The following is a 143,703-nucleotide window of genomic DNA, read 5'->3' on the forward strand; positions in this document are numbered from 1 at the left end:
CCCCTTGGAAGTCAGTACCTTATTGTGCCTAAATGATTCAGCACCAACGCAAATGAAAGGACGAGAATGCCCCTTGAACAAACGGAGAGTTAACGTGAAAGCTAGTTGTGGACGATTTTAGGTAACGTTTTCGTATTTAAGAAATTAAATCAAGCAAAAAATTAATTATGAGACTTTTACAAGTAAATTGCAAAAGTCAAGGAACCTCAACTAGTATAATCACTATATTTTTTTAAATTGCAAAAGTCAAGGAACCTCAACTAGTATAATCACTATATATATATATATATATATATTTTTTTTTTTTTTGGGGAAAAAGGTTAAATAAGCTTAAACTTTACTCAAAAGTACAATTAGACCCATGTACTTTAAAAAGTGCAATTAAATACTCGAACTTGTCATTTTGATGCATCTAAACCCAATAGTCGATTATCCACCTGAAATAATCGATCATTAGGGTTCCAGCAACAATTTCAATGATAATTTCGATGGATAAAAAATTCCAACGACCGCTCGAATTGAAAAAAAAAATAATAATAATACAATTTCACACTGATAACTACATGGATATAGTATTCATCATTGTATGCAAAAATATTGACCATTAAATCTCACATATATTTGGGTAAATCTAATCGTTCAACAATGTTGACACCTGCATCCAGAGGCCCTGGAGATAGCATGTAATGGTTGATCCAAAAGAAGATATATACATGTGAAAGAACAAAATTTTCAGAGATGCAAGTGCAATGTGGAGACAAAAAGTACCAGAGCGAGTGCAGGTAAGTCATTGTAAGCTTCCACTCCAGCTATGGTTACGGTTTATCCTTTAGAGAGAGGGCATCAAATCGCCCACATAATTGCAGCAGAGGATCTAGACGATTATCAGTCAATGGTCGTATATCCCATACCTTGATAGTTCCAGTACAAGCGGAAGCCTCCTTTATGGTGTCAAAGGTTGCAAGAATATAGACTAGGCCATCAATCTCATACACCGATGGAGGAGAGCCCTGATTATTCTGAGGCATCAGCCAATCATTTGAAAGCTTCATTAGCAGAGATATTGCCTTTTTACGGACATCTATGCTACTGATTCTTGCCATAGATTTCCAAAAGTTTTCATGGATACTAACCTGTAGCAAACAGAGGTGTAAATGCCTGGAAAAATAACATTTTTAGTTCCTAAGCTACTAACAATCTGTAAATCCAATTCATCAATTATGTGGTTTTACAAATGTCATCCTTAATTTTTGGTCCCCATGTCACGACAGTCGACAGTTATGTTTTAAACTTCACACACGTTTTAGTACCGCGTGTCAGCCCTACTTTCATTTTTTACATGAACCAGAACACATTCACCTTTTAAGACGAAACTACCAACTATTTGGCATGGGGAAAAAATAGCCACTCAATTAAGGATGACATTTGCAACACATCACTTGAGAGACTAGATTTACAAACCACTACTATCTTAGGAGTTAGGAACCAAATTTGCATTTTACCTTATTTCATTCTTTCACCTTTTTCTTATCTGACAACCATTCACATACCCAGAACACTAACACTAGGGATTGGCAATCCTGTCTCCGACAATCTATACATCATTTTATAAGAGAATTGCCAGTTTCTAATCAACTATCACATTTCCAAGTAAATTTTAAAAAATAAAATAAAAAATGAAGCTTACCTGCCATACAGCCTTTTTGAACAGTTGCGGTTCTAAATGGAATCTGATATCAAATATGTCAACATCTACCAATGAAGCTGCCATGGCTTTTGCAAGGTTTTTGTCTTCACAAGCATCATAGAAACACTGCCGACTCTTTGCATCATTAACAACTTGTCTCCAAATAGAGTTGCGGTTTCTAAGAGTTGATCCATTGCCAAATATCCATAGGGCATACCTTGCTCTAGTCAGAGCAACATTCACTCTTTGACTGCTAGTAAGAAAGCCAATAGATCCACTCCCATTAGATCGCACAGTTGAGATAATAATTATATCCTTCTCCCCACCTTGAAAGCCATCTACAGAGCGAACATCCACAGAAAAGTTGTTATCTCCATCTGTGCTATATGTCATACCAAGGTTCTCTTTAATCGCATCAACCTGGGCAGCATACGGTGATATGATACCAACAGTGAGCTTTTGTCTCAACATGGCACATTCTGAATCAAGAAAAAGAAAGGAAATTAAAATTTAAAAAAATTCAAACAGGAACTTCAAAAGTAGTCATTATTTGTCAATAAGGCATTCATATCTACAACAGGTGTACCTTGGAAGAGGTTTGCAACTACCTCACAAACCACTGCTACCTCAATCATGTTTCTATACTTATGCCCATTTATGACTTCCTCATTTCCAAATCGTACATCAATAAAAGAGTAAGTGCCGTACATGTCACCTTGAAGGAAATGCTTCTGATATATTTCACGTTTCACATTTGGAGCATCCAAAATCTGATTTTGGTAGAATACCTTGTTTGGAAATAAGCTTATTGATGGGTGCATTCTATACTGGAGACTGAGAAGGTGCTTCTTGCAACCTAGTGATGCCAGCCTTTGGAACAAGCTTCTTCCAAAACCTATCTCTTTACAAGTCTGACCACCAAAAAAAAAAAGTTATAGAAATAAAAACGAGTTGTGAATTAAATTAACAATGAAAAAACCATTTAATCTAGGATATGCAAACCTCGCTTTTGACCAAGGCAGGCAGTTGCTGGTCATCCCCAAAAAGCATGGCATGACAGAGACCAGGAATTTGCAATGGAATAGTTGATTCACATTCTTTGAGCTGAGCAGCTTCATCAATCACCAACAACTCCACTTCTGTACTGTGTAATTTGATGGAAGAGGAGAAAGTGCAGAAAAGCAAGCATGAATTTTCTAAGATTTTTTCTCTTATTGAAAATTCACCTACATTGTTAAAGAAGCTCCTAGGAAGGGATTTGAGAATCTGCAGACACTCATCTTTGACCAATTCCAGCTCAGTAAATCCACTGGCATTTTGTTGCTCACCCCTTCTTTTAACCAGGACTTCTCTTAAGTTACCACCGGCAGCAGTAAAGCTATTTAGTAAACTATGAAGATTTCCCAGTGACTTTAAAGCTTTTATCATGTCTTTTGCCACTCCCATGGATAGGAGTGAAGTTGGTAAGTGACTTAAAATGTTCACAATACAAAACTTCATAGCCTCTGCTTTACAGTTGAATTGCTTTATCAAAAACTCCTCAAAATTAAATCTGAATATACTTCTAGGAAGGTTCCAGTCCTTCGAAACAGACTTTTTTTTCTGTACACCCTGTCTGGCAATTCTACTCTCCTTTTTGCTTAATTTCAAAGCTTTGGCAATCATTTCCTGCCATATTCTCTTGCTCTCATCATTTTTGAAGCCTTTATCCTTTGCGCCATCATAACCATAAGGAACGAAATTGTCTTCATAACTGTATTCTCCATGATCAAATTCAGTAGCAACATCTTCCTCTTGACCATTCATTAAGTACAACTGATATTGCTGTTCAGAGTCTTGAATTAAACACACCAGTGAATCCAATAAATGAGTCCAGCCAGATCTAGGAGCAAAGCAACTTTTTAGAACTGTAACACGATGATCAAGAAATACATGAATAAGTTCACTTTCATCGTTGAATTTCATCCGTTTTCTGTTCCCAAACAAAACTACATCCCCTAGGCCATAGCCGTAAGAATGAGGGTCAAGTGATTCCATCACCAGTCTCAAAAGCCGCAAAGCAACTTCTACTATTGATACGTTAGTTGGACCACAAGTAATTGTTCTACATTTCTGGCTTAAAAGTGCAAATAACAACGCACATATTGTCTTTGTTTTTCCTGTTCCAGGGGGACCCCAAATTAGTTTGGCTGTACTCTCATGGCGGCAATACTTCATTGCAAAACATTTCTCTATTGCCTCTTGCTGGGATTCATTAAGATCCATAGAGCGAGTGGATGCAAGTGCATGACCTTTAGAAGCATAATATGTCCCATTTTTCAAGCACTGACTACATCTTTCTTTACTCTGTCAGATGTATATGAAACAGAAAAAAGCAGAACATCTTTAAGTTGGTTTGTTTGTTGGTCAAGTAAATGAAAATGAAAGTGACACTTCTTCTAATGAACAAATAAGAATATACTGTTAAAATATAAATCAAAATTAAAAACAAGGAATGGTCATCTCACAGCTGAAGCAGAGCAAATGGCTGACAGTCAATTGGGAAAGAATTAGGACAAATCTAAATGCTTTAGCAAGCACACATCTAAGACTGTAATTTAAGAAACCAGGTCACTTACAGTAGAATCAGGTTGCAGCACTTTCTCAATGATTTTCAAGTTCCTCCCTTTTGGCACCAAGTTCAATACAGTCCAAATGCGAATATTTGTCAATATGTTCATAAGGAAAACTGCAAATAGAGTGTTGTTTTCCCTGATTATCTTATTGCCTTGTTCAAGCAATATAGGTTTTGATGATAGAATCCGAAGCTTAATATAGTCTTTTTTATTTGTCACCTTCTCAATTAGGGCAGTGCAGTAGGGCACCGTGGGCCTGTTGAGATCATCAACACATTTTGGTCTTACATCTGTAATGGCAATGAGATCTCCCATCTCAGGTTCACGTGACACAACATCATTCTCAATCTCTTTTGTTTCAATCTCAATAGTGTATTTTGTTTCCCTACACAGCTCATCATACTCAATCTCTTCCTTTTCAGCCTCAATAGACATTATACTATATGTAGATGCATTTGACACTGTATCTATGCTAGAAGACAAATCAGCATGTGTTTCCGCGATAAGGGGGAGAACAAATGCTCTCATATAAGAAGGTACGGACTGAAATTCAAGAGGTATGTGCTGCACCTGTAAGAATTAAAATAATAAATAAGTTTTGCAAATACTCAAGAGAAGAAGACTTGTAAATGTTCGAAACAACTAAATTATTACTAATTTGAAGTTATCAAGAAGTAGCATTTATCACCTCATATAAAAGACCTGAAGATGATTCAAGTTTCTAATACAAGTAATATATCACTTAATAACCAACATCACATAGAACATTTTATTTTGTCTTCATAATGCATTATGCATCCACGAGCGTGGAGAAATAGGCAAGAGAACTGTAAACCAAAAGCATCAAATTGGTAATACCTAATGAGAAGTGATTAAGCAACACCCTACTATAAAAAGTGGTGCATTACTTGCAAAAATGGTGAGAATGGCCTAAAGCCCTAAAGTAACTTCATGTCAACCTAGAGCAGCTTTAAGATTTAAACAATAAAAGAAAATGAGTAATAGCAACAATGCTAGAAATTAGATAACAAGTGCAAAATGAAACACAAGATAATAAAAAGTAGAAGAAGAAATTAGCCAAACATTAAAACTAAAATTTCAGGGTTCTTGTAATCTAAGAATTGGCAATGAATGAAACAATTACAAGTATCATGTTGCTTTTTTATGACAAATCAATATCAAATGGGCAACAATAAAGCGGAAGAGTAGAATGACCGAAAATAAACAATTCCGAGGGAAAATCGGATACGCAAACCTTGTCCTTGTAAAGGTCCTTGTTAAGAACATCCTCAAAAGACCAAGAAAATACAGCATCAACTAGGTTTTTATGGTGAATAATGGCTTCACCCTCATCGTCCACCTCCATTTCGGTCATTTCCTGAAAATTATTGAAAAACACACACACACAGAGTGCAGTAGTATTAGTGTCTGCAACTTGCAAGATCAATAGTCCAATAATAGATTGAGAGAAAGCAAGAGTATACCCCAAGTGCTGTTATGGCGTTGTTCACTACAATAAGTTTCTTCTTTGCTAATTGCGATCCCTCGGAGCAAAGGTTTCAGTGATGAGCAAACGAAAAAGGGAAATTTTCAGAATGAGAAGGGAAAATGCAATGGTAAGACCTCTGGTAATACGTTTGCTCCGCATTACGTGTGATTACTTTTAATAAAATTCTCTCTTTATTTAATACTTTGGCTATGTCAATGATTGTGTGGTCTAATAGTATAAACAGATATTACATTGTAATAAAATTAATAGTATTAAAAAAATAATATTATTTTATTATAAAAATGAGTTAATTTCAGAATGGTTCTATTGACATTTAACAATTTTTATCTTTTGATTTTCAATTGAACCATAAATGGTTCCTTGAACTTATGAGAGGAGGTTCTCGAAAATATATTGCTGGATTAATGGGATCAGAATTAATAAGGGCAGAATCAAGAATATACATATGATTTAATTACGAGTAGAATTTGAGTAGAATGTTATGCTTGATTTTAGAAATGTATTTATGGTAGAATACTCCATTTATTATGTTTGTATTATTTATTTATTTTTGAAGTTTTTTAATCCGTACTAATTTCAAAAGTTGACTTTGATTTGTTCCGTATGTCATCGTGTCGACACTAGTACGGTGTGTGCACTTTTATGCTATATCATGTGTATTTTGGTATGATTTGATGATAGTATGGTATGTGCAGTTTTATGCTCTATCGTGTACACTTTGTTATGTTTCGGACTAATGCACACTATTACCTGTATGTGCACTTGTGTTATACATATATAGATTGTCTACAGTTGTGTGCATCACGTGGCCATTTAGGGGTCGTTTGGTTCACAGAATGTCAGATTACCTTAGGGAATGTTAGATTGCTGCGAATGTTAGATTCCTGTGTTTGGTTAAAATTGGGATATGTAATATAATCGTGTTTGGTTTAGGGTTATCTTTTATTCACACACTATAATATCCTTAACATATTTTCATATGTTTTAATAAATTTAAAAATTAAAATAAATAAATAAGATAACAATATCATATATAATTACATGATTTTAAAATATTAACTAAAATATTGAACTCCGAAACAAAATTATTTTATATGCTAACCTAACATAATAAAAATAAAAAATATATAATTACAAAAATAATTTTATATATATATATATATATATATATATATATATATATATATATATATATATATATATAGAGAGAGAGAGAGAGAGAGAGAGGGATGCACTCAAGTGCGAATAAGTGCCCAAGAAGGAATATGTGAACGAATCAGCGTGCGACACGTGTCCAGATCTAATAGCTTTAAAAAAATGCGGTGGCATTTTCGTAAATAATTGAACATCGAAGTGCAAGTAAAATCACTTACAAGTGCACCTACTTTCACCTATAAGTGCATGTAATTTTGCCTTGTTAGCATTCACTTCCCGCAATCATTCATGCACCTGGGTGTGCTTATAACTATAAGTGCAACTATTTATAACTATAGATGCAACTAATTATAACTATAGATGCACCTACTTTCACCTATAAGTGCATATAATTTTGCCTTGTTAACATTCATTGATCTGAGTTCAGCGGGTAGTAATACTCCTGAAAACCACCCGCAAACATTCATGCACCTAAGTGCAACTACTTATAACTATGTGTGCAACTACTTAGAACTATAGGTGCAACTACTTATAACTATATGTGCACTTAGTATTGATGCTCGGTGTAAAATTTTACTTGCACCTATAATCAATGTTGCAAAAATCGCGCCTAGGTGCCGATTAATCGGCGCCTAGGCGCTAGGCGGCATTGCGCCGCCGCGAAGAAGGCCTAAATCGGCCATCTCCGCGGCCGGCCGCCTAACCGGCCGGTTCGGCGATTTTTTTTTTTTTTTTTTTTTAATGTCGGAAAAGTTTCGGAAGGCATAACTTTTGACTCGGTTGTCTGATTTGGACAATTTTTTTTTTCAAATTGCATATTTGGTCCACTAATTTCTCAAAAAAAATGCTTCTTTAGCTCTTAATTTTAGTTTTTTATGTATTTAGATAGTTTAAACAATCTTTTGAACAATTTTACAACCACTTTTGTAAATAGTTTCTATGAAATACCTATGAAAACCTTATGTTTTAGTACTAAATTAAAAAAAAAAAAAAAAAAAAAAAATCGGCGCCTAGGCACCCTAGGCGCTAGGCGCCCCCTTGGCGCCTAGGGGGCGCCTAACGTTTTTTGCAACATTGCCTATAATACATTTTACATGCACTTGTAATACATTTTACTTGCACTTCGATGTTCAATTATTTACGAAAATACCACCGCGCTTTTTAAAAAAATCAGTGTTTCTCATCCATTAAATCTGGACACGTGGACGAACAGAATTCATTCCTATTTCGCGCCTGGCCGAAGCATTCGCACCTGAGTGCGATTATATATATGTGTGTGTGTGTGTGTAATAAACTAACATAACCAAGGTTATCTTACATAACCTTAGAAATTGAAGGGAATCGCATTCCCTTCAAAATCCTATGTGGAGGGAATGTGACATTCCTGGGGAATGTTAGATTACTTGTCATAATGTGAACCAAACATAGGAATGTGAGTTTTGGAATGTCACATTCTCTTGGTTATGTTATATAACCTGAACCAAACGCCCCCTTAGTGCATTCTACATGGGATGATGTTCAGGGCTCACACTGCCATGCTCGCTTTGCCCGATCAGAGAAGCATCAACTATGAAGCTCCGTCACGACGTGTAGATGATTCCGAACAACGGCAGGCCGGCACGGGCGGCGGAAATCAGACGATGTGTACATGCAGAAATCAGGATCTTGAAATTTAAAAAATTAAATGATGAGAAAAAAGCTACTCAATTTGCTGTAGATCGAAGCCACTCTTCGGAGGGTACATACCATGCTGCTAAAAAAGATGACGATTTGCCTCCTATTGAGGCAATCATCGGACCACTAGAGGCCAAACTAAAGCTTACAAGAATGGAGCTGAGGTATCAATTTATCACCTTGCTTCCACACAATCCAAATTATGTGTTAGGCTTAGGCACAACACTTAAGCATTTGTTTTTCACTGGAGTTAATTCCGGCAATGGTCCTACGACTATATTGATTTTCTAAAATTAGTCTTTGACTTTTAATTTAGAAACTTTACGGACTTTCAATTTCTTTTTAATTGAGGTCCTTTCGTCAAATTACGGCAAATTGGACTTTAAATGAAAGGGTAAAATAGTCATTTAATCTACCTAATGTATATTTCTTCATATTTCTGCCTTGTATGTACGACTTCGAACATCAGATTCACTTAATTGCTTAATCTCTAAATCCATTCGAAGAATCAAATTTCATTTGAGATTAAGCAATTAAGTGAATCTAATGTCCGAAGTCGCGTATACAAAGAAAAAATATGAAAAATTATACATTAAGCAGATGAAATGACTACTTTACCCTTTCATTTGAACTTCACTTTACTGTAATTTAACGAAAAGACCTCAATTGGATAGAAATTAAAAATCAAGAGACATAAAGTGTCCAAATTAAAAGTTAGGAACTAATTAATTTTTAAAAATCAATATAGTCGGAGGATCATTACTAGAATTAGTGCCATGGGAAAAATTCCCTTGACTTTGCATTTTGGATGCTCTTTGGTTCTATGAACATTGGCTTTTGGTTCTTGCAGCAATAAAAAAAAAAAAAAAAAAAAAAAAAAAAAAAAAAAAAACCTTGAAAGATGAGTGTGTAATATGACATGATAATAATTTTGTCAGCATTTATGTTTTCCATTCATTGGATGGCCAATCCACAATAAGGTATCATCATCTTTTCACCAGGACTATATGGTCTAATGGTACTCGGGTTGGACTTCTATTTGGAAGATTGTGAGTTTGAGCCTCAGTAGAGGTGTTATTGGTTCTTTGTGTTTCAGTAGGTTGAGAAAGTATATGAACAGATACTACATTGTAATAGAGCTAGTAGCATTCAAAAAAAAAATAAAAATTGATACTACATTGTAATAGAGCCAGTAGCATTCAAAAAAAATAAAAATTGTTTGTTAAATAATTGGAATGATACATAGTTGAGTGGTCTCCATGGGGTACATATAGTGCTAGGATGCATGTAGAAACAAATGCGGTCTAACACGGGAAAAAATGTTGGTGATAATGAACCAAAAATTGATTTAATATCGTAAAATAATATTTATATATACACACACGAAGTATATAAAATATTAATATATTATTCGATATATTATATCCGAAATATATATATATATATATATATATATATATATATATATATATATATATATATATACACACACACAAAAATATATATATAAATCAGACCACCATGGTTATATGCATGAGTATCTACGGAAAAGATAAATGCATATCAACCAAATGGAATTTATAATACACAGATTATAATTCCAACCAAACTATAACATAAAAGGAGGATTTTTGCTTAGAAGCATAATCCAAAACCGAAAGAAGGAAAGATTGGCTCGTGTTTGGGTAAGGGTTTTTAGCGTGAGTCAAGAGACCACTCTTTCCTTAAAACCTTATTTGTCACCTCCTAAAATTGCTAGGAGCGCCGTGGCCTAGGTTTCCCAGGATAAAACGCGCTACGGTTCGACGTTTGAGTACCCAAACGAACGGACCCGGCGAACTAGAGCAAAGCTATGAACACAGTTTAGGCAAAGAAAGGAGTAGAAACAGAGTTTTGAGGCGAGAAACCACTTTCTGTGTTGTGTGTTCTTGTCACTTCGTGCTTAGAAAATCTGCTCCCTCTACCCCTTCTTATATAGGGATGTAGTACTAAATAGCATTAAACAAGGCCATTAAACCTTGGCTTTGTAACATCTTGAACAGCCAGCCATAACCCAGGATTTAAATTCAAAATTACATCTGAATTAAATGGAAATTAATTCTGTAACAGAGAAACTTAATCCCACATCAGTCCGTTGGCCTTCAGCCCCAGGCCGAATAATTCTGTAAAACTTAATCCCACATCAGTCCGTAATTCTGTAAAATTTAATCCCAAGGCCAGCCAATTTCCGGACGACTCGGGCTTGAATCAAGCGTTTTCGAAGTCATCTCTAATTGGAATTTGATTTGCACACCCCCCCCCGCCCGCGCGCGCGCGAGAGCCTCTATGCTATAAAAAGGGGGGTCAAATCCTCTTTCCAAACCAATGTGGGACAAAAGCTCACTTTTTCCCTTCATTTTTCCAACTCAATGGGTCTACTTTGAGAATCAATATCTCATTCGCCCATTATCCGTTTTGAGCGTAGAATATATCAATCTCTTCGTCTCACTACGAAGAACCCGAATCCACTTTGACCCGACCCAAATCGAAAGTGGACCCCACCGATAATTGTACCACAAAATAGCCACTTAAAATGCTATTTTAATGCTATTTTTTCAACAAAAAATTGGCCAAAACATAAGGATGCATATATATTCTACCTACTATTACTAAGAATTTGTATCCTAATAGTATTTACACAGGTTGCAGAAAATGTTGAGAGCAGAGTCATAATGATTGTCTATTAAGAACAATTGTGATATGAGAAAATTAGAGCATCAACATCAAAATCAGAAATCTCTAAGGCTCATGTTACGATTTGACCAAGAGAATTAATTTTCATTTTTGAATTAATAAAAAATATTTTATTTTGTGACTTATGTTTTTAAATTTCAAAATGTTTATTTTCTCCTGACAGTGTATGTAATGATGGGAAAAGAAACGATTGAGCGGGAACGAGAGGAAATATATGGACTGCATTATCTGTTATACATCTTACAGCTGGAACTATAAGAACATGGGGATATATATATTAAGGATATCTGTGTCTGACATCTTTTGTATATGATTAGTTCTAGTTACATTCCTGTTACGTAGCATTGTTAGACTGGTTGTTACAATAACCTGCTATCATTCAAGTTCATAATCTATTAATATATACACGAGGGAGATGACAATGCAGGGAAGGAGACAGTTGAAACAGATTTAATACAAAGGAAAAAGACTCTACTACCCTTCTTTATTTTTGTCCTCCAACATGTAAAGCACCTTATCTCCATGTTTTAGAATTATTTTTTTTATTGTATTTTTTTATATTCTATTGCATAAGTTTAAAGTAAGTTTTGTGTATTATAATTAATGATGGATTTCTTGCAATATAAATGACTATGGATATTGTTTTTTAGTTTATTATTTGTTACGTTGTTTATAAGGGGTAGATGTTTATAAGGGGTAGTATTTAACAGAATTTTGAATATTTTAAATTTTTTATTTGTACATCGCACGGATACCATACTAATTTGAGTAACACTTATTATTAAAAGTGATAAATTATTTGAGGGATAAGGATACTTAGATAGTACAGGTATGAAGTAACACATTCCCGCGCGGAATATTTCGATTTACGAGGCATAATCCATTTTGTTCACGACACGAATTGTTGAATAATAAATTCGATTCAAAATTTTGTCCATTTGAGCCTTGGCCATATCCGTTCAATCGTTATATCCTACACCACGGTGCATATAACACTGTGCATCGCGCGCCTCCCAAAACGACGTCGTTTTGGGATAGTGTTGGGAGGCGCGGTAGGAAGTTGCTGAGATTATGTGTATTTGTTCACAACGTTATGTGTATTTGTTCACAACGTTATGTGTATTGGTTCATACAGTTATGTGTATTTTTTATACAATTATGTACATTCTTTTTATACAATTATGTACATCCGAATCAGAAAATTTGTGTGTATTATGTTAAGAGTTGATGTGTATTATGTTAAAAGTTTATGTTTATTATGTATTATGTTAGATTATGTGTATTATCTTTTAAAAAGAGTATGTATATTTTGTTATATAATTATGTACATTCATGTATAACATTATGTGTATTTTAGTATAACATTATGTACATTCTTGAACAGCGGGTTTTTTTTTTAAAGAAAAAACTACTGCCATTCACTGGGGCGGGAAATTTCAAAAAAAAAATAATAATTCAAACGACGTCGTTTTGCATCTGGGCGCATAGTGCAACGCGCGCCGTGGTGTAGGATATAAATTGTTGGTCTTTGTTCCTGATTTTACAATACTAAAAATTTATTGTTCTTACAAAAAAAAAAAACTTTTTATAAATAAGATGACAATGAGTAATGACTTGCAAAAATAGCATATTATATATATATATATATATATATATATATATATATATATATATGATAATATACACAATACTTTTTCGATATACTTTTTAAAAAAAATATTTGTCGGGTTTATATTATATTTAAAAATGACAATGTGATCTTTATTTTATAAAAAAATTATGTGAATTATAATGTCGCTGATAGCAACGAGAGTAAGTGTTTAAAATTATATTACAAAATACAAGATTATGAAGTAAGAATGTATTAATAAGGCGAGTACAAGTGGATCATAAACAAGCTAGGCATGTTCTATTGGATGCAATATAAGAATCTAATACAATGAGTAACAATGAAGGAGTCCAATTGGCTAGACATAGGGGAACTATTTATACTCGATCTCAGCTAGTGTCATGATAATCTACAACAAGCGGGCCTGATATAGGCTTGATATAGTGAAATAGCATGTCCCCATTGGCGGGTATAAGCTACGCAACACTCTCTTTTGTCAGTGATTCAGTGAGTCAATCTTAACTCCCAAATACTCTATCAATTGCAATGTCATCTACTCCATCTCTACCCCAATGGCCCTGTTTATTTGGATTTAATGCTCGTGTTATTTGGTTAACTAAGATGCTTTGATCTATGTACACATCAGTTCATCTTTTGTAAAGCTATATACTACACAAGTTGTAACATTCTTTATGTATCTTCTAACAAAACATAAGATACAACTTTACAACACATGTAATCTCGTAATTCATTCCATTGTACAATTTTATTTAATGAGGACCTTTGAATCAAATAATGAATATGCAACCTAACCACTGCTTGCGTGATGTGTATTGAGTCAAAATGTGAAGAGTGAAGACACCTAAGAGGGTAGGCGAAGTACTTAGTATCTTCAGCATTGTCTACATCATAAATTCTTAGTCCTTTTCCTATACGGCATGACACCATAGACCATAGTCCTACCAAACACTTCAACAACAAATACAAATTTGGATCTCAACTACTGACCGGACCCACATGCTCTTCACTCAACCAGATCACACGACCGTTGCAAGCTAAGCTTAAAAGATTCTCCATTCCAGAGTGGATCAAGATTCCCACCTGCATATTCGCATTCCAGGAATGTCCATTTTTTGAACTCGTCAATTCAATTTAATACCAAATTTAATCCAACCGTTTTCAAGAAATTTTTTAAAAAATAAAGACAATTTTACAAACCCAAAGCTGAGATGTACAAGTTAATACCATTTGTTGCCCCTCCTGTGAATATAATGATATTACTATTTTTGGTTATGAACTTTAAAATCAACAAATTTTGGTCTAGTAAGTATCGATTTTTTTTGGTAACTTTTGTTATCTATTTGATTTTATGTCAAATGGCCGTTTGAGAGACGGTTAAAAACATAGTTTCATTATCTCGAACTTAAGTCATTCCAAATTTAAAAATACAATAAAAAAATATTTTAAGATGTTAAAACTATTGCAACTATTTGGAATGACTTGGTTTGTTTTTCTTCAAATTTGGAATGCTTTAGGAGATATGATAATGAAATTACGTTTTTGACCTTGTCAATGACCATTTGGCGAGAAAGAAGAAAAAAAGAAGAAGAAATTATTGGATAATTAGAAGTAACAAAATTTTAATATAGTTGATCAATTTTAAAGTTAAAAGTGACAAAATCACTATACTCTGAGAACTAAAAACAGTATTAACTCTGAGATGTGCCCAATAATTGTAAGTTTCCTAATGTGTTTGTGCATGGTGTCCGCAACTGACAAATTCATACGTTCTATCTATAGAATTTGAACTCACACATTACAATTAATACAGTTGTTAATGATATGAATTTCATCAATTCATACCGTATTTTGAATTGGTCAACCGGTCAATCAAGTGAGATATGTTTGGATACAAAGGATACATGTTACTGAACCAAAATACGGAGGAAACAAATGTTTAATACGAAGTACGGAGTGATATAAATTTTATTGATTACGTAAAAGCAAGGGTGGCAGGTACCTGACAGCATTATTATATGTTTTTTTTTTTTTTTTTCAAAAACCCCATGAAAGAATCGATAACGGCTCTATTCTCATGTTGGCTGGCCCGCCTATCAGTCAAAATTTTGAAATTCATTCAATCTCACTCTCTCTCTCATTCCATTTTAAAAATCAGTGGTTTTCTTGAACTCTGGACCCCCTTTTCTTCATCTTTTTCTCCAAAAGCTTTCTTCTCAAATTCTCTCATCCATTAGAGGCTTTCAAGTTTCAACATCCCTTCATCACTTGTCTCTACTGCAAATTTCCCATTTCTCCCTTCTTGGAAGAAAAATGGGTACTTGTTTTAGCAAGAAGAGCGGTTCTACTTGTGTTTCTGCTCCTCCAGTTACTCCGTCTTCGAACCCCAAGCAAGAAACCAAATCCCCAAATCCTCCTCCTCCCCTGGTGAAGAAATCTGAAGAGGGGACTGTGAAGAAGGAGATTTTCATCATTAAACACCGGAAAAGCCACGAGGTGGAGCGGCGGTCTGAAGAAGAAAAGGGTGAATCCAAGAAGGCCGCCGCCGAGGTTCTTGAACCGGTAAGGAGCGGTGGGTCGAATGGCGGGGTGGGTAAGGAGGATGGGATAGTGGTCTCAGCTCCGGTGAGGACTTCGAGCTGTACGAAAGAAGAGGTTGACGCTATATTGATCCAATGTGGGAGACTTAGCCGGAGCTCTTCTACCGGAAAGGCTGCATTTTCCGGCTCTTCTGATAATAATACTGGGAATCTCCAGAGGACTAAGAAATACTCTGGGTCTAAGAGGAGTTACGATTTTGACAATGAAAATGGAGGAGAAAACCCCGAAGAGAATGGTGGGGATGGAGAAACAGAGAGAGTCCACCGGCACAGACAACGGGAGCGTCAGCCGAGGGGTAGCGCTAGCCCTTCGTCGTCCCACAGCCGAAGAAGGACGCCCAGTAGGGAAAGAGAGCAGGCAACGCAACAGCAGAGATCTGGAAGCAGAGAAAGAGGTAGCAGTAATGGTGGGAGAAGGGTGAGCAGATCTCCTGGGAGAAGATCTGAATCACCCATAACAGTTGCTTCTGGGAACGGCAATGGGAGGCCAGGGAAGATGGTTTCTGTGCCCGCCACTGTTTCATCTCTGGCAATGGATAAGAGCATTGATGCTGGTGGGGAGCCCATTTCAGCTGCCGCCGTCAAGAGGATTCAGGTGAAGAGAAATGTGGGTGGTGGTGGTGGTGATGGTTCAAGAACCGCCGCTTCTCCCCGTGCCCGCTCCCCTGCCAGAACTTCTGCAAAGGAGAACCAGCCCGTAACCCTTAGCCGCAGCAATTCCAGGAAAGCCGAACACTCTCCTTACAGAAGAAACCCTCTTAGTGAGATTGACACCAATGTTGTCATTGAACCAGTAACAAAGCCTGCCAAAAACACCACACTCTCTCAGGTATTACTTCTTGAATTCGAAATGCTTACTCTCATAGTTTTGCTTAGCTTTGTATGAGATCACACTCCATTGTGATCCTAGTCAGCAAATGAGATAAACCAGTCTAAGTTGTCTGTAGTTGACCAGTTCAAACCAAGAAGGCTAATAGGCCGCCCTCTCTGGGATTTGGAACATTGGGTTTTTACCAAATCGACAGTCTGACCAATTTAGTTGGAGTTGTCCCAAATTGACCATTTCGCTGTTTAGTAAATGCATCCTTAATATAGTTTCTTGATGATTCAGGTGCAGAAGATGAATGGTGATAATATAAGCAATGGCAAAGTGCAAGGAGGAACTGGTAACAAGCAGCTGATAATGGAGGAGGCTAAAGCAGTCCAAGCACTTGGTGGGAATGTTGCAGTGAATGTTGTTGTTCCAGGATCTGAAAGCCTTAAACCACAGGGAGTAACAAGAAGCAGGTCGTCTAGGTTGTCTCGTGACTTAGACCTTAACCCTGAAGCTCTATTAAACTCAAATTCGACCCAAAACTATACAGCATTATTGCTTGAAGACATCCAAAACTTCCACCAAAAGAACACCCCTAACGCCCCAGCTTTTAGCCTCCCAGCTTGTGTCACCAAGGCCTGCTCGATTCTTGAGGCCGTGGCTGACCTCAACTCCAGCACTAGCTCCAATCTCACCGAGGACAGAAGAAGAAACTTCACGTCGGAGCAGTTTGTCAAGAACGATAATACAGTAAACCCTCCTGGAAAGAAGAGGTTAGGGGTGAAAGATCCATTCATGGAGTCTGAGGTAGCTGTGGGTGATGATTTAATGGAGCCTAGCATTCACAAGTATGTCACCACGAGAAGGGGGAATGTTGAAGGGGGTGACACCGAAGATCAAGAATCCTCAGGAAGCAACAGCTTTGTGAGCGGTCAGCCTCATTGGCTTTCGCCTTCCTCCTGGGAACCAAATTCTAGCGACACAACTTCAAGGTCTTATTACAGCAGGGATGATAACCTGAGCCCATTAGGCTTTCAGAGGAATGTTGTTTCTGAGCCAAGCCACGAAATGGCTGCAAAAAAGAGGGATCTTAAGAATCAGCAAACTGGAATAGGAGGGCATGGCAGAGTTGGACCCAGAGGCCTCCATGTATCACCTATGGCAGCCACAAGTTGAACATCTGTTAGAGTTTTAGCTGTGCTTTGGTTTGAGAATATATTTGTGTTTGTGCTTTGCAAACTTGCAACTCGGGTTGCTCTTTCAAGGGATTGGTTAGGTAGATCGAACCGGTTATTGTTCTTTGTATAACTGGAAATCAATGAACATGTCAGTTTCAATCATGTTTTCTTTTTTAATCTTATATGAATCAATAAATTAGTACAGCAGGCACTTGGTACAGAATAATGGCCTTCATTGAATTTCAGAGAGGACTAGTCTGTATACACTTTTTACAATCTTAAGCTCCTTCCCAAAATTCTAACTACACTGTAAAAAGTAAAAACTTGACAGATATATATATATTCTTGACTTTTGCAATAGCACCCAAAGTGCCATTTCTTTTTACAGCATATAGAAATATGTACACAGATTAGATTGTTCAAACGTCTGTAGAAGAATCTATCCAACTAACGAGATTTCACGCTTCATCGCTTTTATAGTTAACCATGTAAATTGCTGCCACAGTTACCAGTGCACCGACCAATTGAACAGGTGTGAAGGTCTCACCGAGATATATGAACCTGATATTACATGTAGTTGATGAATGTAGCAGAGTCAAGGAGTAATCAAAAAGGTTATTGTTCATTTCTAATTATGTATTATTAGAGCTCATAATTATTTACAACTTTTCAATTAGTAGAGTGCATTTGATAGATTTATTGTTCTGTCTAGATAATCTTACCCAAATATTGAAGCAAACATGGGAGTCAAAAAGGTTAGAGAGCTGAGCTTTGTAAGGCTGCCTGCAATAATGCATTTAGACAGTCGTCAAAGATGACGTAAAATCTGGATGGTTAAATCATAAATGGTATGGCTTTTGTAATTTGAAGCTAAACTGACCTCTTGTGGCATTATAGAAGTACACACCATAGCTTAAGGCACTTCCAAAAACCGAGGTATATAGCAGTGCCAAAACATCACTTGAAGTAAGCTCCTTCAAACTCCCGTTAAGGGCAGGATCATGATTAAGTATGGAGAAAGCCACCAGAGGGAGGCCACCGATAACCATATGCTGCAATCAAGATTGCATTAACCAAACATTTCAAAATTTACCAAACTTCGAATGTTCAAGTTGAGCTATAACTAAGAGAAAAAGGAAGTGATAGACCTAGGACATGGATAGAGCTTGGAAACCACATTTTTTATGATGAAGAGCTAAGTTATAAAAGACTCACCCATCCAGTAGCCATGATTGGATCCGAGTACTTGGAAACCCAACGGACCATAACTGTGCCAACTGCCATGCTTTGTGCCGCGAGAAGCATCCACCACTCCCCACTTCCCCAAAGTGAAAAGCTTCTTTCATCAAATGTTAGGGCAGGCAACTGTATAAAAGAAATCGATGCCCCAAAAAAAAAAAAAATCAATGACTAGTATATGCTAAGTTACTTTAGCAGGTATTCAAGAATATAGCACCACATCATGAACCGCAACAAACCTCAAGAAGCAAAAGACCTATCACCCCAAGTACAAGCCCCGCAGCTCCAACGAATCCAATAGACTCACCAAATAACAGAGCAGCAAGTATAGCCACTGTCAGAGGCTGCGAATCAATAATTACCTGAAACAATCAAATTCCTAAATGGCGTCAAGTCTAGTTTAGCTAAAGAGACACCAAAGCAAATGCTTTACTATTCAAATAAGAGCACGGAACATAGCGAGCTTAACTTATAGGCACCGCAAGTCATGTATAGAGTATGTTAAAGTGATTATGTCTATTATCTCCAGTTCAAGAATGTAGATGTGTCTCACAATTCACAAAGAACTTATGCAGTAGAACTAGATTAGAAGCTCTGTTAACTTTGTTGCAACAATTGGAACATAAGAAACAATGCCTTTGCCAAACATAACTTGTTCCTAATTCTCTAGATTAGTTCAACATACACTGCCTAAACCAGCTGATGTCTTCTCCAACCCCTCAGCAAGAAAACCCTGTCCACCATTGTAGAAAAAAAAAAAAAAAAAGAGGAAGGGTTAATCATACTCTCAAATGATCAACACGCACTAACTTGAAAGCACAAGAATGAAAACCTGAAAGCAAGCAGCATCAATTAGGGCAAAAAGTGTGATGGAAAGCCAAGCATTGAAGCCGGAAGGGAAATTCCGGCCCCGGGAAGCAGCAAAGCCGACCAAGAGCATACCAGCAGGGATCAACCGGAATGAAGACACGAAAAAAGGCCCAGTCTTGGGCAAAACTTCCTTCATTGCCACCATAGCCGTGCCCCAGAAGAAGAAAGGAGATACTAGCAAAGCCCACTCCCATATTTCCCCCAACAAATCTTGACTTTTGAGCTCCGAGTTCTCGGAAACTCCATCTGAAGGCGTGACGAGGCATTCCACGTCCAGGCCAGTACCCACACACTCCACTTCTGAGTCTGAGGATTGGGATTTCTCTTCCAAATTGGAACCCGTCGTCTTGGCCTTGATATAACACCGGAGCTTCTTGCTGCCATATGAAGAAAGACTTCGTCTTTGAATAAGAAGACGGTTATAGCGCAAAGGGCTAGCCAAAGAAGTAGCTTTTCCGCCATTAATGGCAGCAGTGAGAGAACAGCAACAAGCTGAAGGAGAAGAAAATGATATCAATGCCATTCTCCAACTACTTTCTGTTCTCTGATTGTTAGTTCTTAGGTTCTTCCATTGATTTTAGCCTCTGAAAGTACAGAAGAAAACTACTGTTGTAATAATTTGTAAAAGAGAAAAGAAAAAAAAAATCTCGAAGGAGTGGTCAGATTAATGTCCACCATGATAGTTGATACCCATCAACAAGGCCGGGTAATATGAAAACAGGAAATATAGCCCATTTTAGAGCGGGCTTCAGCCCATTAAAGTAAGTATGGGCCTGATAAGTAGTTTATCCCTGCCTTGTACATCTTCAATTATACTGTGGACCATGGTCCAAAACGGCAAACACTATAGTGTACCTAAATTGACCAATCATTATTGTGTGGACCATGGTCCATACAAGTTGTGTAGATCATATTTTGTCTACTTTAAAATAATGTACATTCAATACAAAAATAATGTACATTCAGTACAAAAATAATGTACATTTAGTATATTAAAAATGCACTTTTTGTTATGTTCTACATAACATTGTGTGTACCATGGTCCACACAATAATTTGCCTAAATTGACATTGTCTTACGTATTATTTTTATTATATTATCAAATGAAACTGCAATTGAATTGAAATAAAACTGTAGTCATGTTGAAATGAAACTGCAATGTATACAAAATGAAACTGAATAACAATTTCACATATTTGAGTGTATATTGTCCAGCAAAACTGTAGTTATATCAAAATGATATTGTAGTTGTGTTGAAATGAAACTGCAGTGCATATTTGATGCCTGAACCGCGGTCCACGGTATAATTTGCTCATCTCAATTGTTATACCATGGATCAGAATTCATATTGCATTGTAAACCTTGATACAAAAATTTTGTACCTTCAATACTGCAGATGTAAAATGTGTCAACTATAAAATTTGAATGTTATTTTTGGACCAGTGTCTACAATGTAAGGTAGACCTTGATCCATGGTATAATTTGCGGTGTAGCTAAGTCAAATGTTACAATTTTTTAAATTATTACAGATCAATCTTATAATGAATTGAATTGATTAGAGTGTTTTACTATATAATTATTCAGTCAAATATAATTGTCTCCCAAGTCCCAACAATCTATTCAACTCTGGTATACTTAAGCTTGCGCTGAACTGTTCAGCTTACTTGTCGAAATATTCTACCCCTTCAGAAAGCTTCAATATATATATATATATATATATATATATATATATATATATAATATCCACCAATCCACCATATTGGTTTAAAATACAATTACTGGACTTTTTCAACACAGAATTACATACTGGGGGCGACAAAATCAATTTATTCAAATATTAAATTAAATATATATAAAATAACAATAGAATTAAAGAACAAGGAAATTTATTATACATAGCATACTAACAAATAGAAGCTAGTGGTACATTCTATAAATATACAATACAGTCATACAGATGATTTGTGTATATCAATATGTCATCATCTATCATTATTATCCCAAGAAAAAAAAAAAAAAACAATATAATCTCCTCCAAGCTATGTGATCTATGAAGCAAGCCTTCAAAAAAATGCATAATAATATGAAAAAAATAAATATGAAAAGTGATGGTGGCTCAGGTGGTGACGTGAAAAATATGATCAGAGAGAGTTTAGAGTCTAAACCGAAACTTGCAACTGCTATCCCTAACCCGGATAACGTTATCCTGTCTCAAGCTATCCACATTCACCCTGCACTTCACCAAGAACTTCCATTTCATGAGTTTCAACTTCCCCACCTTGAGCTTCACCGGAACCTTCACCCTCAGGTTCAACGGGATGGTTCCGGTCTGCTGCTGCGCCTGCAGGGACTGCATCAGCCCGGAGGCGTTGTCGGTTTGGCCGGATAAATCGACGCTGAGCACGGTGGTGTTGCGGTGGCCCTGGTAGAATTTGGGCAGCGACCCTTCACAGAGCTTAGTTCCGGCGTAGAAAACGCTGAGATTGCTGCCGCCCTCGTAGTATATCCCGATCTTCTTGTTCGGGTTCCTGGCCGTGATGTTAACGTTAAACGTCGCGGAGAGGCTGTTGGCGTTGTCGAGGTTGAGCTGAGTGATTCTCAGGCTGTCGACCGAGTATTTCGGGATCTTCGGCCGGAAAACAAGGTACAAGATCCCCGCCGACGCGGCTATGGCGACGATCAGGAAGAAGAGAAAGCAGCACGTACAACACACGCATCTCCCGCAGCAGCTTCTCTTCTTTGGAGGCTTTGAAGGTGAGTATGGGATTGTCCTCCGTAACGGCGCCGGAAATGGCGTCGGCTGCTCCGGATCGCCCTTCTCCGACCGGAAAGAGCCTCTGGGCACCAACGGAGCTGTGGGTCGCGGCGACCTCTCCGGATCCGCGTCCGGGACCGGATGAATTCTCTGCTGATCTGCCATGGTCAGGGGAGGTGGATTTGAATGATAGAAATTGCTAGCTAGATAGGTTGCATGTACTATATATATAGATATATACAATGGAGATGGGAGAGAGAGAAAGCTCAGGACTTTTGATTGTATATATAGATTTCTTTTGTCCTTTTTAAATATAAATAATAAATAAATACATAGTCATAATGTATATACCTGAGTGGGATTATTATTCATTATTGAAGCTTCCATATTTTGACTTTTAGGAAGAGAGGTTGAGGTGTCCCTCTCCCACAAGTTTATGCTTTAGATAGCTTTCACATTTCATCATTTAATGTGTCTAAGCCAAATATTTCATAGTTACAATTTCCCAAACTTGGTCAATAACTATTTTTTTTTTTAAAACACAAGAAACATTGCATATATCAATAATAAGAACCATCAAGAGAAATTACATTCGAAAAAAAGTTCCGAGAGGAAGTTAATCACTCAGTATAATAAGTATTAAATAAAGAAAGGTACAATGATATTTTTACAAATAAATATCATTCTATTTAAGAAATTATTATCATTTCATCCCCTTTTATTAAAGATAGTAGGTGCATACCTTTTAATTATCCTTGTAAAAGTTCTTACAAATTTTATTGTCTAAAAGATTAAAATACACTTTGCTAGACATATTTTTGAGTGGTTTTTTTAAGGGGAAAAAAATGTAGTTTTACTCTTTCAATTATGCAACTTTAATCATTTTAATTCATGCTTTTTAGCCGCTGTGAATCTTCATTAGAAAAATTATATTCTAAATTTTTAATGTAATTTTGTTCTAAAATATAAATCAAATTGTAACAAAGGTTCACGATTTTGTTGTTGAAAATACAAAAATTACAACTTAGTATTAATGCTAGGAGTGTAATTTGTAACGGTTGAAACATTAAATTACAACAATTAAAACTACATAATTGAAAGATTAAAAATATAATTCTTTTTATCGTGTGGCATATATAATTTTTTTTTTAAAGAAAAGGATCAAATAGACCCTTGAACTTTATTCGAAAAGTCAATTAGACTCTTAAACTTTTAAAAGTTGTCTTTAAACCCATAAACATGTTATTTTAGAGCATTAAAGCTCAAAAACCGTTTGGTGACCTATAATTGCATGTCACTGCTCACTAGGGTTCCAACGACCCTTCGACCAATTTCTGGCGAAATTTTGAGGTCAAACACTGGCGACCGTAACAGTCGTTGGTCGCATTTGGAGAAGGCAATCCAGTTGGTTTGCCGTCTCTGGCGAATGGAGAAGGCAACCAACTCGGTCGCCTTCTTCAAACGCAACTGGCGATCGTTTGACGGTCGCTTGTGCTTGACCTCGAAATTTCGTCAGAAATTGGTCGGAGGCTCGCCGGAGTTATCGAAGTGCCACCGAAGGATCGCTTGAACTCTGGTGACCTACAATTACAAGTCACCAAACGATTTTTGAGCTTTAATGTTCCAAATATAACATGTTTATGGGTTTAATTGATACTTTTGAAAGTTTAAAGGCCTAATTAACTTTTTGAATAAAGTTCAAAGACATATTTGACCTTTTTTTAAATGAAAAAGAAATAATCATTACCAACAAATTATATCGTGAACTCCGGTCCAATACATAAAATTTGACTTCATAATGAACATAATTCATGTTCATAATACACAAACATATAAACACGATATAATGAATATGAATTTTGTGCATTATAAATATGAATTCTGTGTATTATTTCAAGTGTTTATGTGTCCTCATTTATATAATACACAGAATTCATGTTCATTATATCCTATTTATGTGTATGTGTATTATAAACATGAATCATGTGTTTTGGACCAGGATTTATAATATACTGTGGACCCTGATCCACGATATAACAATCGATCATTACCATGCTATTATGGCTGCTAATATACAATTAAACATAAACTATTATTTTCCAGATGGACATATATGTTTTCCGTGCGCGTGGTTTTTAGTTATTAGGAGTGACAAAAACACGGTGAAGAGATCAAATTATTCTAAACTTTGGTACGTTTTTCAAAACGGAAAATGTGGTCGTCTAATTAGATAATGTGACATCAACGGCATTATAAAAACGAGTGAAAGCATTGAATTGAATATTTGAATTGGTTTGTCCCAACCGGCATCATAGGCTACACATCTACACGGCACTATACAAATGTTTTGAAGATTTCGTTTAAGTCTATGATTTGCATATATATTTGTCTTTTCCTTTAATTTAGAAGCTTCCACGATTAGCATGCTCAGCTCCCTCCCACCCCAAGTTAGTACCTAGTTTGCTAAACTGCCCGATTATATTGTTCATACGCCTTTTGCCTAAATCTTCAATGCAAAGAAAATTCTCACATTTGACTTCAGACATCATCTTTTGTATTTTCCTACTCTTTAATTGTGTTCCTTGTTTTACCAAAAGTGTTAAAAACACAAAGGATGTAATTACATCAAATATAAAGAAAATAATGGTTAAATGGGCTCAAAAACCGATTGGTGACCTATAATAATAGGTCACTAGGGTTTCGACGATACTCTGGTTGGCTCATGCACTATTCCGACAACAAACTAAAGCGATCGGTGACGGGCGAACGGTCACTGGTCGCTTTCTCATCGGAGAAGGCGACCAACTAGGTCAGGTGATCATCTAAGTCGCTTTCTCCAATGAGCGCCGGTGTTGGTCGGAGCATCGTTGGAGTATCGTCAAAACTCTAGTGACCTATTATTATGGGTAACTAACTTATTCTTTAGCTTAATGCACCAAAATAATATGTTGATGGATTTAATTGTACTTTTTAAAAATTTAGGGACCTAATTGACTTTTTGAGTAAAGTTCATAGGCTTATTTAACCATTTTCCCTCAAATATAAAATACTATCAAAATATATTTGATATTGTAAAGGATTTCCAACTCTAATCTTTTACAAGTTGCATCCAATAAATGTTGAGTGTAGCTCTCTAACAACGCTGACTGCTTGCTTTTTTGTGCCTCTTACATCTAAATTTTTCTTTTAATGTCAAAGATGTTGCGGAACTTGCACAATTCTGCAATGTCTTTCTCTCTCTAGCCATGTCAACTCATTCTTCTTTTTGGAGATGCCTTTAAGCAAACCCATTAATATTGGGTCTTTAAGAAGTGTTTTTGCAATGTAGAATTTTCAACATTGAAAACTATTAAAAATATTAATTAAAATAATGTTTAAAAATCAAAGTGGTCACCAACTCTGACATGCCGGCTATGTAACAAGGGGTCTATGGAAAGATCGGAATGAGGAAGTGTTTCAAAATAAGTGGAGGAAGCCGCAAGAAGTGGTTCGGAGGGCTACTAACCTTGCACACGACTCTAGGTTTTTCCTTAATTAGACGCGTGAATAGCTTTACTAAAAAGTGAGGTGGGTAAGCTGGACTCCGCCCGAGGGGGGTTGGGTCAAGCTTAACACCGATGGGGCTTGGAAGGGCGCAACAGGCTTGGCTAGTGTGGGATGACTAGTCAAAGACCACTAAGGCAAATGGTGATGGGGTTCACGATTAACATTGGGATTACAAATAGCTTCAGCGTTGAACTATGGGGCCTAAAGGAGGGCCTTCGGCTGGTTAGAAATAGAGGTTGCAAGAAAGTGGTGATTGAACTGGACTCTAAGACTTGATGGCTAATCTGGATTAGCTAGGATCCTCTTATCAGGGAGTGTAGGAAAATTGTGGAGGGGATGGATATGGTGTGGCTATCCTATGTCTGGAGGAAGGGTAATAATGTGCTGATAAGCTAGCCAACATTGGGCAGTCTAATGTTTGGGGGACGACCACCTTGAAGATCCTCCGAATTGTATTATTGGTCTCTTACGAGCAGATGCTTGAAGCGCGTTGACCTAGAGAATTTCTTAATTGAAACCTTGGCCTCCTCCATTGTACTTTAAAAATAAATAAATAAATTGAAGCTCCCATGCAACTTTTTTTTTTTTCCTTTTATTGAAAATCAAGACTTAACACAAAAAAACAAAAAAACAAAACAAAACAAAACAAAAAAAAAAAAACAAAAAACAAAAATCAGAATACCTCCCCATATCTGTTAAAACCCCTCAAAAACAAGCAAAATCTTCCATTGAAGATGCTCTAAGACATTATTATCAAATCTAGAATAGTATGAGAATTCTAATAATTATATTCGAGTGAGATTTTATCTTTTGAATTATATTACATGTATTCATTTTCAATAATAATAATAATACCATTAATTTTATCCCATCAGGCTAGATATTAATGCAAAAATAGATATATTTATTTGTTTTTACGAGGGAGGCTTTGGCAATATAATGACGCCTTGGATGTAGTTTCTTGGCGATTTCTTGTGAGTTACCAAACATTATTGACTTTTAAAGGCAGAAATCGGCTGAGGATTAGGTGCCTAAACCCCTACCTGTTCTCAGCTATACAACCACCTCACCACATATTCATACTTTCATACTATTTATAAACTCAGCAGACAAATAAGACCAAAGGAAATTCAGACCCCCCGGAGTTCACTTCACACATTACAACTGCTCCTAGGCCTTCGATCATAAGAAATCAAGCTCGCAATTAGTACCACTGCACTATAACAATTTTGCACCCTACTATGAATTTTGATAGCCACTATATATCAATTTTATTTGCTTACTTTTGTTATCCTACTATTGAAATATAAATACGAAACATATATTATCATTTACGCCTCTACTTTTATACAATGGAATAAAAATAAATTAAAAAAGAAAAAAAATGAAAAAAAAAAATTGTTGTCCATGCATTAAATATGACATTTTAATATATATACACATATATGTATGTGTATATATATGTATTATATATTTTATTATTTTTTATATATTTATTTATTGTTATTTTAATTTAAAGAAAAATTATACTTTTCTTCCCTAAGTTATATGGTAATTGTAGAATTCGTCCCTAAGTATCAATCATACTCACTTTTCGTCCCTAAGTTATCGTTGACGTTGCACTTTTCGTCTCTTTATTAATAAAACATTAGGGATAAAATTTACAATTTTAGTATAACTCAAGAGCGAAAAGTGAAGTGAGCATGGCCAACATTCAGAAACAAATTCTACAATTATCATATAACTTAGAGACAAAAAGTGTAATTTTCTTTAATTTTTTAAGTAACTATTTATTTATTTATTTATTTTGATTCATATTCATATTTACTATCAAAGTGACTCCTTATATTTAAGCCCATTACAATTATCAAGTATTTGATTCTCATTATCATTCCAATTTCTTCTAATGTTTGAACCAAATACACCCTTAGATTATGTGCCTACATTTAACAAATTATTAACTTAAAAATAAATTGAAAAGACACATAATATATATATATATATATATATATATATATATATATATATATATATATATATATAGACACATAATATGTTACCTTCATAGACATAATATGTTATTTGTATATTTTTAGACAATGCAAGATGAATCTCGGTCCAAGATATAATAACAATTGCATGCACTTCTCATGGCAAAACTATTAATGAAAATAACATAAAGTAGAATTATTTGACACAGGAAACATGATAAACAACGAGCCTAACTCATGTTAAAACTCAAAGATGTGTGTTCAAACAAGCGATCAAGTTCGACTAAATTCGTAACTGTCTCAATCTTTTTTTGCCGTTTTTCTTTTTATTGTCTGAATATTCGGGAGCTAAGACCATTCCAATGCTCCCTTTCGCCATGCATAAACTAAACCACGAATTAAGATAAGCACGAAAATGAAAGCTTCTATAAATACAGATACACCCAATCACCCATTAGAATTGACTGGTTAAGATCCCATAGCTGTGATGAGAGAAGGGTGGAAGAAGGGGAATGTGGCCTGGCTACTGGCTAGCTATATACAACCTGAAACACTTAATAAATCATCCGATGCAACGTACCACAACAATATGGGAAATATTGTGACAACTCCATACATGCAGCTGAATCATCTCAGTGACTTTGAACTCCACTCACCTCATCAGCATACTATGAATCTAACTGGCCTTGCCACGTCCAAAATTAATCATCAAGAGCAACTTACGAGGGACCTACACCCAGAACTGACGATCATCAAGAGATGAATGAGATTGGCAGAGCAAAAGTTTAAATGACATTCTACTTGTGAGATTTACAAGTGAGCAGGAAATGTACGTGTTGCAGAACTAACCACTCAGAAAGTGATCTAAGAAGAAAATCTAAACGAGAATAAGTGTAAGAGTTGTGCTGATCGAGTCGACATGAATAAAGATATATTGTAGACAATGGAAAATATTCCAAGAAATTCAAAAACAAATTAAAATGTAGACAACTCCCCAACTCCAAAATCACACATAGACATGCAGCAAAAATTACCTTTGTTAACCACGTGCAAAAACTCCAAGAAGAGAACCCATGACACCGCGGCGCTTCTTCTAGATCATTTAAAGGATGAGAAAAAAAAATTTAGATAAACATACACGAGAATCTAATTTATAAGATGATAATACAAGTAACATATGCACCTTCTCATCTTTAAATAAGTCTTCTGCCCTAGCTTCCATTTGTTTTCTCCTTCTCTCTTCTTTTATAGATTCAACCACTTCCTCATTGTCATAGTCAGATTCTCTGCAGTCAAGAAAATCAGTAGTATTGACCATTATGCAACATATGCTAATCATCAAATGACAAGGTTTACATACTTGTATGGGTCCTTTGAAAATGGAATGAGGCTGTTAAAGCTATTCCCAGACGGAATTGTTGTCTGCAAAATTACATAATAAGCAGTGATAGTGTTAGTACCAAAGAAGACAAAATTCCAAATAGGTCAGAATGGAGATCACCAAAAAATCTGAGAAAGTCTTCATATAATTGATAGAAAGTCTCAGTTATCATTTTTGCAAAGTGGACGATAAAAATAAGCTGGACTTGAGTATTATTTTAACTTTTAAGTTGTACCATCCCAACTTAAACAACCTCTGCCTTTACATTATTCATATTGCCTACACTCTTTATATAATTGATAGAAAGTCTTAATAATCATTTTTGCAAGTGAACGAAAAAAAATAAGCTGGACTTGAGTATTGGTTTAAAGCTACAATGAAGTAGTATTAGCAGCAGCAGTAAACTATTTAAGATGAATTCTCATAGGATGTGCCTATTAATAAAATAAAGTTTACCTTTCTGAAGCGTTTAAAATTTGCACCTCCATTTGTTGAGGAATTCACCGAAGCAGGTAGGTTAAATTCTCTTATAATCAACTCTTGGCTGAATATAATATCTGAATTCCCACTTTTTAAGTTGTCAATTTCACTTCTTTTTGACATTTCAATATCAGTTTTGACTCCAACCATCATGCTGCAGCCCCCTTCTGGCTTAATAACAGAAGAATTTTTGCCTAGAATTTCTTTGTCATCAACATGCTTGGTTGATTTTGATGTGGCGAAATTTATATCCCTCCTATGATCATCTTCCATCGACTTAACAAATAGCATAGAACTTTCATTTTTGTTCTTATTTTCAGTAGATTCAATGACATCCATGACTGTTGTTTCCTTGTCGTCTTGATCTGCAGATTCTAATAAACACACAGGAGCAGTATCATGACCTGACTCGGCACCACTTTCTGTTTCTGCATCAGAATCTGCCACCACAGTCTCGTCCGTGGAGCATGAAGATGTGACAAGCACTGTGAAAAGACAAGTATATTTGGGTAAATACGTCAACAACAAGAAATAAGAAGTTTTTTACTTCTTTCTTGGAAGCAAGATTCACTTGTCAAAAGAAATCACCAGTCAAAGAAAAAGTTGTGAAGTGGATGGATGCCAAGAGGCCATTCCAGGATGGGAGGGAGAAATTTAAAATTATAAGCTCTAATGTCCAATACACTAGCATTAACATAGCAAATTGTATTTTCAAACAATGGAAACAATTTAAATGCCTCAATAAACTATCTTTGACAACCTAAATGAAACAACATTTATCATTGCTTTCTGAATTACCCACAATTTTGCAGATAAAACATGGCCTGCAAACATTAAAATAAAGCATAGACAAACCCGACATCTAAATGCAAAGATAACATAAGTAATCTAGAAGTAAGATTATTGAATTGCAGAAATAGGAAAAAGATAAATATCTAGACTTTGGCTCAGTAACTAAATAATTGTATCAAGTTCATCAGGCAACACTGCCATCCAAAATGATTTAATCTACAAGAACCTTTATACTTCCAGTTAACCAGTTAAAGAAACATGGAAGCAATGGGACAAAATTACTAAATTCGGTAACATTGTGGAACTAGCATTAGCCAAAGCAAGCAAACTCATTTTACCCTCACCTGGTGGAGATACAACCAAAGAAGGATCTAGATGTCCAGTTACAGCAGCAGCAACTAAATCCATCTCATTTACCCTAGGCAAAGAAGGGCCATGAAAGCAATGGGAGCTTGTTGATCCTGCTGGGATCACATATACCATTTTGTCATTTTCTTCCTCCTCTGTGCCCTGCATGGTGAATGGAAAAATAAGTATGTTATGTAAAACAACAATGGATTAACAGGGCAATCATTTCATAATTTCTTTCAGTAAGTAACAAATAATCATGAGAAGGATATAATGGATTAATTAATACCACGGCTTACTCTGCATGCAAAGCTCAATTAAACCAGACACCAGAAACTCGGGATTTCTAATTTCAGATTCATTTCTCCCCAACTTGTTTGTTCTCTATTCGCCAGCTGATTTACTCCACCTCGAACTATTTCTAGTTTTCTACTAAAGACTTCAACACATAATTTTTCCTTCCTACAGTTGTCTCATTCTACCTAAAGAGACATACTTAGAAGCAGTTCCTCTTCTTTGTCTTGCAGTTTGCTTAAACAGTCATAGCTCATAAAGATAGCCTTACTTCTCATTTTTTGTTCTTATTCAAATGCAAGCAAAAGGGCAACCCATCATAGTTAGAATCCTAGGAGACATAATAGAGGAATGAATGGGCAGATAAGGAAGCATGTACCTGGCTATTGGGACAGTAATCTTCCACAGAAGAAACTTTTGCACCACTCACTTCCAATAATGACGGCAATCCGTCTTTCAGTTTATACTGTAATGAGAAAAGCATACAAAGAATCATCAGTAACAAAGCAGCTAACACTTTCAGATCAAACCATGCTGCACAACATTCAGCATATGATAATAATCATTTACTAGTACTAGTACCCACAGAATAGAACAGGTCATACTGAAAATGAATTATTCATTATGAGTTTTCAAGAAAGCAATAATTGCTAAAAATGTTTGTAACCATATAGCACGCACTCTTATGCAAACAAACTAACGGTTAGAAATGACCTATAGTTTTACACTGATCCAATAGATATAGAAGAAATGTGAATACTGAAATATAGTCAAGAGATATTTATACAAATGAATGAAAAAATTACCTTGTCAACTAAATCCAGTATAAAAGTGTATGTTTTCAAACAAATTCCTCGAGCTTCTGGGACTGCAACTTTGACTGAGATTCCTTCAAGCTTTAAGGTTGGAGCATGACTGTGACATTGGCAAATTAGCCTTAATACCAGAGATAAAAAAAAAATTTGATACTTCTGCAAGGGACTATAAGTTCAAATACTTACGAATCACAGCTTGGAATGTCGGTGCAAATATTTTTTCCTGCAATTAGCTGAAATTCATAGCCTACCAATTAGCAATAGAGGTGTCTAGTGTAAGTAAATTAATACTCCCTCATCTGTTAAAAATTGTCCTTACTATATTAGGATGTCCAACAAAAATTGTCTCATTCAATAAATTCGACAACATTTATAATTTCATTACCCAAAATACCCTTTAAATAAAAATTTGACATAAATCACATAATAAAATAAAATATTTATTGCTTATACATTTATGGGCAAAATTGGAAATATATGATTTAATCAATGCATGTAAATATACTCTCTTAAATCTATGTGTCTGGTTAAAGAAGACATTTTTTTCCTGGACAAAGGGAGTAAGACAAACAAAGAAATAGATGCATGTCATTAGTTATGTTAAACAATAAACTATCTTGTATATTTCTGTATGTTCAGTGTGTCAATGTACAAGGAAGTATAGAGCTATTTATATTAGACAAGAACTAATCCTAGCTATAGGTTTCAAATACCTAAAACTAAGGCTAAGAGAGATCCTCTCAACTAACACCCTATTTCTCTAACACTCCCCCTCAAGTTGGAGCATCCAACTTGTTACATACGTATCACATGAACCACAGGACTCCACACCTAGACTATAAGCCCAAGTCTTGAACCACTCGAACAACCTTCGAACCACGCTGTGCCAAACCAGTCCACAACGTACCTTGTCGCACCAGCAGCACTTCTACGGAGCCAACAAAAACTAGGCCAACCACCACAGCGCCACACCTGCCTCTCACTCCCCACACCCTTATCACCGCTGCCTAACACCACAGCGTACCTGCCTCTCACTCCACAAACCCTTGGCGCTGCTAGACCACAGTGCACCTGTCCCTCTCACCATGCACCCTTATCAACGCTACCTAACACTACAACGTTTCCCTGGTGCATGCACGTAAACTGATTCACTCTGAATCATTCTTCAGCCGTCGGCCTCCCCCGCGGCATATGCTAGGTCCGCCCCACTCCTGGCACCTGTGCTGCCCACTCCTGCAGCACCCCTGTTTACGCACACTGAACAAGCTGCACTTAACTCCACTCAGACCCTAGAATTGCTCCCATACCAAATCAATTTAGAGCGACAAACTATGATAAACAAAATACAAAGGTCAAGACTTATTAATACGAACACGATAAACAAAAGAAAAAACTACTGCCTAATTATTTCTCAGCTTCGTGGACCTCAAACCACCCAGCTTCACGGACCTCGGACCACCCAGCTTCGTGGACCTCCCCTCCCATCTCTCTCGGTTGTCTCTCTTTCTCGGCTGACACTAGACTGGTGAACAAACAAACCCTCGCTGCCGTCATCGGGGGTTACGAACCCAAACCCCTCACTGAACCACTCGACGCAGCCCTCCATCCTCTGCTCACTCTCCTCAGCCATAAGACAAAACAGACCAACCTGAAAACGCAGCAGTCCAAAAATGCAGCAGTCCAAAACGTAGCAGTCCAAAACGCAGTAGCCCTTCGCAACACCGGAGTACACCACCACTGCAGACGCGTTGGGTGTTCAGAGACGAGCCCAACGGTACCGGCCGCGACCGGAGAAGACGCCGGAGAACTGCCCACGCGCCGGCGCGTGGCGGCGCGTGAGGACTCCGGTGGCCGCTCCGCCTCTCCCGCCGGCGTCGCCTCCTCTTTCCGACCAACACCCACTACCCAGTCACCTCAATCTCGCGCTGATACCATGTTAAACAATAAACTATCTTGTATATTTCTGTATGTTCAGTGTGTCAATGTACAAGGAAGTATAGAGCTATTTATATTAGACAAGAACTAATCCTAGCCATAGGTTTCAAATACCTAAAACTAAGGCTAAGAGAGATCCTCTCAACTAACACCCTATTTCTCTAACAAGTTAGACCAGAATGTCCATAATGTATTTAACAATTCATCTTCTGGAGCTGTTCAAATCCTAATGAGTGCAACTAGCAGTAATGGTTGAAATTCTACAGCTAACTTCTATGGAAATGCCAAACAGGTTTAATATGCTTGTCAGTGGACAGAAATGGGATCCCATCTTCTCCATTTACAGAAGATTACATTGATTCCTTATAAGAAAAGAGAGGGATCCAAAGTATGATTTTAAGTATTAAAGAAATTTAATGCATTAGGTATTTAAAGGATGACAATACATTTTATTCATCCATATCAATAACTATAAACTATCATAATTAACCTCCTCGTCAACACAAGTCAACTAAACTACGCGTTAGTTCCAATCTAGTTGGGATCAGCCATATGAATACTATTTTTCCACTGAACACTCTTTAACATTAAAACAGGAATAAACCCTAGAACTTACATGCCTTTTTGACAAGGAGTACCTAAGTGCTGTCACTGCTGTGTAAGTTTTTCAGTTCACCCTCCTGCCACCTATCTCCTATTACAAGAAAGATTGAAGCCTACATTGAACATATCTAAGATATCTTAAATCTATTCACTCTTAATTTGTCTTCAAGCAATTCCATTTGCACCTTACTTCAACTTGTATTCCAACATATCCATCTTGCATTTGCATCTCTGTTACAGCTATTTCATGTTTTTCTTAGAATATATGAATAACTCAGGCAATTAGATTGAATATACCTCAACCCAGCTGAACTGGACAAAGGGTTTCCTGGCAACAATAGCATCAACTAATCCTTCCTTCAATGGAATGTTGTCTTCAACAAGTACATGTGAGCAAAATGAACTCCATTTCCTGGTTACACCAGCCCCTGTATCATATAGGCAAGGTTAATAACATAACATTTCAATAAGTAGAAATGCTACAAAAAATAGCTGAGGAAAACAGTAGGTTTGCCATTGCCAGTTTGGATAACTATCAAGATACCAGCTCAAGAAAAAAGAGATAAATATAGGGTACATGATACTGATTGCATGACTTATTTTTCGGGGAAATGATGCAATCCAGATAAATAACCAAAGCAAACGAAGGCATGCAAGACTCCTATGATTAATAAAAGTAATACTGTAAAAATGTGTGTGTTTATACATAAACCTTCTCAGATAACCTCATAGATTAAATAAACCACTTACCCTCACTTATTAAGTTAACAACCACTCACCTATTGATGATATGTTCTTTACAAGAAGTCGACTTGCTATGGAATTGTCCGAAGAGCAGATGAAAAATACAAGGGGAACAAAAGAAAACCTGCCAAGTATCTCGTGTTATCACAATAATCTATATTTCACAAAGAAGCACCCTCAATGATATATACAAAAATTAGCTGATGATTCCATTAGTGTTATCATGCACTTCAGTTACCTGTATGTTGCAGTCCCAGTACCAAATGAAACTAGGTCCCCATCCTTCAGCATTGTTTCTTTATTTGGATACTCATGAACCTTCTCTTTTGAAGTGAGGTTCTTGTTGATGAAGGTCCCATACTTTGAACAGTCTCTTATCCGTACTTTAGAGGCAACATCCGAACTCTTCTGAGGATGTTCCAAATATATCATCTCTTCAATCACAATTTCTGCATGGACCCTTGAAACTCCTTTATCTTTTTTCACAATCACATCACATCCTGCAGAACAAACAGTATGATAGACAAAACGTTAAACACATTATTAGTGAATTAGGGAAGCTGAAATTTGACTGCTTTGTCTCCCGGAGTACCTCTTCGACCAACTTTATATGTTCCTTTATTGAAGAAATAGTATTTATCTTCACCTGTCACACAAAAAATAAAAAATAAAAAATAAAAAATAAAAAAAATTGCATGATCACAACACAGCCACAGGAAAGAAAAGATGCCGGTGAACTAATTAAACAAATCAGAAAATTGAAACCTGGAATTGGGTCGATAGGAAAGAGACCCCAAACCATACTATTGATATTTCTAGCTTCTTCTGAGAATCGATGACAATAACGATTGTAGGAAAGCCTGGAGAGTTGCCGTGTATTCAAGATTTCAAGAATCGAGTGGGTTTGGCGCCGGTGGGAAGACGGGCAAGGGATCACTGAATCAGTATTGTTAATTGCACTTCCACTAGCTCGTGAAAGGCTGTCGATTTGGAGTTTCGAACCAAGCTCGGGTTCGTTTCGTTTTTTGGGTTTGGGCCTTGGTCTAAAATGGGCTCCCCTTACAGGCTTTGTTGCAACCCAACCCAATGTCAATCCATTTAATTTTTTTTTTGATGGACAAGGAGGGCAATTTATATCCTACACCACGGCGCGCGTTGCACTATGCGCCCAGATGCAAAACGACGTCGTTTTATTTTTTTTTTTTTGAAATTTCCCACCCCAGTGAATGGCAGTAGTTTTTTCTTTAAAAAAAAACCCGTTGTTCAAGAATGTACATAATGTTATACTAGAATACACATAATGTTATACATGAATGCACATAATTATATAATAAAATATACATACTCTTTTTAAAAGATAATACACATAATCTAACATAATACATAATAAACATAAACTTTTAACATAATACACATTAACTCTTAACATAATACACACAAATTTTCTGATTCGGATGTACATAATTGTATAAAAAGAATGTACATAATTGTTTAAAAAATACACATAACTGTATGAACCAATACACATAACGTTGTGAACAAATACACATAACGTTGTGAACAAATACACATAATCTCACCAACTTCCTACCGCGCCTCCCAACACTACCCCAAAACGACGTCGTTTTGGGAGGCGCGCGGAGCACAGTGCTATGTGCGCCGTGGTGTAGGATATAACGATTGGACAAGGAGAGGGTACCCCGAAAAAAGAGAGAGCTAACTGCTACTTCTTCTAGGCCAGCTCGCCCGGAGACGGTCATGATCAACAAGATCTTTCAAGATGGGATGGCACCGCTGAAGTTTGCGCCAGTGCACATTTAGATTCGCACCCATATTGGCAAGGGCATCGGCACAAATATTCTGCTCGTGATAGATATTCCGGATGGAGGCTTTCCAGTTTTTATTCATCCACATGTTTATATCTTCAACATAGCCGCTCATCAGTCCTCTTAACTCAGTGCCATTTGATATCCATTTCGTCACCTGCTTAGCATTAGACTGAACTTCGATGTCTCTAATTCCATACTCCCAGTCCCATTTTAAACCTCTAGAAATGGCTTCGGCTTCCACCAGAGTTGCATCGCTATGGTTGGATTTGCCAATAAAACCTCTCATCCACTCGCCAAGGGCATTCCTGAGGATGCCGACATAACCTGCCTTTTGAGATGAAATTTTTACACTCGCATCTACATTTAGCGTCCACTCATGGTTATTGGAGTGATTCCAATGGGGGTTGACAGAGTTGCGCATATGGATGTTTGAGCTATCCCTTTGCTTACGGTCAGACGCAGAATTGATTTCCTTTGCCGCTTCCAATAGTTTAACAATCTTTCTACTAGGATCAGTTTCTTCTCCCTTAAATAATATAAATATTTTTATAATTATATTTATAACGAATTTTCTTAAATTTAAAAACATTATCCTTGATTTATGTCCATCTTTTTATGTGCTAATAAATATATACATTTTACTTTAAATGTTGTACATTTCAGTTAATAGACAAAATTGTACCTACTACATTTTGTTAGACAAAAGTACCCTTACACTGTTAAGACCGTTACTTTTTAATTCTAACATTGATAACTTCATCATTATTACCATACGCCTATATCTATCCTATCTTTTTTCTTATTCTTTAATTATCATTTTATTAAAATCATTATATAAATAATTTAATGATTGATTATATTTTAATTAAATTCTAATTAATGGTAAATCATATATGTGTGTGTATAAAATACATATATTATTTGTGTATATATAATTTGAATTATAATTTTTTAATTATTTGTATTTATAAATGTTTTACGAGTTAATATCTTCAATGGTCCTCCGAGTATTAGCCATATATCAACTCTGGTCATACGACTTTTAAACGACCACGAGGCGTCCTTCAAGTTTTTAAAAATAATCACTTGTGGTCCTCCGTTATGTTTGCTGTCAAATGGCCGTTAAGTGTGAGGGCAAACCTGGCATTTATCCTATATCTCCTCCTACACCTTCCTCACGCCCTCAGCTTTTCCTTCCCTTCTCTCGTAGTCGGCTGTTTCGGTGAGAGTCCAATGAAGCAGCGACGATCTCTGTTTTCACTGGCGAAGCAGAGCAGCAATGGTTACACACTCCAACAAGACTCCGATGAAGAAAAACTATTCCCAAAAGAAAAGCACCTGAATTGACTCATCATGGCTTGCCTTCCTCAACCTTCAAACTTGTGATTTTCTTGCTACAACAGCAAGGGATAAGAATTAAAAACTATAGAGCCATATTCCATAGCTTCTTTCAAGCTAATTCCTCTTATCGTTCTTCTTCAATTCAATTCCCTCTAGACTATTCGAAAATCGGGTTTTGTTTTCATGATAATCAAACATGCATGAGAAGTATTGGGCGTTGTTACAATGAACATGCCATCAAAGTTGCAGATTCATACTGTTCAGGGCTGTCAGATCTTTCTCCTAATGACTTGGTTCCTTCAATCCAGACCGCTGTTTCTTCTCGGTACGAGGTAAAACTCTCGACAGAGAAGAAATTATTGATTAAGATCACATGGGGTAGCTTGGGAAGCCAGGGGTTTTCGATTAGTATTTCCGACGGGCCATGTTCGTCTTCGTCTTTCAAGAATTCAGGGAAAATAGAGAAAATCAAAGGGTCAAAAGCCATGGAATCCTGCAGCTCGAGAAGTGAAGTTATATGGGATTTGTCGAATGCTACGTATGTTGTCGGGCCTGAACAAGTCAAAGGGTTTTACATCATACTATCATAGTACTGATCAACTCAGAAATAACCATGTTCCACGAAGACAAAAGACGAGGAATCAAACGCCAAGATGTGCTGCAATTCTGACGCGAAGGTGGCGAAACAATCGTTGATTTCACGATGCAAGTATTTCTCTGCAGGGAGGTTCAGCGAGGGAGGGATGGGCCATGATATTGCGATCAGGTGCACGAGAGAAGGGAAGGGATCGAAGAACTGGGCGCTGTGGGTGGGTGGGGGGGGGAGGTTGATAAGAGGGATGTGATTCAGGTGAAGAGGTTGCAGTGGAACTTCCGAGGAAACCGGACAATTTTCTTGGATGGATTGTTGGTGGACATGATGTGGGATGTTCATGGGTGGTTGTTCGACGAGACATCAGACGGGCAGCGGTGCGGTGTTCATGTTTAGGACTAGAAGGGGACTGGAGAGCAGGTTGTGGTTAGGGGAGAAGAATTTTGAGCAGAAAGAAGAGGAAAATGTTGGGTTCTCTTTGTTGATTGCAGCTCGTAAGAATCCTGACTATGTGAAATATAGGAGAAATGACAGGTTTGCCATCACACTTAACAGCCATTTGACAGAAAACATAATGGGAGGACTATGGGTGGTTATTTTTAAAAACTTGGAGGACGTCTTGTGGTCGTTTAAAAGTCGGATGACCACAGCTGGTATATGGCTAATATTCAGAGGACCATTGGAGGTATTAAATCAATACTTTACTATTGGGCATGAATTTTCGCACATCGCGCGTACAAAATGCTAGTATAGCATATAAAAGTAATTATAATTAATTCATTAGTTAAAAATTATCAAATAGAAATAGATATTTACAGGGTGATTGGTTGGAATGAATAAATTAGGGAGGAAATGAATTGTAATTTGGTGGGAATAAAGTATGAATTTAAATTACATTGGTTTTATGAAGGAATGAAATTATTGTAATGAGAAAGAAATAATTGGTATAAAGACTAAAATGTCCTTGTGTAATAATAATAATACTAATAATAATCAAGGGTACAAAAATATGTTTCTTCCTTTTTCCATTTCCTTTCCCCATTAAATTGCAATTCATATGGGGGAGGGTATGAATTGCAATTGAACAAAATGAGGAAAGTGTAATTCCCTTCAACCAAACATTGTAATTCAGGTGTCAAAAAAAATTATGTTGTAATTGAATTGCAACTACATCCAACCAAACAACCTATTATAGTGGGTTCTTGACTTGTATTGAGTAAGATTGAGTGTTAACTTCAATTTTATTTTAAACAAAAAAAAAAAAAAAAAAACTTAAATTAGATTAGGATTTTGAATTTTAATTTAGGGTGCATTTGAAAACTCAAAAAAAAAAAAAAAACTTTTGTAAGTCATTTTTTTTTTCAGTGTTTAGCTATCAATGGAAACTACGCATTTCAGTCAAAGGAAAAACAACTCATTTTTGCATTTATCTTTTGAGATTTTTACTCATAAGACATTTTTCAAATTATTATATCACACTCAGTTAGCTCTCTACCCCTTTGAGTAGTGTCAAATTGGTGGGTGGCCCACCATCTGTCTAATTATTATTTAAGTTGAATTTGGTTAGTCCAGTTAAAATACGGGTATGGTCATGTTGGGTCAAACAATACAAAATTCGACCCAAATCCTGCCCACATCCCAAGCCATTTAATTTTTTTTTCCAACTAGTATTTTCACTCGTGTGATGCACATAATGGATTTGTTATAATATTTGGATTGATATACAATTATTTAAATTATATCGTCAAATTTATATAGTGCAATTGAAGAAATGGTTTGGGGTCGTTTATGTTTGTTGATGTTATCATTGTTTGAATTCGAACAAATAATTGCTCAAATTAATAACTAATGTGCAGATGTACGCATGCGGTGTTGTAACTTTATAGATTTTATATATCATTGTTTAGGATTTTTATAAATTGGGCAAATGTGCTCGTTCTCTAGCAACTTAGTTATAGTAATCAATTGATATGCTAATTCATTTGTAGATGTACACATGCGGTGTTCATGTTTAGGACTAAAAGGGGACTGGAGAGCAGGTTGTGGTAAAAAAAGACTTTCGTAAGTCTTTTTTTTTAGTGTTTAGTTATCAACGGAAAATACGCATTCTAGTCAAAGGAAAAAAATCTGTAAAAATTCCACCAAAATGGAAGACCTTTCTTTGGAGAGCTTTGAGTGATATTCTCCATACCACTAACAAATTGCTTATAAAGAGGGTGAAGGTTGATCCTACATGTGTCATGTGTGGGATCAATCATGAAGACACTATGCATTATTTGGTCTTGTGTGATTTTGCTAGCTCCATATGGCGTGAATCCAACCTTCCAATCCCCAATTTTATGACAAATATCTTCACTCTTGGTTTGAAGAAGTTTTGAATGTTCTAGACACTAATCAAATGATGTTCACAGCTGCTCTCCTTTATTTTATTTGGAAAGCACGAAATGGGGCAGTGTGGGAATTCTTCTTGCCGACAGCGAGGAGACTGGTCGCATCCGCGCACCGCCGCCATGCATGCCTGGTGTTGTGCCCAGCCGGACAACAGCCGACATTCCCCTACGAAACAGCCTGCTTCGTCTCACGCTAGGGATGACAATTTCAATCCGCCCCGCGGATATTCACCCGAATCCACCCCGCATGGATCGGGTTTTTTTTGGGTGGTGGTGGGTGGTGGGTCGGGGTGGGTCTTAAAAAAGTAAACCCGCGGTGGGTCGGGTTGGATTCAGGTTCTATGTACAAAACCCACCTAGAACCCCACCCGACCCACCATGTAGTTATTTATAAAAGTTTTTATAAGTTCATGTAAATTTTTACTATTTTTATATCTAAACTACTAAAGTTTATTTTTAAAAATTAACAATTTAGTTATTATATTTAAATATTTCTATTATTTTATGTTTTATATAGCTAATGAATTTTATTATTTTATTATCTGTAGGTAATTTAAATATTATTTTTTGAAAAAAAAAATAATATGATTATAAGTGGGTGGGTACCCGTAGTGGGCACCCGCACCCGGTGGGGGTGGGGAGTGGGTTTTGAAAAAGTCCATTCGATGCGGGTTGGGGGTGGGGGTGGGTGGAGAAAATATAAGGTGGGTCGGGTGATGGATGTAGCCCTCCCCGGCCCACACTCGACCCATTGCCATCCCTATCTCACGCTGCCGCCCCTTTGCGAAGGTACTTGTTCGATGCCGGATATCAGCCTTCGACAAACCGCGCCACGGTTGGTGCCATGCTCTTCGGCGACGATGGAGGTTTTTTTGCAGCCTTCAACAACGGACTTCACGATTACTTCTCCCCATTGATGGCCGAGGCCCTAGCATGCAAGGAGGCATTATCATGGCTAAGGGATCGCAGAGAACACATGATAGAGCTTCACACAGAATGTTTGACCCTACAACATTACTTGGCCTAGATAGCCGGTCCTATTTGTTCTTACGCCGGCTATGCTATTGATAGTTGCAAATCATATATGTCTTCTTTCACTAGTTGCTCAATTAAATTTGTCCTTAGATCAGCTAATTTAATAGCTCATTTGCTCGCTTCTTCGGTTTTTGCTCAGACTACTGCTATGTATTGGGATTCTATCACCTGACTCTATTTTCGGTTTTCTCTAATATATGCCGTTATTGGTTGCTTAAAAAAACACATGCACACAATTAATTAATTAATTAATAATAAGATAAATACTAATTTTTTGAGTACTAGATAAATACTAATTTGCCAAGCATCTTGTGCTCAGATGACATGCAGTGACCTCTCCTATGTGGGAGGTCATGGGATTGATCCTTAGTGGAGACGTTATTGATTTCGTGTGCTTCATTAGGTTGAGAAAGTATGTTTGAACATATACTACAATGTAATAGAGTCATTCCAATATTACACTGTTAGTCTTTTGTTAAAACTTTTTAAGGAACATTTAAAAGTACATAATATATTAAGTATATTTATATAATTTGAACCATAATTTACAATATGCATGGTTGACCTTGATCCACAAAATAATTTGTGGGGTCAAGGACGCCGAGAGTGGGCAGAAATATAATAAGGATGGGTCGGGTGGTGAAAGTAGTCATCTCTTACCATTGCCAATTAAAGTAGGTAGGTGGTAAGTGTGATTGTGTGGGGGCAAATGGACAAATAAAATATGTTGAAGTATGTAGATATAAATAATGTGATTATTATAGTTGAAATAATACTAGTATTTTTTATGCGCGATGTGTAAAAAATAGGTGTCCAATATTAGTACTTTATATTAAAATTTTAAATTTATTTAGATTTTAAATATTTAAATTACTCTAAATAATAATAATAATAATAATAATAATAATAATAATAATAATGTAAAATATTTTTATAAATTTGATATTTATATTTTAGAAAATAACTAACATATAACTCCAATATATAATGTGTATATATTATTATTATTATTGAAAAATATAAGAAAATATATGGTGGATGCACGCGCAAAGTAACAATTGTGGAAAAGATAATGGAAGTTATAACGGTAGTCGGTAGGGGTATGTTTGTCCAAAATATTGTAAAGTACAACTTTTATAGCATAATGTATTAAAAAACTTAACGAAAAAATGGACATAAATAAAGGGTATAACCTTCATTCACACTTATTATGTTTTTAGAAATTATGTCTATTTTTATCATATTATGAAATCATAATACATTATTCATGAAAATTTATGAGACGTTACACATTTATGTCATTTTATCATATTATGTAATCATTATAATATTGCGTAATTTGAAATAAATACTCAAGATTATTATAGTTGAAATTATGTCTATTTTTACCATATTATATTATGAAATCATAATACATTACTCATGACAATTTATGAGACGTTACTTTTTTTTTTTTTTTTTTTTTTTTTGAATGTTACTAGCTCTATTACATTGTAGTATCTGTTCATTATGAGACGTTACTTATTTATGTCGTTTTATCATATTATGTAATCATTATAATATTGCGTAATTTGAAATACAATACTCATGACAAATTACGAGATATTACTCATTTATGTTGTTTTCTCATATTATTATAAAATTATTGTAAGATTGCATAATTCAAAATAACATACAACACTAAATAATCATTTAACATATTTCATATCAATTAATGAATATAAAAACTTAGTACCATACATGATACATTATACATTATACATTTATACATCATAAATTAACCTACATTATAAATATATCAATCATAAACTAATACACATTATAAATTTATTAAATACACAATTCGTAATCACAATTATACAGTTAATAAGATATAAATAAAATTTACAAATTAAAATTCGTAAATTTTATAAAATATTATTAGAATTACGAGTTATATTAAAAAAAATCAAAAAGATTTGGAGATGTAGTTTTTTTTTTTTTTTTTTTTTTTTTTTTTTTTTAATTCATAATACTAATACTAGTTAATAAAAATGAGTGGAAGGGGGTGGGGGAGGGCCGATGGGGCAAGTTGGAAAAATATATAAAACTAGTACTACTTTTTTAGAAAAAAATTAATGGGGAGGAGACAAACTGTACTCCACATATAGATAAATATAAAAAATTAATGGCGAGGGACAGACTGTACTCCACATATAGATAAATATAAAAAATTAATGGGCAAGTTGGAAAAATACATAAAACTAGTACTACTTTTTTAGAAAAAATTTAATGTGGATGAGACAAACTGTACTCCACATATAGATAAATATAAAAAATTAATGGTGAGGGACAGACTGTACTCCACATATAGATAAATATAAAAAATGAATGGGGAAGAAATAAAATGTACCCCACGTATAGATAAATAGGTAGGTGAAATACCGTGGTAGATGTAGGGTAAATAAATAAGCGTGATTTGTCAAAATTTGTAGATATAATTTAGGTGATTATACATGAAATTATGTTTATTTGTTTATTAAAAAAGTTTAAAGAATAAAACAAATTCAATTTTCAAAATAGCAAGATACATAAGTAATATATTTTAGAATTTCATTTTGTTTAAAAGTCTTTTAAGAAGTTGAGAAATTCTCTAATTAATAAGTAGGGGCTGAATGTTTTAACAAGCTTATGCAAAATATAATGGGTAGGAACTAGGAATGTTGGTCTGTTGGATGACACGCCCCGCATATTGCTATCCTTTTAAAAAATGCAATGCATCCAAACATGGCCTTTATGGATTAAAAAACGTTTTCACCTTTTTTTTTTAAAAATATTAATTTTATTATTATTATAATTATAAAAAAATAGGTGATACCAGATTTGTGAGACTAATCATAAGACCACTAAATCTAGAGCTATTTCAGAGACATATAGAAATTATAGATCTATAATATATAAATTATGAATATAGATTCGTGCACATAATGTGCATAGTGGGGGCTCACAACACCTATAAATCTAGGACCAAAAATAAAAGTAAGTATTATTATTATTATTATTAGTCCGTATTATTATATGAGTGGGGCCTAAGAAGAAAGCAATCTGCGTCTCTGCATTCCAGCGCATATATAATCCCCCGCCCACAGGCATAGAAAGATGCACACCGCACTGTGCTCTCTGTTCGTTCTTCTATTTGCTCTCTAAACGTGCTGCACTTTCTGAGCCGAGAGAGAGAGACACTCCGCCGTTGTGATCGGACGCGTGCCAGAATGGGGCGAGGAAACACTGGCGGAAGCTCCGCCGGTGGGAGAGACAAAACCCCTAGAGGCGGCAAGGTGGCGCCGTGGGACAGTGATGACATAATCAAAGAGTTGAAGTTGGAGGTTCCGGACGACCTTCGCTGCAAGAGGACGGACGGCAAGGAATGGCGCTGCTCAGGCTTTAGGATAACCGGCAAAAACCTATGCCAGAAGCATTTTCTCCAGCCTTACATCCGCCGCTTAAACCTGGAGAAGAGGGACAACACTGTTCGCTCTCCTCCAACCGCAACCGCTCCTAGGGCTTCCAAAATCGGCTCTGGAAGTCGTCAAGGGGATGGCTTTGCTGTTAGTAAGGTTCGGAGGTCGGTTCTGTCGGTCAAGAGGGAGAGAGGGAAGCGAGCCGAGGAGGAGTCGCCGGCGACGGCGTCTGATGATGGGATACCGACGAAGAAGCGGAGAATAAAGGGGAATGTAGAGGGAGAGACGGGAAAACCGGTGAGGAACAAGAAGAAAATCGAGAGTGACGGGGAAGAGGTGGAAAATAAGGAAGCAAACTTTGATAAAATCCCGATGACCACAAAAGGGCAGAGGACGAAGAGGTATGGAGTAGGTGTAGAGAGAAAAGGGGAAGGCGATGAAAGAGTAGAAAATGCTGATGATGAAGTGGAAGAATCAGAGGACGAGAAGGTTTGTAAATTGTACATGAACAGGAAAGAAACTCATAAGAATAAACTGCAAGGCCAAAGAAATAAAATTGAAAGGAAGCAAAGTGATAACGAGGAATTGGAAGAAAATGAGGGTTCTGAGAGTAAGAGGGTTGATTCTGAAGAAGAGGAGGAAAATAAGGGTTCTAAGTGTGAGAGGGTTAGTTCTGAGGAAGAGGAGGAGAATGTGGGTTCCAAAACAGGTGAAAAATTGAAACAGGAAGGGGTAGGGGAAACTAAGGAAGATGATGGGGACACTGGTGAAAGTGACCCTGGCAATTTGAAGAGTGTTAAAACAGCAAGGATAGGCAACAAGGATGGCAAGAAGGAGTTGAGGTTGGGTAAGGGGAAGGAAGGTAAAAACACTGTCACCTCTGGTAGCTCTGAGGATACTGAGAGTGATGAGTTGGTAAAATCTGCCAAGAAAGGTGTCACAGCTGCGCCTTTAACAATAGGTAAGATGTTCCAGGAAAAGGAAGGGGTAAAAATGAAACTAGATGTGAAAGAAGAGAAGAAAGATGTTATTTATCAAAGGAAAAAGAAGAAGAATCTTTATGGGCTTGCCCATGAAAGTGATTCTGAGAAGGGGAAGGACAGTGTAGCAAAAATGGGGGATGCAGGTGGCAGTAAGAAATCACAGTTTCTAGATAAGGAGTTACCAAAAATAAATTTTGAAAATTCAAGGAAGGGCTTCACTAGTTTGGAGAAATCTGCTAAAACGGGCTCTAGAAGTCAGTCACTATTGAAGACAAAGGATAAGGAACTGCAAGAGAATAAAGGGCTAAGGATAAAATCAGGAGAGGATAAGGGAGATGACAGGGATGGGCATGGAAATTTCTCCCTACATGAGAAGCGTGCTAAGGTGGTTAAAAATGGAATTGGAAGTAGTAAATACAATTCACAGGGAAAGAAGGATGACTTTGCAAAAAGAAAACTGGAGAAACTGGAGAAAGAAGGTGGCTCTGATGCAAATTCTGATTCAGACAAACAGTTTTCTGCTAAAATTGTTAGACATTGTGTAAAGGGTGTCCCAAAGGATACTTTATTGAAAAGAAATCAGAAATTACAGGATAAGATAAAAATTGAAGATGGAGAGGGATGGAAAGATGATTGTAATTACTCAGAGGATGAGGAGGGTCAAGGAAATGGTGCAGCTGGCAGGAAGAGGCCACGGTTAGAGGGGGTAAAGGAAATGGCACAGAATGGTGAGAATGCTGATTTTCTTGATGACTCAGGGAAGAAAGGTGGTGCTAGTTCAGTTAAATCTCCTGGAAAGAGTGTCGGAGCTGGATATATGGTGAACAGCAAAAATAAGAAGTTGCAAAAGAATAAACCTATCAAGGTAGAAAAGGCACAGAGTGGAAATGTAGCAAATTATAACAATGAAGAAGATTCAGGCTCTAGCTTTAGACCTGAGAAAAGGATGAAAGAAGATGGTAGGATAGACTTGTTCCAGAAAAGGAGGAATGACAGCAAGTCATCAACTTCAATGAGCGAAGGCCATAAGGAATGTGGTTTTCTTAATGAGTCAACAGGTAAAGGTAATCTTAAGAAAGAAAAGCTTGGTGGAGTAAAATCAAAAGTCGATCTGAGGAGGAAGCACTTCAGTAATGATGTAAGTCCATTTATCTGACCCTCTTTATGGTTCTCTACTTTTCTATTTCTTATTTACACATCTTGATATGATTTAATACACAGGATCCGTATGACAATTGCCAGATGTGCCATCAGTGCATGAAGAGTGATAGAAAAGTTGTTCGTTGTCGCAATAAATGCCTCAAACGCTATTGTATTCCCTGTATTACAACATGGTAATGAAGTTTTATTAATGCCCAACTTCCAAAAGTTTATCTACCTTAATCCTACTAATTGGATCTTTGCCCATTAAGTTTTAGTCCTTACTTTATTGAACTTCTAGAAGATTATGGAATATATTGTAGGATTTATGGTACAGTAGAGATTCCTAAATAGTATGAATATACAGTGTTGAAACGAGAATTGGCCAATGCTAATGAAGGGCATGGCCAAACTGGTAGGGGTCTTTAGGAGTCTCTCAATTCCTGCCAAATGCTTGCCATTTATGGGAAAAATGAGGGTGGCCATTATAGGCCTGTATGCTTCTGACCAGCTGTGTTAGATCTGCTTCTTACTTTATTATGTTTTTGGATTGTTGAGGTGGTCTTAGGTTTATTGTGCATCTTTGTGTAAGTTGACATCAAAAGTTTTATTGTAAGTTTGTAGTTTTGCGCACCACTATTTTAGGTTTGGTATGATGCATGCGTAATTCTGAGGGTGCTATAACTGGATTATATGTGGGGGTGTGATCTCTCTTTTAAGGAAACTGTATAACATCTTCATCTCAATTATATTTGTATAAGCAGTGATGGGTGAGGCTCTGAGAATATAGCCAATAGCCTAGGGAATCTGGGAATGACATACCTTATTGCATATGGGTTTTGGATTTACTCAATAGCCTGATAAGTTTTAAGAAAGTTGTCTAAACTCAAGAACTCTAGTTTAGGAAATAAAGTATTATTACTCAGTTGTTTTATTGCTTTAGATTCCTTCCATTTTAGGAACAGATTTGTAGGATTTCTAGTATCCCTATCACATGAAAGTAGAAAGATCTATCAATATTATAACCTTTTTACAACCCTATACATTCAATTATGTTGAAATGCATATTTTATAGTATAATATTTCTCTTGTCATTGTTGGTCTCTACGTGATTTCTGACAATTGGAAATATACTTTGGAAGGAGAAATATATTGATTACCTAAGAACTCGATCATACTTTTGGTCATTGGTTATTGATCACATTACTTTTTGTTCAAATACATTTGCAAAATACTTGCATAACTTTACGGAGGAAACAAATATTACTTTGGTCTGAAACTATGATTTTGTCATAGCTAAAATGCATGCTCATCAAGCACTAAAACCTATTTCCTGTTCTATGTCCAAAATTATTTTTTCTTAATGCTCAATATAGGTATCCTCAACTGACAGAGGAATCGATAGCAGAAAATTGCCCATTTTGTCGTGGAAACTGCAATTGCAAGGATTGTTTACGTCGACCTACTACATATAAGGTTCTTTTTCCAGCACACACATTTTAGCATTTTTTGCTGCATAAAATTTTTCTTTCTCAATATGCACATTTGACATTTCATTGTCCGTTTCACGGTTTATTACAGGGTTGCGAATATGTAGGAGTACCAAAAGATAACAATGAAAAAAGAAGCCGTCTTAAGTATCTTGTAAATGTACTCTATCCGTTTATAAGAAAGTTTGATCATGATCAAATGGCTGAAAAGGAGATAGAGGCCAAGATTCAAGGTATTAATCCATGTGATCCTATATCCCTACTCATTCACATGCTACAAAAGTTCTCATTTATGAAGCAATGCCTTTGCTTGTGCCAGTCTTATGTTCTGATGGGTTATGCCAGGACAATTGGCTTATAGCTAGCTGACCAGTATATCTTTCTTATTATTCTAAATTTCTACAGTGTCATAAGTGGTATAAAGATTTCTGGTGTAGAAGTTAATCCTTCCTTTACACAGTTCCCTTTGTGTAGACGCTGTTTTTTAGGGCATGGCTTCAATTTGGAATTAATACTTCTTGGGCACCATTTCAATTTAAGCTGTAACTAATTGTAGATAAAGGGCATTAGCTATTAGTGTGCGTGGTCTTTTATGGCATCTCAAAACAGAAAGGAGGCCAGTTCTTATGGGACATGGAAAAAATAGGCTATGGCCTTTCAAAAGGACTCATTCAGTGACGTAGTATCAGAGGCAAAGAAAGTGCTGTGTATGGGACATAGTACTCTAAGCAACCTTGATATTACTTTCCTGACACTGCTGCCATTTATCTTAGTTTTAGAACTTTATTACCTTAGTTAAAAATGCTTTTCTTTATTTTATATTATTTTATTTTTTGGTGTTTTCTAACTATGTTACTATTTTAGTCTTTAGATGTCCAGTTATGTTAAGGGCTTCAGTTTTGCAATTGCAATTTGGGTATTAGGAGAGTTGAATTAAAATTTTCCAATTTCGTGGGGCTTGGAAAGGTTTTCAAAATAAAGAATGTAATTGTTATGCTGCTCATTTCAAATAAATTTGCATATTTGGTAGAAAATGATGTACTTGATTGTTTATTGAACATGCTGACTTTTCTGAAGGGGTGTCATTGTCTGAGCTAAAGATATCACAAGAACATCATTATGAGGATGAGCGTATCTACTGGTATATTTCATTCCTTAAGTGATAGGCTCATTCCTTAAGTTATAGCTTATTCGCTTTGTTCTGGAGTATATCTTTATTGACGTCAAATATAATGATATCTTATTTGACAGCGACAATTGCAGTACCTCCATCGTTGATCTCCATAGAAACTGTCCTATTTGCTCATATGATCTCTGCCTGTCCTGTTGCCGTGAAATTCGAGAAGGTTGCTTGCAAGGAGGTAACGAAGAGGTCATGGTTCAATATCTTGATAGGGAGAAACCATATTTGCATGGAGACATCTCACACTCGCATGTAAGAGGTTCTTCAGAGCTATGCAATGATTCAGCAGCTGAGGATCAGGCCAGCAAGCTTCCAAAGTGGAAAGCAAGGGAAAATGGCGAAATCCCTTGTCCACCAAACGGAAGGGGAGGTTGTGGACATGATAGGCTAGAGCTTAAGCATTTTTTTGCTGAAAACTGGGCTTCTGATACAATGAAGAGAGTAGAAAACTTAGTTGAAATCAATGCCTTTTCCAATGAGACTCAAGTTCCTAAGGAGCAGTGTCCCTGTTTCAGATTTGACACTGATCATGGTGCTAAAAATATTAGGAAATCTGCTTCAAGAGAAGATTCTAGTGATAACTATTTGTATTGCCCATCAGCAAGTGACATCGAGAATGGTGACCTTGAGCACTTTCAGAGACATTGGATCATGGGAGAGCCTGTGATAGTTAGAGATGTTCTTGAATCTACATCTGGTCTAAGTTGGGAACCTATGGTCATGTGGCGTGCTTTTCGCAAAATAAGCATCAAGGAAGGTACATCAGATTTGGAAGTGACAGCAATCGATTGCCTTGATTGGTGTGAGGTACACTTTTTGTTCTCTATTTTATATTATTACCATGGCGTTCCTTTTTTGTGTAATTATGATCATGGTCCTGTTGGTTTAAACCGTCTTTCCTCATACTCTGTGAAAACACTGGCAAAACACACTTCAAAGTGGACACCCATATGGGGAATTCCAATTAAGCATTTAGTTATCTGGTTAAACCCCCCACCATCCCACACACAACTCTCTCTGGGCCCGCTTTTCTCTCTCTATGCTGGATGGGGTAATGTGCTACAGAGTATTTATTAAGATCATTTTTTATTCAATTTTACATCTTTGGGTTTAAGGAATTTTCCAGAATGTTGTATAATGATTGTAGTCTTGATCCATAGTTGCAAAGTAGTTAATTGTGCTTGCATTTATTTCTTAATTTCTATTGTGGTTTGGCATGCAACACCTAATTCGTATAGCTGCTGTTGGATACCTAGTATAAAAGTTGGTAATAACTGAGGAAATAAGAGGAAGGCATCATACTACTGCCAGGGGAAATTTAAATGTTTAATTGCTGGACCATTTATAGTTTCTGTATAAACCTTGCTTTAACTTATCTTAATTAACATCCTATAAGAAAGCTGTGTTTTGGGACTGGCATGCGTCATCACAAGTTAGTTAATACTTTAAGGTGAAACATAAGCACTGTAACATTGCTACTTTGCTTTCTGGACTTGCAGGTAGGTATTAATATTCACAAATTTTTTACGGGGTATGCTGAAGGTCGGAAACATAACAATCAATGGCCTGAAATGCTTAAGCTGAAGGACTGGCCCCCATCTACTTTATTCAAGGAGCGGTTGCCACGCCATGATGTAGAATTCATTAGAGCCTTGCCATACAAGGAGTACACTCATCCTCATTCTGGTGTTCTTAATGTTGCAACAAAATTACCAAAGGGAGTGTTGAAACCAGACTTGGGACCTAAAACATATATTGCATATGGGTTTGCGGAAGAGCTTGGGCGTGGAGATTCTGTGACAAAGCTCCATTGTGACATGTCAGATGCGGTACGCAATTTTCATTTTCATTTTCATTCTATTATATATAACAGGAAATCCCATGTGAATCCAGGATTTTCGGAATGAATCAAAGTCAATAATCTGATCCTGAAATCTAGGATATCTTTCATAGAAGTTTCCTTTTATGGAGTAAAGAAGTAGAGTAATATAGGTTGTAAACTTTGAAATGGATTGCGATAGGAAATGATGACAAAGATATGGAAGCCTTGAAGTAGTAGTGCCTAGCAAAGGAGTTTGAAATAAGAGACATAGGGAGGCTCTAGTATTTCCTTGGAATTGAAGTGGCCTGATTTAAGCAAGGGATGTTTATCTCCCAATAGAAGCATGTTACTGATTCACTCAACGAAACAATTACAATGGCTAGTAAACCAGTCGCAATGCCCATTGAACAAAATATTAAGTGGTAGATAAAAAGATGTGCCAATGATTTGTGTGGAAGCTTATTTATCTTGCTCATGCTCACCCAGAGATATAGCATACTTTATGAGTGTTACACTGTTACCGATCAACATGCATGATCTGCACAGCCCTTTTGTCAGAAAAAATTGACACATTTAGATGAACCTCTTTTAAAATCCAATTGCGTATGCTAGATGAACCCAATTACACTGTTACTGATCCTATAGACAGTTAAACTCTTTAAAAATCCAATTGCGTAACTCACCCCCCCCCCCCACCCCCCCCCCTCTCAAAAAAAAAGGAACAATTCTCAAATAGATGTAATTCAATCTCTGCAGAGTAGATGTGACCTCTTCTTCACACCATTACATTGTGTGTGCATGTAATTACATAACCTGAATCCATAACAATGATGATGCCAATAGAGAGGTCCATGTGTGTGCATTGTGTGTGCATGTAATTACTCCATTTCTTCATCATGTTTGTGTGTGTGTGTGTGTAGAGAGGTCCACTCTTTGACGTTTAAACTATGTTGAATCTTACAGGTAAATGTTTTGATGCATACTACTGAAGTGCGTTTAGAGGCGTCTCAGCTTTCTAAAATTGGAAAGTTGAAGAAAACATATCATGCTAGTGATCTAAAACAGTTGGTCACTGTTGGTGGAGATGAACAAGGAGTTGAGAACCCAGCTCAGCTGCCTGCACATAACTTCAAGTCTGAGTCATCCAAGAACGGGCCAACTGATGAAGTTAGCAGTGGTATGGTGAATGTATCTGAAAAGGACAGTGTGCAGGATGCTGTGTCTTCAGATGCTAGAAATGAGGCAGATGACACTGCTGATGCCTTAGGAGTGAAAGCTGATAACACTGCTGAACTACTGACGGATAACAAATCTGTGCAAGATGAAAAGGAATGTCAATCAAATGTGAATGATGTCATTCTTTCTGACATGAATGTGCAGCAGGCGGGCGAGCTATCTTCTGATCAGAATATTTCATCTGAAGAGAAACCAAATGGGCTAGATTTATCAGATGGAGGTGCAGTCTGGGATATTTTCCGGCGACAAGATGTTAACAAGCTTGAGGAATATCTTAGAAAGCACCATAAGGAATTTAGGCATACACATTGTTTGCCTGTGAAGAAGGTAATTACCAACTTAACGCAAAGCACACCTTTGATTTAGTCTTTTTTATGCTCAGGAAAAGTAATTTGCTTTTGAATCTCACAGTTTCATATTGGATATATGATCTTTTCTTAAATTGGGAATGTTGCACATGAGTTTTTTTTTTTTTTTTTTTTGGCAGGAGATTTCCCTTGTTTGTGAGATTTCGTATTTTTGTGAACTTCAGGTTTGAAGTTTCAGACTAATTGACACTATAATCATAAACTTTTTAAATTTAATCTTGTAGGTTGTTCACCCAATTCATGATCAAGTTTTCTACTTGAGCTCATACCATATGAAGAAGCTCAAAGAGGAGTTTGGTTAGTTTTTTATCCACTGAATATTAAATAGATTTTTTACTCTAAAGATCTTATTTTTGGTTGTCTACTTGTAGGTGTTGAACCTTGGAGATTTGTCCAGAAAGTTGGAGAGGCAGTTCTCATTCCTGCTGGATGTCCTCACCAAGTCAGGAATATTAAGGTAGGCTTTAAAATACTGCTTTTGCAATGCTAATGATTTGGTCCAATGGAGTATCTAACTTGGCTTTAGTAGTATGAGATGCACTGAGGATGCACTGTGGGTGCACACATTATTTCCCATTTTGCATTGTATCTGGTATTCTCAAAATTGTGTCTCAACTGTCCTATTCTTATGTTTGGCAGTCCTGTATAAAGGTTGCACTAGATTTTGTTTCACCTGAAAATGTGGGTGAATGCATTCGCTTGACTGAGGAGTCTCGTCTTCTTCCCCAAAAGCACATAGCTAAGGAAGACAAATTGGAGGTGAGCTCTTCTCATCATTTGCAATCAAAAGAAAAATAGTAGCATGCACTTGAATCTACTGTTTAATTTTATAATTTATTTATATATATTCCCTATTGCATCCTTTGTTAGGTGAGGAAGATGACTATACATGCAATCGAAAATGCTGTGGCTGAACTGGAGAGTCTAGAAATGTGAGCATACAGACACCTTTTGCTCTCATTATTTGCTCTCTTTCAATATTCACCATTCTTTATTATTACTTGAAACCTTCACACAATTCTGTGCCTTGATGAAAAGGAAAATTGAAGTTGTTGATTAATAAAACAAAATACTGAATGCACTTCCTTTCCACCTATACAAGACGACATATAGAACGATGCTTTTATTTTATTTCAGTACTTTGTTGTTGAAGCTTCTTCCATTTGATATTGGCATACAAGAATTAACGAGAAAGATAGTTTCAGGAATTGCAAGGATGAGGTTCAGCAATCAGATGTGGATTCTACACCTCCTCATGAGTCATGATTGAGCTCCTCTCTCGCCAAAGCATCGTGTGCTGGTGCTTCTCAACCAAGTTACAGGCAACCAACCGTGAACCATCTGCTCCAGATAATGTACTATCGATCATGCTTTAGATAATGAATGTAGTGGGGGCATCTTGTAAGTAACTTGGTACATTTGATAGTAACTTTCCTTTGCAACTCTTCAAGTGCAATAGTGTTGATATCATAAACTCTTCTCTTTTGCCATTTCTTTCAAAAAATCTCTGGACCCAAACCCCCCATATGATATGATTTCCCCCAAAAACTAAACTAAACTAAACTAAAGTTGACTCGTGAACATGTGCAAATAATGTGCAACTCTAGTGATCTACTTCAATCTAATTCAATTAACCGCTCCTTTGCACAGCTCAAAACATGCTAAAACAAATGGTATGACTTATGAAAGTCGTGTAACATTAATTTGAATTTTGAAGAATTGATTTTAACAATGAGCAAATTTCACTTTTAGTTATCGACTATTGTGTCATTGTCAAATTTAGTTCTATTCTTTTAATTTTGTTCCCTAACTTTGAACAACTTTCACTTTTAGTCCTTGACTATTGTGGTTTTGCCACATTTAGTCATATTCTTTTAATTTTGTCATATTACATCCATGACTTTGAATAACTTCCACTTTTAGTCCTTGACTATTATGACATTGTCACATATTATTTTAATTTTGTCATATTACATCCATGACTTTCATTTGATTGTCACCATTAATCTTCTGTAAAAAATTCTTACACATATCGTAACTCATATTTCGAACGTATTAGAAATATCGTAAATATCAAAGGATGTAATATCGTAACTCATAGAAATATGAATTACGATATGTGTAAGGATTTATTTTCCTTTGTTATATGAGTTGTGATATTGCAACATAGTGATATAAGTTACGATATTGCAACATAGTGATATCTTAAGTTAACAAAATTTTTAACGGAAGATTAATGGTGACAATCAAATGAAAGTCATGGATGTAATATGACAAAATTAAATTAAAAGAATAGGACTAAATGTGGCAATGTCACAATAGTCAAGGACTAAAAATGAAAGTTGCTCAAAGTTATGGATGCAATATGGCAAAATTAATAGAATATGACTAAATGTGGCAATGCCAAATAGTCAAGGATTAAAAGTGAACATTGTTCAAAGTTAGAGATGTAATATGACAAAATTAAAAGAATAAGATTAAATGTGATAATGCTACAATAATCAATGCCTAAAAATGAAATTTGCTCTTCCAACAATAGTCCTTTCACTATTGGATTTTACCAAGTTTTATCTTTTAGTAAGTGGTTGGTCCTTCTTTGACTAGAGTAGTGTTCTAGATTTGACCAAATTTAAGAGTAGTGATTGTCCCAAATTTGTGTCGATTATATCATTTGTTTTAATACCCTTAAATATGTAATCTAAAGAGGTAATTTTGCTAATTAATATATTTTTTTTCATTCTTACCCTTAAATTTAATGTCTATTAGACAAATATTATATTTTTAACTAGATGATTAAATTTGAAACAAAATCATACTCAAAGAACCAATTACGATCAAATTAAAAATCAAAAATAAAAATTGATAAATATCAAAAGTCAATGAGCATTCTTGAAATTAACTCTATTTTGATTCATATTATTTCTTTACTGACATTGTAACTTAATATTTTTCATTTAAAACTCACATACATCACAAACCTCTAAGGTATGTGTGATATTCACAAACCACTATGAACATCTATAAAGACAAACAATCCCACTATGTAACCCTTTGAGCTGATGATCTTAAACCCACCAGGTACAGACTTCTTGTACAGCCACATATCACTATATATATACATCAAACTAACATTTGAGAGGGAAATATGAATCATATATGATCAGACATGATTTAAGGATGTAAGAAAGTATCAACCCTTGTGTTATCTTTCCTGGACAGAAACTTCATGCAAATAGGTGGCTTCACCCCAGCCAATGCAAGTATTGAATCAGGCAAGGTCCATATCCCATCTCCACATATTAGTCCAGAAGCCACAGCCGGTCCAAAGGCGTCGGCTTTTGCCCGGTTTATCTTCTGCCACACGAACAATATCACCGTCCCAACAAACATATCAATCGCGAAGTAGCTACCAATGTAAAACGGTATAGCCATTGCCATTGGAAGGGGAATGAACCGCGCCCACTTCTTCCCCACGCCATCCCTCACACCGTTTATAACAATAGCTCCAACGAAGAATATATAGCATAGTGTAAGGCAATTCTTTGGCAGAGCTGAGAAGCCTTCGACCCCGAGGATGGCCATGTTACGAAAGACAGCAGCGTTTGGGGCGGGGTACTCCGACCCAGTTTTACCCAAATTAGGGAAAGCGTTGTAGAAGATCCAAAACACGAGCGGGGAGATCACGCACCCCATGGCAGTCCCAATAATCTGGCTAACGAACATGGACCGAGGAGAAGCCAGAGTCATGTACCCCGTTTTGAAGTCCTGTGTGAGGTCCGAGGCGGTGGAGACAATGTTCATCATCACACCACACGCAGCTAGCCCCGCAAGAACCCCGCCGTGAGACGCCCCCGCCCATGCCCCGATTATGAAAATCGCGAGCTTTCCATAAGTTGACGCGAGTGACCAGTCAGTGAGGCCAGCCCCGTAAGCATTGCAGAAGGCTAGTAATGGTGCAAAGATATACATCACCAAAACGTGGTACCACTTGAGTTGATGGAAGATGTGCGGGATCGTTATAATGGAGATTATGGCAATCACTACATAGCCCACAACCGCAAACCACGTAGGGATTTGGTCCTTGAGGAAAAGCTGGGTTCTACGTTCATCATCAAAAGACACCGAAGTTTCCCCAGGAGAAGGGCGCCCGGCAACTGGCAAGACCGATTTATTTCTTAATTGGCTATATAAGCCATATAAGGTGCGGCTAAAGACTTTGCAGAAATTGTAAAGACCATCCCCGAGAATCAAAGCAATTGCTATGAACACCTGTATAGAATGCAATTAAAAAAGGCTACAAATATTTGCCACAATATAACAGAAAATGGTAAGGATTATTACCCTGTAACCTTGCAATCCGTTTAGGCTACCATCACTTAGATTTGCAGGAAACCAGTCGCCCTTTCTTTCCCGTAAGAGAGGCCACATTATCCCCCACGAAAGGATTGCTCCAAGTAGCACAGATACATTGACTAGATGTGGACAAATCATTCCCACACCAACATAAGTTGCCGAGAAGTCAAAGTAAAATCTGTTTGAATGAAAAACGAGCAAAGAACCTGTTTTTATACGCTTTTGTTGCGATTATAAATCGGACTAATATAAAATATAATATACCTGTTTTTATACGCTTCAAGACCAAATGTGGGAAAATTTAAAAATCCGCAGTCATCTCCTGCCTTGAAAAACCACTGGAAGAAACCCCAGAGGAAACTGAAAGAAAAAAATTTCCCAAGAGTTCTAACCTGTTTCCTGCAACAAATGATTGGAATTAAATTACTCGAAAAGATTGTAAGGTAATGGGGGCATAATATATTGAAATTAGTATTAGTCTCACTTTGCGAGCTTAGCTCCCTGTGGGGTATGGAAACTGTTGATTAGATGAGCAGTTGCAGTGCCACTTGGATACGTGAGTTTGAAGTCTATTATCATTACCTGAAACAAATTATTATACCGTAAGATCACTGCATAAAGCATAAATATGTATAATTCTATCAATCTGTACTGTCACGAATGTACCTTTCGAAGCGGAACAACTGAAAAGAGCCCAAGAAAGCTGACAACAAAGAGAAATCCAATCATCCATGCCACCCCCGGGTTCTTGATATTCTCGGGATTGTTAGCTATAGTCATTTGCTTGGCAACAGACTCGCTCATGCCAAACATGTAGCTTCCAAAGCCTCCTGTTCATCCAATTTGCCCACCAAGCCTTTCGATTAATGTATTGAATGGAAAACTAATACATGGAAATTAACTTAAACCAGACCAGTAATCAAAATTTGGCAGGTTTGCATCTATCAAATTCAGTGTTGCAAAAATCCTGCCTAGGCGCTAGGCACCAGCCGGCCGCCTAGCATATCACCATAATCGGTGGTCTAGGCATAGCGAGTCCCCTAGATGGTATGTAGGTTGTCCTAATAAAAACTAGCTTAAAAGTAAATACAAAAAGTGGTTACTTATTTGTTACAATGATCATATGATTCTCAACAAAATAATTTACTAATACGAAGATACTCATTACCATAAATAATGTAGATAATGACGAAGCATGAAGACTTGAAAAAATCATGAATTCCAAAAGTTTGCCATAGTGTACACGCCCGAGTGTCAAAGACGCAAACTTTTTACCAAACTAGAGCTAAGAGCATGCATCAATTTCCATAGTGTACGCGCCACTAAACCTATCTCAGAAAGAACTACATATGACTAGATGCTTAATGTTTTGTCCTCTAATACATAACACGCATTGTCTATTTCAGAGTTTGAAAGTTCAAAGAACAAAAATCGCTATCAATTAAGTAAAGCAACTAAGGTTGTCTATTGCACAAATAAAATAGAGTATAAGATGATTAAATGCATGGATAGAGGAAAGTTTTGAAGGTGACAAGTGACTAGTAACCATAAGATGCTACTTTTTTTTTTTTTTTTGGTCCTTTTTCTTTCGGTGAAAAGGAAAACCCGCGACCACTACCCAACCAGGGGTGTGCACAACTACACAAGATAAACCCACTAAGACCAATAGACCGCTCTTACTGAAAGTCGAACTTAGAACTTTCTAGTTACCAAACTAAAAGCTAACTACTAACTATTTTTGTAGAAAGGAAAAGTTGAAGGTCAGTCAGAACTAGGGGTGTAAACCAGCCGAGCCGAGCTCGAGCTCAAAAAAACAATAGGTAGACTCGAGCTTGGCTGAGTTGTGAAATGAACCCGCTCGAGCTCGAGCCTAGCTTTGACCGAGTGGCTCGGCTCATTTATACCCTAGTCAGAACATGTGGATTAAAGGGCAATTCTGTAAATTTTTACAAAGTCCATTCCTAACCAGAATGAACATGGAAGGAAATGAAGGTTGGCTTTGCTTGCTACACGTGGGTCCCACTACCTAAAGTGAAACAAACACAGTATCTCGTGGCCTACATTAATGGACTCTATACCTTTCTCCATGACTACATGCAAGTTGCAGACGTTGAAAGTTCAGCCACGGAACATTTCAATTAAATTTTAAAACTCGATCTGTATTAAATATTAATTAATTAAACAATGCCTTTCAAAGGAGTAGTAAATGATGAATCACATATCATAATGGTATAATTTCAAGAAATAAGTTTAAAAAAAAAAAAGAAATTATTTTTTATTACCATACCGCTAAAGGCTATGCCGGAGGAGGCTACAACGCAGGTCTGAATCACAGTATTTTCTTGCCTGGTAAAGGGGTGCTTCAAGAACCCAGATTTCTCAAGAAACTTAGTCCAAGTCTTGACAAAGAAGAAGCCCAGCAAGCCAGCAGAGACATTGAGAGAAGGGATAATCCCAGTGGTGAGGTTGAGCTTCATCACTATGAAAGTGAAGAGAACGCCCAAGACGAAGCTGACGCAGAAAGCCCTAAAAGTCAGCTGATTCCGCCACGAAGGCACCTCTTTGGACTCGAAAATCCTCTCCACACACTCCGACTCCGACGAATCCTCATTTTTCTTGGAATCAATGCCCAAATCCTCGCCACTTTCGGGCTCACCCCGCCTCGATTCTCTGCTGGGGCGATCCATGGATGGCGTTTCTTGAATCTGTGGGTGTATTTTGGAGTTTTTTAATTTGATGGAGTTGGACAAAAGTGTGGATAAGGATAATGATGAGAGCGTGCAGTGGGAAAGTGGGTGTCGTTATCACCACCGCGGGTTGCTTGGAGGATCTTTAAACAGATTCATGGAATCTAGCCACAGTAAAAACTGGATTATGATTGCCGGATTCTAGTCATCAACTCACCAAATAAAGACAAGTGCGATTAAACTGGCAAGTAGGATTATTACTTCTAGAAAAAAAAATAAAAATTACGGAGTATATGTTTTCTTCAATTATACAACCCGTTTGGTTCGCTGAGAAATATTTGAAGAGAAATGGAATTGAAATTTCATAGAAAATAAATTTCAAGAAAATAGATTTCATTGTTTGGTTGTTGAAAAAGAAATTACTGAGAATATGAATTCCATTATTTGATTGAGTTTGGAATGGTAAGGAATAATGAGTATAATGACAAATATAACCCTACACAACAATAATAATATAATAATAATAAAAATAATTAATAAAGGATGGTGAGGGTAAAATTATCATATTAGTTTTCTATGGAAAAAGTTTTTCATGGAAAACAAAATACCTAGCATAAGCTAGGAATTTGTTTTCCTTATTCTTAAGGAAAATTTTTTTCAATGAAAAATGTTTTCCATCCAACCAAACAACATAAAACATCATTTTCCTTCACTTTTAAGAAAATATTTTTCATCCAACCGAACACCCCCTTAATGTATTAATATTAGCTCCGTCAATTGTTTAAAAAATGGTGATTTTTGTTTTTCTTTTTTTGGTTGTTGTTTTTTGTAAATAATATTGTCCGGTTTTTAAATAGTTCAAATTCAATAATTATTTTATTTTATTTTTTTCAATTTAGAATCGAACTAAATCATACTCCGTAACTGGAACCATCCTTACAGCTTTTGTTCCGTTGTTATAATGTCCAATTGGATTGAACTGAACTGTAATTATTTCTACATATTTTTTAAGAATAATAATGTACATTTAATATAAGGAGAGACTCGCGATTTTATAAATTTCCCTAAAAGTATTACTCCACTACAAAATTTCTACATGCCATATGGTGCCACGGCGGTGGAAGCTAATCATCTCTCCGGCACCAGGAATGAAATATTCAATATATATTTAAATATATTCATTTAATATGATCAATAGGATTTAATATCACTAGCGGCAGTGTGGGAGCAACCTCTCAAAGTGAGGGGGCTTTTTGTGCGCAGTGAGCACCGGTCTAGCCTCTGTGGTTCATGCTCAGTTAAATCACCATGATTTACATCCTCCCAAAATACTCTGTCAGGCCGAGGTGTGGGGGGCCCTTAAGGTTGGAGTTCAGCCTTTTGGAAGAAAATTTTAAAAGACAGGACAGGACAGGATGCAGCAAACGTAGACTTGACTTGTGAGTTGCGACTTGCGACGATATATTTGAATTGACTTCTTTTATGAAAGTATAAACTTGAGGAGGTGGTGTTTGTTTCCGATTGTAACCCTACAAAATGCTATCACCTTATCAGGTTAATTAGGTTACTTGTAATGCCATTAATTAAACAAGTGTTGTGTCTTCATGAGCATAATTTAATTGGTTAACCATGATTTGAATTTTATCAATGACTAAAATGTACTAATACATAAATATTTACATTACATTCGAACCACTATAATTCTTGTGTTCTTTATTACTTTCATTTATTTACACTTTGCATACACATTCACATGAGAATCACACAATCACCACACAAATATTTATTCATTTTGTTGTGTACAAGACACTAATAAAATTATCAAGTGTTTTATTCTCTGTCGTCTAACAAATTTGAATTATTCTGAATTATTTATAAAAGTCTATTCAACCTCCCTCTAGACTTTTATCTTACTCTTTCGAGAAAAGTTGTTAGAGGAGGTAAATCGCGAGTCGTCCAATCAATTTATGGTCACACTTCCGTCAACTTAAAGATCCCAACCTCTAATCTATGTTTATTTTTAGTATATTGCAAGTTTATTTTTAGTAGAGGTTCATTATTAAATAATACACTAAAAATAAACTTATAATACATTAAAATGATCTTGTTTCAAAATGTAATAAATCTATTAAAAATAAATCTATAATACAATAAAAATTAATATGTAATATATAAAAAATGAACATATATTTCAATAGTTTTGCTTATAGTGTGACGATAATCCACACTCCACAGTCCACAATATAACAATTACAATCGTTATGCTATGGACCCATGTCCAGCATACATGGTGAACACGGTAATGATGTTGTAAGTGGTACTGTTATCTTTCACCAATTTTTTTTTTTTAAATTTCATACCGCTTATTTCCTGATGATAAAACATCCATTTTCACGAGTTTCCTGTCGATCAAGCTTCCATTTCTTCTTCACACAAAAGCTCTCTTCAACGCTCATTTCTCCCATTTCATAATTATAGGAGCATATGTTCATAATTTTATCACTATATGTTCATAATGTCAGAGCTCTGTATTCATAATTCCATAATTGTACATTCATAATTCCATAACTGTACATTCATAATTTCATAACTGTAAATTCATTATTTTTGAAGCTCTATGTTCATAATTTTATCACTATATGTTTATAATTGTAAGTTCATAATGTCATAGCTCTGTGTTCATAATTTTATAATTGTACATTCATAATTGCATAAATGTACATTCATAATTTTATAACTGTACATTCATAAGTTCACAAACGAATAATGCTGTTAACGGCGAAACAAAATCATTTTTTTTAATTGGAATGTCGTTGTTTTGAACTCGTTTCCACAATGCATAGTGGACACGAGTCCACAACATAATTTGCCATAACAATTGTCTTTTACGCAAAAAATTTGGAGTTTTCAATGGCAAATTATACTGTGCATCCGTATTTTTTTTAAAGAGAGACGCGCGTTTTTAATAAAACGACGTCATTTTTGCATCCGTATGCACAATTCATTGTTTTGAATGGTACATACGGATGCACAGCATAACTATCCGTTTCCAATATTACTGCCACACAGGGCTGCCGATTTTCATAACCTTATTGCGGCCCAATAAAAAGCCTATAAAGGATGGAGGAGGCAAATTACAATCATTATAGGGTGGACCATTGTTTATATAACTATGTTACTATATGTACCATATTATCAAATAATATATATTCAGTATATAGATAATGTATTTTTAATATATTAAAAATGTATATTATATTATGAAAAAGTACATTATTTGAGTACTGAAAATATATTATTTTATATAATATACATTCAATACACGAATAATGTACTTTTAGTATATTTAAAATGTACTTTTTGTTGTGGTCCACACAGCACTGTGTGGACCATGATTTAAATTATTGTGTGGATAGTGGTCCACACAACTGTGATCACGGTCCAAAACAATGTCGTTGAATTTTATGAGTTAGAATAATGTATATTATGTGTTAAAAATGCTATTTGCATAATTTTTGAGTTGTTAATGGTCTAATTGCACAATGTGTAAAAGTTCAGTGGCCTATTTGACACTTTTTCTTTGTTTAATTATTATCATGTGGAGTTCAAGTCAATTAATTTGATTATTAAATAGAGTCAACTTTGAGAATTTAATAATTAGTTCGAGTAGTTTTATTTTAAAAAGTTTTTATTTGAATTGCGTTGTATTTCTTATAACATATATTTGTTAGATAATAAGGCCTTTTTTAATATATATATATATATATATATAGAATAAAGTTCAAATGCGGCGGGGTCTTCCCGTGCGGTGGTGCGGCGGAATTCCAGAATACACCAACAGTGTTAACAATATGCACCAACAATGTAATAAAAGCACACCACAATTAAATGTAATAAAACATCACAAAATACACAACAGACTCAAAAAAATACACCATATAACTCACCACCCCAATGGTGTATTTTCGAACAGTGTATGGTGTTTTTACTCACAACTAATGGTGTGTGTTTGGTGATGCAGGGCTCTGTTTACTCTGTTTTGTGTGGTGTATTTTCCTAACGTTGATGGTGCATATTTGTTGAACTATTGGTGTTGCCGCACCGTAAGAAATCGCCGCACCGTAAGACACTGCCGCACCTGAACCCGCCTATATATATATATATATATATATATATATATATATATATATATATATATATATATATATATATATATATACACACTAGTATTTGTCCAGTGCGATGCACGGATAAAAATTTATAAGTATATTATTGTAATGTTATGATACAAAACAGAATTAGTTTTATTAAAATTGTAAATATAGCTATATAATATAATATTTAATATTTTTAAAAGTTTAATTATGTTATTACTATATTGAGTCAAATTAATTATAATTGGGGTTTAAATAAATATATACACTTTATATTAAATATAAAACATTATTAATAAATGTGAACACAATAATGTTAAAACAATAAATGTATTCATATTGTTAATCTCATTTGCAATAATGAACTTACAAAGTTAAACAAATAAAGAAAGACCCGTACCACCTTGTAATTTTCACAAAAAAATAATAATAATGAACTTACAAATTTATTACTTCGTAATATGCAAGTAGAAAAATTTTTTCCCTACTTGATTTTACTTTACCTAATTTTTTTTGTAAATTATTAAAAAATTAATGAAAATTACAAACTATTAAAAAGTTAGTATGTATAAAAAGTTAGGACTTGGAGACTTTTTGCCATGCACGTACTCATACTATAATGATTTTTTTTTGAAGGGTTTCTATAATGATCTTTTTTGAAGGGTTTCTATAATGATTTATTTCTATATAAATGGACAATTTTGCGATGTACTGTTTCTTTAAACACATACTGCTACTCAAATATTCAACATTGAAACACATAAAAATAAATCATTACAATGTTATTTTATAAGATTTTAAATATATATAATGCTAAATATAAAAAATTCTAAGCCCAGGCTTTAAAAAAAATCAGCCCAACACTAATCCATTGCTGCAGCCCATAACCCGAAACTCAATAGACCCACATATAAAATCTGTTCTCATAACCCTAATCATTATCACCAGACCTTTTGACTTCCCACTCCCTGCGCTCCGGCTTCTCTCTAATGCGGCTGGAGTTGCTGCGTAGCTTTACCAACTGGATTATATTGCTGCTACGACCTCTCCCGGAGGAGTTCTGCACTAAGATCTCAGTGATCTGAAGGGACGGTGTCGGATCTGCAACGCTGCCACTGAGTTCGGCTGCCCTGTGGTGAACGCTCCCATCGCAAACACCATGTTCAATCAGCTAAGTTCATATTTCCCGTAATTAATTTTCAGGTAAATAATATGGAAACACAATTTTATGTCTTTGTTTTTTTTTTTTTATAGAAAAAACGAACGTGGCTAGGTATGGGTTTCTTTTGATAGAGTCAAAAAAAAAAAAAAAGAAGAGATTATTGGAGAAATCAGTAATTTATTTGAAAGATCTTGGTTACAATATACATGCATGTTTGATACATCATCAGATCTGGGATTTTAATCGTGATGTGGTCAGATTTCAAACCTAAAAAACATGGATCTAAGCTAGTATATATTAATGATGTATTTTGTTTTTATATATATTTGAAGTATAATTCCAGTGTTTTTATTACTTACAAACGATTTCAAACCTCACACAGATTTGGATTAATGGGTAACTATATAAACCCTAAATTGTATATTAATTTAAAATGAAAAATTTTTAAAATTCTTTAATTTGTAATTACATATATTATTCTTTTATTGATTGATTTTTTTCAATGCAGGTATGAAGCAGTATAGTAGAAAACATTGTGGAGTTACAGAAAATGCATATAGATCTTATGAATAGTATAAGATAAGTAAAAATCACATCTTCAATAATGTATATTTTTTACCGTAATAAAGAATAATAGAATGTGTACTAACCTTTCCATTTGATGGTTGTTTTCTCTTGTTGCCAATAATGGTTGGTGTTGTTATCCTCTTCATAGCTGTGATTTTTTTTGAATAAGAAAAACCAATAATTCTGTTGGGCGTAAGACTATGTATTTATAGGCTAGAAAAATGTAAATAATAAATTTGGTAATCAATGCATCTTTTCAGATACCAAAGAGATTGTAAATGTAATTGCACAGGCTTGTCTAATGAACAGCTTGATAATAAATAGACACCAATTAATCTACTAATTATTAAGATGCTTCGTATACCGTGAAACTTTTTGAAATCTGAAAAGTCGGCTCCCAAACGCAGTAAATACCGGTAATTTTGCAAAATATATATATCATTCTCCTAAGGGGGCGTTTGGTTCGGGTTATATAGGATAACTAAGGTTATATTGGGTTAGTTATCTAACATTCCTATGTTTGGTTGGAGTTATATAACATTCCCTTGGAATCAAATATTGCCTCCACATCAGATTTTTCCTTGTTTGTGAGGGAATGTGATTCCCTTGTTCATCTTAGGTAATGTTAGATTCCCTTGCCATTTTACCTTCCTTGCCCTTCATGTTTGCAAGGTGATTTGTAATATGAGGGTATTAAGGTAAAATAACCATTATAACATAAACAACAAATCATCAACCAAACAGGTTTATATTACATAACTCAGTTTTTACCAAACACAGGAATCTAACATTCCCAGTAATCTAACATTCCCAACAATCTAACATTCCCTAAGGTAATCTAACATTCCGTGAACCAAACGCCCCCTAAACGGCAGCGTTTTGTGTGGCGGGAATTGTGGCTGAAATTTGGCGGGAACTATGGATTCTGCTTTATATTATAGAAGATTACGAGTAACATTTATTGAATTGTTGTTACGGTTTTATTTAACACTAATGATTATATTGTTTCAGAGTTAACTTCTTTTGTCACAAATAAATACAACATTTGTTACCATGGTTGTTGCCACAACAAAGTCATTATCTGTTACCACTTTTTACGTCACAGATGATCACTTTTGATTCAACAACAACTCTCACAAATAAGTACAATTATTGTGACTAAAGTATTGTTACAGTAAAATAATTAATTGTAATGATTTTAGTTGTCATTATATCATTTTTTTCTTTTGTAATATGGAGTAATATATTTGGTCACAAAATGTAAATTTATGTAAATTTATTGTGACCCTTACAACACGTTTGGTTCACGGAATGAATTTTGAGGTAATAGGAATGCTATTCCATAAGGAATGGAATAGGCAAGGAATAAAATAAGAATTGTATTCTAATATTTGGTTCGCGGAAGGAATAGACTTTAGGAATTATATTACAGTGTTTGGTTGATATAAGGAATAGAAATGAAATATGTTTTAAAAGACATAAATACCCTTATAAAAATATGTGATGGTGGCGATGGTGGTGGTGGCAGCGATGGTGATGGTGGTGACGGTGGTGGTGATGGTGGTGGGGGGCGATGGTGGTGGTGGTGGTGGTGGTGGTGGTGGTGGTGGTGTTGGGGTGGTATTGGTGGTGGTGGCGGTGGCAGTGGTGGGGGCGACGGTGGCGGCGGTGGTGACGGTGGTGGTGGTGGCAATGGTGGTGGTGTTGGGGTGGTAGTGGTGGTGGTGGTGGTGGCAGTGGTGGCGGCGACGGTGGTGGTGGTGACGGTGACGGTTGTAGCACTAGAGGTGGGGGCGGCGACGGTTGTGGCGGCGGTGGTGGCGGATATGGCGGCGGCGATGGTGGTGGCGATGGTGGCAATGGTGGTGGTGGCGGTGGTGGTGCTGGTGTGGTAGTGGTGGTGGTGGCTGGGGCAGCGACGGTTGTGGCGATGGTGGTGGCGGCGGCGGCGGTGATGGTGGTGGTGGTGACGACGGTGGTGATGGTGGTGGTGGTGACGACGGTGGTGAAATATGATAAATTTATATATAGGATAAAAAATTAGGTTAAAGAAATGGGTAAAAAATAAAATAGATTCTAAAATCTATTCTTGAGCGTTCAGTGGGGCCTAGTAATAGCTATTACCTTATTTGAGGTAATATGCTATTACTAGGAATATTATTCCTGGTAATAGAAATGGTTACCAAACAAAGGAATAGGACTATTACTGGGAATGCTATGCCATTCCCGGCCTATTCCGTGAACCAAACGGGCCATTATAATTATCACTCAAATAATACTTTCAGTGTAACTAAACCTTGTGACAAATGTCTTGAATAATTGTGACAACTTTTTAAAGTTGTTACTATTAACGCGTTGTCTTTTTAAAATTAATTTGATGTATATGAATGAGACTGAAAATGAGATACAAATATAAAACTCATGCAGGAATGTTAGGCAATCAAATATGTGTGTTTGTTTGATTTAGCTCTTCGAACAAATTGCAAAATCCAAATAAAAAGAATTAAATCTTTATAAATTATAATCACTTGATTAAAATTTTGAATTAATTTGAGTTAGTATGTAAACTAAAAGGCTCAGCAACCATTTTTCTATTTTAATTATCTCCAAATATTATTTTAATTTATGTAGTTGTTTACGGATTGTTTTATAAGTTTTTTTTTCCATCAATAAAAGTTTATTTTAATATTTGCTTAAATTAAATCTAGAGAGACAAATACTACAATGTAATAGAGCTAGTAGCATTCAAAAAAAAAAAAAAAATCTAGAGAGACAATATTTAAAGTTGAATCTTGCCTATAAAGGCAAATCCTCACCCCAACGGGCACCTCGACTCTACAGTATTGTTAAATCTAATATTAGTGGTTCATTTGTTTACACATATAGTAAGTAGTGATTTTTATTTTTTTTTTTTTTAATTTTTTACGGTTGGTGAGAGAAATAAAGGTGGAATTGATGAAATTAATATGAGACAGATACACAATTGAATTGCATAATGAATATTGCAGGGTATACTAGTGTACTTGTTACTTCAATATTAGTAAGTACACGAAAATTATATGAAATTTCAATACAACCAATTGGAGAGCTGAATAAAAATATATTCGGAAAATAAATAGAATAAATAAATAGTAAAACTAATTGTGTATAGGTAGCATTTTATTATTATTCTTTTTCTTGTGATCCTAACTAGTAAATGATCACAATGAGATAAATCAGTCTAGGTTGCATATAGCTAACAGTCTCAAACCATGAAGGTTAATAGACAGTTTTAGTGGTTGAACTTGTAACATTATAGTTACAAAGTGGGGTAAATAATTTGAAGTTGAATTTTTTATAGAAATGAATGTATAGTAGATAAAATTAATGAGTGACAACCACCTTAGCAGACTCCATATGATATGATGTTGTTGGTCGGATCTGATCCATTAGTGAATTACATTCTACTATTGGTTAATGTCCCCATCTTCTTGGCGATCCCTCTGAGAGCAAATTTTTGAATTTTTCCGGTGGCTGTTTTTGGAAGCTCCGCCATGAAAACCACCGTCTTGGGCACCATGTAATGTGGCAGTCTTTCACGGCAAAACTCTATCATCTCCTTCACGCTGGGCTGACGATGATTATTGTTATTGTTGTGGGTGAAACTTACAAAAGCGCAAGGCGTTTCTCCCCAGAAATCGTCCGGCCGCGCCACCACCGCCGCCTCATTCACCGCCGGGTGGGAGTAAAGAACCGACTCCACCTCCACGCTACTCACATTCTCGCCGCCGCTGATGATAATGTCCTTGGACCGGTCTTTTATTTCCAGGTAGCCGTCCGGGTGCATAACTCCGACGTCGCCGGTATAAAGCCACCCGTTTTTCATGCATTTTCTGGTAGCTTCGGGGTTTTTAAGGTACCCTAACATAACGCAATCTCCTTTTAGTATTATCTCCCCCATTGTCAACCCGTCTCGCTTCACGCTCTTGCCGGAATCCGCCTCCACCACGTCCACCGCCGCCGTCCCCAGCGTTCTCACCCCTTGCCTCGCCTTCAGTTTCGCCCGCTCCACCGCCGGCAATTCGTTCCATTTTGGTTTCCACACGCACGACACCACCACCCCCGCCACCTCCGTCAGCCCGTACCCGTGGCTCACGATGAACCCCAGAGACTCGATGCGGAGGACGACGGCGGCGGGCGGCGGAGCCCCGCCGGTGAGGAAATGGACGGGGTTCTTGAGAGGCTTAGCGCGCGGAGAATTCGCCAACATGTTGAGTACCACGGGCGCCCCGCACATGTGCGTAACGTTGTATCTTACTATGGACTCGTAAACGCCCTCGGCGTCGATTTTCCGCAGGCAGACATTGGTGCCGCCGACGGCCGCCATTCCCCACGTGTAGCTCCACCCGTTGGAGTGGAACATCGGCAGCGTCCACAGGTAAACCGGCCGCTCCGGCACGAACCAACCGATCAACGAATCCACCGTCATGACGAAGATTGAGCGGTGAGAATGCACCACTCCTTTGGGAGATGAAGTGGTGCCGGAGGTATAATTCAGCGTCATCGCCTCCCATTCTCCGGCCGGCCGGATCCAATTGAACTCCGAATCCCCATTCCTCACCAGCCCCTCATACGTATCATATATCAAACTATTCCTCGAAAACGTCGTCCACGCAACATCGTACCCGTCTTCAATCAGCACCACCGTCGGACGTTTAACCCGCGGCGGGAGCAAAGAAACCGCCTCAAGAACCAACGGGCAGAACTGAAAATCCACGAAAACCATCTTCGATTCCCCGTGGGCCAGAATAACAGAGATCGTCCTCGCATCCAGTCGCGTGTTAATGTTATTAATAACCGCGCCGGCCATGGGAACGGCGAATTGGAGCTCGTACGTAGCCGGAATGTTGGGGGCGACGACGGAGACCACCTGGGCCCTCCCGGGGCCAATGACGGCGGAGATGGACGAACCCAGACGGCGGCAGCGAGTGTAGGTTTCAGACCACGTGTAAACGGTGGAGTTGTGTACCACGGAAGCGCATTCGCCGTAAACAATGGAAGCTCTTTCCAAGAACGATAATGGCGTCAAGGGACAGGAATTGGACATGGTTGCTTTCAATTGGTCCATGGCTAGCTCAATAATCTCTCTAAAATGGGTGTATGTATAGTTACTGCACAGTGCACAGAGAATTGAAGATTGACATAAATAAGCATGGGGACTGGGCTGTAACGTAACCCGGCCTTTTATTACCAGCCAACAATACCAACATTTATGTGTGCCGGCAAAACAGGAGATCGGAGTATTATTACATTCATGGGAAGGTGAAGTGAATTTGCTGGAAATGACAACGCACCTCATATATATATAATTAATGAAACAACCACTAATATTATTGGTTCTAGAATTTATAATTCCTTGTAAAATTGTAGGTATACGTAAATAAGCAAAAAGTTCCAACTATTGAGGAGTTGAGTTGTCTTTGTCAGCCAATGAGTAGCTTCCACTTGTCAAAATAGGATTAATGTGTACTCTTTGGAAATTAGAAAAATGAGTTATTTTTCAGAAAACATTTTCATTTCTCGTGTTTGGTTGCATCCTAGAAAACTGTCTTGGAGTGTTTGGTTCATTTTTTATTTTTTTAATATTTATAATATACAATAATTGTGGTGGCGGCAAGTGATTGGCTGCTCCACTGCTTCTCCAAAAAAAAAAGAGAAGTCAATTTTTGAAATATCCCCTCTATTTTTCATTGACTTCCATTTTCTCTCTCTAACCAAATACTGAAAACTCGGAAAATGATTTCTAAAAATCATTTTACGGGTTCCCAAACGCACCCTTAATTCAAAAGAGTTCTACTAATTTGATTCCCAAATCTTACCCCCTAAATTTTGTTCCCTGATATAGCACTATAATTAAGTTACTTTTTTTTATTAGGGTTCCAATACAAGTGTCTACATCAAGATTTTGTGTGTTGAGTAAAAGTTGGGACTTGAGAGTAAAAAATAAGAATACGTATAGTATTTTTAAATTCAAAAAATAACTTTTTGTAGTGCTTCTGATTAACATTATTTTAGATTCAAAACGTCTTTTCCAAAAAAAAAAAAAATTAGAAAATTAAACTATTGTGGTTTGGAGCCTTAAGGCTCATCTTATAGAGTAGCTAAACACCCCTTTTTGTTTTTAGGAATAAGGTTCAAATTGGCCACTGAACGTAACCTAAAAATGCAATTAGGCCACTGAACGAAAAAAAAGTGCAATTAGGCCACTGAACACTCCAAAAATGTGCAATTTCACCTGATAGCAGGTTACCCTCAATTTTAACAGGTTATCTGCTTACGTGGCAGCTGAGTTGGCATTTTAAATAAATTTTAATTAATTTTTAATAAATTTTAATAATAATTTTTTATTAAAAAAATTTTTTAAAAAATAAAAACGACTTTATTTTATTTTTTATTTAATTTTTTTTCAATTTTTATAAAATTTATTATTAAAATTAATTATTAAAAATTATTTAAAAATTATTAAAAATGCCAACTTAGCTGCCACGTAAGCAGGTAACCTGCTAAAATTGATGGTAACCTGCTATCCGGTAAAATTGCATACGTTTGGAGAGTCTAGTGACCTAATTGCACATTTTTTGAGTGTTCAATGGCCTAATTGCACTTTTTTTTCGTTCAGTGGCCTAATTGCATTTTCAGGTTACGTTCAGTGGTCAATTTGAACCTTATTCCTTGTTTTTATTTTAAACGTGGGATCAAGGATCCATACAAAAGGGAGCTTGTACGCATGCAAGCTCCCATTTGTATTAATACCGTGCAATTCTCTTGTCAAAATCATTGACGAAATTCACTATCAGCTATCTGTTAATCAATTCGTTAACTTAATTATCACTGCCAAATTAAACAAGGCTGATATATGTTCATAAAGATATGATGTGATTGAATATTTGAATTGAGTAAATATGTATTTATGTGTATTTTCTATAGATCGTACTACATTTGATCTAATAATTAATTGGTGTACAATATAAATGAAGCGTATTTTTTAAAAAATGAAGTGAAACTTAACAAGTTATAGGGCGTTTGGTTGGAAGGAAGGAATTAAAATGGAAAGAATTATTGAGAATGAGAATGAAATAAGTGGTATAAAGACTAAAATATCTTTATGTAATAATAATAATAATAATAATAATAATAATAATAATAATAATAATAATAATAATAATAACTACTAAGGGCATATTTGTCATTTCATCCCTTTCTTCCTTTCCTAGATAGAACTATAGAAGCAACGAATTGTAATTCTTGGAGGTATACATATAAATTGTAATTCAGATATCAAATTGTAATTTCTTCCAACCAAACAATGTAGTTAAAACTTTCATTAAATTTCAATTCAATTATAGTGTACCAAACGGGTCATTATTGTTTAATACAGTCTAGCTGTTCAATTCCTTTTTGTTTGTGAAAGTTATGTCACATGCATGCACTGTTAAGCTTTATTTGGTTCATGAAAAAGAATTGAAAATTAATTAAATTTAAATTATATTACATGAAAACAATTACTTGGAATATTGATTCAATTGTTTAGTTGATAAAAAAGTTATTAAGAATAATTATATTAGTATAAAGACCTACTCAAATTTTCTACACAATAGAAATTAAATATGTGACGATAATATAAAAATTTATGTTGTAATTTTTCTCAAAAAAATGTGTGAATAAAATATCATACAAAACAATAGCGAAGAATTCATTTTCTATTATAATAAATTATTCATCAACCAAATAAAGTTAAAATATGCTTTTTCCAAATTTATTGAAAAAAAAAATCAAAAAATTTATTTTTCTAAGAACCAAACATGCCATTACGTTATTTCATGTCACAAAGATCTGTGTGAAGTATATATTATGAGGTATAAATCTCAAATATGTAAAAAAAAATTTAAAAAATATAATATTTTTATAGATCAGATCATCACATAATCTATACATCTAATAATGATAATATTTTATCTAAATAAAAAATTATTATTGGATATAATGACTACTATTGTTATTAGCTGTTAAATTTTTTTGAAAAAATATGTGCCTAATAACTAATAATAATTCCAAACACACTATTATTGGTAGCTGTTTGATGGCATTATTCGAAAATAAAACACAACATATCCATATATATCTCCTAGAAGCAAGCATTTATTTTTGCCAGCAAAGAAGATAATTTAACAAATGCAGATGCATCCACTATCTTAGACATTTCAATTCATTCCAACATTAAATATAGACCTACATTCAACGATAGTTAATTACTACCTCAAAACAACATAAGAATATTCTCAATACGCACAGATTTTGAGAAATTTTTGTAGTTTGCACGTTAATAGAAGCGGGCACGAGGAGTATACATGCCAAACTGGGCACATTTTGGTGCTTTTCACACGACAAGGGACAAATCTTTTTTTTTTTTTTTTTAAGTGTGTATGGAAGTCTCACTTTAGAGACAAAAAATCAGGTGATTCTTGATCAATGATCAATTTTATTCTCTTTCCTCTATGTAAGCATTACAACCTCAAAAAAACTTCTAGAAAAAGCATACTAAGCAATTGGACCAAACTTTTAGTTGAAACAGTTAGTAGTTATGATGACAGGCACAATGCATTAATTATTCGACTTTTGTGTTTGGCACACTCGAGGATCCCATCATTCCATGTAAAATAGTTTGTATATTTAATTTCTTGATTTCTAAAAATCATTCAACTCAATATCTATTTTATTTAAAAGAAAGTGTGTTGCTATTTGTATCACCTTCTAGTAGAAAGTGAATGTAAATAATATTAGAATAGTAAAAAGTGAAATTTTTTAGTAATTACATAGATGATGTAAATATGGCTATTTACACTAACTTAATCAGGATCGATTTATTCTATGGTGAAACATCCAAAGTATAACTGCACACTCAAACGATTCCTCAAGTAACTAAAAGGCAAGCGATTTTTGATAATTACAACATGTCGCAAAAAATGTAATTTATTAGATTCATCTTACTTTCCGTTCTTGCTCTTATTGTCATTCCAAGAATTCTTGTCCCATATGTGAGCTTCATATCTCCCACTCCACCCATGCCTAAACAATTTTAAAAATTTGAAGTAAAAATTAACGAAACTAAATTTTTTGCATGCAATCAAAATTGACAAAAACTTCATAAAACCCATAAAAAAATTTTAAAAATTTGCAAAAATAATATTCATGCATGCAATTGGAAGTGTCAAAACATAGAAATTAAGGACCCGTTTGGTTCGCGGAAAATATTTTAAGGGAAATAGAATTAAAATTTCATGAAAAAAGTAATTACTAGGAAGATGAATTTCATTGTTTGGTTGACGGAAAAAAAAAAAAAATTACTGGGTATACTAATTCTATTGTTTTGTTGTATTTGAAATTGTAAAAAATAACGAGTCCATGAATCAAACATTAAAAAAAAAAAAAACAACATTTTCCTCCACTTTAAGGAAAAAAAATTTAATGAAAAAACTTTTCCATCCAACCAAATATCCCAAATTAAAAAAAAAATAATAATCATAAAACCAGTTAAAGGGGATTTAGAACCAGTTGAGCGCAAAGTGAGCACAACCAACAATTAAAGACAAATTCTACAATTTCCCAATAACTTAGAGATGAAAAGTGTAACTTTCGAGTTCATTCAATATATACATAAATAGATTTTTTTTATTGGCGAGACACATGCCTAAAGGTATTCACATCTTTACAACACCACCGAGCGAATTAGTTGGAATTTTAGATGATGATTATTATGGTCTACCGCATTGGCGTAGCGTGTATAATGAACCTTAGTTACAATATGTTTTCTTTGGGTTTACCCCTTCCTAAATAAATAAAAAAAATAGATTTTTTTTTTAAAAAAAATAGGAGGGAGACCAAAAGTGTAATTTATCTATATTATAATAATATATACATATATATTTACTAAAATTTGTGGGAGGGGGGGGGGGGGGGGGCTACCCCAAGGGGTAGCTCCGCCCCTAAAAGCAACATCTCCCACTGGTTTGTTTTTAATTACCTAGTATGCCTGTGCGGGTATACAAAATTCTCCCATCCCCGCACGCATTATTCAAATTGTGCGGGTATTTTAAAACTCATAAAGGCGGGGATACGGAGAACTCATACGATGCGAGTAAGATTGTCATCCTTATTTGTGACTTTATAATATGAGATTTATAATGTAGACTAATTTGTAATTCATATTATTGAAATTTATTCTTAGTTGAGTAATTACTTGTTTAGTACTTATATTTATAATGTGCAAAAATATTCTAAAAGAACTTTGACTTTGATAAATTATCTAACCACTAGAAATTACTATTCCATGTCTTCGTATTAATATTAATATGGAATACTTACCTTAAAGTTTATCCAAATAAATAGAATAAAATATTTATAAATATTATATTAATTACAGAAACCTTGTGCAATTTATAATATATTTTCTATTTGAACAAAATTTTCCAATTAATAATGTTTTATTCTTTCTTCATGAATATCTTTTACTGTATGTGTTTTAAATTGGTTAATTTTTTTGCTTTGATATTGTTCAATAATATTTCTAGTTCCATCCTATGTGTAAATTATTCCATTTTTGGGTTACATAATATTGTAATCCCTAGATGGTCGAAAAATATAATTGTAAAGGTTAAATTTCAGGTGAGATCGTCTCATGTGAGAAATGTAATATTTTTTTTAAATAAAATGTAATGTTGTTCTATAATGTAATAAAATCTGTTACATTTTAATTATTACGTATCTCATATTAGATATTCATATTCTAATATATGACTTATTCAATTATGAGTAATTGGTGACAATATTCAGTATTTGAAAGAAGAGACAAAGTTCGAAACTCGACATCGAGTCATCGACAGTATGAAAATTATGCTTAAAGTGACAATATCCTTTATGCATACTGATATTTAACCATGTTTGCTGAATCAATAAATCACCATAATTTATATACTCTTACATATGTTATCGAATCAAGATATAAGAAGCCCTTGAAATTAGGGATTCAAACTTTTCAAAGAATTTGAAGAATAACAAAGGTTAAAAGAGGAAAAAGAGACATAAGTAAACGAATTAGGACAGTGAGCTGAGGCCTGAGGGCCTGAGGCGGAGCGCATGTGACCATATTTAAGGATCGGACGGCGGAGATGAATTTAAGATTTGCACGCATCGGCTAAATTAAATATTTAAATTCCAAGGTTCAAAAAAAAAAAAAAAATTAAATTCCACTTACAACATCATCCACAACCGCCTCATTAAAGTTTTTTTTTTTTCCAAGGTTAGATCTAGACCGGTAAATATGGACACGACCCGAAACCGGACACGAAAATAACGGGTTAGTGTTTAGCCTTAATGATGAATGACGTAATTAAATGAGCAACATCTCAAAGTGAGGGGCGTTCCTTCACTTCCTTGTGCGCAGTGAGCACAGGTCTAGCCTCTGTGGTTAATGTTTAGTTAAGTTATCATGATTTACATCCTCCCAAATGCTCTGTCGGGTCGGGGTGTGAGGGACTCTTAGAGTTAGGGTTCAGCTTTTTGGAAAAATGAATGACGTAATTAAATGAATTGTTAATTGAAATAAATTATCATTAAATATTATGTATTTCATTATTTCAATATATCTCCATTTTTTTAGTACGTGTTAGACAATAAAACTCTTGAGTTGGAGGAAGAAAAGCGTTGGAAGGAAAAAATAAAAATTAAAACAAAAAACAAAAGAATAAAAAGCAAAAAAACAGAAAATAAAAAACAAGGCCACTTGCTTTCCCTGGAAGTGGCACGGGTCAAATCTCGTCTGCCACTTCCTTAAATTATTTTTATATTATATATACAAATAAAACAAGTAAAATAATATTATATAGAGAAAATGGTCAAATAAGTCTTTAAATTTTACTTGAAAGTGCAATTAGACTCCTGAATTTTAAAAAAATTACAATTAAACAATTACACTTGTCAAAATGAGCCAATTAAGTTCGATTTATCGGTAATTAGTAAAATTATAACCGTTGACCACTATTCACGGCCGTTAAAAAAATTTAATTGCCATTAGCTTTCTCCGATTTTTTCAATTGGAGAAGAAAACTGGCGACTACAAAATTTGAAATGTTAAATTCAAATTTAGACAAAATTTATATTTTTAAATATTAAATTTGAATTTTAAAATTAGTTTTATTTAAACTCATATAATAAAATATAGATGATGTGAAAAAGAAGACGTCAACAAATTTGAAAAGAAAAACTAAAGAGAGTAGCATTGGAAGGAAAAAAAAAAAAGATATTGATTGAGTGGTGATGTGGAGTAGTAAACCCCACAAATATTTGAGATTTGACTATTTGAGGGATAGATATGGAGATGCCCTAATGGCTAATTGACTTATGGAGCTTTTAAAGATGTTATGAATGCTTTTTAATATATCAAATTAGTTATTTATATCAATATTAGTATATATAGCATTGTTTTACCTACTTACCCGTCATCATTGAAGTGATTTTGCAATAGTGTAATCCATATAAAATGACTTAAACTGACATGCTTTTATTGAACCATAATAGATACGTATCAACAACTCTAATTAAATAAGACAAAATACAATGTAAAATGATTAAAAGGGAAGTAAAAAGTATGTCATGTATCTCTCTCACACACACACATATATCATCAAACATGCAAATTAAAGTATGTGAAATTAGGACAATTTTTAATTTATTTTTAATGCAATTTGAGTTAAAAACATCTCACTCTTTACTCCCAACATACTATTATGTTAGAGGAAATGACAACTCCTAGTACATACCATGTAACCAATATGATCTAGTTGTATTGAAAGAATTTTTTTTTTTTTAAAGTCTCAAAGACATATATTTTGCTTGTGTGATTGTTTGACTACACATCCTTTAAGTTCAATGACTCATCAATTGCACAAAAACAAGAAGTTTAGTAGCCTATTTGACATTTGTTTACTATATATATCTAAAACTTTCAATTAGAAGGAAGAGATTCATGTCCAAGCTAAGTGTCCAACTGAACTCTCACGGGTAGCTCAGTTGGTTCTCAAGTGACAGATTACACTCAAGAAGGCAAGATTAAATCGTGACAATCACACTGCACGAGTTTCACATTCTTGTGTGGGTGACTTCTTTTGGGCATTATATACTGATCATTCTGCTTAAATTATTACTGAGTCACCGTAATTTAATTATTCTTCGATTTTTATAAGATTAGAGTATGTGAAACTCGACAATGAATTTGTAATTTAATGGCACGAAGTGACTCTCGTGTGAATGGGAGATCATGGATTTAATCCTTTTGAGGTAAATGATTTCACTTTTTTTTTTTTTAAAACAATTTCACTTTTTGCATCGAAGATTTATATCCAACATAAAATTCAACAAGGAAGACATTCATGTCCTGTAGAGAGGGAGGTTGAAGTGATGGTCGCGTGACATATGCTGGTGAAAGATGGTACAGAAAAGAAAAAAAGGATTAATTCATTGAATAAATAATAAATTTAATTAGTCGTTTTATCTGTCATAATCTGCTGATTAAAGTATATAAAGACTTATTTCAAAAAATATATATATATATATTTATGGGGTGTTTGGTAGGATGAAATTGTAATTCCATCCCTACCAAACTCCATGGAATTGTAACATGCAATTTCATTTTTACTTCATCCAGGAAAGACTAATAAGTTCATTGCAATATGCAATTTCATTTTTACTTCATCCAGGAAAACGCCAAAGAGGTGGTTGTTAGGAGTTGGATTGGATTTGTATACTTCTATTATTGAATTCCAGGTAAAATCAATTGTTGTTATCGTAGTCATATGTGTGCTTTAGTTCATTAAATTATTTCCCATTTGTTTTTTTTTTTTTTTTTTTTTTTTGAAAACATTTCCCATTTGTTCTTATAATCTTATCTCAAGACATTTATTTGGAATTTCGAATTCTACTCTCGATTATATCTCTTAATTTTCACATTTTTATTTTGATCTTTAAATGTGAACATTAAGAAAGCAAAATAACATATATCAGGATTTGCTTGATATATATAAATTAATCAAAGAATAACACCTTAACATGGAATAAAAAATAAAGTAGAAAGTGAGAATACATGACTCAATCTTAAGAGTGATGGAATATTAAAGGGATAAAAGATAACCTAAATTTAGGCTTAGACAAATTAGGTCAAAGTAATGTTCCTGTTACTAATTCCTAATCCCATCCACGATTGTCCTGATAAAAGGAGAATGGGGTGCAATCCCTAATCTCATCCACGAAAATCTGTACTTGTAGACTGTAGTTCAATCGTTGACTCAAAAGGAAGCGCCGGCCGCCGGAGAGAAATCAATGGAGCAACTGAAGCCAAGTCCGCCCAATTCAACTCCACTAACTCCTCTCTCTTTCTTGGAGAGGGCCGCCAACATATACGGCGACGCCGCCTCCGTCGTCTACAACGACGTCACCTTCACCTGGTCGGAAACTCATCTCCGCTGCCTCCGCCTCGCGTCCTCCATCGTCTCTTTCGGCATCCGGAGAGGCGAGGTCGTCTCTGTTCTCGCCCCCAACGTTCCCGCCATGTACGAGCTCCATTTCGCGGTCCCCATGGCCGGCGCCGTCCTCAACACCATCAACATCCGCCTCGATGCCCGGACCGTTTCCGTCCTCCTACGCCACGGCGAGTCAAAGCTTATGTTCGTTGACAGCCAGTACAGGGATTTGGCAATCGAGGCTCTGTCTCTGTTCCCGCCGGATTCGCCGCGGCCCGCTCTTGTTCTCATCGCCGATCGTGAATTTCCGGCGGAGCGCAGCGGCGGGGAGTTCGTTGAGACGTATGAAGGTATGGTGGAAAAGGGCGACCCGAATTTCAAATGGATTCGCCCGATATCCGAATACGACCCGATCGTACTGAACTATACCTCCGGCACGACCTCTGCTCCCAAGGGGGTGGTTCATTGCCACAGAGGAATCTTCGTTATCTCATTAGATTCCCTAATGGAATGGTCCGTTCCGAAAAAACCGGTGTATCTGTGGACCCTACCCATGTTCCACGCTAACGGCTGGAGCTTCCCGTGGGGAATGGCCGCCGTGGGGGGCACAAATATCTGCTGCCGGAAAGTCGACGCCGCCAACATCTATTCCGATATTCGCAACCACAACGTGACGCACTTGTGCGGCGCTCCGGTGGTGCTCAACATGCTAACAAATTCCGGCGACGGTAAGCCTCTGCCGCGTCCAGTTCAAATCCTGACCTCTGGAGCGCCGCCGCCGTCGGCGGTTCTGTTGCGGACAGAGTCGCTAGGGTTCGTAGTCAGCCACGGCTACGGGTTAACAGAAACCGCCGGGATCGCAGTCTCGTGCTCGTGGAAGGACAAGTGGAACAAGCTCCCGGCGACGGAGAGGGCGAGGCTGAAAGCTAGGCAAGGGCTGAGAACCCTCGGAATGGCGGAAATGGACGTCGTTGACCCGGAAACGGGAGCGAGCGTGAAGCGCGACGGGTCAACTCTGGGCGAAGTGGTGCTCCGAGGCGGCTCCGTCATGCTGGGATACCTGAAAGACCCCGAAGGAACCGCGAAAAGCATGAGACCGGACGGGTGGTTTTACACCGGAGATGTGGGGGTTATGCACCCGGACGGCTACCTAGAAATCAAGGACCGGTCAAAGGACGTGATCATCAGCGGCGGCGAGAACCTGAGCAGCGTGGAGGTGGAATCGGTGCTGTACACGCATCCCGCCGTGAACGAGGCGGCGGTGGTGGCGAAGCCGGACGAATTCTGGGGCGAAACGCCCTGCGCTTTCGTCAGCTTGAAACCGCACATCAAAGAAAAACCAAAAGATACAGACATTATAGAGTTCTGTAGGGCTAAACTGCCGCACTATATGGTCCCCAAGACGGTGGTGTTCAAGGAGGAGCTCCCCAAGACATCCACCGGAAAGATTCTGAAATTTGTGCTGAGGAAGATGGCCAAATCCATGCCCGCCACCTCAACCTTTAGCAGACTGTAGCGAGTGGTGACTGGGATTCCGGCCGGGTTGACTCAGATACTCATTTCAACTTAACTCGTTTGTTTTTTTGTGTGAGTTGTGCATGCATGTGATTGTGGACAAAACAGTCCATATTATATGATTATATCCACGTATGTAGGTCCCACTTGGGCGCTTATATGTCGTTTTTGAAACTGATATCTTGCCAATAAGTGAATGATAAATAAGGGAAAATGACACTTTTTCCCCCTGAGTTATATACTTATAGCACTTTTTCCTCCTATATTATTTAAGTGGCAATTTCCCCCTCTGATATATTAAATAGACATATTTACCCTTAAAATAAATATTTCCTTTATTTTACTTCTCCAACAAATTATAACCACAATTTGAAAAAATAAAATACATTAATTGTTGAATTTAGAATACTTTAAAAATAAAAAAATAAAATTTTAAAATAATGTTTGAACCAACAGTTCAAATTGGATCCGAAATTGTGAAACAACGATTCAAAATAAAAACCAAATCGCGATTATATATACTTATATGTGAGAGTCAATATAAATGCGAAAAAAAACATACACTATTTGCAAATATTATAATTCTAATTTTAAGCTATTGCTAGTAGTTGTCCCGATTTGAACCTCTGGTTCACGGTTCAGAATCTATTTTTCTCCACTTCACAATTTTAATAAACGGAAACCCAAATATTGGGTTATGTTATGAATCATAACCGAATTTTTTTTTATTTGATTGCTATAGTGTTCGGTTCAGTTCGAACCGAACCGTGGCCATCCCTACGTATAAATAATAATTTGTTGAACAAGAGAAATAAATAAAATATGTATTTAAGGGTAAAAATGTCTATTTAATATTATCAGGGGGAAAAACCGCCACTTTTATAACAATTGAGGGGGCAAATGTGGATGCATGAATAACTCAGGGGGAAAAAGTGCTATAAGCATATAACATAGGGGGAAAAAGTGCCATTTTCCCGATAAATAATTAAGGAATAAGGTTCAAATTGGCCACTGAACGTAACCTGAAAATGCAATTAGGTCACTGAAAAAAAAAGTGCAATTAGGCCATTGAATACTCCAAAAACGTGCAATTAGGCCATTGAACTCTCCAAACGTATACAATTTCACCGAATAGCAGGTTACCATCAATTTTAGCAGGTTACCTGCTTACGTGGCAGCTTAGTTGGCATTTTTAAATAATTTTTAATAATAAATTTTATAAAAAAATTGGAAAAATTTAAATAAAAAATAAAATAAAGTCGTTTTTATTTTTTTAAAAAATTTTTTTAATAAAAATTTATTAAAAATTAATTAAAATTTATTAAAAATGCCAACTCAGCTGCCACGTAAGCTGATAACCTGCTAAAATTGAGGGTAACCTGCTATAAGGTGAAATTGCACATTTTTAGAGTGTTCAGTGGCCTAATTGCACTTTTTTTTTTCGTTCAGTGACCTAATTGCATTTTCAGGTTACATTCAGTGACAAATTTGAACTTTATTCCAATAATTAAAGATACCATGATCCCTCGATAGGGTTCACCACCGTTGACGCCATATATTGTGGGGTAGGTCACAATATTTATAGAAAAATAAAGTTATATGAATTTAGCTTTATTGTTGTGAATACTATATAACTTACAATTATTATTTTTTGAATGATGATAAAAAAAATTGCAATCACTATTTAAATACCTATGCTGAGTAAATCTCATCTTCTGATTCTAGTTAGTAAAGTGTCACGATGAGGTATATTAACCTAAGTTATTTATAATTAATCGGTTCAAATAAAATTAAAAAAAAAATCGAGTCTAGGCAATTATTCTGTGGACCCGAGTCCAAGATACACAATTTAATATAAAATGTTTACAATTTAATTTTTAAAAATTCATAATTTGTGATAACCATGTATTGTATTCACAAATTTTCAAACTTAAAAACACAATTTATATTTTACAAGTTCACGATTTCAATATTAAAAACACACAATTTAGAACTAGGATCCACCTTATAAGGTGGACTTGGTCCATTGGTATAACAAATGGGGCAGGACCACTAGACTTATTTATAGTATGTCTTGTAATGTTACTTTCTTGTTTTAACGTTTTATGTTTTTCTCATTATCTAAAAAAAAATACATAGCTCTTTATTTATGTGTTGATATTGAAATAATGAATACGTTGAACTTTTTATTGGAATATTATTCTCATACAATTGCACTTAAATTAACTATATATATATAGCAAGTTCTGTGTCATTTTTTAAGGTTTTAAAATTGGTAAGTATTACAAAAGAAAGTTTTATAGTACTATACCCTCATAAAAGTATACTCCGTAGTATTCTCAAAATGAAATTAAAAGTGACGAAATATATTTGTAAGTGAATGGTTGATTAAAAATTCAGAATGTTAATCTCTTCAAAAATAAAAAATTTTAAAAAAATCAGAACGTTAATCTTTTTTTTTTTTTTTCTACTTTTTTGTCTACTTAGAACATTTATTAATATTGACTCTTTGACTCTTTTTCTCCAGCGGCTTATTCCTTTTCATAACATTTATTAATATTGAGTCTTTCACCTCTTTGTGGGAGCGACTTATTCATTTTCATAATTTGAGATGGTCAATTATGAACAACTTAGTTGGTTTAACTTATTGTCTTCTTTTACTGGTTAGAGTCACACACTCTCAACTCTCAAATAGTGATGACAAGTTTCCTTCGTCACTCAAAAAATTAATATGGACTAGTTCTCATTATTAAATTGAGGCAGTTTTATTTTTTTTGACAACAAACTGAGGCAATTGATTAAAAAGTTTATAAATTGGAGATGATCCATTTGCATATGCACGGAAAAGTTAATATTTGTGTAGTGTCAGGGCCGTTCCAATAAAAATTGGGGTCCTGTGCAATATTTGAATTTGGGCCCCTTTTTCAATTAATTTTTATATATAAATAATAATTGTTCAAAAAGTTGTCTTCAAAAATCCAGATGAATATTTTCTAGAAGACATAAAATCCTAAGGAAAAAATAAAAATTTATTTAGAAACCTATGAATAGATAATTAATCAAGAAAACAAATTCTTGAATATATTATTCTGAAATCAGAATTATTAAGTCATGTAAATAAAACAATAAACAAGAATTGTAAAATAATACGTAATTTTAATTACCTATCAAGAGAATTGAAGAACTTGAGAGTTTGAGAATTGGAGAATCAGTATCACACGAGTAGAATCTGTCATCTTTCCCAAATTTAAATTACCTAATCTAGTTCAAATACACAAATATTCAAATTAAAAAAATTCAATATTTGAATTAATTCAAATACCTAGAATTCACAAATAGCACTCTCAAATTAAAAGAATAAAAGTTCAAATACCTAAATTGTTAGGCAGTAAGCAATTTGTTGTAGTTTGAGTCTCGTCTCTTCCGTGATTTCTCTTTCCGACTTTCTTTTTTTTTTTTGAAAATTTCTCTTTCCGACTTTCTGTTTGTGAAACTTTAGAATTTTGATTAGGTTAATATAGGTTATATAGTTAATAGGTTCTAGATTAGGTTAATTTAGATATTTGTTACGTATGTTGGTGTGAAAGTGGCCAAGTGGGCTTTGGTTTTTTAAAGAAAGGTTCACTAACATTGGGCTTTCTTTAATTGGTTGAAGTCCAAAAGCAAAAGCCTATATATGCTATATTTTTTTTTTAATTAAGGGGCCCCCAAAATTTTGGGGGCCCTGTGCGCCTGCCCTGGGCAGACATGCCCAGGGACGGCCCTGTGTAGTGTCTAATCCCATCTTGTGACCTTAACTGTCAAAAGATCACAAAGAAGTAAACTAACATAGGTTACCTATAGTTGATTGGCTCAAACTAAGGGGGCAATGATTCGAACTCGTGATCTTGTGGTTACAAGTGTGTGGATCTCTTGTTATCTTGACTGAGGTTACTCTAATATTGTGTAGATTTTCTTCCCAAAAGGTTGAATCCTCAATCCCAAGGGCCCCTACACCCCGGCCCGACAGAGCATTTGGGAGGATATAAATCATGGTAACTCAGCTGAACCACATAGGCTAGACCTTTGCTGCGCACAAGGAGCCCCCCTCCCACATTGCCGCCGGTGAGACTCGATCCCGTCTGGTCATTCTTCCCAAACTTCACCCATATGACCAACTGAGCTGCCCCTGCAGAAAAATATTGTGTAGATTTGATTGCATAGCATGAGGATGGCCTTACATGTTTTTCACGATCCCCAAGATGGTATTTATTGGGTAAATTATATTGTGAACGAGAGTCCACCTTGACATGAACATTATATTAAAATAAAATAAAATAAAATTTAATGTACATAAATATTATGCTACAAATACACTATAATTAATAACTTCATCAAATACTATGTCTATAAACTTAAACCTTGATGTACAGAAACAATAAAGTAAATGTACATCTCATTTACTCTATAGTAGATTCATAATATTCTTTCTATATGTTCATAAAAACAAAACTTAATGTACATAAACGTTACGCTAAAGTAATGAATTTTATGTACTTATAGATTTTTGTAAAAAATTTAAAAATATTAAATATATCAAGATTGGTGTCATTTAAAAGATCTCAAATAGGGTTTTTTAGTGGTATATATTTTTATATTATAAAAAAATATAAAGAGAGAGAGAGAGAAAAAAAAAAAAAAAGATCTGTTAGGTGTATGTAATAATATACAGCCTGATTCACAATATAACCATCTATATTAAATGGCTTTTCAATTATAGCTAATATGGTTAGAGTAGCTTAGTCCACACTATGGGGGAATCCTCTTTTTTTTTTTTTTTTTTCTTTTTTTTTTTTTGTGGAAGCAAAAGAAAGAAGGGTGATGGATATTTCTGAGTAGGGTACCTAGTCTAGTATGCAACTTAGTGCTTGACGGCTCGACTAGGCGACCAGTGTAGGTAACCAGTTGGGGTTCCCGAGGCTAAATCTTTGCTTACTGCGCACAAGGAGCTCCCCTCACTTTGAGAGGTAGCTCACACACTGCCGTTGGTGAGTCTCGATCCAAGGTCATTTTTCCAACTTTTCACCTCTATGACTAATTGAGCTACCCATTCGGGTGGAATTGTTTTTTTTTTTTTTTTTTTTTTCAACATTATGAAAGAAATGTGGCAGCTTGGAAGGTTGCCTAAGTTCAAATTTGTTAGTTCCTTCTTTCTTTCCTTCCAAAGCCCATGAATCATGTATAAATACCAGTTGGGGTCACATTGTAAAGGGTTTTGAATTCAATTATAGTGTAATTACTCTGTCTACATTCTCTCCCAATTTTTGTTAATATTTTTATAGTTGTATTGACCCACCGTCCGGCTACCCTGTGACCATAAAATCAACAATATTAATCCCATTTGCAAACCTTCTTGGAATTAGTATGTTTAGCAAATTATTTTCTTTAGGAACATGGACAAATTACTATGAAAGTTTTGCACTAGTCTGGATTTCAATTTTGCTAAACCGATGGTGTTTTATTTTATGTTATTGTTTCGTGATTAATTGTGCTGAAACTTGGTTGATTCTAGCATAGGTTAATCTATTGAGGGGAATTATGGAGTATACATTATGCTTATCAATTCTATGCTCTATAGGATAAAAAGATGAACAGTTTATACTATCTTGTTAAAATTTCTCATTTGGTTCATAAATCAAGGATATGTAATTCTTCTTTACTTAATGGATTTTAATTGTTTAAATAATACGTGATTGTCTCCAAATTAAATGCCTTATGGAGCAGTCATTTAGCAGTTAGCTCGAACCAATTCTTAATTGGTGGGCAATGTTGAACTTAAAATGAAAAATTAGTAATGGTGTTGAATTTATGTTCTTAGTCTCTATTTTCTTGTTAATTGGTTTTTCCTTTTGCTTTTTATTATTTTACCTTCATAAATTCTTTCCATAGCATTTATTTAGTTCATTAAGCTAGGTTGGTGTTTTGGGTGGTTGCTTCGCAACATCACGTTCAATTATTTGTTTAACTTCAATTTCTTTTTGTGTTGTATCAATTCTTTGTAGGTCCAATTCTTACTTGTCCCAAACTATATTACAATTAATATGTGTGCTTGTTATAGCATATTAAAATTGTTCATCAATTTTTTTTTTTGGATTTTTTTTTTTTTTTGTAGATTGTGATATTTGTTTATCATAGTATATAGGAATAAGGTTCAAATTGGCCATTGAACGTGATTTGAAAATGTAATTAGGACACTGAACGATAAAAAAGTACAATTAGGCCACCGAACACTGTAAAAATATGCAATTAGACCACTGAACACTCCAAAATGTATGCAATTTCACCGGATAGCAGGTTACCATCAATTGTAGCAGGTTATCTGCTTACGTGGCAGCTGATTTAGCATTTTAAATAAATTTTAATAATACATTTTAAAAAATTGAAAAAAATATAAATAAATAAATAAAACTGCGGGCACCTCGTAGTTTTTTTTTTTATTTTTTTTTAAAATTATTATTAAAATTTATTAAAAATTATTTAAAAATTATTGAAAATACCAACTCAGCTGCCACGTAAGCAAGTAACCTACTATTTAGTAAAATTGCATACATTTGAAGTGTTTAGTGGCCTAATTGTATTTTTTTTTTCGTTCAGTGACCTAATTTCATTTTCAAGTTACAGTAGCCAATTTGAACCTTATTCTTAATCTTAATATATAAATGTTGTACTTATGAATTTTGTAACTGATTTGGATAATTTTATTGTTTATGTAATTTGTGATATTTATTTATTTATTTATAAATACCAAATTGAGAGAACTTAGAATGAACTAACCCCACGTAATTCCCTAAATTTATGAAATTCAATGAGCAAGTCCAAGTAAGAGATGTTTTGTAACACTGGAGAAAACAAGGAATCTTTGGGTGGTGTATTTGTCATTTCACATTCGGAATCTTTGCTTTTTGGGTTGAATTTGATGGGCTACTGCTTATTATAACTTGTAAGAACTGTATCCATTGGGTCTGTACCCATAAACCCAACATGCCTAAACTGGATAACCATTCTCGATCTGCCACTTGAATTCCAACCCTTGAGAATGGCAAATTTTTCCTTTTACCATAAATGCAAAGTACATTTTTAACATATTAAGAGGCGAAATGTCTTGTGATCGAGCCGCATAGCTGTGACTCTCTGAGACTTTTTATGCTTCAGCAGGTTGAAAAAATATATATAAACATATACTACATTATAATCGAGTATTAAAAAAAAACATATTAAGGGTATATTATTTATTATTTATATATTGAATGTACATTATTTGATAATATACGAAATAATATATTTTCAGTACTCACATAATGTATTTTTAAATATTGTATTTTAATATATCAAAAATGTATTTTTTTAAAATTTACGATCCATAGAATAATAATTGCATGAAATAGGGACCACAATTTCAATCCGATTCATTGATATTTATAAAAAAAATTTAGATCGAAATTTGTTGGGTGATAACAAGTGTTAAGTCAAAATAGAATATGTACATGAAAAGTATTTTGGTTGGGTTTTGGTAAACAATTTTTTTTTTTTTAACAACTTTTATTTGTTTGATTGCAACTAAAGAATATGTTTGGCAATAAATTTTTTCATTAGATACTCGTAACTGTTACTTTTATTAAACATTTTTCTTATAAAACAACAAATATTATCAATTGTCGAAAAAAAAAAAAAATTATATAGAAGGGGAATAGTTGGGACACGTGCATGATCACAAGTTACCGCAGGTAGACCTGATCACACGTGATCATGGATATATGGATCACGAAATTGCATTTCTTGTTTGACATTTTCTCATCTACGAACGGAATTTCTCTCTCTCTCTCTCTTTCTCTCTCGCTTGCTCGCGTCAATGGCGACCTCACCGACCGTCTCTTTCCTTGCCCTAGCTCTGGCTCTCCTTGCTGTCACCGCCACCGCCCGCCCCTGCAAGACCTTCTTCTTCTTCTCCTCCACCTCTTATTACCCCATCACCACCTCCGTCTCCCAAACCTCTAACCTCTACCCTAATTTCCACGCCCAGAACCCTAGATCGCTCACCCTGCTTTTCACCTCCACCCGGATCCGCGATGGGGACTGGAAATTCGGCTCCGCTAGGCCCTCTTTCATCTTCCGCGACCCGTTCAGCGGCGTGGAGGAACACGTGGAGGAAACGGAAACGGAAACGGAAGCCGAAGCTGTGCCCAAGCGGTTGTCTTCCTCCGCCTCCATCATCCCCGTTGAATTCTACTCCTCGGTGAGCAGCTCGATTCGTGACAGGACCAAGGATATCATGAGCGTTGTCGGTGCGTTGCTATTCGGTGTCGGCTGCGGAGCCCTGACTGCGGCCACCATGTACCTGATCTGGTCCCTCTTGTGGCCCCACGGCTTCGATTTTGAGGATTCCGATGATGAGTTCGACGATGACGATATTGCCGCCCAGAAGAAGGCGGGGTACGTGGCTATTCCCACTAAGGTCGTTGATGATGACCTCAATAAGCCTGCCCCGCCCCCTAAGGAGGTGGTTTGAGAGTGAGTCTGTAATTCGTAAGTGTGTGGTCGATGAGACAAATGTTAACATTTGATGATCATCTGTTCGTTACCTATAATTGCATATGAATCGCATATATAACTGCTCTTCGTATTGTATAATCATGTTTAAATGCAAATCGTGCTTTCGTATTCGTTCTATATATACCTATAATTGCATATGAACTGCGTATATAATATAACCTAACCACTATTGGTATTGTATCATTATCTTAATTAAATGTAAAGCCTACTTTCATATTCGTTCTATGTGGTTTGATTATTGCAGTTGTAGCGTGCAGATGAGACATAAATTTTGTGTCAGTTTCTGTCTTTTAAGGATGAATCTAAAGCATTTCAATGCAAAAATGTTGGCCAGTAATGGGAGCTCTTTTCTTGAAAACTTTGATCAAATTACCATGTTCATCTAGATGCTAATATGTCTTGGGCTGAAATTGCTACTCACCTAACTCAATCGTTGTGTATGTGTTGTCTTCCACGAATCACTCTGTGCATATGTTTTTGTAATTCAGACAATGTGACTCCTATTTTGGAGCCATTAGTTTGAACTTACTGGTAACATTATTAGTTTGAAGGTATATGTGTGTTTAGAATGCCTGGCTTGAGATGGAAGGTGGCGTGTGTTGTGAGTTTCTCCATTTCTGTGATATCGTATTTTCAACATTTCTTGGGGGTTAGTGCTCTCCAATTCTGTGATATTGTATTTTCAATATTTTTTGGGTTTTAACCAAATGCTTTTTCAACTTTGGGTTGATTAAGTAGTTGGTGTTAGGTATTCTTTGAAATATATTTGAACATGACTTATTTGTTAAGATTTATGATAGAGCATAGTGGCACTAGGGAAAGCATGGTATTTTGTTTTAACCATAGCCTACTTTGTGTGCTTGGTGGTCTTTATATGAAGGACATGGGCATAATTCATAATTGGTGGAGAGTGATTCATTCATTGTTTTGCTGGGTGGTCTGCACCCAGTGTGGTGACATAGAAATGCACCACCAGATGAGAAAGGCTTTACATGATCTAATAGAGATGGGTCAGATTCCCATGTTCCCTGGTTGGCTCACAGCTGGAAGTTGACCTGCTTGTTCCAATAATTCAATCTAATTATTATGTGCCGATAAGAGTGAAAACAAAAGCATAAGTATCAAGAAACTAGAACTATTTGCTAATTCCTAAAGTTAAAGGCTTTGTTCTCTTCTGTTTGATCTGCAGTGTAGCTTGATGGTTCTGTTGATATCTACAGTCTTGGATGCTAAAGTAGTGAAATCTCAGAACTGTTGTTATAGGAAATCAATCTGCTTGCACAAAAGTGATGTCTATGTGAAAATAAAAATGGTTTCCCATTCTGTTTCCTTAATGGAAATGGATTCATTATGGTGTTTCCATCATCTCTAGAATATCACTTTATGAATTATTATCAAATTCAAAATTTTCCGATGAAACATCACAGCTTGTGTTTTGTGTTAGAAAAACATGTACAGTTACACACTAGTTCTGTCAAATATGCACTCCTAGGAGGACCTTTATGAAGTAGCATGATTAGAATGGTGGTGGCAACCTGACATCATGTAGCTTTTTCTACTTGTGCCACTTTCATCACTAGCATATTCTGTTATAGTGTTATGCTCTCATTCCCCCTTTGTGGTAATCTACTATTCTGTGTATATAAATATTTGGGTGTTTTGATGAGGATTGTTGTGAAGATGGGAGTGGAAATTCCTAAATAATCTGCACATAATGAGCTATAATTGCAGTGCTTTTTCTCACCATGCATGCTTTGAGCAAGACTGGGGCCTGATGTTGTCTCTTTTATGGTTAAGTGTGAAGGGTGATCTAAGGCATCTTTTTTGGAGGGTTCAAGGTGGTGTTGTACGAGATTGCCGGAACTTTTGGTGTGTAGCAAAGGTTGTGCAGAGATGATGTAGAATACAAGATTTTTTAATTTTTTTTTTTTTGGGTCAGACCATGAGGTGTCCTGAGCCGGTCTTAATTGTAGGAAGCACCTTTAAGCCCGTATCATACTCAGATTGAGTCAAATTAATCCTTGTTTGCACTGGGCCGGACTAATTAAGGGATAAAGTGTTGGTCAGATTGATTTTTTCATACGAGAGCGTGTTCGAAGTTCGACCTCCCCGACCTCATGCCAACCAAGCTGGTTACGGAGAATATAAAGATTTAGAACATGGTAAAGCATTTATGAATTCAATGGCATAATGATTGGGGGAATTTTTAGAAGAGGTGGTGGTGATATTAGACATGCCAAATCTTAGTTTGGTCGGGTGATGAAGCTGCAAACCCAAACCCCATCACACCATTCTTGCTCAGCCTGTGAACGACCAAACACCATGCCCTCCCTCATGCCCATCATCATAGTATGATCAACAATAGATAATGGGTTTTGTCCAAACCTTAATCTCAGCAAAAAACAAACATCCATCCCTCACACAACAAACCACTGTGCAACAAATGATATATTTGAGCCAGCAGACATGCTTTTTTAAGGAGACACTGCTTTGTCTTTTTAAAACTTTGTATAATTTTCTAACTTGCTTAGACAAAAAGCATTTAAAACCACAGTATCACTTTATTAATTTTCCATTGGAATATTCAAACTTGACATCAACTATTGGCTTTACAAACACCATTTATTTCTCTCCTGCTAGATGAAGTTTTGGTACACACATGAAATTGATTATGGATATCTAGTAATGAGTGATGTGTCCTATTCCCATTGATTAGACACCCCATGTTTTCTTGTAACAATGTTTTTTTACCTACCTACCTTGTTACTACTAGCAATTTGGACTAAATTTCTTGTTTGGTAATTGGTATACAACTATACATACATCAGGTATCTATACTTCTTTTCTTGAGGAACATAATCTTTTGCCACTTTCCACATACCAAAATCTTGCTAACTAGATTCTTCATCCTCCTCCTCTGTCTTTTTTATTTTATTTTTCTAAGTAAATAAAACGTTTGTAACCTGAAATTGTTGTTAACACGACATATATTATTACCTTATTATATTTATCTTGTCTTTAAACTGTCGAACTGGTTAGTGAGGTAAAGTTACATCAACTAATACAAAAGTCTAGTAAAAAAAAAAAAAGTAATACTGAAGTCTAATATGATGCGGTGAACATTATTTAAGATTTTTTATTTTTATTTTTACTAGTAAAGGGGATTAAAAATTAAAAAAATAAATATAAAAAGTGAGTATAGAAATTATACCTTAAAATTAACGAGTAGCCAAAAGCATATCCTATCTAATTATTTAAGGTCATAAAGTTGAACACAAGTGGTGTACTATTTTCTTCCTTTCTTTTTCTTTTTCCTTATATTTTTTTCTCCCACTTATGTGCTTTAACTATTCAGCAATCTTTGAAAGCGACCAAGACCAAATCTTAATAAATTGTATTTTAAATATTCTCATCCCTTTTCTTTTCTTTATTTTTTTCTTTGAACAAAAAAAAAAAATTAAAAAATTCTCAACCTTGAATCAAAATTGAACTTCAAATTTTATTCTTCAATCATTGAAAATCTTCTTCATAACACCATGATAGTAACGAACTATCACAAAAAGTTCCAACTTTGATGTATATAACAAATAGCATATATAAATTGGGCATCGAAAATAGGAAAACATTAGTGTATAATGGGTTACAATGTCATGTGTTTTACAAGTTGTACTCTCCCTTGTGTATTTTTTAGTAAAGTACAATGTACAACTTTATAAAAAAAAATGCAACATTATAAATTACGACATAACTTTTAAGAGCCAATGCAAGTTATATTACTGAATTATGTTTATATGTTTTGTATTTGTGAAATTGTATATCATATTAAAATTATTATCCTTCAGTTTTTTCATGCAAAAAATAAAAAATACTTTTACAAGGTTAAATTCTACGTAAGTTAAGTATTAAATACTTAATGAATTTACCTAATTGTATTTACCTTAATATATAGCTTATCAAAATAATTTACTTAATTAAATATTATATTAAATGAAGTATCATTCACATATTTACTTAGACAAACATATCTTCATTATATAATATATATATATATATATATATATATATATATATATATATATATATATATATATATATATAAACATAAAATTAAAGTTAATAATTAATCATTTTAAAATAGTATAAATTATGTGGTTTGTGTTATTTTTTATTTATTAATTTTTGAATTATTTTAATATAATTATGATTCTAATATTAAACATTAATATTAGACACTTATTTTTGTGCAATGCACATATGAATACTAGTATTAATAATAATTGGGAAAGATATTAGTACCTCCTATCCCACCATATTAAAAAAAAAAAAAGGAGATAATTTTGAAAGAAATCACATTTTCTTTAATTTCTTTTTCAATAATTTAATATGATCAATATACTTTTCCTAAATCTTGTTGAGACTTGCTGTAAGGAACTAAATCGGCATAGGGAAGTCCAAGTGCAACATGTGTTGAGAGAATAAAATAAGGTAATAGATTTTCTAGATAAGGCATTGTTGCTATGGAGAAGAGGGATGATTGTTGTTGTCTATATTTCGATAATTTTGTAGGAATCCTTTAAGAAAACGATGTTGATAGATCTTACATAAAATGATGAATTATCGTTAAAGTTGAATTCGTAGTTTGAATAGTAGCCTTTTTCCCTAATCAAAATAAAATATATCTTTATTCTTTCCAATTTAAGAAGGAAGCAGTGAAGTAGAACCAACCAATAAAATTTTCATAATAATGCTAAAATGAGGAGAAAAAAATGGTCCCCTTGTTACTAGTGAGGGTAGAGCTAGGTAGGGGAAGGGACCATTCCACCATGCCCAAAACCCACAAATGTCCACATTTTAAATTCCTTTTATTACCATTATTTAATTTCACCCATGCACCCCCCTATCCTCATCCAAATTCCCCACAATTATTCACAGCAATTATTTTACAGCAAAAAGGTACAGTCCCAAGTATGGCCGAAAAGCTACACATCAACCCTTCTGCGTTCTGCCTATGCAAAATTTCACTCCTTCACGCTCACTCAACCTACTAATTAAAAAAAAAAAAAAAAAAGTGTTTGGTTGAACATGTATTTTTAAGTAAGGTAACATTTTCGAAAATTTTACCTAGCTTAAAAATGTGAGGAATGTGATTTTCATAAAAATTTTCAAAAGTAAATAAAATCACAATAATCTTAGGAACAAACAAGGAAAACTTATATTACCATATCAACGACGTCTTTAAAGTTATATGTGATAACTTGAGCCAAACACCACTTTAACAGATGAGTGTTCAACTAGGGATGACAATGGGTCGGGGAGGGCTACATCCATCACCCGACCCACCTTATATTTTCTCCACCCACCACCACCTCCAACCCGCATCGAGTGGACTTTTTCACAACCCACCCCCACCGGATGCGGATGCCCACTATGGGTACCCACCACTTATCATCTTATTATGTTTTTTAAAAAATAATATTTAAATTATTTACACATAATAAAAAAACAAAATCCATTAGTGATACTAAAACATAAATAATGGAAATATTTAAATATAATAACAAAATTGTTAATTTTTAAAAATAAACTTAGTAGTTTTGATATAAAAAATATTAAAAAGATACACGAAGTTATATAAACTATTATAAATAACTACATACTAGTACTTATTTTACTATTATATATATATATACACACACACATGGTGGGTCGGGTGGGGTTCTAGGCGGGTCTTGTACATAGAACCCGAATCCAACCCGACCCACCGCAGGTTTGCTTTTTTAAGACCCACCCCGACCCACCACCCACCATCACCCAAAAAACCCCGATCCATGCGGGGTGGATATCCACGGGTCGGATTGAAATTGCCATCCCTATGTTCAACCATTACTATGCACGTAATAATAGTTGTGTGAATTTATGAATAATTAATCAATATACAACCAAGTTGCTTTCCCATATGGGAGGTGGTGCGTTCGAGGCTCAGTGGAGGCAACATTGACTCTTTGTGCTTCAATAGGTTGAGAAAGTAGTTATGAACAGATATTGCATTGTAACAAGAGTCAGTGGTACTAAAAAAAAATCAATATACAAAATTATTAAGAGTAAAAAAAAAAAAGAGTAAAGTGAATGATATAATTAAGTAGACAAAAAATTGTTTTTTTTTTTTTTTTGTTTTGTTTTAAAAAATTATGTGATGACACTTTTCGATGAACCTCCCAACTCACCAGACCTTGAGCTGATACTATTATGGTTATTAGACTTGTTGAATTATCCAATAACTCATCCGATGGAATACGGACCCGAGCTCGGAAGGTTGAAGTTGGCGGGCGGCACAATGAAGATGTTGGATGAGGGAACTGATTGGAGTATAGTAAAGGGAACACAACCAAGACAGTCAAAGGGACAGGAGAAGGCACGAGTGAAGGAGTCGGACCATCCATATCACCACTCATCTGGAAGTAAGAGGCACATGTTACGGGTGCCGGATGAGAGTGTTAGTTGGTCTACCTGAAGGGGTTGAGTGACCCAGTCAGTCAAGCAGTCAGAGCAAGTAGAACGACTGGAGAGGTCAGTTTGATAGAAGGACAGAACAACTGGAGAGGTCGGTCGGATAAAATGGCAGAACGGTTGGAGAGGTCGGTCGGATAAAAGGGCAGAACGGTTTGAAAGGTCGGTCGGATAGAATGGAAAAACGGTTTGAGAGGTCGGTCGGATAGAATGGCAGAACGATAGGAGAGGTTAGCTGGATAGAAGAGCATAACCGATGTGTTAATCAGCTTTGCAAGGCTTAAGGAGGACCGACTGAGTGATGGGAGGAGTAAGCTAGAAGGGATAATTGGAGAGCAAATACCAATTTTGGTCCCACGTGTATTAGCAAAATGACAGTTTTGATCAACATGTTTAATTTATACCAATTTTCATCCACGACTATTATTTTAGTATCAATTTTCATCCACGATTATTATTTTAGTGCCAAAATTCATCACGACGGTCATCCCTCCGTTTAGGGCATGTTGAAATCTAAAATTTTTTATACTTATTTTCGTCATTTTCAACTTAAGGTTCCAATTTGAGCATGGATAAATGGAATTAAGCCATAAGGTCGATCTCAATTCGCAGTTCTCATCCTCATTCTACCTTAATTTGAGGAGGAGAACCGCGAATTGGGATTGATCTTAGGACTTAAGTCCCTTTATTCATGCTCATATTGGGATCTTAATTTGAAAATGACAAAAATACCCTTAATAATTTCATATTTCGGCATGCCTTAAACGAAGGGGTGACCAGCGTGATGAATTTTGGCACTAAAGTAATAATCGCGATAAAAACTGGTACAAAAACAATAGTCGTGGATGAAATTGGTAGAAATTAAATATGTGGACCAAAACTGTCATTTTCCTAACACTCGTGGGACCAAAATTGGTATTTGCTCGATAATAGGGAGAGTAATCTGAGTACTCGGCGAGAGAGCAGTAATGAGACAATCAATGTGGAGTTAATAACAATGATGAGATCGGCTGTTGTGGGAGACAGTTCCTCGCGAAGGAAACAGAAAGCTGGCATAACTTATCATGAATAATGTCATTTAAAGCATTTATAGCTTCATTTATGACATTAATGATAGGCTAAACGTTTCAATCTTCCTAGCGTATATAAAATGTTTGATAAGGCTTTATAAAAAAATTGAACATTTTAAATATATACACGAGCATTTGAGAGCAAAATACATTTTTCTACAATTTTAAATACTTTTTTCAGTAGTATCGACCCATCGATTGACGACACTTCCACAATTTTAAATACTTTTTCAGTAGTGTCGACCCATCGGTTGACGGCCTAGAGTGGTCAAGAAACCAACACCATAAAATGGAATCGTAATATTTGAGTTTGGATAAATACGGAGTATTTAATAAGAGGTTATGTGGTGCTATGAGAATGAATTAAAGTTTGAATAATAATTATTAAAAAAATGTATTTATTTATGCAATAATAATAATAATAATAATAATATATTTGAAGGTCCGTACTCTGACAACGATCACTGGAGGATGGTGGCACATGTCTCCTGTCAACTCAGAGGTGAAGGGACGGTGGTGATGAGCCCGTACGGTGGTGTGGACGGCTGGGATTGGGGTTTCCCCAAACCCCCTTCTCCGATAGAGCTCGGACTAAGAAAGGGAAGAATAAAGCGAAGAAAGAATGAGCCATTACTATACTACACTCTACACTCTATACTGCTTTCTCTTTCATCGGTCATCGCACTTTCTCTCTCTACTGCTACCAGGTCGAGCTTGGTCGGGTGGGCTATAAAAAGAGGGGAGCGCCCAAACTCTCTCTCTCTCTCTCTTCAAAAGCGTCGTCAGTCAGACAGCGATAGCACACGAAAAGCTCTGAGTTTCAGCTCGGGACTACTGGGAGCCTTCTTGGCTTAGCTTACTGTACTGTGCTCACTCATTCAAGGAAAAAAAGAAAAGCCAAGGGATTTGCTCTTCTCCTGCTTTCATGGAGGTTTTGGAGAAGGAGAGTTGAGTTAATTGGGTTGATCTTTGGTGGAATTGAGCTCCTCTGCTTCGCTTTCCGGCTTAATGCACTCCAGATTCGGGTTTGAATTGAGGATGGGGTTCAGCAGGGGCGTTGGCGCGAGGTTCAGGGTGTTGAATCTGGTTCAGAGTTTAGGGTTTGATGAGATAATGGTGTTGTTGAGGGTTGGAAGCCGGGATCTTATGCGCTATAACTGACTGGATAATTATAATTTTTAAGGTAATTATACAACATATTATATAATAGGGGGGGTGGAGCCTGGAGGTGGAGGAAAAAATATGAAGCTTTCAACATCAGGAATTGGTCAGCAGCCTCATGAAGGTATCTATCTACTATCTACTCCTACTACTACTACTACTACTGCTCTTTTTCTCTCCAAATTCTCCTTTTTCTTTTCTGCTTAGGCTTTTCTTATACATCCTTATCACTCTCTTTCTCTTCATCCTTTTCATTTTCTGGTCATTATGATTCTTTATTTTATTATTATTATTATTACTTCAACAAGCTTGTTAATGGACTAAATTATTCTGCTGATTGGATCTCTGTTGTTCTTGGATTGTGAAAGGAGAGAACAAGTGTTTGAATTCAGAGCTATGGCATGCATGTGCTGGTCCTCTGGTGTGCCTTCCCTCAGTGGGGAGTCGGGTGGTTTACTTTCCTCAGGGTCATAGTGAACAGGTCTGTCTTTTTCCTTCCACCAATACCTTTATTTTACATGCAGAAATGTATGTATATGTATGTGTTTAGGTGATTCATGATAATGAGAGTGTGTGATAGAATGAGTGAATGGATTGGATTGGATTGCATAAGTGATGGTCCCCTGTTGGAATTGGGTTCCAGGTTGCGGCGACAACTAATAAAGAAGTTGATGGCCAGATACCCAATTATCCTAACTTGCCAGCACAGTTGATCTGCCAGCTCCACAATGTCACAATGCATGTATGTTTTAGCAACCGTCTTTTTTCGTTTTTGTTTTGGATTACTTGACTGGTGGTTATTGTAAATGTTAATATGTGGAATTTCAGGCAGATGTTGAAACTGATGAAGTATATGCTCAAATGACATTGCAACCTCTCACTCTGGTACTCATTCATAGATTGCACTGTTAAAGCAACCTTTAGTTCTATAAATTGGGTGCTGAATTCTTTTTTTTCTTTTTGTGCCCTCAGGAGGAACAAAAAGATACATATCTTCCTGTTGAGTTGGGAATTCCTAGCAAGCAGCCCACTAATTATTTTTGCAAGACACTTACAGCAAGTGATACTAGCACTCATGGTGGCTTCTCTGTTCCTCGTCGAGCTGCAGAGAAAGTTTTCCCTCCTCTGGTAATAACTTTTCTTGTGCTTTAGGTTGTTCTGGTTGAATTATCATCATATATTGTGATGGCATTCTTATTTTCATATCGGTTCCTTCAGGATTTCTCACTGACACCACCTGCCCAAGAACTCATTGCAAGGGATCTACATGATGTTGAATGGAAGTTCAGACATATTTTCCGAGGTTAATTATGAATTAAAATTTTATTTTGGGCAGAGTGGTCCAACTATTGACATGTATTGTACTAATAATGTAGTAGCCTTTTGAGGTTGCTAAACTTGTCTGCGTGTGTATGGGGGTTATTAGTGAGAGTCATCAATTAATACTGTTTGACTGATCAAAGAAATTCCAAAGCTTTCGTGCTTTGGTACACCATTCGGGTGGTACATTTAAGTACTTGACTTGCATTTTGCCTCACCTCACCTTTGATCAAAACACTATACAGTATTTAGTAAGGTTAATTACATCTCTTTGTGTCTCACAGGAATAATCAAATAACTGTAATAATTTAAGTAAAGGTGGGAAAACCAATCTTGTAAACTTGTACTTCTGTGCCTCAAGGCGAACAACTTAACTGTGAGCAGAACTGATTATGGATGGGCCAAGAAAAGTGCCCTTAAAGATATATTCGCATGTATTCTATGTCAATTATTCAAGTTATTTCTTATAGGGCTTCTTCTGTCAGAAGTGGTCCTATAGAATCAAGCATCTTACTCTCAATTGGAGAATTAAAGAGATATTGGTAAAGCCATAGAATCAAAAGATTAAAATTTCAGTGTGTTCTGTAACCTTTTTCTCTAAAAAAGGAAATAGGAAACAAATGTTTGTAATTGTTTTTCTTGCTTATTATTTCTCCTTTCATGTCACTATTGTTCTATTGTTTTCAGCCTTGGTTTGGTGTTCTGATAAAGTTGGATTTAAATTAATCATGGCTAAGTCTCTGTAGCTCTATGCTAGACTAAATAATGGTTTATCATTTGCTTCTATCTCAAAGAATAAAATAAAACACTGACCCCCCTTGCTATCATTGATTGTTTTTCACTTTATTGCAAATGCAGGGCAGCCCAAGCGGCATCTTCTTACTACTGGCTGGAGTGTGTTTGTCAGTGCCAAAAGACTTGTTGCTGGAGATTCTGTTCTTTTCATCTGGTACTCTTTGGCTTTGTCATCATCTTGTACTGATTCTCCAAGTTGCGTATTTTATCTGAACTTTGGATCTGCTGATCATGGTATCACAATGATTCTGTTTCAGGAATGAGAAAAATCAGCTGTGGCTGGGAATTCGTCGTGCTACTAGACCACAAACGGTAATGCCATCATCAGTTCTGTCAAGTGACAGTATGCACATTGGACTCTTAGCTGCTGCTGCTCATGCTGCAGCTACCAATAGCTGTTTCACTGTGTTTTACAACCCACGGTAGCAAAATCTACTTTATGTTACTAATATATTTCATATCTGAGCAATTCTTCACTGTTTCTATTACTCCCTTGTCTTGTCAGGGCTAGCCCATCCGAGTTTGTCATAGCTCTTTCAAAATACATTAAAGCTGTATACCACACCCGTATCTCTGTTGGAATGCGTTTTAGGATGCTATTTGAAACAGAAGAATCAAGTGTTCGGAGGTATTTATAGGGTCTTTTTTTTTTTTTTTTTTTTTTTTTTTCCCTTAATCCTGTTTTCTCCCCAAGTCACTATATTGATCTTCAGGATTTGTTTTATTTTCCTTCTCTTGTTTGTTTGCTATATCATTATTTGTGATTATGCATGCAAAAACTGCTACTGTAGCCATTGCTTGATGCACATATGAATCTGCTATAGAGTTACATACCCTGTAAAATATGGAAATGAGACATTTGTCCTGTATGGTTGCAAGTCTCTGATGTCTATCTCATCTATCACATTCTAACTTTAATATTTGTGCTTTTAGTTATCATAAGCAGTAACATTTCCATACATTTAGGCAAGCCTAATTTTTTCAAATACTTGTCTACAACATGATTAAGCAGTGGGACACAATGCATAACACTCTTGAGTCTTGACACAGAATAAAATGTTCAATATCAGGCTTGATGCTTGTTTTTGAAGGCAGACGTAATGGATTTACTCTGTCATAAAATGCTTCACCTAAATGCTATAGATAATGGCATTCTATGGTTGTCATATCTATAAATTAATATTTTGCTACTGCATTAACCATTGAAAGTTCCCGTGATAAGTGCATGCTTGCATTGTCCAGATACATGGGAACAATTACTGGCATTGGTGACTTGGATCCTGTTCGCTGGCCAAACTCTCACTGGCGGTCTGTCAAGGTACTTTCTATTGGCATCCATAGTATGCCTTTGAAAAGTTATGACTTCTGTGTTTCTTCTCCACCCATCATTGATATGATGTTTGTTTTGGTCCTTGGTTTAGTCACCGACTTTTACTCAAATTCCAAGTGTTGGACTGTCTCTCCTTCCATTGGAGAATGATTCAACAATGGCACTCCTCATTGCATGCTGACTTCTTAATTGTTTTGATAACATGTAGGTCGGTTGGGATGAATCAACTGCAGGTGAAAGACAACCAAGGGTATCATTATGGGAGATTGAGCCTTTGACTACTTTTCCCATGTACTCATCCTTATTTCCCCTTAGGCTAAAAAGGCCTTGGTATCCAGGACCCTCGTCTTTTCAAGGTACAATATAAAACTAAAAGTTTGCTCACAACCGTTTACCCACTGAGATGAAGCACTGCAGGATCATAATTTCTACCTTATTAATAAACTCCTCGTAGTGTGAATACCCATGTCCCTAAAAGGAGGATGAAGAAAGAAAAACAATCTGTGGTGGGATGCAAAAAATCCGAGTTTTATAACAAGATTCCACCTCCCCCTTTTTCCTGCCCCCTATGGAAAAGTACATATCTTAATTTAAGTCAAAGGTCAGTTTCAGCTGCAGAAATGTCATTTATTTTTGGTAATCATTTCCTTTTGATCTTGTTGCAGACAGCAATAATGAAGTTATTAATGGAATGACATGGCTAAGAGGAGAAATTGGCGAGCAAGGAGGGCCCCAATCCGTGAATCTTCAGTCTTTTGGTATGCTTCCCTGGATGCAACAGAGAGTTGATCCAGCAATGCTCCGGACTGATTATAATCAGCAGTACCAAGCTATGCTGGCGGCAGGCTTGCAAAATTTTGGAAATGCGGATCTGTTCAAACAGCAATTAATGCAGTTTCAACAGCCTGCCCAATATCTTCAAGCTTCAGGTAGCCATAATCCCTTGTTACAGCAGCAGCAGCAAGTAATCCAGCAACCAATGTCTTCACACATGCTACCTGCACAAACCCAAATGCTATCGGATAGCCTGCAAAGGCATCCCCAACAGCAAACCAGTGGTCAGACCGAGGAACCGACCCAGCAACATGCTTACCAGGAAGCTTTCCCTGTCTCACATGACCAGCTTCAGCAAAGGCCACTGTCAAATATTCCTTCTCCATCATTTTCAAAAACAAATTTTGCGCCACCAGTTTCCCCTTCAAGCATGCAGTCCATGCTGGGTTCCCTCTGTCCTGAAGGGAGTAGTAATCTGTTAAATTTCAAAAGAACTGGTCAGTCTGCACTCAATGAGCACCAACCCCAAGTCCAACAGTCCTGGTTGCCAAAATTCGCTAACTCACATATCAGCACTTGTTCCAACTCAGTGTCAACCCCATCATATCCTGGGAAAGAGGCATCTAGTCAGCAGGAGACTTGTGCTTTAGATGCTCAAAATCAATCCTTTTTCGGTGCTAGTATAGACTCTCCTGGACTTCTCCTTCCTACTACATTATCAAGTGTTACTACTTCAGTTGTTGCAGATGTGTCCTCTTTGCCATCAGGGGCTTCTGGATTTCAGAACTCTCCATATGGTTATGTGCAAGACTCTTCTGAGTTGGTGTCCAGTGCGGGACAAGTTGACCCATCAACCCCTCGTACATTTATCAAGGTGCTGATCTTATAATCATGAATCGGACATCTTAATTAGATATCCCCTGAATAGCTAATGCTATTTGTTTATTTAGGTTTATAAATCAGGATATGTTGGGAGGTCATTGGATATCACCCGAATAAGCAGCTATCATGAGTTACGACAGGAACTGGCTCAGATGTTCGGGATTGAAGGGTTACTTGAGGACCCGCAAAGATCAGGCTGGCAGCTTGTATTTGTTGACAGGGAGAATGATGTACTTCTTCTTGGAGACGACCCTTGGGAGTAAGTAGTTATTAAGCGCTTAATTACAGCATTTAGTAAACCCTTGGGAATGGTAATATAAATGATATAATTTTCAGGGCATTTGTGAACAATGTCTGGTATATCAAAATCCTTTCTCCCGAGGATGTGCAGAAGCTGGGGAAGCAAGAAGCGAAATCCCTTAGCCGAAACACAATGGAAAGGATGAATGGCAGTGGCGCTGATGGACGAGACCACTTGTCTGGATTTCCATCTCTAGGTTCGCTCGAGTACTGAGTTGTATTTTGTGACTTTTTCTCGATTCCCTACATGTTCCACGACGTTTTATGATGCCATCCATCTATCCAGACTCTATTAACTTTATGCCCCCATTTGTATGGTGTAGTGTTCTTGAAACCATTTCTTAGGAGCTAAATTTTCTTTTTTTACTGAATTCTCAAGTACCCAGCATCAGATTTGATCTAGACTAAAGAACTTGAAACCATTGCAATTCCTAGTTTAAGGAAGCAAGCTATGTAATGTTTTGAAAATACCAGATAACTAGTTTCTTTCTTTCTTTCTTCTATCTAGCAATTCCCTGGAATCCTGGTTAACTCATGATTTGCTTCATACATCATCACCATCTTGGCAGATGGCAAATTTCCAGACAAACAATTCTAACCTGTGACAGTGAACCAAGGCAATAACAGCTGTGCATTTGACTACCATGATTGACCATTACATCAAATTGTGGGGACATAATGTTTTAAAGAGTCATATTACATATTACATGGTGTGTCAATGAAAAAAAATCACTTCATACACCAATTTATGATTTTCTTTTTTGGGTTAAATTTATGTGGTCAATCATATTCATGGACATGTTTAAGTACAAATCTCTCTACCTATGTGTCACATTTTTTCTTTTCCTTAGAGCATCCATAATAGTATAAAAATGACAGATCTGGGCGTGTTAGATGAAAACTGAATACTATTGACTCTATTACAATGGAGAGCACAGAGAGCCAATATCATCTCCACTAAGGTTCGATCCCACAATCTCCCTTATAAAGGAGCAATTTGGTGTCATTGGAATACAAGATTCTTGGTTGTTAATTATATAACATAATGAGTGCATAATAAATTATTTTTGCATTTAAGGGTGTACTGAATATATGATTGACCTCTTCATCACCAAAACAAATTTAAAAAGCCAACAAAAATAAAATGATTTTGTTGCGATATAATTAATGATGCGGATAAGACTAAGTCATGCCACAAAATGTCAAAAGACTTGAGATTTTTTGTGGTAATGAAAGGATCTTAGTTTAGTATAATCTAACTTAACCAAGTCATTGCAGGCTACTAGTTTTGTCTTTGGACTGTTGTAGCAGTACAGGTACGTTAAAGATCATGTGGCCTCTTTTATTCTTCAAAAATGAAACCATTTTGCTTTTGCATGCCCATTGGCATCAAATCAATCAACCCTATTGCTCCCAACTTGTCAATCTCTTTCTTCTACATACTTCAATTAAAATAACAAATCAACCTAGCAATAGGAATTGGTAAATACACGGTTAATACAACTATAAGATTATAAGTTTCATTATGTTAGTTTTTTTTTTTTTTTTTTTTTTTTTCCCGAGTAATGGAATGTTAATACAACTATAAGGTCGGAAATTTCATTATAAGAACTTTAAGTCAAATTTTGTTATGAGTAAGAGTCAAACTTTGTAGACACAATATTGATCAAATCGATATTAATTTGTTGATTTTATCTAATTTATTTTTTCTCATCATATATTACTCCTCCCCATCCCCCCCCCCCCCTCTCTCTCCCTCCCTCCCTCTTTTATTTGTTTCAAAATTATACTATGGGTGGAAGCAACTCCAGCAAGAGCGATTTATTCACCTTTTTAGTTCGACTCGTAGTGACCGCAAATTTACTTCGTTACTAAAAAAAAATACTAAAAGTCTTAATTTTTGACTTTTTACTCGCTAATGAGAGATAACCATGGTTGTCAAGAGTGACAATTGTTTCTTCTCTTTTATTTTCTCTTTTCATCCGACCACGGAGCAACACAAAAAAAAAAAAAAAAAAAAAAAAAAAACATTACTCATTGAAGATTTGAAGGAATCCTATAATTTGCCTAATTTCTCCCAACCCCCACACCCCTTAACTTTTAGCTGTTGGTAGTTGTCCTTGAATTGTATAACTTTTTTGGGGAGGGGATCAAAATATATGATTGTAATATAATTGATTAACACATTTACTTAATTACATAATTAAATGACAAATTTTTTGGTCAAGGAAACTTATCGCTACTATTTGAGAGCATATATTAAGTAAATTATATTATTGTGCAATATTTTAAACTTTTCTAATGAATTCTCCATATTGCAATTGAATGCCTAACTAAAGATTAGTGTGCTTAAATATTAACCAACTCAATTAATTTCAAAATCTATGACTTAAAATAAAAAGATACAAGTATGATCTTTCTTTCAAAAAAAAAAAAAAAAAAATTGGTTGCAAAAGGTAAAATTCTCTCGTCTCGAGATCCCACAACTCGTCGACTCGATCTACATAAATTATGGAGAAGTTAAATCACAGTAACTCAACGTCTCTTAGGTGGAAAGACCACTGTTTTAAGCTTACAAGAAGGTAAAACTCTCATATTATGATCGCAAAAATTAGTTCTTTGGCGTTAAAAAAAAAAACTAATTATATATTGGCGGATGAAATGTTGTAAAAGATGATGAAGCCGGCTTGGGCGGCACTGAGCTGTGCAGCAAAATACGTAAATTCCAACTTCACACAATTGACCATTGTTGTCTTAAATTACATTTATTTCATAATTAAATGGATTTTCCCCTGCCACCATCTCATACAATTCACAATTGTTGTCATAAATTGCATTTATTTCCTAATTAAATGAATTTTTCCAATTATAATAAATTTTCTTAAAAATATCTGAAATTAACCCCACCCAAATAAAATGTTATGGTGTCCAGCCAACAACTTATTGTTTTAAAATGCTAAAATTAAAAAAATGCTCCAAACAGCTTTTTTTTGATTAGTTTTTTTAAAAAATAAATTATAATTTAATCAGATATCAGCTAACAACTATTTTATCAATTTTTTTCTACAATCAGCTAATGCTATCAACTAGTCAAACTCACTAACTGAGTCAACTATCAAATATTTGCCAAACACTTCCCGATATTTGATGCATTCAGTATCAATACCGATAAACACTTTAAAATTTTCTTTTATATATAGTTATCCCTTTCCAAAAAAAAAAAAAAAAATGAGGAACAGTTAGCTGCCCTTTTCAAGGGTAGCAAGTAAGTCACATGACCACCCTATACTATCACTTGTATTGCTCCTATACTATACTATACTTCTTCATATGCTATTTTAGTACGAATTGAATCACACCTCATGCATCTGTCGTATACCCAAGGGTATCACTGCTTCCTTCCCAATTCTTCTCTATTTTTTTTTCATAGCGCATCTTCGAGTAGTGGTCACCGATTTTCTCGTAAATCAGCGTGTATTGAATAAGGGTAAAAAAAATTGCATGAGTTAATAAGCATTACTAATTGATTGTTTAAGGAAGTATATAATGTATTTTTTTTTCGATACTAGTGAAATAAAAAGAAAGCTACGTCAAAGTATGATAATGTCACACCAATACAATTAAATATATTGAAAAATTTTAAGGTATGTATGAATCAACATCGGTGCCTTCTACATCCTATATCGTCATGCAAATGCATGTATGTTTACACAATTGTACTGGATATAATTAAAAAAAATGATCATTGTAGCTTTTCATTTTCATTATTTTCATTCCAAAGAAAATTTAAAAATTCAAGAAAGTCAAGCACCTTGTGTTCAGATGGCAGTTTTATGACTTTTCTTGAAAGAAGGTTACAAGATCAAACCTCGATGGTGGGTAAAAAATTGAGGAACATGATTGTTTGTTGCTACTACATTTCTGGTAAATTATTTTAGTGATATTTTATTTCTAATCTAAAAAACATAATAATTCTTAATCAAAGTTATATCCCTAATTTATGTCCATATTTTTAGTGCTAATCATTTTAATTTGTACATTATACTTTTAGAGTTGTACTATATAATTTTTTGAACAAAAACAACCATACCATTATAACTTTCGTTATCTTTTTCATTATTGTTACCATGTATATGCATCCACCATATATTTTCTTATATTATTTAATAATAATAATATTTGTAGACATTATATATTGGATTAATATAATACATAAATTTGGTTTTAATTAGTAATGATTTATTAGTTATTTTTAAAAATATAAATACTGGGCATATATTTTTGTGCATTGTGCATAGTCGCATAGAAAAGACTAGTATTAGTGATAAAAGGCTAAATAATGTGTGATTTTATTTTGGCGAAACTAATTAAATTATATAATTTAAATTTTAAAAAGCGCAATTAATGTTTTGATTTTTTAAAAATATAGCGATTAATGTTATGAACTTCCACTCTCATGCAATTATGTTCCAATATTGACAAATTTTGTGAAATCATGTTCAATATTGATAGAACAACAAAAATTTGTTTAAATAAACTAACTTGAAATTTAACTTTTTTTTTCATTATCAAAAGAATAATGATAATATTACACCCAATTGCAAGATAAATAGATAACTCATATCATGAGTCACACTCGACATAGTCAAATTAGCTGTAAGAAAATCACTAGTATCGATCCAATTAACCCTAAGCATTATTCCATACTTATATATATACCACAATTATTTAGCATAAATTCCTCACATTATTATACTATGAAAACTCACAAGTCGCCATTATCTTACCGCCGTAATAAATAGCCATTTACAAAAAATACAATTAAGGAGTTAAACCTTTGACATCCTAACCCAAAGTTAAATATTGATGTCACTACCCCGAAATGGGAGGTTAAGTGGATGAAACATGATTTTCGTTCCTAATAGTCATGAACTTGCTAACACCATCTCAGTCAAGCCCCTCACACAGGGTCTTCCTAGTGTGGTTACCTCTCCTGTGTGGTGCACTCGCTCATGTAGTGAGTTAGTGATTCGTTACCTAAAAAAGAAAGACCAATATCACTTGACCACAAATAGCTATTATCTTACTGTAAATAGCCATTAATCTACCACGAATATCCATAAATGTTTGGTCATGCATGAATACTACATTCTCTATCACTTGCTATAAAAGATTCCACAACCAATGAGCGAAGGAAATAAACTCTACGAGACGTTTGGTTCACGGAATGTTAAATTATTGAGAATGTTAGATTTCTGATTTAAAACTAAGGTATGTAAAGATAAGAGAATGCGAGATTACCTAAGAAATTGAAGGGTATCTCACATTTCCTTCCGATAGCTAAAAACTTAATGTGGAAGTTATGTGACATTATCTGAAAAAATAACATAACCTAAACCAAACATATTGAGAATCTTAATTATATTTCCAAGCAAATATAACATTAATTATCTTATATAACTTGAACCAAACACCCCTTACGAGTTATCAACACTCCATTATAAACTTTACAAACTATTTGTTATTCTACCACTACAATATAACTGTACCAACACATGCATTCTAAACTATTGTGAAATTCGACTTGATTTACCTAAAAAAAACCGTCACTTTCACCGATTCAATTTTGACCTTAACATCCACTTGTGTTATTTACATTATATTATCTCAATACATGCATGCATGTGAAATCAGATCATAAAGACGACCCCTTGATTGAATTGGTTCTATTGAGATATCAAATTATACATTCGAGGTATAATGACATATCTGACCATTTCTCATAGTATCATTAGTATCTTCTATAATGATACAGAGTAAGAAATATAGATACTTGGCCAAGGACTATATGACAACTACTACGCATATATTGAGCTCCAAATTGTCAAAAGAACCCCAAACTTTTTCACTCATAGTCAAAAGGACCAAAACTTTTTTTTTTTTTTTTTTTTTTTCACGTATTCATCCAACTCCCTTTGATCTAACAAAATCCTACTAGGATGGGATATGATGATAATAATCCCCAAGTAAAATCTAAATCCACTCAATATCAATCATATAAATTTAGGTGATTTAAAAAAAATCATAAAATTGTACTTTCTTATTTTTATTATTTTTAAAGTTGCATGAGTGGTTGTCTGGTAGGTTCATAGTTTATGAGTGCATGATCACGTACGGTTGCGTATATGTTAACGGGTTAAAAAAGATTTTATTGCGTAATAACTAATTTTGTTTGTCTCGGTGTTCTCATTTATGATCCGAAAAATTATTATTTAAAGTTTTGAAATTTATTTTTCTTGCTCATTGTATAGTTGTATAATTTATTTTTACATTATACACTCAAGGCCGGAGGAATGCGGGTGGTAGGGGGCCTTGGCCCCCCCCCCCCCCCACCCCACTCATCCATCCTGCCATACCCTACCCAAAAATGTTAATGAATATTTATGTATATTTTATTATATTAAGAATAAAAATTTTCTTTTGGTCCCTCAATTTTTTTTTTAAATTATACTATATATATATATATATATATATATATATATATATATATATAATAAGCTCAAAAATTATTGAAGTCTAACTTTACCAAATAAAAATAAATAAATCAAGTAATTAATTAGTTTTTTTTTTGAAAGCCAAGGAAACCAGATTGCATTAAACTGTAAACGAGACAAAGGGGGGAAGATAATCCCTTCAGACCGAACGAGTGTCTGTCACACTAACATGTTTTGCTAAGGCATGAGCTACCAAATTGGCATCTCTGCGTACAAAATTAATGGAGCAATAATGAAAAGAACGAAACAACTGTGAACATGAGTCTAAAGTAACACCTAGATACGAACGATAGATAGACGTATCGCGGAAGCAAGAAATCAGAACCGCACAGTCCGTGAACACCGCAACATTATGGAAGTCGTGATCTTGTAGCCATGATAGGGCCTCCCGTATCGCCATTGCTTCAGCTAGTAGGGGATCATACGGACATATAAGTGGTCCATTAGCAGCTGCGACGAAATCACCTTGTGCGTTGCATACATAAAAGCCATAAGTTGGAGTGGAGCCGTCGAATCCCGCATCAGTAAAGCAACACACACCTCCGGGCGGCAGTGGCACCAAATCCGAAGCTGTCGACAGCAAGGCAGCAAGTATAGCAGCTGCCGGCGGGTCTAGGGGAATAGCTTGATTTTGGGAGGCAGCCGGCAGTGAGGGCGCAGGCGGTTTGGATAGCTTGACCGGCACGTTGGCTGTAGTCCAGGAAGTCCAAACATTGTGAAAAGCAAGACATAAATGCGAGGGGGTTGGTAGAAAAGAATCCCAAACAGCCATATTCCGGGCTCTCCAAATTTCGTAGAGTATTCCGCAAATTTGATCTTTTAGAAATCCAGCAGATGTTGCTGAACTTCCCAACCAAGCCTCCACCCATTGCATGAAATCATAGCCATCAACATTAGGAATTAGAAGTCGTGAAACATTCCACACACGTCTAGCATAAATACAAGTGCATAAAATATGCATAATATCATCCTCATAAACTCCACAAGCTGGGCAAATATTAGGAATTTCTACTCTCTTTCTAACCAAATTGGTAATAGTTGGCAAAATATTAGATAGGGCCTTCCATAGAAAAATCCTCCACTTGGGAGGGACCCTAAGCTTCCAAATGTTGTTCCACACTGCCTCCGGGGTGATGCTCAACTCCCCGTGGCATCTATAGCCATCTTTAACCGTATATTGTCCCCTGATATCCCCCTTCCAAAACCAGTCATCTTTGAAATTAATACTCACAGGAATTTGTAATATTAATTCAGCATCCCTGGGATCAAACAATTGAGTAACTAGCTCGTGGTTCCATTTCCCCTGATCATGATTTAATAGGTCAGCTACCAAAAGATCCGGATGTTGGGCAACTTGATCAGTTAGCACAAATGGATTCTGAGAGTCAGGCAACCACGGGTGTGACCATACCTTGGAAGTTCTACCATCACCAATCCTGCGCCTGCAGCCACTACGAATCAGGTTCTGACTCGCCATAATGCTCCTCCATACATAACTCGGATTACCACCTAAGGATGCCTCATAGAAGGTAGTATTACGACAATATCTTGCCTTAAAAATTCGGGCCATTAAGGAATCCGATTTGGTTAAGAGCCGCCAACCCTGCTTCCCCAATAGTGCCAAATTAAATTCATGCAGCTTCTTAAAACCCATACCACCATACTTTTTAGGTACACACATTCTATCCCAGGCCATACAGTGTATCCCATCTACAGTGGTACTCTTCCCCCACCAGTACCTATTCATCAATCTTTCCAAAGAAGCACATAATGATACAGGCAACAACAAAAATACTCATAGTATACGTAGGCATTGCTTGTGTCACGCTCTTAAGTAGTACCTCTTTACCTGCCATAGAAAGCAGCCTCTTATTCCACGAGCCAAATCTTTGCCTCAGTTTCTGTTCCACATAGGAAAAAACAAATTTCCTGTTCCTACCAACAACTGAGGGGAGACCCAAATATTTGCCAAAATCCTCCGCCTGCTCCACCCCCAGCCCCATGGCAATAGCACCCCTATCCAACAAAGTAGTATTACGACTGAAAGAGATGTTAGATTTATGAAAATTGACAGATTGCCCGGAGAATTGCTCATATACTTCCAAACAACACTTCACTTCCATAGTCTCCTGCATGTTAGCTTTAAACAATAGTAGGCTGTCATCAGCAAAGAAGAGATGAGAGATGGGCGGGGCCCCACGAGCCACCCTACAGCCATGGTTCCGTCCTTTAGCCTGGGCGTCCTGCAATAATAAAGACAATCCCTCTGCACAAATTATAAAAAGATACGGTGATAGGGGATCACCCTGCCTTAGACCCCTTGTGGGCAAAATCTCCTCACTTGGCTTCCCATTGACTAGGACCCTGTACCTGACTGTCCGCACACATAACATGATTAAATCAACCCACCTAGCATCAAAACCAAGCCCCAACAACATACGCTCCACAAACCTCCATTCCATTCGGTCATAAGCTTTGGCCATATCTAACTTTAGGGTTGCCCATCCCACTTGGCCCAACTGTTTCCTTCTCAGGAAGTGACCTACTTCAGATGTAATAAGAATGTTATCCGAAATAAGACACTCTGCGATTCTGAGACAATACCATCCAATAGCGGTTTCATACGGTTAGCTATCATCTTAGCCATTACCTTATACACTACATTGCATAAAGCAATAGGCCTCAGATCAGTAACTAACTCAGGGGCAGCCTTTTTTCGGGATTAGAACAATATTGGCATCATTCAATTCAGGGGGAAAGAAAGATTGAGATAAACAAGCAAGAACAAAATCAGTAAAGTCCTTACCAATAAGATCCCAGAAAGCCTGATAGAACCCCGGATTCATTCCATCCGATCCTGGCGATTTATCTTTACCCATGGCAAATAGAGCATCATTGACCTCCGCAGGCTCGAAGGGTCGTAATAAGTCATCATTCTGAGCACGAGTGACACGGGGGGATAAGGTATCCACCTGGAAAGTACCCATGTCTCCATTAGTCTGGAAAATCTGCTTATAATACTCTGTCACCAGAGAGACAAGCCCATCACCCTCCTGGTGATGGGCTTGTCTCTCTGCTTATAACCACCGTAAACGTGAGTTAGTTATAAGCAGATTTTCCAGACTAATGTGGAAGAGAGCTTTGTTTACGGTGCGTAGCATACTGGTGATAGAACTTTGTGTTCCGATCCGCTCCTTGTAGCCAGTGCTGCTTCGCCCTTTGTTTCCAAAAGGACTCCTCCTGCAACAAGACAGTAATCAATTGCCCATCTAGCTGCCTGAAACGCCCCAAGGAAATCTGATCCATCTGGCCTCTTAAACTATTCATCTCCCTTTTGATCGCCTCAATTCTGGAACCATATTTGTGAAAATGTTCTCCCCCCACTTCTTGAGACTCCGACCACACAACAACAACCTCTCATGGAAACCAAGCCCTTGCATATTAGTCCACTCCTCCACCACCACATCCTTACACCCTTCATCTCTTAACCACGCATTCTCAAAGCGGAAACCACACGCCCGCCGCGGTGAACCCGAACCATATACATCCAGGAAGAGTGCCGTATGATCCGACCACACAGTTTGAATGTTATATAACCGGGCATTATCATGTAAACCCCTCCAGGCTGCATCCGCCACCGCCCTATCCAGTCTTTCCTCTACCCAATTCGAAGTCCCCTTACCCCGTTCCCAAGTATAAGGATAACCCAACATAGGTAGATTAGACAAACCACAGTCCTCCAAAGCATCCCCGAATCCCTCCAGCCACCGTTCAGGATGCGGGCGTGTCCCCCTCTTTTCTGCTTGTGACAGCAAGTCATTGAAATCCCCCAAAACCACCCAAGGTAGATCGGATTCGTCCTTGAGTGATTTTAAGAAATCCCATGCCTCCCTTCTCCTTGAACTCTGAGCAAAGCCGTAATAGCAAGTCAATCTCCAATGATGCCGGTTTGGAAGGGACACCACAAGATCGATATGATTATGAGAATACTTTATTAAACGTACACTATTATTCTTTGCCCAGAGAAAACCCATGCCACCCTTCCGCCGCACACTATCCACACCAAAACCACCCTCAAATCCAAGTTTTACACGGAGCCTCTCAACATGACTCCTATCTACCATCGTTTCCATGAGATACACAAATCCAGGCTTCTTCTTGGACACAAGGTCCATAATTTCTCGAACTGTCTGTGGATTGTCCAAGCCACGACAGTTCCAACTTAGGACACTCATTGAGGAGGGCGGACCTGATCCACAGGTCTCGCCAAAAAAGAAAAATCAACCACCATAACTCCCTCACCTGTCCCCACACTACCCGCCACCTCTCCATTCTCCCGCCTCCTCCGCTTCGGATCAATCCGAACACCCTCGTCCTCCCCTGCCCGAACAACCCCAGCACCCCCCAGCCCCGGCCGCACATCACCCGAGAGTGGCAATCGTCCGGCCACCCGCCCTTGTTGCAATCCCGCCCCCCGGATTGCGAAATCAGCCGACTTGCCAAAGCCCAAACCACGGTGCACCATCTCCCCTCTTTGTAACCAGCTCTCCCCCACCGCCTTTGCCGGGGAATTACCCCTCGCCTTCAAGCTTGGTCCAAACGGATACTGAGCCGGTTTCAAACCAGACACACGGGCATCTAAACAAAACTTATCCGTATGCCCTAACTTCCCACAGAAGAAACAGAACATATGTAAACGCTCATATCGAAAATTTACCCATGTCCAAGAATTATCCCGCAAAACTCTTCAGCGGAGCCGAAACCTCCATCGTAACCTTGACCCTATAGAAAGTTGTCCAGGGCCTAACAAAATTCCTCTCATCCAACTCCACAAACAGCCCAAGAAAGTCCCCGACTTTCTCCAAAACCTTGTCCGTTCGATACCCGACTGGCAAGTCGTGCACCTGTACCCAAAAATTAATAGTATTCAGCAACACTTGGGTAGGATGTTCACCTAGACAAAGCGGTTGACAGATCAAAGTAGCATTCTCAAACGCCCAAGGGCCATTGTCCAACACATACGCAATATCAGTATCATGATAAAACGTGAATAAATATAGATTCGGTTGAATCTCAGCAACTTGTATCCCCATTAAAGGCCTCCAAACAGACGCCATGACCTGCCTCATCACGTCAAACTTAATGGTTCTATCCGTTAGAAAACGTCCAACCATCTACCAGTATTGTACCGCCACCCCCTCCGCAATCTCCGTTCCATCCTCCTCCCCAAAACGGACCCCCGCTTCTTCCTCTTCGAGCGTGATTTCCGCACAGCTCTGTACTAAGCCCTGAACATCCATGTCGGCCTTCGGACAGATGCGGCGGACTGCTTTAATATCAACTCCTGGCTACGCAGAAAAACCAGCGAACCCCCAGCGCACCGTATGAGAAGCTTCCGTAAGTTTCGTCAATCAGCAACGTGGATCGATGATAGCAAGCAGCACCGTCCCAGCAGTGCAAGCAACGTAACAGGCGAGAAACACAACTGGAAAACTATCGATCGTGGACGAAAATTGCATGCAAAAACTAGAAAAACCCTAGATACCAGGGAGAGAGATTGAAAACCCTAGATACCAGGGAGAGAGATTAAGTAATTAATTAGTTAGTTATTATGTATTTATATTTTTAGGATGTACATTTACTAATTCAAATTAAAAGACTAGTTTTGAAATTGAAAAAAACTAATTTTAATATTGGTTCTTTAATTTATGATTTTGAAATTCGTCTTCATCCTTCAAATTCTGAAATATTAAGTTAATTAGTAAAATGAATATCATTAAATTATGTAAAAACAAATTATTGCCAACAAAATATATGACAATTTTTATTTGATAAAATAGTGACAAGCAAGATTATTATTACATATATTTTGTGTTATGTGAAAAACTTTAAACTATCGATTGGCATTGATGCCAATTGTTACATAAATTATCATTAAAAATTATTATCGATAATACATAGTATAATTATGTATATATATATATATATATATATATATATATATAATGATATCATGTATAATCACTACTTGATTGGAATTGTAAATATTTTATGTAATTTTAGCTCTCTTGACATAAATTTTCTGGCTCCATCCAGATATACATTATATACACTATGCGTGTGTATAGTAATACATCATCTGCAAATACTTATTGTTCGAAATATAAAATATAGAAATAAATTTTCATAGTTTTGAGTAAAAAAAAGAACATAAGCATATATTAGAATGTTATTAGTACATTAAATGATATATTTCAACTTTGAAGTCAAAAAATGATATATTTCAACTTTGAAGTCAAAATAAAAGAGATATGAAAACTTTTAGGGGTAGTTTACTTCATTTCTCCAGTTTTGTAATCGAACGACATAGCTGTGCCTCTTCAAATGTGGGATGAATCAACCTCGTGTCCAAAATTACTGCTCACCCGTGCTTTCCATTCCTCCATTTGGAGAATACTTATTCTAAATACTCCAAAATTTTATAAGAACGAAAAGAATAGAGATGAGATTGAAATTAGAAGAATAAATTTAGTAAACAAGTTCTTCCATTTTTATTTTTTCACTTCTCTAATTTTCTATTTTTTTTCAAAAAATTCTCTATTTTTTTAAGTCGGTAAATCACATTTTTTTTTCAAGTACACAAGAGATATAGAAACTTAGTACGGAGTATTATTATTATTTTTTTTGTTTCCAAAAAAAAAAAAAGAAACTTAATTTTTTGAGGATATAGAAACTTAAATTATGTCCGAGATCTTGAAATTATTTAAAAAGTGCTCGTGACCCTCTCTCTCTCTCTCTCTCTCTCTGTGCATCTTCTTTATCCCTCCTTCACTCCAAAGACCAAGTAGGCTCACCATCCCTCCATTCCCACTTCTTTTTTTCTGGTGCTGATCTTTCATTATAAGGAAAGCAATCTTCCTTAAGGTATAATCCCCTTAGCTTCTTTCTGATTCTGCTAATGTAAACGCAGCACAACACACATGTATGTGTGAATAATGAATGTAGACTTAGATATAGACGGCAATGTTTGAGTTGAGCTAACGTTTATGCACCCTTTTGTTTTTGCGATAAATAAGTGTCCCTTTAATACCCATTTTGCGTTTTTTTGATCTGGTTGTTCTTTTCATTCTGGAGGGTTCATATTGGGTTTGATTTTTGTGAACTCTTCCTGCCAGTTTTAAAGTTTCCATTTTTGTAGATCTCTGGTACTTGGGCTTCAATGTGTCTTGTCTAGTGGAGAAATTTTTACTCGTGGGATAGCTACTTGGGAATTGGTCTTCGATTTCTCTGAGTAGGTTTGAAATACTGGGGTCAATATGCTGATCTTCTGTCTATTTTTGGTTAAATTTTGAGGTTTTGAGCTTGGTTGATTACATTTTGTCTTATATGTGTTTTTAGTTTTGTTTGCGCATTTGAAGGTTAAATGAATGCTTGGTTTTGAAACCAAGTTATGTGCGTTGATATTCTTTAATTTATGTTCTATTTCAGTGAAAAATCAGCTATTGCTGCTTATCTGGAGAGAATAGAAAGGTTTTGAGAAGCTCTAGGATAAGTGGTGTTCAACTGAGGGGCAGGAAGGCTATGCTTGGTAGAGAAGTTAGATAGAGTGAGGCTTTATGATCTCTGATATGCCACCAGTTATGGCCCAGAGCATGAGGTCAGGCAGGTCTTCTTTTGGCTCCAGTAATGGATATGAAACTCCTCACCATTCTTCTGCTACTTCAAGGGAGGAGGATTATGATAGTGATGGTTCAAATTTTGCTCCATTGTAAGTTCTGCTTTATCAATTGTCACTACATTTTTGTATATTGACATCATCATTGACTGGATGGCTGCAATATCCTGCAATGAAGGTGTGCAAAATAATTTCTTTAATGTATCATATCTTTCTAACTCATAGCTGTTTTACAATGCATCGCATGGGACCCTGCAGCACACCAACTGCACTTCCATCAGATCTTTCTCGTGAACTTTCCGGTGCCATGCCATATATTGATAAGTTTCAGGTGAGGTTTTTGTCTACAAACTAAACAAAAGTCTCTTTTTTTTTTTTTTTTTTTTTTTTTTTTTTTTTTTTGTTAGCCTAATGAGTGATGGGTAAACATTAATAGTAATCTTCTTTGAACTTATTCTGCATATTACAGGTGGAGGTGTTTCTGAAGGCTATGCAAAAGCAGATTCACTCTGCTGGAAAACGCGGTTTCTTTTCCAAAAAATCCGTGGGCCCTCAAGTTCGAGAAAAATTCACATTTGAAGATATGCTCTCTTTCCAAAGGGTAAGGACATGAGTTTAGATGCTAAGATGTGATGATTTGCTTTGCAATCACTAATTCAGGACAATTCTTAAATTGCCAGGAAACTATCCCAACATCAGTTTTGAAGATAAATGGAGACCTTGTTACTAGGGCAGTTAAGATTTTTCAGATCATTTTGAAGTATATGGGAGTTGACTCCTCTGATCGGGTGATTGCTATAAGCTTAGATGAACAAATTGAGCTTATTGGCAAACTATATAAGCTGGCATTGAAGCGACCTGAGCTTCGAGATGAACTGTTTGCACAAATTTCAAAGCAAACAAGAAAGAATCCTGATAGGTATTTGAATATCAAGTTGTTTAATTGAGGAAGAAAAACTGATTTTCCTCCTTAGTCTTCTTTGATGTTACTTTTAGCTCTCAATTTAATGCGGGTAATCTGTAATGTGTTCACCCATATAGGCAATGTTTGATTAAGGCATGGGAGCTGATGTACCTCTGTGCATCTTGCATGCCTGCTAGCAAAGAAATTGGTGGATACTTATCAGAGTATATTCATACTGTGGCACATGGAGCGACTACTGATTCTGAGGTCCAAGTCTTTGCATTGAACACATTGAATGCTTTGACACGTTCTGTTAAAGCTGGACCTAGACGCACAATTCCTGGCCGGGAGGAGATTGAAGCTCTATTGACTGGAAAAAAGCTAACAACAATAGTGTTTTTCTTGGATGAAACTTTTGAGGAAATTACGTATGACATGGCCACAACCGTTACTGACGCTGTTGAGGTATTCTTGTATCTTCCTTAAAATATTTATGAATTCGTTTATTTTTGGTCGAATGTATAAGGAAAATGAAATAAATTGACTAGACAATTTGAGACTTTGTTTGGAATGACTCTTTGCCTTCTGGGTAGATTTGAACCTTCATCGAGAATACTGTTTCTGAATTTTCTTATATGACAATGTAATTCTATGTGAATATTTGTGTCTTAGTAGGCCATAATCGCGGAGTATTTTCCCTAACAATGTGCTATAGACTTCCTTTTTTCACCTCTTTAAAAGGTTAACTTTATGTCTTCTAGACTTCTTTAGGTAAGTTTGATAATTATTTTTGGTTAATGGGCTTATAAATTCATGTAGCCAATTTAATTTCAATTGTTAAAAACTAAATTGTTGCTATGAATGATTGAATGCTATCTCAACCTAATTCTTCTTGCAATTTCAACCTCATTTGTTTTGTGTCTCATCCGTACACTGATTGTGGAAAGTAATTGATGCTGCATCATTTTACCTGTCGTTCAAAACTATATGTGCAAACTACTCTGCCTTCAAATCCTGAGAAGTTAGTTATTTTAGGTTATTGTTGCATTTCTCCTGTTATTGTTTGTTTACGGAGCACCTCAAATGCTAAGTTTCTTAATTCGGTAATTTAATTGTTCATCATGGCATAATTACAAGGATAAAAGTTAATCTTTTTTGGGGGTATAAAATCTGGAAGATGAATTGATGGAATCTCACATGTGCTGATGCATGGGATGCTTCACTTTGTATGCTGTACCTTTATTAAGAAAGCTGATGTTTTTGCTAAAACTATGCTGATCTTTTGTTTACCTAGTTCTTTTCTCACATATATGTACATGCATTTCAGGAGCTTGCGGGGATAATTAAGTTGTCAACATTTTCTGGCTTTAGCCTATTTGAGTGCCGTAAGGTTGTTACTGGTTCTAAAGGGCCAGATCCTGGAAATGGTACACTTTGCTGACTCCGTTACACTTCATGTTTTAGTTGTTTACAAAATTTTCTGTATGGTAATAAAAGCATCTTCTTATCATGCAGAGGAGTACATTGGTTTAGATGATAACATGTATATTGGAGATCTACTTGCTGACTTCAAGGCATCCAAAGACAAGAGTAAAGGAGAGATCATGCACTGCAAATTGGTATTCAAAAAGAAGTTATTTCGGGAGTCGGATGAAGCTGTAACAGACCCGATGTTCATGCAATTGTCTTATGTTCAAGTAAATTCACTTTTAATTGGTTACTTTCAGTGATCTGACTTCTCTTGTGCATTTTAAGAATTGGCGTATTTTTACAGTTACAACATGATTATATACTGGGGAATTATCCTGTTGGGAGGGATGATGCTGCGCAGCTATCTGCTTTGCAAATATTGGTTGAAATTGGATTTGTTAATGGCCCTGAGTCATGCGTGTAAGTAATTTTCATTGACTTCAATTATTTCTCTATTCACGTCATTGCATTACTATATACGTTATTTGATTTGATCAAGTGGTTTCTTACGCTTTCCTTCTCAAGTCTAAATTTGCCCCAGTATAATGTTCAACCTGTCTAGTGTCTTTTTCTTGAAGTCTTTCTCAATGAGTAAACGTATCTGTTATTTACTTTTTGAAATTATGTAATTTCTAGTGATTGGCGAACACTTCTAGAGCGATTTCTACCCAGACAAATTGCAATTACTCGTGCAAAGAGGGAATGGGATTTGGACATCATTTCTCGTTATCAGTCAATGGTAAAACCTTTGAGCTCTTACATTTGAAATGGCAAAAAGTTACTTTATGGAAAATGAATATAAGTTTCCTTACTTCCTGCTTTCACATATGTCATTTTCATTGCTGTCCTTGGTCAGGATTTACATGATGTATGATTTATTCATTTATCCTTTCATGAATATCTCAAATCCTCTTGTTACAACTCACGAGTTATTATTGTATTCAAAATACATATTGTAAATATGGTAGAGATAAAGATGGCTTGGCCCATTCACATTGGGCTACACTTATACAGTGACACCTCTTTTTATTTGTTAAAGAGAAATCCTCCTAAAATGTAACACATTGCTTTCTTCTATGAGTTCTGTTCTGGCTTTCTTTATCTTTTATTTTTGCATATTATTCTTATTTGTGTGACATTACTTCCTTCTATGAGTTATTTTTCTGCTATGTTACCGTTATTGAGAACTTTTTGAGTAGATGCGAACTACAATGCTTTGAACTTCAATTACGCATTCTGTTCTTATGAAGGAAGCTCATCTTATGCCAGGAAAATCTGACAAAAGACGATGCCAGGCAACAATTTTTGCGGATCTTGAGGACTCTTCCTTATGGAAATTCAGTTTTCTTTGCTGTTCGTAAGATTGATGATCCAATTGGACTCTTGCCAGGAAAAATTATATTGGGCATAAACAAGCGAGGGGTAGTGTTTCTTTTCAAGTTGAGATTGTGTATCACATGAATGTATTTATTTTTATGTAATCTTTTCAGCCTCCAATTTTTCGTTGATAAATTTCCTTGTTCATTGCAGGTTCATTTTTTCCGTCCAGTTCCAAAGGAATATTTGCATTCAGCTGAGCTAAGGGACATAATGCAATTTGGTAGCAGTAATGCCGCTGTATTCTTTAAGATGAGAGTTGCTGGTGTCTTGCATATATTTCAGTTTGAAACTAAACAGGTTTGAGAGTATAATATTGAATTAAGTGTTATAAGATGCATGCATAAATGATATTTTCTTCTGCCTCACTAATAAATGTGGCTTCACTCTTTTCCAATAATTCAGGGAGAGGAGATATGTGTTGCCCTTCAGACACATATCAATGACGTGATGTTACGCCGCTATTCTAAAACTCGCTCTGCTTCAAATGGTTCGGTTAATGGAGATCTTTCAAATAATTCCAAGACTCCAAACATGGATGTTTATGAAAAACGTATTCAGGACTTAACCCGAGCCCTTGAAGAATCCAAAAAGAAAGTCAATGAAGTGAGTAATTTTGAGTGGTGAACAGTCTTCAAGCACTTTATGGGAGTTCTTTTTCCTAACTTAACCAGTATATGGTTAACTAGGATGTCTTGTCTTTATCCATGGCTTATTTTTAATGAATTGTCTGGTTTGTAGTGGTGGGGAATGTGTGGTCTTTAACTTGAATTTGTTTGGACGTAAAATTGATTGGTTTTGGCAATTTATTTCTCTTCTTTCTTTCCACTATCTAGTAACTGAGTTTTTGGCCTGTGATTTGGTGTGTGGATTGTGTGCTCATCTGCAATTTCCTTGTATCTGCGAATGTTTGATTATACTTTTTTCTGCTCATTTTACCCGCAACACTCATGGTCTGTGAGTTCTTTTGCAGTTGCTGGAAGATTCAAATGAAAGAGAAAATCAAGAATTGAAAATACAAGAAGAGCTGGAAAGCTTGAAAGATTGCTTGAGATCAGAGAAGCAGAATTTAGCTGCGGTGGCTAGTGATTGTGATAAATTCAAATCATTATTTGAAGAAAAAGATTCGGAACTTCAGGTAGGTTATGGTTGAGAACAGTAAATTTTGATGCCATGCAAATGTATCAACTTTTGATCTCGAAAATCTTTTGGTAGGCTACCTTAGCAGAGAAGCAGAGCATGGAAATGAGGCTTGCAAAATTGAGTCCTCTAGGGTTGGAGAACAATATCAGAAAGGAATTGGTAGAAGCAAATAATCAGGTATAGGGTTGATATCTATTTTGAAGAACTTTTTTTTTTTTTTTTTTTTTTTTAATCCTAAATATATTTTGTCAACTTATGAAGTGGAACATTTTATATATCAGTAAATAAGCTACAAGTTGTATTCGATTATAGGTCTTACGCAAGATCCAAGATGAGTTAAAAGCACGGCTCATGGAGTTGCATGCTGCAGAAGAAGCAAAGAGGAAGCTTTTGAATGAAAAAGTGTCATTAGAAGAAAAAATTTCGAGGCTTGAAAAGAAGAAATCTGATGAGGTATTCTCTATCTCTGTTTCTTGTTATATTGATTCGACATTTTTTTAAAGTATTACATGAAATAGTTTTTTTTTTTTCCTTATCTGATTTTTAAATGTATTTTGAAACCTTTCAGAAAAACTTTGAACATGAATGCAAGGCATTAACTGCTCAAGTTTCTGAGCTTCAATATAAACTGGAAGAGGTTAAACAGGATTTGGCAGTTGCACAATCCACTCTTGCCGCAAAGGACAGGGAGTTGGAAGTGTTGCAGAATAATCTAAGGGAGCTCGAGGAATTGAGAGAAATGAAAGAGGTAACAATTTTATAGTTCTTAACTTTTGTAAGCAGTTATGTTTTGATGTAATAAATCTAATAATTACGGCCTTTGAGGACATGGAGAAGTGCGACTAGGACTTTATTTTAGCCTTCTAAATTTTGTTGTATTTATTTACTCTTTTATGGTTTTCATCCTACTTGTATTAGACTCCTCCATAGTCTAAAGTCTAAACATATTATGCTTCTATCAGGATATTGATCGAAAGAATGAGCAAACTGCGGCAATTTTGAAGATGCAAGGGGCACAGTTGGCTGAGATGGAAGGACTTTATAGAGAGGAACAACTATTGAGGAAAAGATACTTCAACATGATAGAAGGTACTATACCATTGACTAGTTCTAGGCGTAACGTAAAATTAGAAACTTTTGGTGTTTTTTTTTTTTTACTAAGAATAGCAAGTGCCTTATGAAATATCTCAGATATGAAAGGAAAAATCAGAGTTTGCTGTAGATTAAGGCCACTTAGTGACAAAGAAATTGGTGCAAAGGAAAGAACTGTGGTCACAAGTTTTGATGAGTTCACTGTTCAACATTTGTGGAAAGATGAAAGAAAACAACATATATATGATCGTGTGTTTGACGGAAACTCTACTCAAGAAGATGTATTTGAAGATACAAAGGTAAAGCATAAGAAAATTTTGAGTCTTCACATATTTAGAAATATTTTACCGTTGGGGTTACTTTTTTTTTTTAAACCTTAAATTGATGCAGTTTTTGGTGCAATCTGCGGTTGATGGATACAATGTGTGTATCTTTGCATATGGACAAACGGGCTCCGGGAAGACATTTACAATTTATGGATCTGATAGAAATCCTGGACTAACACCAAGAACTATCTCTGAACTTTTTAAAATTATGAAGCAGGATAGCAACAAGTTCTCCTTTTCCTTGAAGGTAACACATTTTCTAATGCTATTTAAGGTTTTTATAGTTTGATGTAATTAATAATTAGAGCTACTAGTGACTTTATAATGATGCTATACCTACTTGTAATAGGTTTTAAGTTCTAATGAATTGAAGTTTGTATGCTAGGTTTTGCTTTTTCTATTGTACCTCTTTTGGTGCTCCTAATATTGTTTATGTGCACACAATTTTGTTCCATGTGAAATTACCATCATTCGTTTACCGGTTATTTTGAACAATGCAGACTTACATGGTGGAACTTTATCAAGATTCATTGGTAGACCTCCTTCTACCAAAGTCTGCAAATCGTTTGAAACTGGATATAAAAAAAGATTCAAAGGTGAGTGTTAATTGGGAACTTATTTTGACCATAATCACATTAATATATTTATGGGTCTCTGATATGTGGTTTTTTTCGAATAAATAGGGCATGGTTGTTGTGGAGAATGTGTCTGTTGTAGCTGTTTCGACATATGAGGAGCTAAAAGCTATTATTCAGAGAGGATCTGAGCAACGTCATACAACTGGAACCCTTATGAACGAACAGAGTTCTAGATCTCACTTGATTCTTTCTATTATTATAGAAACTACAAATCTTCAAACACAAACTATTGCTAGGGGAAAGGTATGAAAAATGATTGCTATTGTTCTTGAAATAATTATTTGATACATGGGGGTAAACCCCAACCAAGATGGCTAAGGATACAAACTTGTAACCACAAGGTTATGAGTTCGAATCCCAACCTTCTTGGTTTGAGCCAGTCAGCTATGGGCAACCTAGGCTGGTTTACCTCATTGTGGTCCTTTTCTTGATGCAGCTAAGTTTTGTGGATCTCGCTGGATCTGAAAGAGTGAAAAAGTCGGGCTCTTCTGGTCAACAGCTAAAGGAAGCTCAAAGCATTAACAAATCACTCTCGGCACTTGGGGATGTCATTAGTGCATTGTCTTCTGGGGTCCAACACATCCCTTACCGAAACCACAAGCTAACCATGTTGATGAGCGATTCACTTGGTGGAAATGCCAAAACGCTTATGTTTGTGAACATATCTCCCGCTGAATCAAACTTGGACGAGTCTCACAACTCCTTGACGTATGCTACCCTTCTCTGTACATTTATGGACTAGATTCTTGATGTAATTTTGTGTCACTAACTCCACTTGTCATGCTATTCAGGTATGCATCAAGAGTGCGGTCTATAATCAATGATCCCAGCAAGAACGTTTCATCCAAGGAAGTGGAACGTTTGAAGAGATTAGTGGCATATTGGAAAGAGCAAGCTGGGCAGAAGGGGGAGGACGATGATTTGGAAGAGATCCGAGAAGAGAGACCTACCAAGGATAAAACCGATGGCCGTGTTTCCATGTAAAACACACCATGTTTCTGGTTACCAACTGCTGGTTGGGAAGAACGCGATACACTGCACGTGAAGTGGATTAACCAAACCGGCATTTGTAAGGTAGCAGATGAACCAACCCCTTGTCTGTATTAATTTCTTATGGGGCAGGTTGCTCTCCAGGGTTTTGTTGTTAGATAGATTAGAGAAGTGTAATATGATGTGTATATTTAATATTTTACACGATGATGACTCTCTACCTACCATGTTTGGGGTTAGTAAATGAGAAAATTGTCAATTCTTTCTTAGTTATTATACTGAATCTTGTTGTAACAGTGCAGAAATTTGCAGTTGCCTCAAACATTCAAGAATTTAAACTATACAAGTATATAAAGAATTTCAGCTTCCCGAGGGCAACCCAACCAAGTTGGTTGGACTATTGACTTTGTAACCATAAGATTACAATTACAAGTTCGACTCCGAGGAGCTGGCTAACTATGGACAACTTAGGCTGGTTTACTACAAATTTAACTATACCGAGGAGTTTGTGTGCCCTGTATCGATCTGGCTCCAACCCGAGTTGAAGGGGGAAATTGGGATAGATGTTGTTGTATCAGTTTGAGATGAATCTATATCAATGGGCAGTGCTGATGGCCACACAAATGCAGGCCTGAATGGAGGAACATTTGGCACTGGAACTGAGCCTAATATGATCTGAACAACATCAGATGTTCTTGGTCTTTCATTAGCAATAGGATGAGAGCAAGCCAGTCCTAGCAGCAGAAGTCTTTTAGCTTCTTCGACGACGAAATCTTCCTTCAGCCTTATGTCGACTGCCTCGAGGATCCTCCCATCGCGATGCAGGAACCAAACCCAGTCTACGAGGGACTGGAAGCCGCCAATCCTGGTTCCAGGTCTCTGTCCACACACAACTTCCAGCAACACTGCCCCGAACGCATAGATATCAGACTGCTCAGTGGCCTTGCCCGTGAGGAGACACTCGGGTGCAATGTACCCAATTGTGCCCGCCACTCCCTCGCCCTCAGTATACGAGGTTCTCTCGTTGTCAAGTGCCCGTGCCAGGCCAAAGTCGCCCAGGCGGGCATTGAAATTGGAGTCGAGCATGATATTGCTGGCTTTGAGGTCTCGATGAACCACCCTCTGCTCGAACTCGTTATGGAGATATTGCAAGGCGTAGCCCACGCCAGACACAATTTTACACCGCAATTCCCAACTCAATGGATCCGTTTCACCCCCTATGAAGAGGTGCTGGTCCAAGCTTCCATGGGGCATATACTCATACACCAATAGTAGCTTCCCATGCCTATGGCACCACCCTGTGAAAACACCATTAGGTAAGATAATCATGACAAAAACACCAATAACACGACCATAATCAGTCTGGTTTAAGCTGGGAAACCTAATATATCAAACGAAAAACAACAAAAAGTACCTAGAAGCTACGAAAAAAAACAAAAATACCTAGAAGCTTGACAAGATGTTTATGGCGGAGACGATTGATAATACTAAGCTCAGCCAAGAAATCACCCTGACCCTTGATGCTCTCCCTGGAGAACCACTTGACAGCAATCTCCAAACCCTCACCTGCCAACCACCCTTTGTAAACCACCCCATATCCTCCCTGTCCAAGCTTCTTCTTCTCACCAAAATTCTCTGTAGCTTTCTTCAACTCCTTAAACTTAAACTCTCTTGGAGTTCCAGGCAGGCTCTTCAGTACTCCCAAGATCAAAGATGGATTCCTCAGCTTCCTCTTCTTCTGCACTAACCACACCAACCAAGCCGCCAAAATCAACCCCAGCACCACCACCGGCACCCCCACCCCAACCGCAATCTTCCACCAATCATTCTTTTCTGGGAAATAAGTAATTGTAAAGTTCCATCTTAGAACACAGTTGAGCTGATACCCCGCCCCAGTCGAAGCAGAGAATCCGAAATATGATTCTTGTTTCAAATGCTCTCTGATATCAACTTCAAAGGTTAGGATAGGGGAAGCCGGCTTAGGTTTGGTCTGCCCATCTTTGTCCTCTTGCTTAGCAATGTATACTTCCATAACCTTTGCAGTTCCATTGTATTGTACCCAGACATCGTAGAAAAATGTGTCGTTAATTGGGGCCAAAACAATGCCCAGAGGTGTCAAAGATTCAACCTTTTTGGATCTAATACTGTTGATATCAATGCCTATATGATTACCATCGGGATCAGAACCCTGCATGCTATTATCGAACTCAACGGCTATGATTTGGTTGGTGGAGTTCCCATCTGTGGACGCATTTGTGAGCCCCAAGAACTGGCCGGAGCTGTTGTTCGGCGGCAAGTCCATGTTCGGCGCAATCAAGAACGTTAGACCTCCTAACGTGTTGTTAAGGGGTGGCGCTCCGGCGGTGTCGTTCTGGGGTGAAATATTTATGCGAAAATACGACTCGAAAGATGCTGCCACGGTTGTGTTGTCTGATTTCTCGCCGTCCCAAAGCCGGAAAGGCTTGTTCAGAAACACTCTGCCGGACTGGTTTAACAATTCGAAGATTCGGGGGTCGGCGGCGGTGTCCCTGGTGACTTGGATGGCGTTGCTGTCGATATTTGAGCGGTTATTAAAGAAATAAAGATTGTCGGGATTTTTTTGGTCGAAGTTTGCGAATTGGACGGGGAATGTTTTTTGGGCTTGTAAAGTTATGAACTGGGAACAGCAAAGAACGATGAAGATGAAGATGATATTCTCAAAAAAAAAAAATGAAGATGATATTGCCGGTTTTGGCACCAAAAAATCCCATTTCTAACTTTATCTATCTATCTTAGCTTCTTTACGAATTTTTATAATTAGTGCCATCGCCATCTTTTTATACTTAATAATAAGATAAGGTTTGAACTTTGAATAGTATGGGTGAGGCAGAAGATTACTGCAGATACTTCTTGGAAATTATTGAAATGCATGTGAGGAATATCGGAGCTGAGTTTCTATGAAATTGCCTTCATCAAATTGACTTGTATTTTGTTTTGTTTTATAATTTTAGTTGGAGTTAATACCCAAAATAGTCCCTTGACTATGTCGTAATTACCAATTTGGTCCTCGACTATCATTCTTACCTAATTAAGTCCTCAACTATACAATTTTTTACCCAATTTAGTCCTTTGTCAATTTGACTGTCAAAAGTGAAAATAAAGTTATAATTTTACAAGTTTTCTCCTTCCTTCTCATTTAGCAGCGCCAAACCATGTAGCAATAAGCTCCGGTTGGGTTCTAAACCTGTCAGTATCGAAGTAGTGGTTATGCATCGGATAGCCCATGAATTTGATTTTCAACGATTTTTTGACGATCGAAATCTGATCGGAGTTTATTGCTGCATGGTTTGGCGCTGCTAAATGGAGAGGAAGGAGAAATCTTGTAAAATTATAATTTTATCCCGACTTTTGACAGTCAACAAATAGTCAAATTAATACAGAGGACTAAATTGGATAAGAATTGTATAGTTGAGGACTTAATTGAGTAAAAGTTACATAGTTGAGGACTTAATTGGGTAAGAATGATAGTTGAGGACCAAATTGGTAATTATGACATAGTCGAGGGACCATTTTGGGTATTAACTCTTTTACTTGCTAAATTATTTTGTAAAAGAACCAAACGTAAAATTAAACTTCGTGGTTATACGTCCCGTCAACAAGACGATTAACTTGGCTAAGGGTTGTTCCCAAGTAATATTCTTCACATCTTTAATTTATCATGGAGAGATGGAGAGTAATTTGTAAATTGTACGTGATTGTGAAGATCGTGTATATGATGTCTAATTAGAGATGTGAGCAAGGATGGGAGGTACGAACTTCGGAACATTCACATAAAACTTTTACTTGTTTATATAGTTGTAAATTTTCATTATTTATGACTTAAACTTCACGAGTTTGATATTTCTTTAGATGAAATTTAACCTTTCATAAAGGGGATGTTTGGTAAATAATTGAGTTAGTGGGTTTAACTAGTTGATAACATTAGCTGATTGTAAAAAGATGTTTGGTAAATTAACTGTTAGCTGATAGCTAATTACATAAAAAATGAATTTCTTAAAAAACTGATCGAAAAAGTTACTTTGAGCAGATTTTTGAATTTTAACATTTTGAAACAATAAGCTTTTTTTTTTTTGAAAATTTTTGAAACAATAAGCTATTATAACAAAAAGCTAATTAATCAAACACTTATATTGGTTGTTTAACAAATTCAAACATCTAATAATGGTTAAATAACTCAAAATTGGTTGATAAGCTAAGTATGTTACCAAACATGACCAATTTCTTTTATTTGCTAGTCGTATGAGTATGTTGTAAGCTGATTGAAAAAGCTATTTTGAGCAAAAAACTAATTAATCAATTTAAACATCTAATTCAGATTTTCTTGAGTACCATATTTTACCTCAGCTCCACTGAAGTTTGAACCCACAATCTCTCATATAAAAAAGCAACTTAATGTCATTAGACCACAAGATCCTTGACTCATATTATGTATTTAGTTTTCTCTATTGTGGTAAAATAAATATTCACATTCCATTTTTAGTATGTTTTAAAAGGAAAATACTACATGGACTTCCATTTCTTACTCCCAACTTGTACTTCCTCTCACAAATTTTTGATATAGACATATTCTCTGGGACCCACATGATAAAAATAGTCAATCTTTATTTGCCATGTCATAAAGTAAAAGTGAGGGAGTAGAATTTGGGAGTACATGTATTAGAACTCGTTTTAAAATTTCAAGCAATAGTGTTTTACAGGCAAAATAAGACAACATAGGCATTTTTTGTTTTTGTTTTTTTTCCACTTCCTTAAAAGCGTGTTTAATTTGCGTGTGCATCAAATAAGTATATATGTAAAGGAAAGTCAACTTATTACATTCCATACAATATCAAATCTTCTTCTCTTCTAGATCTAGACTAGATGAATGCTTGATTTATTAAGAATAATTCAAGAAATGTTATATTGTAAATTCAAACTTCTTACTTTATCAACCCTGTTGGAATTTCCCATTTTTTCCCCCTTAATTAGCTTCTTCAAAATTATGACTTTTCTATGGGCATTTGAAACTTAATTTGATTTAGCCAACAAAAATAAATAAATTATCCTCTAATATTAATGATTAGTTGTCGTCTTAAGAACTAACTCACCACTTGCTGGGATAGGACATATAGACCAAGAAATCATCAACTCATTGTATTATTTGAGTTGGGCAAACCAACTTGCCAAAATTTTTAAAATAATAAAATAAAATTTGATGTTCCTATTTGCCCAACTCAATTTGCCATTTCTCCATGAGGCTGGATGACAAATGCTGGTTGAAGGCTAAGGCAATGAGCATATGGAAACTGCGATTTTATGATTTCAGAAGGACTAGAGTTTCTTGAAAAATTTTATATTGGCATGGTGTAGAGATAAACGTAATATAGGCACAAGAATCAAAACACTTCAGAAAATATCTTTTTAGAGTATCATCATCAGTTCTTGATTTTTCACAATTTTTGTAGTGTCAAAATATCTTTTTAGAGTATCATCATCAGTTCTTGATTTTTCACAATTTTTGTGGTGTCAAAATATCTTTTTAGAGTATCATCATCAGTTCTTGATTTTTCACGGTGTTATTTAGCAGAGAAAAAAAAATTAAAAAAATAATAAAAAGCATACAGTTACAGGCCTACTGGGTTCAAATATTGCACAACACGCGCTAGTTTCAGCTTCTTTTTCTCTTTTCAATTGGGCCTCATAAAAAACCTTTATTTGCAGAAAAAAACTACCAAAAAAAAAAACAAAAAAAAAAAAAAAAAAATCACCATCCTATTTGTTCAAAAACTGCACATATGATTTTTTCTTCCTCAAAAGCTGAACAAAAATTCCTATTGGGGTTGCTCTTAAATAATAAAACTCAATAAACTCTTGAAGATTATTATTATTATTTTTTATAACAACCGCCCGTATTGAAAATGTTTGATTGAGGTCAAAGTACTTATGAGGTTCCTGAATATTTTGTTCAATTTAGTCCTTGTACTTTAAAAAGTGATACAATTAAGGACAATAGCTGATGTGACGCTGACATAATCTCTGCCACATCATCATACTTGCATGACACTCATATTTTATTTTATAAATATTTAAAATTAATTATTTTTACCACCAATATATTACATTAATATGTCCAAAATAAATATTAATTATGAACATATTAATTTAACTTAATAATATATTTGTGGTAAAAATAATTAATTTTAAATATTTATAAAATAAAATATGAGTTGTCACGTAAGTATAATGACGTGACAAAGATGATATCAACGTCACATCAACTATTGTCCTTAATTGTTTCACTTTTTAAAGTACATAGATTGAATTGAACAAAAATAAAGTAGAATGACTAAATTGAATAAAATACTATAGTACACAAAGTAATATGTACTTTAACCTTTTATTGATAGATAGGTTTCTATGTCAACTTTAACTGCCATAGGTTCATAAAAGTATCAGCACCGGTAAATTAGTAGTAATCCGTAAATCTAATACCAATAAAGTCATCACTTCTTTGGTCCATATGAGATATCAACTTCACTGTGAAATTCTATAGTCAAACATTCAAGTAACAAATAGTGAAGTAAATTAACTTCACTCTAACCTCTTTGGTCCATTAGTGAATTAAATCAACTTCTATGAGTTTTTAGCTCCTTTAATTTTCTTGGGCAATTATTAAAGGTACATTTAACCTCTATGAAAATATCTCTTTAGATAATAAAATTCAATAAATTCTCGAAGGTTAATTTTCTTAATAACAAATCAGAATTAGAAGACTAACACTTTTGAAAACAAGCAAAGTCAAAAGGTTAACTCTTCTTAAATTACACTAAAGAACTTGATCAATAAATCTTACAAAACTTAAAATAATATCTACAACTTCACAACAATAACTATTATTACATATTTAAATTCTTGGTAAGTATGTCTAAAACTTTAAGCACAACATTACTATATAAATTTTCATTAGAGTTCTATTGGACTTGTTGCATATGTATGTATTTATGGTTTGTGTTTAGTAATTTTGGTTAGAGTTAATTCCCAAAATGGTCCTTCGATTATAGTATTTTCTCAAATTGGTTCCTTGACTTTTAATTGCATCCAAAGTGGTCCTCCGACTATTAAATTAGATTTGGTGTTCGGTCGATATTAAAATGAAGGATAAAATTGGTAATTCAGCCATTCAAGTTATTCCAATTTAAAGCAATTTGTCATCCCACTTTCTTGTGCTTTGAGACCTGTACGTTGTTGACATAAAATGTAGAGTAATCAAATTATGATTTTTTTTTTTCAAAGAGTTACTATTCAATATGTTGGGTTTTCAATGTTGCATTATTGTAATCAAAATATTTGATTATTCACTATTTTGTCAAACAAAATCGGTAGGTACCTACACTAACAGCTCATACACACAAAACAAATATATGTTCTGGCAATTCAACACGTACATCAATGTGAATGCCCTCTCCCCTTTCCCATCCATTTTCTGTTTCTCTTATTTCTCATTGTATGCTAGTATCGTACAAATTTAACATTGTGGTTCTTCGTCGCAATTGGAGTGTTTCGCTAATTTGGAGAAAATCGAATGTTTAGTTAATTAGCTAGGGAAAAATTGAATGTTTAGTTAATTAGGGAAAATTCGTTGGTTTAGTTAATTAGGGGAAATCGCTGGTTTAGTTAGTTAGGGAAAATCTGATGGTTTACTGGTTTAGTTAATTATTAGGGGTTTGTAAAAAAAATTAATTAATTAATTAGGGGAAAAGCGATGGCTGGTGAAACAAAACATATAAAATGTCAGTTTTACTCTTCATTTTAACACCTACATATAGGGATGTCAATTTAGCCCTGAACCAATGGGCTGGCCCATTAAGCCCTAAAAATTGCAGGGCTAAAATCCAAAAAGATCAATCCAATAAGAAAGTAAGCTCATTGGGTTGGCCTTATTGGGTTATTGGATTGAGTTGGCCCAACTCATGGATTGTTGAGCTGGCCCATGTAATATTCAATGATTATTGGATGGACCATAGTCTATACAACTTGTGTGGACCATGAATATAAGGTACATTTTTAATATATTAATTGTACATTATTTGTATATTGAAGGTACATTATTTGATAGTATATATAAAATAATGTACTTTTATACACTACACATATTATATGTACACTACACACAGACTGTACATACACACACACTCTATATATATATATATACACACACACTGTACACTGTACACACAATATATATACTACACACTGTACACACACACTGTGTGTAGTATATATATATATATATATATATATATATATATATATATATAGTGTGTTATAGTGCGTGTAGTGTACACATATATATATATATATATATATATATATATATATATATATAGTTATGAACCTACTCTATTTGTAATAAAAAATTTGTTTAGTGATTTAGCCCGTTGGATTAACCAACAACCCGTTGTTTAGGGTTAGGTCCAACCCAACTCAAAAAAAAAAAAAAAAAAAAAAAAACCATTTTAGCCCAAGCCAACAAGTCCACCAACCCTGTAGGGCTAGTCCAAAACCCAACGGGTTGGCCCCTTTGACATCCCTACCCACATAACACCAAATCTAACAAATGATTATTTTGATTTAAAATTCAATAGTCAGAGGATCACTTTGGGTGCAATTAAAAGTCACAAGAAACTAATTTTAAAAAAATCATAGTTGGAGGACCATTTTGGAAATTAACACTTTTCAAGGTAAAGAAGATAACTTTGGCACATGTTATTTTTTTGGTGTTTGAATATGCAAATGGGTTCAAGAGATACTTGTCATTTAATAATAATAATAATAATAATAAGTATGGCATTTTGATCTTTATACTATTTATTCCCTTTCAATTCTCATTTATTTGGAATTGAAATTTTCAATAATTCTAATAATGCAAACCAAACATTGGTATTTAAATTCTCACATTATTCCCCTCCCATAGAATTGAAATTCTTTTTTCTTATAATTCCCTCCCTCTAACCAAACGACTTTTTTCTTAAAAGTTAAAGTTTTACTTTTTTCTTAAGAGCATCTCCATGTCCATCAATAGATTATGGTGTGATTTTTGAGGAATCAAAATCTATGTGGAAGAGAGTGAGTAAATGAGTTATCATATGAAGGACCAAAGTTTTTGTTAGATTGTGGGCTTCACCAAGAAAAAAAGCTAACCACTTTTATCGTTTTTATTTTTTTCAAATTTTGGTTTTGATTTTCTTTTTTACTTTTTTCCCTTCCCTCCCATCTTCTTCACATATGCAAAAACTACAACCAAAATGCATTGATGAGCATGCTCTAATAAGTATAACATGCTAACCCAATGTGATAGCTCAAGTGGCAAATGAGCTCTTTTTATGGAGAAAATTTTTGAAATAACCCGGGTTTGATTCTCACAAGTGATGATTCCCCTTGGGCCAGCTTGAGAAAGATCCGGACCATCCCGTGGTATACATATATTATACAAAATAATGTACATTATTTTTGTACTAAATGTATATTATTTTATAATATATAAAATATGATTCACACAGCTTGTATAGATCATGGTTCACACAATAATAATCGGTGGTACACAATAAAAAAAAGTACAAAAAAAATAAGTATAGCATGCCAATCTATGACCCACTTGGCCCATGAACCAAGGAGTCAATTGTAAACCATTGAAATAAAATTTATTTTTAAGTTTTTAAAAAAAATATTTATTTTTAATATACTGAATATTTATTTTTAATATTAAAAATAAACTTTTAATTTTCTTTAAAAAATAAAAGTTTAATATATTAAAAGTCAATATTTATCATCAATATAGTTTAGTTTGTCCTTAGGAGGTCCGCATATAAACTTATCCTTGTTATTTGGTTGGTCGGACTGATATGGACCAATATATTTTGGCAACTTTAAATATAGAATTTATATATTAAGCTTGACTCAAAAAAAAAAAAAAAAAAAAAAAAAAAAAAAAAAAAAAAACTTCTATTATATACCATCTCTAAGCTCACTCCAAATGCTAAAAACCAACCTTAAATTTTCACATTCAAGAATTTACATCGGTTTCCCTTGTTCCAATAAACGAATCGAAGCCACATTTATATCTGTTCTTAAAAAAAAAAAAAAAAAAAAACTAATGGAAATCTTATGACTTCCAACGACAAATATAATTACAGGCCGGGAAGAAAAATGAAGCAAAAGACAAGAGAAATCAGCATTGGTTATAGTTGTTCACAAATTTTAACTATACCAAGGAGTCAATATGTCCTGTGCTTATCTCCCCAGTACTCACACAATGTGGAGTCCATCCTGAGCTGAACTGGGAAGTAGGTGTGAAAGATCTTGTATCAGCCTCAGTTGAATCTATGTCAATGGGAGCCATAGAGGGCCACACAAAAGCAGGCTTGAATGGAGGCACAAAAGGGACTGGAATTGACCCTAATATGATCTGAACAACCTCAGATGTTCTTGGTCTTTCATTGGCAATAGGATGAGAGCAAGCCAGTCCTAGCAGCAGAAGCCTTTTAGCTTCTTCGACGTCGAAATCTTCCTTCAGTCTTTCGTCCACTGCCTCGAGGATCCTCCCGTCTCGATGCATGTACCAAACCCAGTCGACGAGGGACTGGAACCCGCCTAGCTTGGTCCCGGGTCTCTGCCCGCACACGACCTCCAGCAACACTGCCCCGAAGGCATACACATCGGACTGCTGTGTGGCCTTGCCCGTGTGGAAACACTCGGGTGCAATGTAGCCCATTGTGCCCAGCACTCCCTCGGCCTCAGCATACGAGGTTCTCTCGTTGTCAAGTGCCCGGGCCAGCCCAAAGTCGCCCAGGCGGGCGTTGAAATTGGAGTCGAGCATGATGTTGCTGGCTTTGAGGTCACGATGCACCACCCTTTGCTCAAACTCGTTGTGGAGATACTGCAAGGCCGAGGCCACACCCGACACGATTTTATACCTTAGTTCCCAACTCAATGGATCCTTTTCTGGGGCAGAGAAGAGGTGCTTATCTAAGCTGCCATGGGGCATGTATTCATACACCAAAAGTAGCTTCCCATACTTGTGGCACCACCCTGTGTAAACATCCCATAAATTAAACTTCCAGTTCCTAAGACTCAAAGGCAAGAAAACATTTGCTTATTGCAACTAGATTAATTGTCTTTTCTTGACAATAACAAAATGTTATTTCTAATCAGGTGAGAACTAACCTTACCCTGTGGACTATGAACTTGTGAAGGATTGCACCGCAACTACTACATGATTGCACAGCTACAGCTCCCAGACATGCTTGGAGAACCTTGCAGTGCAATCATGTAGTAAGTGCGGTGCAATACTTCACAAGTTCACAGTTCGTAAAAATTGGTTCTCACGTGATTATGCACCATTCTATCAGATATGCAAAAGTCAACCTTGTTTATTCAAGAAAATATTCCATGAAATTTGCTTGGAAGTTGCATACTAAGCAACCGCCCCTATTGAAAATGTTTGATTGATGATAGGTTTCTATGTCAACTTCACTGCCTATAGGTTCATATACTATCTATATCACAATTTGAAGTGCATTGAAAAGTCACCATACAAGACAGTTTAAGGGTCAACTCATACTATTTTAGACCAGAAAAACATCATAAATGCATACGACCTAAGATTTTAAAGTCGTATATGTCAGCATCAAAACATAGTGGATTGGTTTTTGATATATATAAAAAGTCTGTGTTTATCCAAATCATATGTACAGTAAAAACAGGCTCAAAGGTCTATTCAACACTTTATATTCAACTAGAGTAACCCAAGCAATCTACCTTGCTTTTAGACCACTCTAGGTTGTAATTAATATCTTTCATGCAAAAGACAATCAAACATCATAAAGAAAGACAATCATTGTATATACTTAATGACTTCTTCCTTGCTGGCTAAAATGTCCACTTTCAATTCTGATCTTTTTCTTTCTTTATTTTTTTGGTGACAAGGACTTAGAGATAAACCCAATAAATAAAAAATCGAATCGAATCTATTCCAAAACAAAAAGAAAATCATTTTAGTTTACTACAATAAATAAACTATCCTAAAAGCAATCTTAAACCCCCCAAAAAAAACTCCAAACTAAATCATAAATTCATTTGATTGAATTAATGTTTAATGATAGAGTAAAAGTAAGATGGTAAATTTCTAACATTTTTTGTCCACAAAGGGTGAAATTTCTCACTCTGATCTGACAGGATCGTGTAAGGGTAAATCAAGGTGACTCAGTCCATTAGATGGGAAGACACGAGAAGCCACCCCATAATAAGTGAAATTCTCACTCTGTGACTATCAGAATACAATACTGCGTTCTTAATCATAATCTGTCACTCAATAACCAATTGAGCTACTGGACGGGCATCCACGACATATGATGCCCAACCGTGTCGTGGGCCGCCCTGTTGGGTAAAGGCCATCATGATCTAAGGCAGCTAATTCCTATCCATGTTAGGTTTCATTAGTTCATTGAATGTTTTGTCACAAACAGAACTATCTAACAACCGAAACGTAACATCAAATCACAAACAAGAATCAGATGAATGTTTAAGGTAAATTCAGGAGTTTCAAGACATCCTAGTTCTCTAATCATGATGAATTGAACATACATACCTAGAAGCTTGACAAGATGTTTATGTCGGAGACGGTTGATAATGGTAAGCTCAGCCAAGAAATCATCCTGACCCTTGATGCTCTCCCTGGAAAACATCTTAACAGCAATCTCCAGATTCTCACCAGCCAAACACCCTTTGTAAACCATCCCATATCCTCCCTGCCCAAGCTTATTCTTCTCATCAAAGTTGTCTGTGGCTCTCTTCAAGTCCTTAAACTCAAACTCCCTTGGAGTTCCAGGAAGGCTCTTGAGAGCCCCCAGAATTGCAGATTGAGTCCTCATCTTCCTCTTCTTACGCATCCTGTAAGCAACAAACCAAGCCGCCGCAATCAGCCCCAGAACCGCCACGGGCACGCCCACCCCCACCGCTATCTTCCACCAATCTTTCTTTTCCGGGAAGTATTTAATCGTGAAGCTCCATCTCAACACGCAGTTCAGCTGGTACTTCACCCCAGTCGAAGCAGAGAACCCAAAATACGATTCTTGATCCAAATACTTCCTGAGATCAAGACCCATTTTTAGAACAGGGGAAACCGGCTTGGGCGAGTCAGGGCCTAATTGGGTCTCTTGCTTGCCGATATAAACTTCCATAACTTTTGCAACTCCATCGTACTGTACCCACACGTTGTAGAAACTCGCATTGATGGTGTTGGGGGCCAGCACGATGCCGTGAGACCTCAAAGATTCAATCTTTACAGATCTAACGCCATTAATGTCAATCCCTACATGGTTATCGTCAGGATCGAAGGATTGCTTGTTAGTATCGAGCTCAACCGCGACGAATTTGTTGGTGGAGTTGCCATCTGTGGATGAATTGGTGAGGCCCAAGTACTGGCCAAAGCTGTTTTCCGGCAAGTCTGGGTTGGAAGCAATCAAGAAAGTTATCCCTTCCGCCTTGGAGCCATCTAGGGGGTAAATATTGATGCGGAAAGTGGAGTTAAAAGACGCCACCACGCTTGCGTTTCCCGAGTCCCCTCCTTCCCAGAGCCTGAAGCCTCTCCTGAGGAACACCCTGCCGGAATTATTTGTTTTCTTGAAGTTGATGGTGTCTCCTGAAGCTATGTCTGGGGTGAGCTGCATGGCATTGTGGGTGAATGTCACATTTTGGCGCACAAGATCGCTGATCACTCGCTCTTCGCTTGGATCGAAGCTATCAAATTGGATGGTGTAGTTTTTTTCAGCTTGCAGGAATACGGCCTGGGAACAGCAAAGAAGGATGACGGTGATCGCGGCGGCCGGAAAAAGTCCCATCTCCGAGTTGATGGAGTCTAGGGAAAATGAAAGAAGTGAGAGAATGAAAGGGAGTAAAGATGGAGTCTTTGAAGCACGTTTAGCTCTCTCCTTTATATTTTAATGGTTTGGTGGCGATAAAATGCGGGCCGAGAGGAACAGCGACTGGGTATTTGGGCGTTGAAGTTTGAACGAAGCTTCGCCAATCGATCGCCAGCAGTAAATTTCTAGGAAATGGAATTCGAGGTGGAGGGAATCTCTATGAAAGGAATCAAAACACTTATTAAAGTTTTAAAATTTTCAGTTAAAATGGTTTGGTTAACGGCTTAACACCCCTAGTTTATAAACATTATTTGAGGAAAGAGACCAATATTTGAATTTAGACGGTAATAATGTTGGAATTATACCAAATGTAGATTCAACCTCTTGGAAGACGAGTTATAGTAGAGAAGGTAAATAAGAGATGTATTTTAACTTTTAACAATTTATAGGTTAAATCTTAGGTGTTTGCGAAACAAAAATATTAAATTTGTTAGGTTAATCAACAAATTGAACTGTATTTTGAGTATTCATAAAATTAAAGTGGTTCAATGAACCATCGGGAGTTGTTTTGAGAATTCTTAGAGAAGACGAGTTAGGATCATAACAGTAATGTTCAGAGGAGAAAACAGTGTTCGGATTTATAGGTACTTTCCTAACTCCCTAAGTCCCTTTTTTTAGTATGGAATAAGGTTCAAATTGGCTACTAAACGTAACCTGAAAATGTAATTAGGTCACTGAACACTTCAAATGTATGCAATTTCACCTGATAGCAGGTTACAATCAATTTTAGCAGGTTACCTGCTTACGTGGCAGTTGAGTTGGCATTTTTAATAATTTTTAATAAATTTTTAATTTTTTTAAACGAGGGGTGGTCGGTTTATTTTTATTTTTATTTATTTATTTATTTTTTATTTTTAAAATTTATTATTAAAAATAATTAAAAATTATTTAAAATTTATTAAAAATGCCAACTCAGCTGCCACGTAAGCAGGTAACCTGCTAAAATTGATGGTAACCTGCTATCCGGTGAAATTGCATACATTTGGAATGTTCAGTGGCCTAATTACACGTTTTTTTAGTGTTCAGTGGTCTAATTACACTTTTTTTTTCGTTCAGTGGCCTAAATGCATTTTCAGGTTATGTTTAGTGACCAATTTGAGCCTTATTTCTTTTAGTATTTAATAAAAGAGAGGGAAGAAATGGAACGTTATTATTATGAAGTTCTCCCATTGTTGTTGTTGTTTTTTTTTTTTTTTTTTTTTTTTTTTTTTTTTTTTTGGTGTGCGAAGTTTTCCCATTGTGATTGTGGATAAGTGTTTTTTTTTTTTTTTTTTTTTTTTTTTGAGAAAATGGCACTTTTTATCCCTGAGTTATATATTTATAGCACTTTTTCCCCTTCAATTATTTAGGTAAGTACATTAGCCCCTCAATTATTCTAAAAGTGGTGCTTTTTCCCCCTAATATATTAAATTGACATTTATACCCTTAAAGTAAACATTTTATTTATTTTATTACTCCAACAAATTATTGCATATACGTAGGGATGACCACGGTTCGGTTTGAATTGAACCGGATACTAAAGCAATCGAATTAATAGTTTACGGTTATAATTCAGATCTAGAACCAAATATTTAAATGTCAATTTAT

At 35.8% G+C, this 143,703-nt stretch overlaps 13 protein-coding genes and 1 long non-coding RNA gene across 25 annotated transcripts; 6 read left to right on the forward strand and 8 right to left on the reverse strand.

Annotated features, from left to right (window-relative positions):
* Positions 1–587: 587 nt before the first annotated feature.
* Positions 588–5,932, reverse strand: LOC109167573. 3 transcript variants are annotated; one of them, XM_019316601.1, is made up of 8 exons: positions 5,787–5,932; positions 5,558–5,680; positions 4,306–4,872; positions 2,690–4,033; positions 2,274–2,598; positions 2,083–2,166; positions 1,688–2,025; positions 588–1,133 (listed from the first exon to the last, which is right to left on the reverse strand). In XM_019316601.1, the coding sequence occupies exons 2-8, from the start codon at positions 5,675–5,677 to the stop codon at positions 816–818; spliced, it is 3,096 nt and encodes a 1,031-aa protein (XP_019172146.1). In that variant the 5' UTR covers positions 5,678–5,680; positions 5,787–5,932; the 3' UTR covers positions 588–815. The 3 variants fall into 3 exon arrangements, with proteins under 3 accessions (XP_019172146.1, XP_019172145.1, XP_019172147.1); XM_019316600.1 differs by having other exon boundaries at positions 1,688–2,166; positions 5,787–5,931; XM_019316602.1 differs by lacking the exons at positions 5,558–5,680; positions 5,787–5,932 and having other exon boundaries at positions 1,688–2,166; positions 4,306–4,415; positions 4,522–4,615.
* Positions 5,933–15,166: 9,234 nt separating this feature from the next.
* LOC109167745 (uncharacterized protein At1g65710-like) lies at positions 15,167–17,755 on the forward strand. The gene is made up of 2 exons (XM_019316871.1): positions 15,167–16,430; positions 16,713–17,755. Exons 1-2 carry the CDS (start codon positions 15,315–15,317, stop codon positions 17,589–17,591), a joined length of 1,995 nt encoding a protein of 664 aa, XP_019172416.1. The 5' UTR covers positions 15,167–15,314; the 3' UTR covers positions 17,592–17,755.
* A 53-nt stretch (positions 17,756–17,808) lies between these two features.
* Positions 17,809–20,345, reverse strand: LOC109167746 (WAT1-related protein At3g02690, chloroplastic-like). Its single transcript, XM_019316872.1, has 7 exons — positions 19,665–20,345; positions 19,518–19,565; positions 19,072–19,194; positions 18,809–18,958; positions 18,474–18,645; positions 18,316–18,376; positions 17,809–18,154 (listed from the first exon to the last, which is right to left on the reverse strand). The coding sequence occupies exons 1-7, from the start codon at positions 20,223–20,225 to the stop codon at positions 18,052–18,054; spliced, it is 1,218 nt and encodes a 405-aa protein (XP_019172417.1). The 5' UTR covers positions 20,226–20,345; the 3' UTR covers positions 17,809–18,051.
* Positions 20,346–21,571: 1,226 nt separating this feature from the next.
* Positions 21,572–22,717, reverse strand: LOC109167475 (NDR1/HIN1-Like protein 3-like). The gene has a single exon (XM_019316480.1). It carries the CDS (start codon positions 22,620–22,622, stop codon positions 21,855–21,857), a length of 768 nt encoding a protein of 255 aa, XP_019172025.1. The 5' UTR covers positions 22,623–22,717; the 3' UTR covers positions 21,572–21,854.
* A 4,451-nt stretch (positions 22,718–27,168) lies between these two features.
* LOC109167558 (nijmegen breakage syndrome 1 protein) lies at positions 27,169–36,400 on the reverse strand. Of its 6 annotated transcripts, none has more exons than XM_019316590.1 (14): positions 36,152–36,400; positions 35,979–36,032; positions 35,625–35,886; positions 35,422–35,510; positions 34,940–35,070; positions 32,291–32,337; positions 32,096–32,204; positions 31,669–31,755; positions 30,992–31,157; positions 29,832–30,340; positions 29,355–29,416; positions 29,178–29,280; positions 29,029–29,087; positions 27,169–27,179 (listed from the first exon to the last, which is right to left on the reverse strand). In XM_019316590.1, exons 1-13 carry the CDS (start codon positions 36,186–36,188, stop codon positions 29,034–29,036), a joined length of 1,710 nt encoding a protein of 569 aa, XP_019172135.1. In that variant the 5' UTR covers positions 36,189–36,400; the 3' UTR covers positions 27,169–27,179; positions 29,029–29,033. The 6 variants fall into 6 exon arrangements, with proteins under 6 accessions (XP_019172135.1, XP_019172132.1, XP_019172131.1 ...); XM_019316587.1 differs by lacking the exon at positions 27,169–27,179 and adding an exon at positions 28,308–28,724; XM_019316586.1 differs by lacking the exon at positions 27,169–27,179 and adding an exon at positions 28,308–28,736.
* A 4,150-nt stretch (positions 36,401–40,550) lies between these two features.
* Positions 40,551–61,504, reverse strand: LOC109167553 (probable metal-nicotianamine transporter YSL7). Of its 2 annotated transcripts, XM_019316581.1 has the most exons (8): positions 60,876–61,504; positions 59,255–59,418; positions 59,073–59,170; positions 58,853–58,987; positions 58,577–58,766; positions 57,366–58,504; positions 51,502–51,508; positions 40,551–40,561 (listed from the first exon to the last, which is right to left on the reverse strand). In XM_019316581.1, exons 1-6 carry the CDS (start codon positions 61,273–61,275, stop codon positions 57,407–57,409), a joined length of 2,085 nt encoding a protein of 694 aa, XP_019172126.1. In that variant the 5' UTR covers positions 61,276–61,504; the 3' UTR covers positions 40,551–40,561; positions 51,502–51,508; positions 57,366–57,406. The 2 variants fall into 2 exon arrangements, with proteins under 2 accessions (XP_019172126.1, XP_019172125.1); XM_019316580.1 differs by lacking the exons at positions 40,551–40,561; positions 51,502–51,508 and having other exon boundaries at positions 57,140–58,504.
* Positions 45,715–55,586, forward strand: LOC109167549. 2 transcript variants are annotated; one of them, XM_019316572.1, is made up of 13 exons: positions 45,715–48,134; positions 48,218–48,330; positions 49,513–49,612; positions 49,718–49,859; positions 50,704–50,767; positions 50,878–51,616; positions 52,309–52,638; positions 53,595–54,194; positions 54,460–54,532; positions 54,607–54,692; positions 54,875–54,994; positions 55,106–55,167; positions 55,435–55,586. In XM_019316572.1, the coding sequence occupies exons 1-13, from the start codon at positions 45,825–45,827 to the stop codon at positions 55,499–55,501; spliced, it is 4,806 nt and encodes a 1,601-aa protein (XP_019172117.1). In that variant the 5' UTR covers positions 45,715–45,824; the 3' UTR covers positions 55,502–55,586. The 2 variants fall into 2 exon arrangements, with proteins under 2 accessions (XP_019172117.1, XP_019172118.1); XM_019316573.1 differs by having other exon boundaries at positions 55,441–55,586.
* Positions 61,505–66,267: 4,763 nt separating the features above from the next.
* Positions 66,268–67,305, forward strand: LOC109167560. Its single transcript, XR_002051869.1, has 2 exons — positions 66,268–66,632; positions 67,100–67,305. It is a non-coding gene; the product is annotated as an uncharacterized LOC109167560 (long non-coding RNA).
* Positions 67,306–70,488: 3,183 nt separating this feature from the next.
* On the reverse strand, positions 70,489–72,595 carry LOC109167556 (probable acyl-activating enzyme 5, peroxisomal). The gene has a single exon (XM_019316584.1). The coding sequence runs from the start codon at positions 72,494–72,496 to the stop codon at positions 70,595–70,597; it is 1,902 nt and encodes a 633-aa protein (XP_019172129.1). The 5' UTR covers positions 72,497–72,595; the 3' UTR covers positions 70,489–70,594.
* An 8,846-nt stretch (positions 72,596–81,441) lies between these two features.
* LOC109167559 (probable acyl-activating enzyme 5, peroxisomal) lies at positions 81,442–83,392 on the forward strand. Its single transcript, XM_019316592.1, has one exon. It carries the CDS (start codon positions 81,568–81,570, stop codon positions 83,221–83,223), a length of 1,656 nt encoding a protein of 551 aa, XP_019172137.1. The 5' UTR covers positions 81,442–81,567; the 3' UTR covers positions 83,224–83,392.
* A 16,540-nt stretch (positions 83,393–99,932) lies between these two features.
* Positions 99,933–106,442, forward strand: LOC109167551 (auxin response factor 8-like). The gene is made up of 14 exons (XM_019316578.1): positions 99,933–100,673; positions 100,918–101,030; positions 101,193–101,291; positions 101,378–101,434; positions 101,522–101,677; positions 101,768–101,852; positions 102,728–102,818; positions 102,922–103,086; positions 103,170–103,292; positions 103,907–103,982; positions 104,203–104,350; positions 104,660–105,642; positions 105,719–105,909; positions 105,987–106,442. Exons 1-14 carry the CDS (start codon positions 100,631–100,633, stop codon positions 106,162–106,164), a joined length of 2,508 nt encoding a protein of 835 aa, XP_019172123.1. The 5' UTR covers positions 99,933–100,630; the 3' UTR covers positions 106,165–106,442.
* A 12,817-nt stretch (positions 106,443–119,259) lies between these two features.
* On the forward strand, positions 119,260–128,388 carry LOC109167550 (kinesin-like protein KIN-14E). Of its 3 annotated transcripts, none has more exons than XM_019316574.1 (24): positions 119,260–119,428; positions 119,993–120,272; positions 120,438–120,510; positions 120,649–120,780; positions 120,860–121,098; positions 121,221–121,548; positions 122,411–122,510; positions 122,599–122,780; positions 122,858–122,973; positions 123,190–123,292; positions 123,823–123,975; positions 124,084–124,230; positions 124,336–124,536; positions 124,904–125,068; positions 125,146–125,250; positions 125,386–125,526; positions 125,642–125,821; positions 126,036–126,162; positions 126,265–126,464; positions 126,556–126,738; positions 126,992–127,087; positions 127,175–127,372; positions 127,566–127,837; positions 127,921–128,388. In XM_019316574.1, the coding sequence occupies exons 2-24, from the start codon at positions 120,121–120,123 to the stop codon at positions 128,111–128,113; spliced, it is 3,786 nt and encodes a 1,261-aa protein (XP_019172119.1). In that variant the 5' UTR covers positions 119,260–119,428; positions 119,993–120,120; the 3' UTR covers positions 128,114–128,388. The 3 variants fall into 3 exon arrangements, with proteins under 3 accessions (XP_019172119.1, XP_019172121.1, XP_019172120.1); XM_019316576.1 differs by having other exon boundaries at positions 125,666–125,821; XM_019316575.1 differs by lacking the exon at positions 119,260–119,428 and adding an exon at positions 119,775–119,795.
* A 43-nt stretch (positions 128,389–128,431) lies between these two features.
* Positions 128,432–130,920, reverse strand: LOC109167555 (probable L-type lectin-domain containing receptor kinase S.5). Its single transcript, XM_019316583.1, has 3 exons — positions 130,859–130,920; positions 129,563–130,815; positions 128,432–129,417 (listed from the first exon to the last, which is right to left on the reverse strand). The coding sequence occupies exons 1-3, from the start codon at positions 130,867–130,869 to the stop codon at positions 128,612–128,614; spliced, it is 2,070 nt and encodes a 689-aa protein (XP_019172128.1). The 5' UTR covers positions 130,870–130,920; the 3' UTR covers positions 128,432–128,611.
* A 7,251-nt stretch (positions 130,921–138,171) lies between these two features.
* On the reverse strand, positions 138,172–142,161 carry LOC109167554 (probable L-type lectin-domain containing receptor kinase S.5). Its single transcript, XM_019316582.1, has 2 exons — positions 140,784–142,161; positions 138,172–139,225 (listed from the first exon to the last, which is right to left on the reverse strand). Exons 1-2 carry the CDS (start codon positions 142,033–142,035, stop codon positions 138,399–138,401), a joined length of 2,079 nt encoding a protein of 692 aa, XP_019172127.1. The 5' UTR covers positions 142,036–142,161; the 3' UTR covers positions 138,172–138,398.
* Between the last annotated feature and the right edge of the window lie 1,542 nt (positions 142,162–143,703).

This window comes from Ipomoea nil, unplaced genomic scaffold (genome assembly GCF_001879475.1).
Source record: "Ipomoea nil cultivar Tokyo-kokei standard unplaced genomic scaffold, Asagao_1.1 scaffold3169, whole genome shotgun sequence".
Lineage (NCBI taxonomy): Eukaryota > Viridiplantae > Streptophyta > Magnoliopsida > Solanales > Convolvulaceae > Ipomoea > Ipomoea nil.

Coding starts and splice junctions, on each gene's coding strand:
- LOC109167573 (XM_019316600.1), bottom strand. CDS start 5,677: ATGACCGAAATGGAGGTGGACGATGAGGGTGAAGCCATTATTCACCAT. Junction 2,599..2,689: donor CTGCCTTGGTCAAAAGCGAG/GTTTGCATATCC, acceptor TTTGGTGGTCAG/ACTTGTAAAGAGATAGGTTT. Junction 2,167..2,273: donor AGTTGCAAACCTCTTCCAAG/GTACACCTGTTG, acceptor TTCTTGATTCAG/AATGTGCCATGTTGAGACAA.
- LOC109167745 (XM_019316871.1), top strand. CDS start 15,315: ATGGGTACTTGTTTTAGCAAGAAGAGCGGTTCTACTTGTGTTTCTGCT. Junction 16,431..16,712: donor AAAACACCACACTCTCTCAG/GTATTACTTCTT, acceptor TTGATGATTCAG/GTGCAGAAGATGAATGGTGA.
- LOC109167746 (XM_019316872.1), bottom strand. CDS start 20,225: ATGGCATTGATATCATTTTCTTCTCCTTCAGCTTGTTGCTGTTCTCTC. Junction 19,566..19,664: donor TTGATGCTGCTTGCTTTCAG/GTTTTCATTCTT, acceptor AATGGTGGACAG/GGTTTTCTTGCTGAGGGGTT. Junction 18,959..19,071: donor TAGGTCTTTTGCTTCTTGAG/GTTTGTTGCGGT, acceptor TCTTTTATACAG/TTGCCTGCCCTAACATTTGA.
- LOC109167475 (XM_019316480.1), bottom strand. CDS start 22,622: ATGGCAGATCAGCAGAGAATTCATCCGGTCCCGGACGCGGATCCGGAG.
- LOC109167558 (XM_019316590.1), bottom strand. CDS start 36,188: ATGGTTTGGGGTCTCTTTCCTATCGACCCAATTCCAG. Junction 35,071..35,421: donor AAAGAACATATCATCAATAG/GTGAGTGGTTGT, acceptor TATATGATACAG/GGGCTGGTGTAACCAGGAAA. Junction 29,281..29,354: donor TTTTCAAAGGACCCATACAA/GTATGTAAACCT, acceptor TCTTGACTGCAG/AGAATCTGACTATGACAATG.
- LOC109167549 (XM_019316572.1), top strand. CDS start 45,825: ATGGGGCGAGGAAACACTGGCGGAAGCTCCGCCGGTGGGAGAGACAAA. Junction 50,768..50,877: donor GAGGATGAGCGTATCTACTG/GTATATTTCATT, acceptor CTTATTTGACAG/CGACAATTGCAGTACCTCCA. Junction 52,639..53,594: donor ATTGTGACATGTCAGATGCG/GTACGCAATTTT, acceptor TGAATCTTACAG/GTAAATGTTTTGATGCATAC.
- LOC109167553 (XM_019316581.1), bottom strand. CDS start 61,275: ATGGATCGCCCCAGCAGAGAATCGAGGCGGGGTGAGCCCGAAAGTGGC. Junction 59,419..60,875: donor CTCCGGCATAGCCTTTAGCG/GTATGGTAATAA, acceptor TTGGATGAACAG/GAGGCTTTGGAAGCTACATG. Junction 58,988..59,072: donor CAGGGAGCTAAGCTCGCAAA/GTGAGACTAATA, acceptor CATTTGTTGCAG/GAAACAGGTTAGAACTCTTG.
- LOC109167556 (XM_019316584.1), bottom strand. CDS start 72,496: ATGAGGTGCGTTGTCATTTCCAGCAAATTCACTTCACCTTCCCATGAA.
- LOC109167559 (XM_019316592.1), top strand. CDS start 81,568: ATGGAGCAACTGAAGCCAAGTCCGCCCAATTCAACTCCACTAACTCCT.
- LOC109167551 (XM_019316578.1), top strand. CDS start 100,631: ATGAAGCTTTCAACATCAGGAATTGGTCAGCAGCCTCATGAAG. Junction 102,819..102,921: donor GATTCTGTTCTTTTCATCTG/GTACTCTTTGGC, acceptor ATTCTGTTTCAG/GAATGAGAAAAATCAGCTGT. Junction 105,643..105,718: donor CCCCTCGTACATTTATCAAG/GTGCTGATCTTA, acceptor TTGTTTATTTAG/GTTTATAAATCAGGATATGT.
- LOC109167550 (XM_019316574.1), top strand. CDS start 120,121: ATGATCTCTGATATGCCACCAGTTATGGCCCAGAGCATGAGGTCAGGC. Junction 125,251..125,385: donor TGGTAGAAGCAAATAATCAG/GTATAGGGTTGA, acceptor ATTCGATTATAG/GTCTTACGCAAGATCCAAGA. Junction 127,373..127,565: donor AAACTATTGCTAGGGGAAAG/GTATGAAAAATG, acceptor TTCTTGATGCAG/CTAAGTTTTGTGGATCTCGC.
- LOC109167555 (XM_019316583.1), bottom strand. Junction 129,418..129,562: donor ACATCTTGTCAAGCTTCTAG/GTATTTTTGTTT, acceptor GTGTTTTCACAG/GGTGGTGCCATAGGCATGGG.
- LOC109167554 (XM_019316582.1), bottom strand. CDS start 142,035: ATGGGACTTTTTCCGGCCGCCGCGATCACCGTCATCCTTCTTTGCTGT. Junction 139,226..140,783: donor ACATCTTGTCAAGCTTCTAG/GTATGTATGTTC, acceptor ATGTTTACACAG/GGTGGTGCCACAAGTATGGG.